General features: G+C 43.9%; 9 protein-coding genes across 28 annotated transcripts in view; 5 read left to right on the forward strand and 4 right to left on the reverse strand.

The window, feature by feature from the left end:
- Positions 1–2,034, forward strand: part of gpr132a (G protein-coupled receptor 132a) — a 3,543-nt gene extending 1,509 nt beyond the window's left edge. The window contains exon 2 of the mRNA XM_042103389.1: positions 334–2,034. Coding sequence (XP_041959323.1) covers positions 373–1,377 — 1,005 coding nt within the window. The 5' untranslated portion in view covers positions 334–372 and the 3' untranslated portion in view covers positions 1,378–2,034. The remainder of the gene's footprint in view (positions 1–333) is intronic.
- Positions 2,035–10,626: 8,592 nt separating this feature from the next.
- On the forward strand, positions 10,627–31,797 carry LOC121718278 (cell division cycle-associated protein 4-like). Of its 13 annotated transcripts, XM_042103252.1 has the most exons (6): positions 23,766–23,885; positions 24,998–25,047; positions 26,205–26,257; positions 26,748–26,928; positions 27,173–27,494; positions 29,093–31,797. In XM_042103252.1, exons 4-6 carry the CDS (start codon positions 26,762–26,764, stop codon positions 29,903–29,905), a joined length of 1,302 nt encoding a protein of 433 aa, XP_041959186.1. In that variant the 5' UTR covers positions 23,766–23,885; positions 24,998–25,047; positions 26,205–26,257; positions 26,748–26,761; the 3' UTR covers positions 29,906–31,797. The 13 variants fall into 13 exon arrangements, with proteins under 13 accessions (XP_041959168.1, XP_041959243.1, XP_041959195.1 ...); XM_042103234.1 differs by lacking the exons at positions 23,766–23,885; positions 24,998–25,047 and adding an exon at positions 10,627–10,641 and having other exon boundaries at positions 25,751–26,257; XM_042103261.1 differs by having other exon boundaries at positions 23,765–25,047; positions 26,751–26,928.
- A 482-nt stretch (positions 31,798–32,279) lies between these two features.
- LOC121718365 (SERTA domain-containing protein 2-like) lies at positions 32,280–36,955 on the forward strand. 3 transcript variants are annotated; one of them, XR_006033920.1, is made up of 3 exons: positions 32,280–32,585; positions 33,957–35,746; positions 36,270–36,955. XR_006033920.1 is itself a non-coding variant. In XM_042103407.1 (2 exons), exon 2 carries the CDS (start codon positions 33,961–33,963, stop codon positions 34,849–34,851), a length of 891 nt encoding a protein of 296 aa, XP_041959341.1. In that variant the 5' UTR covers positions 32,280–32,608; positions 33,957–33,960; the 3' UTR covers positions 34,852–36,955. The 3 variants fall into 3 exon arrangements, 2 of the variants coding, with proteins under 2 accessions (XP_041959341.1, XP_041959333.1); XM_042103407.1 differs by having other exon boundaries at positions 32,280–32,608; positions 33,957–36,955; XM_042103399.1 differs by having other exon boundaries at positions 33,957–36,955.
- A 1,385-nt stretch (positions 36,956–38,340) lies between these two features.
- Positions 38,341–49,534, reverse strand: LOC121718386. Of its 3 annotated transcripts, none has more exons than XM_042103435.1 (8): positions 49,224–49,534; positions 48,626–48,845; positions 48,336–48,527; positions 48,027–48,199; positions 42,959–43,097; positions 42,289–42,363; positions 40,276–40,399; positions 38,341–40,053 (listed from the first exon to the last, which is right to left on the reverse strand). In XM_042103435.1, exons 3-7 carry the CDS (start codon positions 48,513–48,515, stop codon positions 40,283–40,285), a joined length of 684 nt encoding a protein of 227 aa, XP_041959369.1. In that variant the 5' UTR covers positions 48,516–48,527; positions 48,626–48,845; positions 49,224–49,534; the 3' UTR covers positions 38,341–40,053; positions 40,276–40,282. The 3 variants fall into 3 exon arrangements, with proteins under 3 accessions (XP_041959369.1, XP_041959363.1, XP_041959356.1); XM_042103429.1 differs by having other exon boundaries at positions 38,341–40,208; positions 40,275–40,399; XM_042103422.1 differs by having other exon boundaries at positions 38,341–40,399; positions 49,224–49,533.
- Positions 49,535–50,244: 710 nt separating this feature from the next.
- eprs1 (glutamyl-prolyl-tRNA synthetase 1) lies at positions 50,245–90,417 on the reverse strand. The gene is given in 35 exon segments (XM_042103213.1): positions 50,245–50,616; positions 51,509–51,573; positions 52,034–52,112; positions 52,570–52,730; positions 53,481–53,654; positions 54,046–54,134; positions 54,137–54,242; positions 54,778–54,933; positions 56,667–56,768; positions 57,210–57,289; positions 57,923–57,995; positions 60,834–61,043; positions 61,286–61,337; positions 61,487–61,758; positions 62,157–62,405; positions 72,075–72,296; positions 72,649–72,939; positions 73,158–73,568; positions 73,815–73,932; positions 74,506–74,618; positions 75,178–75,385; positions 76,261–76,397; positions 76,682–76,792; positions 80,708–80,767; positions 81,223–81,307; positions 81,736–81,969; positions 83,915–84,086; positions 84,509–84,701; positions 85,155–85,281; positions 85,739–85,839; positions 85,999–86,141; positions 86,780–86,936; positions 88,237–88,336; positions 88,531–88,615; positions 90,275–90,417. Coding segments are annotated over 35 exon segments (5,130 nt in total). The 5' UTR covers positions 90,318–90,417; the 3' UTR covers positions 50,245–50,465.
- A 395-nt stretch (positions 90,418–90,812) lies between these two features.
- spdya (speedy/RINGO cell cycle regulator family member A) lies at positions 90,813–96,177 on the forward strand. 4 transcript variants are annotated; one of them, XM_042103366.1, is made up of 7 exons: positions 90,813–90,984; positions 91,089–91,678; positions 91,788–91,846; positions 92,020–92,105; positions 92,966–93,137; positions 94,382–94,787; positions 95,494–96,177. In XM_042103366.1, the coding sequence occupies exons 2-7, from the start codon at positions 91,426–91,428 to the stop codon at positions 95,553–95,555; spliced, it is 1,038 nt and encodes a 345-aa protein (XP_041959300.1). In that variant the 5' UTR covers positions 90,813–90,984; positions 91,089–91,425; the 3' UTR covers positions 95,556–96,177. The 4 variants fall into 4 exon arrangements, with proteins under 4 accessions (XP_041959300.1, XP_041959316.1, XP_041959308.1 ...); XM_042103382.1 differs by having other exon boundaries at positions 91,301–91,678; XM_042103374.1 differs by lacking the exon at positions 90,813–90,984 and having other exon boundaries at positions 90,991–91,217; positions 91,301–91,678.
- A 1,068-nt stretch (positions 96,178–97,245) lies between these two features.
- On the reverse strand, positions 97,246–102,447 carry trmt61b (tRNA methyltransferase 61B). The gene is made up of 7 exons (XM_042110212.1): positions 101,358–102,447; positions 100,953–101,055; positions 100,458–100,648; positions 99,833–99,924; positions 99,372–99,580; positions 98,758–98,841; positions 97,246–97,390 (listed from the first exon to the last, which is right to left on the reverse strand). Exons 1-7 carry the CDS (start codon positions 102,129–102,131, stop codon positions 97,356–97,358), a joined length of 1,488 nt encoding a protein of 495 aa, XP_041966146.1. The 5' UTR covers positions 102,132–102,447; the 3' UTR covers positions 97,246–97,355.
- Positions 102,448–111,596: 9,149 nt separating this feature from the next.
- Positions 111,597–122,664, forward strand: LOC121677529 (calpain-1 catalytic subunit-like). Its single transcript, XM_042056292.1, has 21 exons — positions 111,597–111,686; positions 111,814–112,074; positions 112,516–112,585; positions 112,756–112,874; positions 116,559–116,692; positions 116,784–117,033; positions 117,130–117,215; positions 118,116–118,190; positions 118,280–118,434; positions 118,511–118,674; positions 118,790–118,801; positions 118,930–119,135; positions 119,236–119,269; positions 119,410–119,478; positions 119,560–119,617; positions 119,870–119,925; positions 120,303–120,371; positions 120,462–120,540; positions 120,632–120,748; positions 121,691–121,743; positions 121,954–122,664. The coding sequence occupies exons 2-21, from the start codon at positions 111,838–111,840 to the stop codon at positions 121,978–121,980; spliced, it is 2,070 nt and encodes a 689-aa protein (XP_041912226.1). The 5' UTR covers positions 111,597–111,686; positions 111,814–111,837; the 3' UTR covers positions 121,981–122,664.
- Positions 122,665–127,712: 5,048 nt separating this feature from the next.
- On the reverse strand, positions 127,713–133,300 carry LOC121719796. Its single transcript, XM_042105573.1, has 2 exons — positions 128,497–133,300; positions 127,713–128,341 (listed from the first exon to the last, which is right to left on the reverse strand). Exon 1 carries the CDS (start codon positions 133,298–133,300, stop codon positions 132,035–132,037), a length of 1,266 nt encoding a protein of 421 aa, XP_041961507.1. The 3' UTR covers positions 127,713–128,341; positions 128,497–132,034.
- Positions 133,301–142,742: the final 9,442 nt, after the last annotated feature.

Here is a 142,742-nt window from a genome sequence, read left to right on the forward strand (position 1 = left end):
CTGGCATTACTGAATGCAGTGCATGCTTCTGTTGTGTTGGGGCATTGCATTGTGTTTGCATGCATTGTAAGAATTTTACATTTTGTCAAATAAAATGATCACATGTGCTGTATTGGCTATTTGTGTCATGTGTTGTCCATGTGATGCAAGTGCTTCTTGTTTGCTAATGATGTCACATTTGTTAGCGTTGTCTTAATTTGGAAGTGTTGTGTCTTTTTCAGGCCACCGCATTTAACTGTCTTTCCATTTTCCACTTAACTCTTCCTCATTCTACATTCTATCCAAACACTGTCGTACTTCATTTCTAATCAGTCTCTTCTCTGCTCTTTCCAGTGAACACATCTGTGCCTCTTTGTGACCCAGGTATAGAACATGAGCACAAACGTGAGCCAGACGGGGAACTGCAGCCTGCCGTATGATCAGGATCGTGTGCCCCTCCTGACCCTCTATAGCGTGGTGCTGGTGGTCGGTGTTCCGGCCAACTTCGCCACGGTCTGGTTGACCTGGATTCAGGTGCGCCGTAAAAACGTCCTGGGTGTCTACCTGTTCATCCTGTCCGTCTGTGACCTCATGTACCTGTGTACCCTTCCTCTTTGGGCGGTGTACATCTCCAGAGGTCACATCTGGTCCTGGGGCTCGACGGCCTGCAAATGGACAGGATATATCTTCTTCAACAACATGTACATCAGCATCTTCCTGCTGTGTTGTGTGTCCGTGGATCGGTGCGTGGCTGTTGTGTACCCACTGAAGTCTCGACCGATCCGAAAGTTAAAACATGCCTGGATAATCACCATGGCAATAGCCATCGTTGTAGCGTTGGGTCACCTGCCTGTGTTTATCATGGACGAGGGAAACGCGGACAGTGAGACACAGCAACGCTGCTTTGAGCCAGGGCAGGCCACAGCGATGGTGACCGGCTTCAACTACGCCCGCTTCCTCATCGGATTCCTCATGCCTCTAACGATCCTGATCCTCACAAACCGCATTATCCTGTCCAGAATCCAGGCCAGCGAAAGTATTGAGAAGCAGAACAAGGAAAAGGTGCGCCGGCTTGCGCTGGGCGTAGTGATATTCTTCCTGGTGTGTTTCGCACCCTACCACGCCATCCTTCTGACCCGGGCCATCAGCTTCCACACAATGACAGATGACCATGACGAGTGCCAGTTCGACCAGGGCATCTACACTCCCTACAGTATCTTCCTGGGCTTGTCCACCATCAACAGCGCCATGAACCCGATCCTGTACGTCCTGTCCAGTGATAACGTCAGGAAGGAGGTGCGGAGAGGCCTGTCAAGCGTCCGGAGCTGGGGAAGCAATGTCCCCCAGAGGGGCTTGAGTGCCGCTTCAGAGGCACGGGCCAGCAATACCGGGCATTAACGGCATTTTAACACCTGTACGGAATCATTTGCATACGAATGCTCTCATGCATGTGGCAGCCACTCAGGACACTATGGTGATACCTGGATTTGCCATAAGCACAGGTTATGATGCTGGCTATCTCTGTTCTTAAGTCTTCTCTAGCAATGTGCACGCTCTCTCTCTCCCTCCTGCTCTGCATTCCTGGAGAATAAGATGGTAGGTGTAACAGTGCACCAAGTAAGGCCAGGCCTTCACAGGTGAATACAGTGTCTGTGCTTCTGCTTCCAAACCTCCAGTGTGTCAGCAAGCCACGCTGAGAAGAGGCACATCTGTTCTTCTGTTCATGAAGCTGGCTTGTAGAAGTGTCCTTTAACAGATGAGGTTATGGGTATCTATCCCTATTGGTCAGGAATAAGCAGTCAGGAAGATGCAGGGTGCAGTGATATATGACTTCAAGGCACACAGTGTTTGATTGTGAGAGTAAGGATGGGCGTAATAACTGTCAAAGGCCTCAAAGTGCCTCAAAATGTATTTGATAAATTGGACCATATTTAAGAGACTTTTAACATAATATGTTAGCATAATATTGATCAATGGTATCTTATTCATCTCATATTTGTATAAAATGTTTGTAATGATGTTCTTTACAGTGTAAGTAAAAGGAAGATGTCATTATCAGATGTGTTCTGATTTTCTGCATTCCATTCCATAATTAACTCTGTCTGGCTCTTTTCTGGTACTATCTTTGTCCTTGTCTCATAAACATATTCAGTAACTGCAATGTCAAGTGCAATTCCAGGTGAGACACAGCTGTGTTAGGATACTAAACTCTGCTGTTGAACACAATCAAATCTCTGTGGCCAGAAAGTGCACATAGTCACACAAAAACACTGACACAGGAAGTTCGCATAAACTCTTCTGAGAATGTACGTTACCACTGGAGCAATATATTATTACACCTGCGCTCATGTGAAACTGAATAGCAACACAAGTCACAAAGATCTTCGGTTTTCTATCGGATCATTTAGGGGTCACGGGTCTACTTGGCAGAAGTAGGAAGAGAAGCACTCTAGCCTTTGGGGGAGGCTTTTTTTTTTATCTGAAATGTGGTAAGTTTAGGCGGAGCGTGGTTTCTGCAGCGACCAAAATAAATCACAGCTGGATTGTACCACACAATAAATCAAGTCGCGTTGCTCTCCCATGCCCACATCCACGGCTGAAGTGCCCTTGAGCAAGGCACCTAACCCCTCACTGCTCCCCGAGCGCCGCTGTAGCAGACAGCTCACTGCTAGTGTGTGCTTCACCTCACTGTGTGCTGTGTATGTTTCACAAATTCACGGATTGGGATATATTTATAATATATTTGCAGATAACTTCAACAAGTTGTAAGATCAAGTTCCTTCTTTTTTCAAACTTTCTTTTCAAATAACTCCTAGATAGATAGATACTTTATTGATCCCTAAGAGGAAATTCACTTGATACAATCTGACGGAATAATAATCTGTCTAAAGGAAGGATGATTGTCTAATATGCAATATTAATGACTGCATTCTGTGAGAGAGGACAAATACTAGTTTGTTTCTTCTGAACTTGCAATCACCTCTCACAGGAACAGAAACCTGTAACCCGTAAATTGCGTTCCCGTAAATAATTGTTCACAAAAGCTTAGGCAAAGTACTGAAAGGCACGATTGCACGATTTCAAGCCCATAACATTTTTTGTCACATTCAGCAATCCAGGGGCATAGCAAGCGTGGGGGATGTGGGTGTTATAACGTACACACTTTTCCTGGAACACGATTCTATACCCGACACTTTTTGTCAGATTAAAACGAAAGTAAAATATGGAAATAAACGCTCACATAAAGAGTTGGAACAGTATGTCCAATAAGGGTGGGCTCTGATAACGCACACACAGAGAGACACAAATAGGTCTGTTGATTTGATTGAACGGTCATCCAGCCAATCACATCAAGTTAGCGTCAGTGAATAACCCGAGCCGCTCTGATCAAATTCAAAGTGTGCGTCTTTCAAGACTGCTTGAGTCTGCATTATAAAGTCTGCAGTGATCAGATCTGAGGTAGAATTGAAATGATAATTGTTACCACATTATGCTAATTTAGTAAACCAAAATTCACTGTCTGTCTGACAGTTTTGTCACAATGTAGAAATGCACGAGTCAAAGTGAAAGCGGGGGTGCGCGCACCAAGGCCCTTGGCTACTGTTCTCAGAGCATTATTCTCTGTCTATGATCTGCAGCTTTTCTCAAACTATGGGCCTCCTCAACAATTAGCTTACTGGTCCACGTAGCCGCGAAATTAAGTTATGCCTGGTGCTTCACGTCTGATAATTTGCAGCAAGATGGTATGGAACAGCGGACTGAAAGAAAGATAGGCTAAGTTTCCCCAATCAGAAATAGCCTTCTTATTAATTTGGTGTCATCAACTATATAGACATAGCCCAGCCAGGCCAGCACATATACGTCTCCAAGACGCTTGGAAAAGATCTGAACAGCTTACATCGCGTTCCATTTAGAACATCTTATTTGATCTTATTGATCTTACAAACGTCGGCGGCATTTCACTCTCAATGTGTGTCGTTCTACATCTACTGGAGATCTCAATGTCTTAAATACGATCGCGTTCCATTTAGAAGATCTTATTTTGATTTTACAAACAGCGGCGTCAAGACACATTTGAGTTCTACATCTGAGAACTAGGATTTCCAGCATGTAGAACTCAAAGAACGCTTATGAGCGCTCATGCAATGTGTGCATCCCTGCAGCAAGTGAAAGGTAACGTGGGCTACAACACTAGTTTAAACAACAACGTGGCTTCCTGTAACTATTATTGAAAACAGCATAACTGCTAATCAATCTTTAAACTGACATTAAGCTGGCTATGCAACACAATTTATTCCCTTTGCATATGTTTGGGTAGACTTAAAACGTTTTTGAATTTGAGCTTACAGTTCTGTCATTATTCTTTGTCCTTTACATTTATACATAGGTATTATATTAATAGTCCAGTGATACCTCGAAATTAGGCTGTTGTCTGTTAGGCAATTTATTGTAGCCTGCTAACCAAATGCACAAAACATAATTTCTGAAATGATTTCTTCATTTATAACATGAGATATGTCTCCATGTAGGGTAGTGTCAAATAGTGAAGTGATAGCAGGTAGATAATGTAGGCCTACATGTCACATGAGCCACACAAATGAGGGGCGCTGCTTGTTCTGTCCCTCCCAAACTGCATTAAAATGGTGTATTTAGCAATCAGAATTTCAAAAAAGTTTCGGGGGAGAAACTCCCGGATACCTGCCAATATAGTCCGCACCCCTCTCAGAAAATACTTACAACGTCCCTGTAGGGAGTTATTTATAATTTGGCCGGATTGTTTCACTTCCCTATCCCACAACCCCCACACTTTTAAAAAGCTTGATACGCCTCTGCAGCAATCATCTCCTCATGACCAGATACCCATTCTGTGACACTGTAAAAAATAACTGGTGTCTGTAGGCAATCCAGGCTCCGAAAACTGAAAACAAAGTGGGGGCAGCCTGTCCCCCAAACAATTTTTTTCAGAATTTCTCTGGGAATGCTGAAGGTAGGGGTGAGCTACCTCTCTGGCGTGTTTCGTTTGGGCCTTGGTTAAAACATAATGTACATATTTTTGCACAAAAGTGTCTGCTAATAAATTTACATATAAACATAAACACAAACAAACGCTATTTCCTGTGAAATCCCTGGCTGCACTTTTAATGGAGTGAATTGACTGGGTTTTCTTTTCCATTAAAGTGAATTTTGTCTCCTGAGTTGTGTACACAAAATATGCTGAAAAGGACAAATGTCTGACTCCATTTCCTTTATGTGTAAAAATGACAGTTTGTGGTTAACAACCAGCACATCACAGTCTGTCATACTGTTCTGAGCTCACCTGGTCATTGTATCACACTAACGACCTACACTGACTGTGGACATAAAATGCATTTGTTATTGAAAGGTAAAAATAAGGTAATTGCATTGTAAGTGCCAGTTATTTTGAAAGAAAATATTGGCAACTTTTTAAAAGTTTGACCACAAGAGGAAACTGAGCACTCTCCTGTCTTCCTGACAAACAGGATATGATTGTGTCGGAAATTCTCTCTCTTCTACTTCTCTGCCTCTACCTGTTCAGACCTGTCTGTCTAAATCTAGCCCACTCTTTGTTTGTTGCATGAACAATCTATCAGGAATGGTGGGTTTTTCAAGAAAAATTAAATTCCATGGTTGTAAATATAGCTTGTTAAGGTGATACGTTTTGTTTAAGGATTCATTTCAAATGTACTGGAGTAGCCATAAGAGTCATGACCTACATTTACATCCGTAATACGCGATGCCTCTGTGCTGCCAGCTGTAGCCTACAGTATGCTTTTCAGAGAATTACAACCTTTGCTGGTTGATTATTGCACTGCATAAAAGGGCTCACACTTCTTGTTGAAGAGAGAACATCTCCTCACATAGCACTACTTACTAAACTAGTCTTGCTGACGATCCTAGCACTTACCACCTGACTAGAACTGACTGATGCACGTACTCACTGATGCACATATTCTTACTGTACTCCCCAATGTAGCCAAATGTAATGTAATGTTTCCTGACTTCATGTAAACCAATGTAGCATGAACAGCATATGTAGACCTGCAGGCTTCCTGAGAGTGAGTTTCAGCATACAGTGATTTATTTCTGGATATTAAAATGTTAATGGATGTTAAAATGTATAAAGAATGACATTATTATAGAACTAAATCAACAGTATATTATCCATCTTAACCATGTCATCTCTCTCTCTCAGCTCCCTTCTTCCTGATTTTTTTTTTAATGTTACCTATTTCACTTTAGGCTTTAAACTGTTCATATCATAACTGTTCATATGTTCATATTGCTTATTGATGTCACTTTGCCCCTTCAACAACAACAGGCATCATGAAGACTTTCACTTACTTGGTTAGATGTTAGCTTAGAGTATATGACAGTCAGTAAAAATAAATGGTCAATTCAATATTGATCAACATTCTTTGTTTTAATACAGCAGAATGATACTCAGAATACACTAATGAACACTTACCAATGTAAGCTTGAAGTAAAAATCACAGTTGTGTATATATATATATATGATTATGCCAATCATATTATCCTAAGACAGATCTATTTATCAGTGGTAACTCTGAACTGGCAGCAACAGCTAGAGGCCTCAGTTAATGGTATTAGGTCAAATTTGATGGTGATATATACACTGAAGAATAAAAGAGTCAGCCCTTCAGATGATCAGTTTTAGACAGAACTTAAGTTAGAATCTTATTTTTCACACAGCACAGCTCAGGTCTAAAAAGAGAGGTCTAACAGCACAGCTATGTTTCACAGATGTTACAGCACAGGTATGATTCAAAGGTATGAATGGTTGACAAATGTGATTTCACAGGTATACATGTTCCATATAGTTAGTGAGTATAGTCCTCACACAACAATATAGTTCTCAGAATGTCTCAGTGTAGATCTCAGCTAAGTCTCAGTATGGTTAAATGGTATGTGCACAGATATGTTGAGATATGGTCACATGTTTGTAAGAATGTATGTTAGTAGGTATGTTGCTAGCAACATTGTCAGAGATGTATGGTTGACAGGTGTGCACACAGACGGGCACACACGTAATGTCATACACGGTCATCACCACTGGTTTGGTCTGGAACCTAAAAGGCAAAAGCAAACAAGTTTAACAGTTATACCAAAACAAGGAATGTCTGCAATTGTACAATTGTTCAATACAACTAAGGTAAAGTGAAGTTGTTACATTACATTAGGCTGACACATTATAACTTAAAAACTAACATGGTAAACAGTTTAAGTGTTTCTAGGACAATTAAAAAAAGGTAGAGTAGGCCTACAATACAATTGTTGCACCATCAAGCTACTGGTAGTTAAATACTAGCCTATAATATTAAATTGCAAACAAAGCAGAATTCTGTGTTTTATTGTTTTCAGTTTTAGTATAGGTGATAGCTAATCATATTTTTTTTAAATATAAAACGTAAACACCTTAGAAAACTTTGCAGGCAAAGGGTCTGTTGTTGCTGTTGATAATCATATGAGTAAGGACAGATCATTCTGATACTAAGTATCTTGATAACCAACTGCTATAACTTAAACAGCTTGCTAGGTCTGTCAGCCACATTTTTTCCTACAGATTACAATGTACTACAACTGAAAAGTTTGATTCACGTGCCAGGCTACACTTTAATTTATAGACCAGAACAATGCAGAAATGAGTAGGCCAAGTAAACATTGTAGCCTATGTTGACAACACAATACAAGTTATAAGTTAGCTCAACTTCTGTTGTGTGTTTTAACAAGACTTTAGTCGTATTGTCCATTTCCTAACAGTAGCCTATTCATGGCTTTCATAAGGTCCCTTTCCACAGGAGTATTAATAAAGCACCAATGCATTCATAATCTAGGTGCTTGATTGTATACACCTGTGGAAAGGGACCTGATGAAACCCATCAATAGACGAACTATAGTATACTGTGATAGTGTTTACTTGGGCTAGCTTCTACGTAAGAATCAGGAGCGTAGAATGACACGTAGCCTGGCCTATTTGATACACAAACAAGCGGTGTACAACGTTAAACATTTGTTAAAATAAAAACAGGAGCATATATTTGTTAACTTTAACTAAAATGTGAACGGTAGAAGCTATAACGTTATGACCATCAACAAGTAGCTAACTTGGGTGGGTTTCATCAGGACCCTTCACACAGCCTAGCCCTAGGCTATAATCAAGCACCACGCAATCTGCATTCATAATCTATTCTAGGTGCTTGATTCTATACACCTTTGGAAAGTGACCTGATGTTGAATAGAACCAGAGCCTAGTATCTGTAGGCCTAACGTTACTTCTCTGGTTTACGTTAACGTTCTAGTTAAAACGCTGCTGGTTAGTAGGCCTAATGAACAAATGTAACGTTACGTTTGATTGTCGTTAGCTATCGAAACCTACAGCTAATAGGTCACTGTAAAGTTGACGACATATTAACGTTGATTAACAGTGGGTTTCCTTACATAATACATATCAACGTAGCAAGGTGCTAACACCAACTATTTCACTAACGTTAACGTTATAACGTTAGTTTAGTTATTTGTGACCCATCATTTCATACATATAACGCTAACGTTACATAATGTTTGACGACATAAATGACTCAAATACCAAAACCGAAACACTTACCTTGTCTGTAATTAGAGAAATGTGCCTCGAGCAAATAAAGTGACCACGGTACAGCAGGCGAAGACGTTCAGAAGATTCACCTCCAGTGGCAGCTCACGTTCAGCTGTTGATAATTGCTTTCAGCTGCAGGTCACGTCATAATGCTAAAAGTTGCCGGTCAATGTTAAGTCAATGGGAATTTATTGCTCTTTTATCGTAAATATCTCAAAAAGTATAAAGTTCACAAATGTAAAAATGCCATTGTACAATTGTCCGTTACAAGACCTTTGTAAGAGTGTTTGAATGATGTCAAACGGTTCAGTGGTTTTATTGTCATTAAACGTCAAATTTGGTCGAAGAAGAATAATAACAGATAATAACCATGTGACTTAGCTAACCTAGCTAATCATTTTTAGTAGTTATGCTAACTATGCTAACTAGCATGTTAACTATGCTAACCATGTGACTTAGCTAACCTAGCTAATCATTTTTAGCAGTTATGCTAACTATACTAACTAGCATGCTAACTATGCTAACCATGTTACTTAGCTAACCTAGCTAATCATTTTAGCAGTTATGCTAACTGTACTAACTAGCATGCTAACTATGCTAACCATGTTACTTAGCTAACCTAGCTAATCATTTTTAGCAGTTATGCTAACTATGCTAACTAGAATGCTAACAATACTAACATACAAGGGATACAAGGGATACAAGGAAGTTTATTGTCACATGCATATAGTTACTGGAAGTAAGAAATGCAGTGAAATTATGTCTGGTGTCAGCCTATTTGTGCATTAATGGGGGGGGGGTAAAAAGTGCAGTAGAAGAGGGGTTTAGTAGATTAAGTGGCAAGGGCTGCATAAAAAAGGTGGGGGAGGATTGGGATTGGGTGGGGGGCACCAACAAGGAGCACCCAAGAGCAACAGGGGCAAGGAAAAACTCCCTTACCAAGGAAGAAACCTTGGGCAGATCCACGGCTCAAGGGGCTAACCCAACTGCCAGGGGTCTTGGTGTGTGTGTTGGGGGGATGACAGGGGAGATGGGATAGTGTGCTGTGTATGTGGGGAGAGGGCAGTGTGCAATATGTGTATTGGAGAAGCTTCCTCATGAGACAATGCCCTGTGTATTGGGGGGGGGGGGGGGGGGGCAGGGACTTACTATTGCAAGCAGAGTACTGTATGTAATGTATGTGAGTGATAGTGAAGATGTGTGTGTGGGCGGGAGGGGAGTGGAGCAGTGACTGTGTGTGTGTGTGTAGTGTGTGTGTGGGTAGGTGGGGGCAGTGTGCTGTAAGTATGTAGAGGATGTGTGTTGGAGAAGATCCTGAAGACAATGTGCTGTGTATGTGGGGTGGGGGGGGCAGTGTGCAGCAAGTATGTAGAGGAGGCTTACTGTAGCAAGCAGTGTGCTGTATGTATGTGAAGTGATGACAGTGATGATGTAAGTGTGTGTGTTGGGGGGGGGGGGGGGGCAGGGACTTACTATTGCAAGCAGAGTACTGTATGTAATGTATGTGAGTGATGACAGTGAAGATGTGTGTGTGGGCGGGAGGGGAGTGGAGCAGTGACTGTGTGTGTGTAGTGTGTGTGTGGGTAGGTGGGGGCAGTGTGCTGTAAGTATGTAGAGGATGTGTGTTGGAGAAGATCCTGAAGACAATGTGCTGTGTATGTAGGGGGGGGGGGGGGGGGGCAGTGTGCAGCAAGTATGTAGAGGAGGCTTACTGTAGCAAGCAGTGTGCTGTATGTATGTGAAGTGATGACAGTGATGATGTAAGTGTGTGTGTTGGGGTGGGGGGTGGGGGGGGGGGCAGAAAGGCTAGGCAATCAAGGACATGGGTAGATGGAGGAGAAATCAAAAATAATAGATAAAAAGTGTGCAAAAGTTGGAGAAAGTCAGATATGTGTGTGTGTGTGTGTGTGTGTGTGTGTGTGTTTTGACGTGTGATGAAATAAGAAAATAAATAAAAGGTCTGTAGCATAGGGAGAGGGATGTAAAAGTGCTAAAAGTCTTGTAGGTGTGTGTGGGTGTGTGTGTGTGTGTGGGGGGGGGGTCATGAGTGCTGAGGAGTGAATGAGTGCAAAGTCAGTATAGTGTGAGTTCAGAGTTGGGAAATGTTTGAGAGTGCTGAGGAGTGAATGTGTGCAAAGTCAGTATAGTGTGAGTTCAGAGTTCGGATGGCCTGGGGATAAAAACTTCTCCTGAGTCTCTCAGTTCTGGCTTTGTGACTACATAGGCGTCTTCTTGATTTCAGCGGTAGGAATAATCCATTGTTAGGATGAAAGGGTCCTTCAGAATCTTTTGGGCTCTTCTGGAGTACTCTTCTGGAATAGATATCTTGTAGAGCAGGGAGTTGAGTTCTTATAGTACGTTCAGCTGAGCGCACTACTCTCTGCAGAGTACTACAATCTCTAACTGTGGAGTTCCCATACCAGGTGATGATGCTACCAGTTAGAACACTCTCAACCGCTGAAGTGTAGAAGGCCTTCATGATGGATGTAGAAACTTTGAATTTCCTTAGCTGACGAAGGAAATAGAGTCGTTGTCTGGACTTCTTCAGAACATATTGAGTGTTAACAGTCCATGTTAAGTCTTCGGTAATGTGGACACCAAGGTATTTAAAACTTGTGACTCTCTCTACCGGTTGCCCGCTGATCATTAGTGGGGTGTAACTGTAGTTCTGCTGCTGCCTTCTGTAATCCACTACAATTTCCTTGGTTTTATTGATATTCAGTGTCAAGCTGTTAGATTGACACCACTGTGCCACCTCATCAACCTGATCCAAGTAGAACTGTTCATTGTTGTTACTAATCAGGCCCAAGATCACTGTGTCATCTGCAAACTTGATGATGGAGTTATGACTACTGTTGGCTTTGCAGTCATGTGTGTAGATGTTGTACAGCAGTGGACTCAAAACACAGCCTTGGGGAGCACCAGTGCTGATGGTTAATGAGTCAGATGTCAGACCCCCCACTCTAACCACTTGTGAACGGTTGGTGAGGAAGTCAAATATCCAGTGACACAGGGTGGTGTTCAGTCCTAAGGCCTTCATCTTTGTGACCAAGGTGAGAGGTACTATCGTGTTGAATGCTGAACTAAAGTCAATGAACAGCATCCTCACATAATTCCCATTCCCCTCCTCCAGGTGAGTTAAGGTGGTGTGCATGAGGTTTGAGATGGCATCCTCTGTAGACCTGTTGCTAACTATGCTAACCATGTTACTTAGCTAACCTAGTTAATCATTTTTAGCAGTTATGCTAACTATGCTAACTAGCATGCTAACTATGCTAACCATGCTAACTAGCTACAGTGGGTAGGAGTCATAGTTGATGACAAGTAACAGTTACAATGGCTGAAAAGTTAAAAAGTTCAGTAGTTTAAAAGGTTAAATTGTTTAAGAGTGAAATATTGTAGTGAGGACTTTTATTTTGAAACAGTTTTTGGCAGAGGAAGCAGTTGAACAGGATGTGTAGTCTTAATAGGGCCAGTTTGTATGCTTAAAGCCTGAGACTGGCAGTTGGTCCAGGTGGCCTGAACACCTGCCATAGGATTCTAATTGCTTAACGGCTCTATTGTGATGTCATCAGCCCATGTTAAGTCTATTGGGACATTTTGAACAGTTTTTAATTAAATTAATAGTTTAAAAAGTATAGAAGCCCGTTTGCGCCACATAAAAAAAAAAATCTGATCTATGATATCTCATTATTGTGAGATACTATCTCGTTATTCTGACATAGTATCTCGTTATTGTGAGATACTATCTCGTTATTCTGACATAGTATCTCATTATTGTGAGATAGTATCTCGTTATTCTGAGATAGTATCTCAGAATAATGAGATACTATCTCGTTATTGTGAGATAGTATCTCATTATTGTGAGATACTATCTCGTTCATAGACCAGGATTAGGCAGCATATTAATTTCAGTTTCACTGCCCACGCACGCATGCCACAGTTGACGAGCAGATGGGGTGCACATTTTGCCATTCTTAATGTAAGTTATTTACTCAGAACCACTGTATTGAGAGTGTTGTCAGAACCGTGATGTTTACCAACACGTAATGTTCAGAAACTAATGGCATTTGGTGATGTTTATCAGCATTTTTCATTGGTTTCCTTAATCAGTAGTTCAGGCGCCTCGAACAAACTCCAGAGCTAACGTTAATGTTAGCCTGCTCCTGTTGCATGGGATAGGCTAGTGTAGGTTTGCTAACGCGCATAATGTGTAGACTTGACGGAAACTATACATTTCATTTCACAATGGGGTAATGATGTTAAAAACCCCTGTACTGTTCCTGCGATGTCACGAAATCATTCAAATGTAGGCTAGGTTGAAGTTGTGTTGCCTTCAGCCTATGAGGTGATGTTAGCAGTATCATGGCATGGACAATAAAGGTCAGAAATCGGTGGTCTGATTTTATTAGTGCAACAAGAACCGCCGTTGCTCGGTTGTGCTTCAATGGTCATGCTTTGAAACAGTGTTGAACGGCAGCCCCCCTCAACCAAACCACGAACAGCACTTCAAGCAAGGACTGCTTCAGGTAGCCCTTTGCATAAGCACGGGTCTGGTTCGTCGTTGTGCACGCATGCCAAAGTTGAGAAGCATGTTGATTGCACATTTTGCCATTGCGTTCTCTTCTAAATTTACCAGAAAGCCACAAACACACTAAGTATTGTACAGTACAGTAAGTATTAAGTATCCCGAATATGATCAAATCTGGGATAAGCCTGTATGTAAACGTAGTCAGTGTTGTTTTAGAACGTTCATTGTGGCGTAACCAAAGATCAAAACCGCTTTTACCCTCCCTGGTTTAACTACGGTGCAAGTGGAAATATCAAGACGTTTAGTGCAACATTTACACACTAAAAATGGAAATGATCTCACTGTTAGCCAAACCCTTGACTCAAGGAGAAACACATAAGCCCAGATTTTCTCAACCAAGCACAATGTCAGCCCCCTTTGTGTAAAACATTCAAAATGTTAACAGATTTTTAGTCATAGAAGACAAAATCACATCTGGTGGGTGTAAAGATAGACCATGTTTTAACTGTAAACACACACACACACACACAAACAGTCCTAAGCAGATCTATTGAGTGATGTGAGTAGGCCTATAGGGAGGGAAAGTGAAAACCAGCGCCCCAAGTGGTTGCGTTCCTATCGAAGAGCAGCTCCAATGTTAAGTCCCATAGACCTATTTCAAAAAAAATATTGTGAAGCCAAATCAGCGATGTTATCCACCAAAAATATTTTGCAGTGTCTATACAGTAATAATATTCTAACTATGAAAATGCCAGACCCTATTTTGCCTTATTTAAGAAAATCGAAATTGCTCCTTTTGTTTCATAAACGAACTACAAAAGAAGTCACGTGACTTTACCCTTCAACGTTACTCACGGTAGCATGGTTTGTTTATTAGCCTGGTTAGCATTGACACTTAACACTTACAGCTAGCTCTTCATGCGAGTAGAAGCACAACACCAGTTATCCTGACATAAAGGTTATCACCACGCGGTTTACATCACGTTCCGTTATTACAAAAATATGTTAAGCCAGTTAAGCAAATTGCGTATTGATCAGTTAGAGATTAAGCGCCCAAACATGTGACGTCACATGCAGCTGTAGTTCCTCATCACCGTGTTACGACAAAAACTCAAAACAATTCAACTGATCCTAAAAATAAGGTATGACCACTTGAAGCAATAGAGGTGACCCCAGTGCCTAACATATGGAAGGCATTACATTAAGATCCCACTGTGCACCGAGATATATTTTTTCTAAAACAAAATTCCATCCACTCCGCTAAACTCTTGGAACGCAACCACTAGATGGCGATGAGATTACTTTCCCTCCCTATGTTGGCTTGTTTTGACCATAGACTGTATATATATAACTATATATACAGTCTATGGTTTTGACCAATTGCAAGTTTTTGACATTATGTTCAATATTGTGCAGGTCTGAAATAGTGTTTTGTTCCTTGAGTGTAGACTTTTGCTAATTGTGGGATATATTTTGTTGTTTTTTTGTCTTGAAATCCATCTTTTTATCACCTCAGGATGGATGAAATCATTGACTTCCTCAGAGAGAAATGTCCCGGGAGACATAATAGAGACCATGGAGCGTGAGAAGGTTTGTAACAGAATATTTCAATTTTTAATCAAACTAAACTTCTTTATTTTCAGTACATTAACGATGGAACATTTCTCCTGACCTTTCCATTTTCTTGGTGTTTTAGATTGATAGGAGTGCAGTTCTGGAAATGACTGATGCACAGCTGAGAGCCTTCTTATGGTGATCGTTTGGCGCTGCTGGGATTTTGTAGGAGAAATGCGACAGCACCAGAAAAGAAACACTTTTTCAACGCTTAAGCAACAAGTTGAAGAAGAGAAAAAAAGATGAAGAGGAGAGAGAGAGAGAGAGAGAAATCCACCAAGTAAGAACGCACGTAAAGCAATGAGAAAGGTTGAGTTGGGTTGGATGAACACGACGACACATGTGGCATCTTCAAGCAAGTGAGAACAAAGCGTGGTGGGGGGACAAGAAGAATGGATGTGTCTAAAGATGCTGTTAAGAAGGATTTGATCAAAATAGCCATGGACCTTTTCTTCCCTTCTGGAAGAAATGCTGAGGGGGACGTTACAGATTTTCATTTTGATTTGAAGGATTACAAACAGATGACAGTAAATGATAGTGTAACAGTTGGGCAGTTGTATGATGATACAGGACTCACATTGCTCAGGTTTTACATCAGTACACAGAAAAAAACAGATGGTGAACCCAATCGGAGTGAAGATCAGGAGAGAATTGAACACGAGCCCACTCCCTCTTTAGGAACTGCTGCAATTCCTCACACCAGTCAAGAAGATATCGTTTTTGAAGATGCTGAAGTTGAGGTTATAGCTGATGCTGATGCAGTTGTTGATGTTGAGATTGATATGGAAGACAGCAACATTGTATACATATCTTCAGGAACCATCTCTGATCATGTTGAACAAGATCTGGATGACACATTGCCAGTGTCTCCACAAGGCATGCCAGTGGAGAGAAAACATGTGTTATTGATCATCCACAGAGGGCAGGTTCTTAAACAGCTTATTGGGCATTTTTATAATGACCAAATCATGAGCGCTGATGTACAAATCCAGTTTGTACATCAACACATGAGAAAGGGCTTGACTCAGGAGGGGTTGTTAGAGATTGTCTGTCTGAGTTCTGGGGTGAGTTTTTGGACCAATGCACAACTGGAAATGAACTGAAAGTGCCTTTTCTTCGCCATGACTTTGGCCAAATGGAGTGGGAGAGTGTTGGCCGTATACTTGCTTTTGGATGGGAAAGAGAGCGGTATCTCCCAGTGAAGATTGCCCCTACTATAATAGAGCAAGCTGCCTTCGGATTTACAAGGTGCAGTGTTTTGGAAGACTTTATGAAATACTTGCCTCCTTCTGATCGATCATTAATTGACTCTAATATGCGCTCAAATATGATTGAGGATATAGAGGAGTTAATTGAAGTCCTTGGTACCTACGACTGTAGGAAGCTACCAACAAGTGAGAATGCAAATGCCGTTCTCCAGGAACTGGCACACAAAACTCTTATTCAAGAGCCTGCCTATGTGATTGAACAGTTCAGCACTTTCAAATATCTTGGTCTCACCATTGACAATAAGCTTAACTTCAATGAACATGTCACCAGCACAGAGAAACGTGCACAACAGAGACTGTATGCAATACTCAAACTAAGATCACTGTATGTTGCCCCCCATCTCCTTCTGCTACTCTACAAAAGCATCATCCAACCCACTCTACTGCTCCCCCTGTCTCACACTTAGCATCCAAGATAATACAAAGCCCTGGACTGGAAAAAAGCGCACTTCAAGAAATGTTTTCTACCCTCAGCCATCACTGAACAAACTCCTGTGACGATCTTCACCCCACTATTCTTGTGTCTATGTTTTGTCTGCACTCTCCACCTTGTTTGCACTGTGTTGAGGAGGGAGGGAAACTAGAGGGGGGGGGGGGGGGGGGGTATGGGTGTGTGTTATGTTATTTGTTACGTTATTCTAAATGTATGAGGCTGTGATGTTCATACCAAATGCTGCTATCTTTTTATCGAACGAAATGATGATGTGTAAAAAAGAATATCCCTATGGGACAATAAAGACTCTCTATCTCTATAATAAAATTTCCATGCTCACAATGACATAGCATTCTCACAACAACAAAAACTATTTCAGACACCCCTATTGTGGGCCATACCATTTTTAACCTCTTCAGCGGGTTCTGGTTATTATAGGCCTAAAAGTTTCATGACGCAAAGAAAAACCCCATCAACCATCTGAACGAATTTGACTGCTCCTTTGCATCTACGTAGGCTATATTTCTTTTGCTACTTTTTGTGTACACTTGTGTTCACTGCAGTGCTATCTGTGATTTTCAAAAAGCGCTTTAGCCTTGGCTATAAGAGCAAACCATACATGCATTCATCACCAATGTGCGCGTCCCAATAAGAGATAATTGGAAAACTTTATTTGCCTAATAGCGTTTCATTCATTAACCTATCTTCAGTTTTAGTTTAGCCTATGTTTCTACGTCAAATTGCCAATGAGATTAACAATTCTGTTGCGCATAAGAAGCATTGGAGAGAAAATGGTGAGGGCGCAGCGCGCACATAGTGCGACTTGTGCGCAATTTCGACTTGTGGCTTGTGACCATGTCTTGCAGACTATTTGCCCGTAAAGAAAAAAAGTGATGTCCAGTCCAGTCCAGAAGTCCAGTACCTCCCAATTATGGAGGGGTAATTCGCATTCTTCCTGAGCCTGCCACTCAGATGTGGCGCGCATGCAGGTGACTCCCCATTTCAAACTACTGCCGTCATCAATGCTTGTGAACATTCAAGTTAGAACGGAAGTTAGAATTAATAAATATCCACCTGAAAAACCTTGATCCGCACAAATCAACCAACCTGAATGATATTCTGAAAGCAAAACTGGATTAATGACTTGTCAGTGAAGCTGTCATCAAAATGTCCACCTGCCTTCATCTGATCAAAATGGTCCATCCAGAACTGGATACATTCACTACGCAAGGTACACCACCAGCGTTCGATTCTTTGATTGCCTGTGCTTGGACCCATAATTACAGAATCGGCTGAAATTACATCATCGGTGCCTCGCATGAAACTTTGCATTGTTGCAATGTGACTGTTCTCAGTTCCGTGATCTAACCTGACCTTAAGTGGACAACTCGCCGATGTCACAGCATCTAAATAGTACCCAGCAATAATGCGTGGATCACTGTTGGTTTTGTATGCTTCAAGCCATATTATCTTTCGCGAGAAGCCATCTATGCAGCCACTGATGCAGACGCCGTACGGCTTCAGTTTATCATATCCGTCTATATGCCACACATAATTCGGCCCACGACTGACATACACACGGCGTCTCAAGCGGTGTCTTGCTCGCAAATCTACGCCACCACCATCCATTAGTCTTAACAACAAACGGACAGTTTCTCGGTCCGTAATTATGCCAGCCATCCAGCACTTCTGGTGCATCCATCTATAGCCATGCAATTGACCTGAAGTCTGGAGTTGCTGATGGATGAACTCTGCAACTTCAGCAACATCAGTTTTATTGCGCCGACGCCAGAGGTGCTTTCTTTGCAAGGTTCTCTGTAAAGTGCGGAGGCTTATTTCAATATTATGCTCTTCATGTAAAAGCGTTTGTATCTCATTGTTTGTAAAACCACGTCGAAAATAGTTTTCAATGATCGAATCCATCTTGAATGACCACGGAAATATAAGGGGCAAAGCATTTCCTATTTAGTCATAGCGAAATATGTCAGAATAACGAGATAGGTATCTCAGAATAACGAGATACTATGTCACAATAACGAGATACTATCTCACAATAATGAGATACTATGTCAGAATAACGAGATAGTATCTCACAATAACGAGATACTATGTCACAATAACGAGATACTATCTCACAATAATGAGATACTATGTCAGAATAACGAGATAGTATCTCACAATAACGAGATACTATCTCACAATAATGAGATACTATCTCACAATAACGAGATACTATGTCAGAATAATGACATAGTATCTCACAATAATGAGATATAATAGATCAGATTTTTTTTTTTATGTGGCGCAAACGGGCTTCCATAAAAAAGTATAAAAGTTACAAAGCTGAAAAATACATAGCACTCTTGTCCTAAGTAAGACCAAAGTCCTTTTAGGCAAGTCCCTCCACTCGGCGGCCATATACCAACGTTTTATGAGCACTCATCGGGCACAGTCTTTGGGTCGAACTGCGCGTGCGCAAGGCTTCACGACACCAATCTTGCTCCAGCGGCGAGATCACAACACATGATTGGCACGATGTCTTCACAACACACCATATGATTGGCTCAATGTATTCACATCACACCACATGATTGGCTCAATGTATTCACATGTCGACGTTTTGCCGAGGAAGGGGTGGGATATGTGTAGACAACGGCCATATTGGCGTGACAAACTAGCCCTATGCATTTCTATGGAGTATTTTTTGAGTGCTGTGTCTCCTCATTAGAAAGTCTCTGGTAAGACCTACGTAACATAGTTTGAATGAAGTTTCTACGTTAAACGGTTGAAGCTGCATTAACTGCGTTAGAAGAAGAAGAATACGAAGAAGCCTTGGAAGAACAGTACAGTGCATTTTCATGCAGTGTAATAAGAAGAACAGTGATAATAGTCCATTGCATTTACATGCAATGCAATTAGAACAATAGGCCTAGTTGCAACACAATGTTGCCTATTATTAAGAATAATATTATTATAACGTGTGTAGGCCTATTGACAATCAGCATCTTAGTACAGCGGCTAAGCACCGGAATCGTAGCCTGGTGGGCCATCCTATATCATTGAAATGTGTAGTCTGGAATCGAACCATTCACCTCGCTTAATCCAAGGGGCGGGCAGAGAATTGTCTTTCAAACTGCCTAGGCATGCAAAAGGCCAGCGCTACGACCATATCCGTATCCGGTCGGCAAAACGGCAAATACATCCTTCTTCGAAAGTAATGACTTAAGTGCATTGTGTTGCTCAACTTTCAAAGAAAAGCACAAGTCCAACTCCTCCAAAGTTGACGCCAACGCCGATTCAAACAACCGCTCTTCGTTCGCCATAGCCACCTTCCTTGTTGTTCACAGTCGCAGGACTGTCGTTATCCTGTTAAGCCCGCCTTAAGACTCTCTAACAAAACAGAGCGCTGTGATTGAATAACATCCACGGTGTTAGCCAATAGAAATCCCTATGGTTTGATACTAGACGTACAGGCTGAGCAAATTAATTTGCCGCCGCTAGGGTGCGTCTAGATTTCTAGGCTACCGGAATCGTTCAGTTTTTGCAGAAAGCATGAAACTTGGCACAGTTATACTACTACCCCTAGTGATCAAAAATTGAAATTCACCCCAACACATAGCGCCCCCTAGTGGCCACCATTTTGAATTCAAATATGGCCACCATTCTTAATAGAATTGTTGATACAACTTCAAAATTAAGCAAGATAAAAATGTCTTTTAAGTTCTAACACTTAACTTTTAGGGTCAAGGAAGCTATTGACATGATTTACAAACAAACCTGATGTTGACCATTTTGAAATCCAATATGGCGGATACCAAATGTGAAAATACAGACCATCTCTATTGTTATTCATGATAGAAATATCATTCAAAAACAATTTCAAAGTTTGAAAAGTCATTTTATCACAACTTCAATAATATATGAGGCATCAAATATAATCTGATAAGATTCCAATATGGCCACCGTGTAAGAAAATAAGCCAGAAATTCTATATTTTCTACCTTCTCTTTCTGAGCAAACCTTAACTCTTACTGCTGAAAAAATTATACACTTTAAAAAATGAAACACATCAGATCTCAATGGGGAAAAAACATCATGCTGGACATCTACATTACATTACATTTGGCTGACGTATTTTTAACCAAAGCGACTTACAACCTGGTAAACAGTTTAAAGCTTTTAAAACAATTCTCTCAACAATTGTAGAACAATTTAAAACAATTCAAAAAGGTAGAGAACAATAGGAAAAGGTGCATCAGTGAGTGCTTTTTATGAGTGATTTTTATACAGTCAAGTGTCAGTTTTAGTCAGGTGGTAAGTGCTAGAATTATCTAGTTGTAAGTTGTGCTACGAGATGAGATATTCTCTGGAGTTGGGTCTTCAGGAGTTTTTTTGAAGATGGAGAGGGATGCCCTTGCTCTAGTAGGAACTGGTAAAAGTTTGGCTGGACCTTAGCGTGGCGCGTCATTTGTCTGAGGAGCGCAACAGATGGGAGGTGTGTCCATGCCAGAACTGGAGACTACTTTGTAGGCAAGCGTTAGAGACTTGAATTTGATGTGGGCGGCCATAGTAGCCAGTGTGGCTGGATGAGCAGCGGGTTAATGTGCCCTTTTGGGTTGGTTGTAGACCAGACGCGCTGGTGCGTACTGGATCATCTGAAGGGGTTTCACTGTGACTTGCCTGTGCCAGGAGTTGGGTAGCATCTTGAGTCAAGTCTCCTGATTTTCCATATGTTGTAGAGTGTGAAACGGCATGACCGGGTCGACCGAGGCAACATGATCAAAGAAGGTTAGTTGGTTGTCAAGAACGACTCCTAAATTTCTTGCAACCCTGGTAAGTGCAACAGACAGAGAGTCAATTTTGATGTTGATGTCATGATGTATAGTAGGTTTAGCTGGGAGGTGAGTGTGTCTTCATCCATGTAGATATGTCTGAGAGGCAATCCGAGATCCGTGCCGAGACCAAGGGGTCATCAAGTGGAAAGAACAGATAGAGCTGTGTGTTGTCTGCATAGCAGTAGTATGAGAAGCTGTGCGAACGGATAATCTGTCCCAAAGAAGTGGTGTGGATAGCAAAGAGAAGGGGGCCCAGTACTGAGCCCTGGAGGACCCCTGTGGCGAGATGGTGAGGTGCGGACAGCTGTCCAAGCCATGGTACGTTAAACAAGCGTCCTGTGAGGTAAGATTTAAACTGATATGGACTGGGTAATATGTTAGGAACGAAAGGATGCCACTTCGTTATTTGGGAATGAAAATTACCAATCCACAGAGGACTGAATTCAAAGACCCCCCAAAAATCTAAGTGAAAAAATGTGTCTTTCCAAGGATATCCCTCCCCAGACCATCACTGGCCCACCACCAAACCAGTCATGCTGAATGATGTTGCAGGCAGCATTGCATTCTCCAAGACATATTCAGACGTCACCTGTGCTCAGGGTGAACCCGGTCTCATTTGTGAAAAGCACAGGGTGTCAGTGTTGAACCTGCCAATTGTGTATTCTATGGCAAATGCTAATTGAGCTGCACGGTGCTGGGCAGTGAGCATAGGTCCTTCCAGAGGCCATCGGGCCCTCAGGCCCAGGTTAGGGACCCTCTACCATCCTGCCCAGCTCTCCTAGAGCAACTGTCTCCTGGAATCTCCTCCATGCTCTTGAGACTGCTCTGGGAGACACAGCAATCCTTCTGGCAATGGAACGTATTGGTGTGCCATACTGGAGGAGTTGGACTACCTGTGCAACCTTTGTAGGCTCCAGGTACTGGCTTATGCTACCAGTAGTGACACTGACCCAAGCCAAATGTGAAACTAGTGAAAAATCAGTCAAGAAGGATAAAGATGGAATATGTATCAGTCTTGGACTTACTATATCATAACAACCTGCTAGACCCTATGCAGTCTGTTTTCAAGAGTCATTCTACTGAAACTGCTTTTCTGTCTGTGACCGAAGCAGCATATGTTTCTTTAAGAGACTTGACAAATGCTAGCATCCATGGGTTTTAGGCTCCTTGCTAGCGTGCCAGCCTCTAGGGGGCAAATTAGAAGGATTGAGCCCAGGCAAGTGCAGGGTTTAGTCACACAGTTAAAACTTCACACATAGCCTAAATGCACCACAGTTTTTGACTCTGTGTCAGAATTTATGGTTACTTCCTGAAAATCCAACATGTCTGCCATTTTAATTATGCATGATTGTCACATAATGTATTTCATGATGCTGAAAGATGGCTATAGACATATTATGTGTTAAAAGCTGCATAGGGAGGGAAAGTAATCTCATCGCCATCTAGTGGTTGCATTCCTAGAGTTTAGCGGAGTGGATGTTTTTTTTTTTTAGAAAAAATATATCTCGGTGCACATTGGGATCTTAATTTAATGCCTTCCATATGTTAGGCACTGGGGTCACCTCTATTGCTTCAAGTGGTCATACCTTATTTTTAGGATCAGTTGAATTGTTTTGAGTTTTTGTCGTAACATGGTGATAAGGAACTACAGCTGCATGTGACGTCACATGTTTGGGCGCTAAATCTATAATTGATCATTACGCAATTTGCTTAACTGGCTTAACATATTTTTGTAATAACGGAATGTGATGTAAACCGCGTGGTGATAACCTTTATGTCAGGACAACTGGTGTTGTGCTTCTACTCACATGAAGAGCTAGCTGTAAGTGTTAAGTGTCAATGCTAACCAGGCTAATAAACAAACCATGCTACCGTGAGTAACGTTGAAGGGTAAAGTCACGTGACACCTTTTTTTGTAGTTCGTTTATGAATCAAAAGGAGCAATTTCGATTTTCTTAAATAAGGCAAAATAGGGTCTGACATTTTCACAGTTAGAATATTATTACTGTATAGACACTGAAAAATATTTTTGGTGGATAACATCGCTGATTTGGCTTCACAATATTTTTTTTAAAAATAGGTCTATGGGACTTAACATTGGAGCTGCTCTTCGATAGGAACGCAACCACTTGGGGCGCTGGTTTTCACTTTCCCTCCCTATAGCATTATAAATGTAGAAAAAAGGGCATATTTTGGTGGCCATATTTGAAGTCAAGATAAGAGCCACTAGGGGGCGCTATGTGTTGGGGTCCATTTCAGTTTTTGATCACTAGGGGTAGTACTATAACTGTACCAAGTTTCGTGCTTTCTGCAAAAACTGAACGATTCAGGTAAAAATCTGGCCTTAGCCGCTGTACTATCTCAGCAGCATCTGCCAGAGCTGTGCAGAAAACAAGCCAAACAGGCCGCCACGCAGCGCCCCACCCCCATCGGAGACACTGCTGTTTTCATTGGTTAATAGCTGAGAAACCAAAACCATCCGTGCGACGTACGGAGAATTTCGATGATCTCACTCCGACCGGCCGGACCCTTTCTCCCTCATTGAAGTTTTTATGTGGAGCAGAATTGGCTAAAAACAAAAGACATTTAAGTAAGTGAACTAATTTCTTTTATCACACGTAAAAGAACAGAGGAAGTAACAACGATGTTATATTGGGATAACACGGAAACAAATAATGGAGGAGATAGGGGGCGCTGACCATCAGTGGTTTAAAGATAGCTATCATTAGCTGGCTAGCTACCTATGTTGGCGAAAGGAAATGTTAGCCATCGAGCTAGTTAGCAAGCTAAAAGGAAGTTCTCAAAATGCTAGGATAGAGAGCTAACCCTAATTTATCTGGCCTTGCTTGCCAAGAGCAAAGAGCCACGGTCCATGGCTTTTGACGAAGAAACTGAAATAAGGTGTCACAGAACAACCCTCTGTTACTTTCAATTTGACACAAACCATTTTTATGTCCGCGTCCGCACTGAATGGGAAGATTTTGGCGGTAGCACTTCTTCCTATTTCGATGTTCGTTTACTAGCAGCTAAAATTGGCTAGCTAGCGACAGCAGGCTAACTAATGATAGCGAGTTGTCTCAAAATGGCTTCCTCGATTGTGTAGCGAGCTTTTGTGAATGAATGTGTGGGAGTCCATGTCTCTCACAGCCGTATACACGTACACATGTGTAGTTACGAAAATATTATTTCATGACATGAATTGTTCTACTACTTTACCTATCCACATTTTCAGTGTAAGCTATCAAATTAGATATGGTATTTTATTTCTGCTGTCTGTCGCTAACTGTTAACGTCATTCAACTCTCCCCACATCCGAACGTTCACCTGTCGTTCAACACTGGCTAACGTTATCTCTGCTACCGTACAGGGGCCAAACAAATCAGATTTACATCTGTTTACCTAAACAAATCACTATTTCGCTTTAACATTCACCTTTGTCTTCCTGAATGGTATGTTTAGAGTGATTTTATTTACAGCTATTCTGTTATCATAAGGTAACGTTAGTCAAACTGAGTCATAACGTTACAGCTCGTAGTCATCATGACATGAATTCCCCATCGGGGATATTGTACACTGTGTGTAACTGTAGGCATCCTGCCACCTGGTGGCATTCGTTTCTGTCCTTTTAACGTTACCATTGACTTCGGTGGCATTTCTTTTTTTATATAAATGTCCTCTGCTCTGCTGTTTATTCTATTTCAGTGAATCCTACCAAGTAGCCCACTCCTATGAAAAGCTTGGAAATTAATGTGGTAAGAAAAAATGAGAACAGAGATGGAAATTGTCTCACGCGGGCTTATCTTTTTTGTAATGGTGCTATCCAAAAAATAATATGGTGTTAGTTGCTCATTCATTATCGTGTATTAGGATTGTTTGTGAGCTTAAGTGCAGTAGTTGCATTATCTATAGATAGATATCTATAGTTGATAGTGTGAAAACCATATATTGCTTTATTAGTTATTAGTTGGGGAAGTTTATGACAGAGTAACAATAATTTGTTTTGCAACAGGTATTAAAAAGGATATAGTATATTTATCAAATGTTTGTGTGTGTGTGTGTGTGTGTGTGTGTGTGTGGTGACAGTATTTCACATAAGACATAAGCCTAAGTCATGACACAAGTTGTGTGTTTTGATGTCATCTCATGTTGAAATATTGCTGTTGTCACACAGTAAGCATATTTTCTCCCTTTTATCTGTTATTTCAGGAGGAGGACGTTTTTGTAGGGTGTAGGCATGCTAATCTGTGATTTTTGTGAGGCTTGTGTCTGATTTATGTTGCAGATTGTTGGACTTCAAAACTACCGCCTTGAAAAAGGGGTGTTGTAACATGATTAGGTCATAATCCTATCCTTTAGTTGTAATAAGCATGACATTAACTACACTCACTTACACCTTTTTGTCACTACTGATTTTTCTTTTTATAGGTTTAACTTAAATTGAACATTTCTCACAAGGTGTGTGTGTGTCTGTGTCTGTGTGTGTGTGTGTGAGAAAGAGAGAGATGTTGTGATGAGTATGAACACTAATGTAAAGCATATCTTCTGTTCTAGCTCAAACAAATCCCAAATCACACACATTACACACAATTTGCGACTCCGTTTTCACTCTGTCCTCTCCTCTTCCTGGATATTGGCGCATGGGCTGGCTACCTCCTTTGCTCCCACAGGTTTATTGTCGTCATGGTTGTGAAGTCATGTACAGATTGCGCAATCTTTATTTTGTCTGCAATAATACTGCAAGTGCTTCATTGTCAGGTACCACCTTCGTGACCTGCAGAGAACGCTCGGCACATGTGCTTGGGGAAGTCACTTTGGTGCAAAAATGTTCTAAAAATTGTTCGTTCGTTTCAAGCAACGTGTTGATTGGTGCAGTTGACCCTATATGTTATTTTGTGTCATTGGTACACAGATACATTGGAGGACATATCAGTGGATCACCCCAAGTCATTTTTGAGATTAGAGGCAAGAAAATCACATTATCATCCACAACCTCAACACTGTTGCTTGTTGTCCACAGCCCGTGCCTTCTAGCACATATGCCCAGTACATGCCTGTCATAATGGCCTGAAGTAGGTTTTGCAGGTTGTGTGTACAAAAATGTAATGCCCAGAATTATACAGGATTGTGTGGATATTGCTGTAGTGTAAAGATAAGTTATGTCTGTAAGGGAAGGGTGGGGAACATTGTCTAATGTGCCTTTACTGGTCTTTTTTGTTTGTTTGTGTGTGTGTGTGTGTGTATGTATGTGTTTGAACGAACATGTGTGTGCATATTTCTGAGTGTGCATTTTGTGTTGTGTTTGTGTTTCAACCTGGTTAGCTATTGGGCCAGATGGTGAAGCATGCTGCAGCTGTTGTACTCCTGGGGACGGGACGGGTGTGACTGGGTTTGGGTTGGGGCTGCGGGATCGGGCGGGTGCGTTAAAGAAACCGTGTGTGGTTGTTCCCTCCAGCAGGGCAGCCCAGAATGGGCGGGGAGAGGGCGGGCCTTAGGCTGCCCGGTGCTCGTACTAAAGTACGGGGGCGTGGCAGAAGGAGCGCGAGGGAAAGAGCCGCCGTGCTCTGGCCTGTGCCTCGTCTCAGGAAAGGTAGAGCACTGCTGCCTCGTAGACGACAAAAACCCCCAAACAAACGGCAAGACTCCAAAAACAAACTAAAAACAAAAATATTAGTCACAGTATCACTTCTACTTTTATGCATACCTCTTTGCATACTTTGAAGTTGTTTAAAAGTGAAGTTGTTACAGTGTTAAATCTGTAAATTATACTTTTGGTAGTGCATAGATTTTTAAAAAAAATAGTATTTTTTCAGTAATATCTGTTGCGTGCCGTGGGGCAGTGGACTAACTGAGGTCCTGTGCTTTTCCTCCTCACCGTAGCATCAAACCTCAGAAGCGCAGCATGTTTCAGAAGGGCACCAAGCGAAAGTTTGCGGACGCAGGCGGCGAGGAGGAGGAGGAGGAAGAGGCAGCGCTGAGGACCGGCGTGGGCATCGGTGTCGGGGCGCTAGCGGGCGAGGACCCCATGAGCCTGCGGCTACTCTCGTCCTACAGCCTGCAGAGGCAGACGCTGCTCAACATGTCCCTAGTGAAGCTGCAGCTGTGCCACATGCTGGTGGAGCCCAACCTGTGCCGCTCCGTGCTCATCGCCAACACTGTGCGCCACATCCAGGAGGAGATGACATATGACCTCACCTGGCAGGTGCGCCACAGACAGTGAGAAATTGAGATGCGCCCGAGTAATGACATTCACATTCAGCCATTTGTAGACCTTTACACAGCAGCCATTTTGACATTAAATAGTAGGACGAAGCACAGGGGTAACTAAATACGTTAATGAAGTCTGTTTTGCTTTTAATGAATATGGGGGAAAAGTAGACAAGTTCCACACTCAGTGGGGATTAAGAAAAGAGAAGGGTCTGGTCTATGTCCTAATAGCTGTGAATTTGTTTCAGTTCATTTGCACATGGTTAGGCATTTAGCCATTAGAGGTACACTATGCAAGATTTTCAACTTAATATAACCTTTACAAAGCCAATTTACAAACTTGTAATAAGGGAATTGTTCACCTAGCATAGCCGTACAGCATAGGCGTAGCGAGTTGCTAACGAGAGAACCAGCCATGCAACTTCAAGAATATATGACTTGAAGACATCTCGCGAGAAGTGATAGTTTGGAGATAGTTTTTGCCTGTTCTTAATCCTTCGCCTCCAAAACAATAGCATTTTTATTGTGTACAGGGGGAACAAGCCACGAGAAGTAGGCTATTTACAATGGCAGAGCAAAATATAAATATATTGCGACTCCAGGAGGAGCTCTACCGTAATTTCCCAACTGTTAGCCGCAGCTTATACATTGATTTTGCAAAATTTCTTCAGCTATGAGGTTAATGCACAGGGGCAGTTAATATGGTATTATTATGTTGTTTTTTTTAACTGGCATAAAACACTGTTGTGGTTTATACACAATGTGGCTAATACACAGGAAATTACTGTACAGTCACCAAAAGTACCTGAAACTGCTTAGTGTACCTTTAAGAACACATGTGTATCCAAAGTAACTTTCCAGTTAGATGCAATACCAGAAAATAGCTGATCGAGGAAAATATCCTTGAAAGAAAAGTGTTTTTTTTTATTTTTTATACCAGATAAGGAAGACAGCAGGTAGTTTCTGCTGCTAAAAGTGAGCAGCTGTTAGTGCGGTTTCTCTCTGAGCTGCATCACATGAATCTTCAGCTTTCTGTTTAATTTTGAGTTAAATGAGTGGCCTGTGAACGTGCTAATTACCAACCATTTTGTTCGAAAATTCTAAAACAACGATGTTTTTTTAATACTTCAAAATAATATTTGCTAAATGAACCTTACATTTTTTCAGTAGCCATAGGTGTGTAGATTTGAACAGAATCTAGTTTGGTTCTTACCGGCTTTTGCTGCCTGAATAGGATGGAGACACAGGATGGCTGCTAATATGTGTGACGTTTCCATAACCTGTGACATATGGCTCACTGGATCGGTACTGAAGGTTAATGCAACAGTATTGTTACCATGGCAATATGTAAACTCTCTTACACTAGACCAGGCGTTCTGATTATCTTTCTAAGGGCTTTGCCATGACCTGTTCATCCAAGTAACCAATTAAAATCGAACCAAAGAAAGGGGCCTGAAATGCACACTGATTCCATTCCATCATGATTATTAGCAGGCACTCTTAGTGTCACTGTTGAGCTGTCATTGTGATGTCATTTCCTGTGAGCCCTGACCGATGTCCACGTTCCCTGACCGTTGTCCGTGTTCCCTGTAGGTAGGTGCGGCAGCCGATGCCCTGAGCCATGCCCACGCTCAGGCGGAGTGTCTGGCCGCCTCCGATCGCCTCTGTCGCTCCGCCCTCACGGAGGAAGAGCCAGAGCAGCAGCCAGCCACGCCCTTCAACGCCATTGGCTACGAGGGCTGCGACGAGGACGAGGAGGAGGAAGAGGAGGTGGTGGTGGACGAGGACGGGGACGTGCCACTGACGTCCGTGGCGTCGTCCGGCCCATTCCTGCCCGGCAGGCTGGGCGCGAGCGCGGGCATGGGGGTGGGCGCGGGCCTCGGCCCCCGCTGGCAAGGGGAGCCCATGTGCCACCCGGAGGAGATGGAGGACGCCGACGACTTCGGCAAAGGCAGCGGCGACGCCGACGACGAAGACGAGGAGGAGGAGGAGGACGTGGCGGCGTATGACAGGACAGTGGCCGCCGGGGCGGCGCACGGCGACCGGCTGGCCAAAACCACGGAGCAGATCTTCAGCCCGTTGTTCGAGACGAACAGACCCACGCCCGTCCCCGAAGCAGCGCTCGAGGAGCTTTTCTCGGATGTGGAGGCGTCCTACTACGACCTGGACTCCATGCTGACGGGAATGCAGGGGGCAGCTGCAGCTGGCGCTGCTAGCGGGGGTGGGGGTGGGGGCGGAGGGGACACGGGGGTCGGGGTACCCAAGGGGACCTCCTTTGAGCTGCTGGAGAGCCTGAACTCCAGCCACACCCAGACCCACACGCAAACCCCCCTCAACCCCACCGCAGGCTGCAGGCCGGACCTCAGCGAGCTGGACCACATCATGGAGATCATCGTCGGCTCTTAAGACAAGCACAGCCAACCGATCAAGACTGGGTAGTTTTATGAGTGTGTGACGTGCGTGTGCGTGTGCGTGTGTGTGTGTGTGTGTGTGTGTGCGCGCTTGCGTTTGTGCACATGCGTGCGTGTGTTTGTGTGCGCGCGTGTGTGAGTGTGTGTGTGTGTGTGCACGTGCGTGCATGTGTGTGTCTGTGTGAATGGGGATGGCTTTATTCGTACAGCCCTGCCCACATGGATTGTATGAAAGGACAAATGAGATGCACCATGATTTTATTTTACTCTTTTTTTTTTTTTATACAAACTGAGATTAAGCACGTATGCTCTATTTTTCATATCTTTTTATATATGTTTTCTGTCTCCTGGTGTATGTTTTTACTTTTGTTTATTTATTGTTTTGTAATTTATTGTTTATCATCGGACAGTGAATTTACACTACATAAATTGAATCTCATAAAGTTGTATATGTGGAGAACAACAAAGATATTAATATTTCTCCTTAATGAGCGACCAGATAAATATATGTCCCATCCAGCAAGTAGAAACATGTTTGTCTTTGTTTGTTTGTTTGTAAGTATATATGTATGTATGTATGTATGTATGTTTGTGTGTGTGTGTGTGTGTGTTTGTACGTGTGTATGTTGAACGTCAACACGATGCAAGGCCTGTGTACTGTTATGTGTGCCCAGAGAATGAGATGGACACTGCCCAATTAGCAGCAGGTTCTGGAATGGACACTGCCCAATTAGCAGCAGGTTCTGGAACTGACCTCGCCCACATCTGATCCAGAATCAGCTGTACGGGAGGTGATCTGTTCTATCATCATCCACTGTCAGTTTTGAAGGGGAGTCTGCAAGGACGGTTGCCCTCCTGCTTCAAGTATCAAGCAATGCAATTATTGTTTTTTGCAATTATTGTCCCCCCCCCCCCACACACACACAGAGAGTAGTTAGCTCCACAGACTTCTCTGCTTCAGATGGCATATAACAGTCCACCTTCTGCAGAAGGCTTTCAGAAGACTGTGCAATACTCATGAGTAAACATTTGGGGAGATCCTAAAGTGTCAGTGCAGAGAATGCCCTGTAGTTTTCAGAAAACACAAGTGAACTCATTTCTGGATGCCTTGTTGGTTCAACTACTACAGTGCCCCAAATTCCATCTTCTTTTTGCGGTTTGATTTCAGATCAACTGCCCCAGCTCTGGAGACCTATGGGTGATCCTCAGATCATATGTTTTATTTAGAATATGTCTTCATTCTATGGAGAAAGGGATAGTCTTTTAACTTGGTTACAATTAACATAAAACATTTGAAAGAATGGCGAATTTTAAAGTATTTAAACTGTTGCCTCTAAAAAGCGCCTGTTAACTTTATGCAGTTGGAGGCCATATTTTATTATTTTTGTATTGTTATTTTTTACAAAAAAAATGATACTGATGTGAATCATTTTATCTGTATTATGTGGTTGCATTAAGAGGTACAAAACATTCTGCTTATTTTTAGATTGGAGTCATGCATGAGGTTACGCTTCTCCCCACCTTGTCTTCTCCAGAGATCAGCATTCCATTCATTCTTTGGAGTGCACCGATGCGTCAGTTGTATTATTAATTTCTCCGATATTCCGCTCCGTGTTGGTTAAGCGTTGCCGCCTTCAGAAAAGTTACTTTAGCAATGATTATGTCCTGTGCTTAAGGATGACTCCAGATAACATGTTATGATCACCGATTCTGTGTGCCATCTAACTAAGAAGGAATTCTACCACTTGTAGGTCATCAGTAACTGTAACACCACCGAATGATGTCAGGTCCAACAACAAAGACAGTATGAATTTTTATATTTCTATGAAGATTGTATATTGTAGCAACTTTGTAAATATTTTTTAAAAATAAACTTTTGCATTGCTATGTGTGAGTCTTTCACTTGTTTTATTTCTGAAGTCGAGTGTAATCATTATTTTGGTTACTTTATTTGGAGTGATTTATTACCACTATTAGGCCCATTACGAGCTTACTATTATTGTACAACAATACGAATGGACTTTATAATATACAGAATATATGTCTCGTATCGACTCGTACTGTTATGCATTTTAACGCAATCCCATTTCTCGTGTGACATTCCTGTGGCGTCGCGCGGTCTCTGTCACTTGTTGGAGACTTGTTCCTTCAGCCTGTTTGCACATTCGATGCCCCGTGAGCGCCGAAGGGCTGTCCACAGTAGCCTACTCCTCCCTCGGTAAGTGAGGGCGGAGATCTGGCGTGTAGGGCGGTGCGGTGGAGTTTCAATCCACTGATCCACTGAGCGTGGCACACTGGAGCTCCGCCCCGGGAGCTGTTTTCCCCGGCCCTCCGTGTGTTTTGTCACCCCTCCCTCCGCCCTACCCCCTCCACCACCGCGACCCGGGGCTTAACGTGGTACGTCAGCCCTGCCTGCGCTCTGTTGACGACCTGTTTGGCATCTCGGTTGACAGTGGCGAATGACTGCGCAGAGATGATCAATGGTACATTACTTGTTTTTCATGCTTTTTGAGCTCAGACTGTATGTTTCTCGTGCGAACCCAGCTGATAACAACTTGAGGAATCACTCTGGCTGCGGGTAGGCAGAAAGAAGGGAAAACACCATAATAAAACGCCAATCATGCGCATGGACCCGACGCACAACTGTTTCAATCAACTGGCTGTGGGCACGGAGGGTGAGTAGCTTGTGGCTGATACTGTAGGTGCTGAACGAGTTTTTTGTTTTTATGATAATTGTATAGGCTCCATACAGTTGTGATGAGTATTATTTTACGGAGACATTATTGCATTAGCCTGTTATTCTCTTGACTGTGCAACGGGACAGAACCCATAAAACAATTAGTTTGACTGAAATCGAGTGAGCAGTAAATTAATTGTTCTCTTTACGCGCTCAGTTCTTAGTGTTTTTATCTGTCAAGTGCATGAGAGATTTCGACCAACAGCCTCTACTGGCGTCAGGAATGCGACTCTGCACTTGCCTGTGACACTCAGTAGGCTAATGGAAGTTGCCTCAGACATAAACACTCAGGTTTTGAATCAAACCCGCGACTCAACAAGCCAAACAAAGATGAGCTTAGCGCTGAATTAACTGCATAGGTTGCCTAAAATCCTAAACAAACAAAAAACATAAAATAGCCTGACTGATTCGTTCAAAACAGCCCCAAAGCTAAAAGCAGATAGTTATTATATGGTGCCGTTCATTTGTAGCTTAAAAGCAGTTTCTATAGGAGGTTGGGCCTAGGAAGGTAAAGGAATTAGTGTTTAGTGGCTCTCGCCACCAATCACATGTATTATAAGCAAGTGTGCATTTTGCTAACATGACTTGCCATTCGCCGTCTCGATTAAACTCCCTTAGGCAAATACATTTTAATATAGACAGCATCTGAGCAGCGAGCTCTTCCTCCCGGACGCTCTCTGTCTCCATGTCAGCTTGACCCATGTGTTCGCCCCTCTCCCACTCTCTGTCTCTCTCTCATCTCGTGGTGCCGCGCGGCAGCTGCATCTCCGTCCCAGACAATCTGTACTGTTTTACATAACACTGAATCCCCCTCCTCCCCCTTCCTCGCCCTCTCCGCTCTCCGCTCGGCGCACTGTCCACCCCCTCCCCCCTTCGCCTGCCGCTCGGCCCTCTCTCCACCGTGTTAGCAGCAGACAAACTGATCGCTTGAGTCAGTCAAGTGGGAATGGAAAAAAAAAAAACAGCAAGCTCCAGTCTCCATGTAATAATAACCACTGCAGACAACGCTGAATTGAGGCCAGTGGCTAGGCCCTACGCCAGCGTCTGTTAACACTTGCTTTAAAAAGCTACAATCACATTGTCTTGACGAATTAAAAAATCTACTAAACCGTCCATTTAGTAGTATCCAAGTCTATTATGAGCTTCAAGTGAAAGTCCTCAATTAGATTATGAACAGTGTGTTGTAATTCAGAATATAATTTCTTGGGGATACATAATTGGTAGTCAGCAGACAGAGCATTTTAAAACAGACTTAATATATTTTACCCCTGCGAGTGTAACACTAAGGCTGGTCTCTTGTTTTCTTCAGCTTCATGTTGGGTCGTGGAGTGAAACGGAAGTGGGGTGTCCAGGAGGCTCAGCCGGTAGGGGGTGTGGACGCTGCAGACCCCAACTCCGCCTCGGGTGTGTCCTACCTGCAGCAGAGGCAGCTGGTCCTCAGCCTGTGCCTGGACAAGCTGCAGGGTTGCCAGATCGTCCAGGGTTGCCAGATCCGCACAGAGCCCAGCCTGCACCGGTCAGTCCTGCTGGTGAACACGCTCCGGCAGATACAGGAAGAGATGAGACAGGAAGGGGAGGAGTCAATGACCTTAACCGCTGCTGCTGCCCTGGCCGCTACAGGCCCCCTCCCTGCCCCTCCGGCCCCTCCGTTGCCGCAGATCATCAGCCTAGCGTGTGGAGCCCAGGCCTCGCTTCCTCCCAGTCCACCCCAGGACCTGTTTGACCTGAGCGGGTTGGACAGCGTCAGCAGCCTGCTTACCTGCCCGGGCTGCTCGGAGGAAGAGGAGGAGGAAGAGGCGGAGCTGGAGGTTTCTCTCGTCTCGTCGGCGTTTGCCTCCTCGGCAACGTCTACGCCCCTGCTGACCCCGGGTGACCCCGCGTCCTCGCCGGACGGTCGCCCGTCGCGCAGCTTCCACTCGCTCCTGGGCTCGTTCGAGCTGGTCAACTCGCCGGGCTACCTGTCGGACCTGGCGCTGGACGACATCTTCGAGGACATCGACACGTCCATGTACGATGCGTCGGACGTGTCGTCCATCCTGGCGCTCGGTTCCTCGCGGGCGGCTTCGCTCGCCTCCCCCCTCTCTGGGCTGGACGACGGGGAGCTCAAGGTGGGCGCCAGCTGCCCTTCCTCAGCCACATTACAGCTGTGCTTTTCTGAGGTCAGTGACCTGGACCACATCATGGAAGTCCTGGTGGGGTCATAGACCCCCCCACCCCACCCCCTAGGGGGCAGCAAAGGGCTGGGGTGGGTGGACATTGGCGTCCCAGGTTATAGAGTTAGCTTAATGAAAAGTGTAGGGCTCAGACCACATCATGAAGCCCCGTGGGTTTGAGTTCTACAGCCCCAAGGGGACCCTAAGGGGTGGACAGGAGTGACTGTGGTACCCCAGAGTAGCCCGCAGTATCGGCAGGAAGACCTGGGGTACATCTTGGAGGTACAGGCAGGGGTCATAACTCTGGTGGGATCAACTCAAAATAGTGATAGGGACTGTGGCACACCAGTGAACCACATCCTAAAGGTGCTGGGCAGGTTGTCAGTTCCCCAGGGAGAGTGGTGGCCTGTGAGGGACACGGGACTGGGGCAACATGTCTACTGACGACAGCATGGAAGACCAGCAGAAGAAGAGAAGAGAGGAGAACCAGGTAGAGGCATTTGCAGTCTGCATCATCTGCTAAATACACTTTGTTTTTCTACGGATATGCGAAATACTCTAATGAAGTCAACAGTTTTCTGAAGTTCTCTGTCATCATGTGTGGAACTGTGCTTTGTCCATGTTAATATCTGGTCTGATGCTGTCGCAGCTACAGCCAGACCTGAAACAGAAACTGAAAGTTGATTCAGTTGTGGCCTACACTCAAAAGTGCGTTGGAGAGGGCAGTTATGGCCCAAACTCAAGAGTGCGTTGGACAGGGCAGTCATGCCTCATTGTTGGGCGGCTGTTGCACTTAGCACACTTAATTAATTGCACTGAAACGCCACAAGGTATTCTGTCATAAACCCAGAGGAAAGAACAAGGCGGGGAGACACATAACTGATTTGAATTGTACTCAAGAGCGGAATTACCCAGCACCCAATGTGACAGCTGACCAATAACTACAGTATGTACTGCCACTGTCTGGTTTATTGAAGGATTTGTTTTTTTCAATGAAAATGTTTGTATTTTTATATATATTCATATATACTCAGTATTTGTTTTTTTTACAATGTTGTATCTGAATATGGAAACAAGAGTGAGATTTGAAGCAAATCAAACTAATCCATTCATCACCTACTTGAATGAAAGCAAGCACAGGAGGAGAGTCACTAGTCTGTAAATGTTGTCAGAAAGATTTTATTGTAATTTTACAGAGGAGTTATGAATTGTGTGTACAATAAGGAGTTTGTCAATACATTGGATGAGCACATTCTGAGACAAATATATTCTACCTCTTGGCAACGAGTGTCTGTTTAAGTTAATATGATTAACTTTATGGTCCTCTGGCCATACATGTTATTTATTTGTCTTGGAGATGGAGAAGAACTGTCATTTGGCAGCAATTACACAATTGCTGTTTAGAAATATTTATGTAGGCGACTTTGTTTACTTTGACTTTTTACTCTCCTATCAAAACCCATGGACAGTTTCTCTAAGCCCCTTAGCGGAACTTCATGGACGTCTGGGATCACCATAGCAACCTTGTTATTTGCTTCAAAACAACACTGTGCCTTCATGATGGACCTGACTGCAGAACGGCTGTGGCCCTGCTCTGGCGCAGACGTGGCCTGAATCAGTACCAGGTCCAGGGCGGGCTCGGCCCAGCGCAGCGTCCACTGCTACCGTGGGTCATCAAGAGGTGGAATGTTGACAATCTGAACAGAAATGGGACACGCGATACACTGTGATGAGCGTTCCGACGCCAATGAGTGAAAATTCCTTTCCTTCGCCTGCCTGCGTCAGGCTTAACGTACGCTGACACCCTGTCAGCATTCTTACTTACTGTGGAGGAGGAGGAGGGGGAGAGGAGGAGAGGAGGGAGGGAGAGAGAAAGAAAGAGAGAGAACTATCTGAACTGAGAAAGAAAAAGATGTGGGGGAGGGGATGTTTTAGCGGAGTGGTAATGTGACTCCTGTCACATGGGACGTACTAGATTGTAAAATAGCTCTTTCTCTCTCTGCTCTGCTCTGCGGTGTCTTTTATCAGCACACGCAAATGCAGCCGGTAGAGGAGGCCCCTCTCAGAATGACACTCTGCCTTTCTACTTTTATCTTACGGACAGAAATGTTCCTGAATATTTTTACACGGTTTCATAACAGGCAGTGTGTGTGTGTGTGTGTGTGTATATATATATATATATATATATATATATATATATAATGTCCTGTGAATCATAGGGACTAGCAGACCGACATGTTGACCAGTTTGTATCCAATATTTGTGGGTGTGTTATATTCTGGACACAGGTAGACTTCTGAATTAGATATAAGCCTACAGTTGTTTATGTTTACGTATATTTTATACAGATCTCTTCAGGCTCTCTGGAATCATTTCAAGTCTTTCTTGTGTTCAACCTAGTTGAGCAGCTTGAGGTAAAGTCAACTTTGAATCGTGTTTTGTTTTCATTTTCGTGACTTTTTTTTCCAAGACGTATTTCAGCATTAAGGATGTAATGTTTCCATTTACTGACTTACTTCACATATGGCAGTCAATGACTGTAGCCACTTCCTCTTAGCATAATGTCACATTTCCTGTTTTCAGGGGCCTTTTCTCGAAGATGAAAATGTTATTCTCTCTCTCCGTCCCTGTCCGACCCACATACGGTGTGTACAGAAGTGTTCTTTCTATGAGCTATGCAATTTGCCTGTACTGTTGCTAGTAACAGGTGATTAAAGAAAAAAAGAAGCAAAAGTATTTGTTTGTGGTGTATTTTCTGTGATTTTCAGTTCATGACTCCCTTACAAAACAGAAAAATGTCTATAAAAGATATCTGTCTGAATGTAACATGCAGGACATCATACCAAGGAGTAATTCAGACAGGTTTTGTGTGGTGTGACGTAGGCTACCAATGACCCGGCTTCATTTGATCTTACAGTTTGTCTTCTGAACCACGGATGAGCTGTATGAAAATGAGCCATCCAGATAACTAGACCAAATTCACAGGAAAAACGATCCTTCTCTCTAGAGACCAGATAGAAGTGTATTTAATTACACACAACTAAGGTAAAGTATGTATCAGTTGTGAAAATGTTATGCCATAGCCATTTAATGTGCCCTTTAACTGACAGCGAGACACTCCACACATGAAAAGAGGTCATTCTGGAACACATCTGGCCCAGTTCCGGGGCAGCTCAGGGCCAGATCCGCTCGTGAGCCAGCCTGCAGCATGAGTATCACAACTACAGCTGGGGCCCGTGTTGACAACAATGACGTTTGGGGAATCTGTGCTTCTGCACCCTCTAGTGGTGGAACCGAGCAGGTGAGCAGTGGCTATGAGAGTTGTTGCATCACCCTCTCGGGAGGTCTGTGTTTCTCCCCAAATGTAATCTGACCCGAGTCGGACACAGTGGCACAGGGAGTGACTCAGAGAGACGGCTCGGTTTAAGCGAATGCGTTCATCTCACAAATCTCAAGCAAATACTTCTGTCAGTCATTTGAAAATCTTCCCACTTCCCACCTGTAAATGTACCAAAAAAACCAAGCACATTGACTGGCAAATCGGCTGTAACAAATACATATTTGTAATAAATACATTAACATTACTTATAACATTCTTATCATAAAATCACACAATTCGAAATCAGATTAATTTCATTCTCACTCACACAAAGGCACTAGTGTACAGGGTGTTCTCTTGCTATCAAATCACACAGGACATCAAAGCTAACGGAAGGTTATAAAAAAAGCTTTAAAAGAACATACTATAAATAAGTCCCATTCACACACACAGCTGTGTGTTTAGTGTTCTCCTCCTGCTTGTTATGGTTATTGCCATTTTACAGGGTCTCTGTCGGCTTGTACTGCAGCAGTAAAACCCTTTAGACAGAATCATTCAGATCATGAAATAAAACAAAATAAAAACATGATTATGGAGAAGTTTGATACAGTTCATTTGAGTTTGACTGACACAGACATCATTCAGCCCAAGGACAATCTAACTATGACGAGCTTTAGAGTGGGACTGGTAACAAGCCATGTGTTTCTATCACTTTTCGATCCCAAACCTGGCTGTCTGATTGTAACTGGATCTCAATGTAAACGTGATGTCAGTATACTGCATATTGTGCTTTAAATCCACACCTGGATGGGCCCGTATGAGCCTGATGCACGTTAAACGTGTGATGGAGTCAGCTGTGCTCTTCAAGTGACTTTATCAGCTCTCCTATTGTTCTGATGCTTTCCTCGTGTGCTGGAACATTCTGCGGCTGAGAGATAAGGAGGAGAGCGTGGTGTCGATTCAGGGTGATGCTACTCCCTACTCAGCGAACGCGTGATCCTACCCCCCCCCCCCCCCGCGTCTTCCTTTGAGTTTTGGAAAGCAAGCTGCGTAACATGTCCTTGAGCAGCTCTGCTAATCAGGTGGTGTCTTCACAACAACAGACCAAACTACCAAACAAGAACGTCCCACTCAAAGAAATCCCCTGTGTTAGTAGTGCACTCGTAACTAGTGTGCAAAAGTGTGTTTCCTTCTCTGGGAGTTGCTCTGCCTGAGAGCTGTCTTCATTCATCTGTGGTATCAAAATCAGCTTTTCAAATCGCAGTTTGGTTCTGCAGGGTGTGATTTCAGTTTGACTACATCCAAAATGGAGATGTTCACCCACCGTAGCTTTGATCAGATGCGTAGATCAAGTGTAAATGCTAAAATTCATTAAGGGATGACCGGGTCAGAGATGAGCTACCACTGTTAAAGGACACTGGCATTTTGAACAGTCCAGTCGAATATCCAGAGCAAAGGATTGGCACCTCTCCTGTCTTTGGTCAAAAGAGTGCATAGCTGAATAGGTGTCTGTGTCTGTGTGTGTGTGTCATTGGAGTATGTTTTTCTGTGTCTGGTGGACAGGAGTGGGCAGAAAGTCAGATAAGGCAGCAGAGTAAACATCTGAGCCAAACCGCCGTGCGCACGGCACACTTCACCATAAAGCAAACACAAAGTGAAATCAAAGGCTGTTGAATCTGTTACATATCTATATGAAATCTTCCATGGCCTGGCCAACACCTGCATTCAGGTACGGTGCCTGAGAACTTTGCTTTGCTTGTGTGAAGTGTGAATGTCTTTGCCTCAGCTGGTAGGCCTGTTGAGGGTCTCATTGCAGGAGCTCTTCACCCATGCTGATGCGTGTTTGTCTGTTATTGTTGGATGCGCCTGTTGAGGGCGTCATTGCAGCAGTCATTTGCCATGCTGATGGGAGTTTGCCTGTTGAGGGGGTCATTTGCCATGCTCATGGGAGTTTGCCTGTTGAGGGGGTCATTTGCCATGCTGATGGGAGTTTGCCTGGTGAGGGGGTCATTTGCCATGCTGATGGGAGTTTGCCTGTTGAGGGGGTCATTTGCCATGCTGATGGGAGTTTGCCTGTTGAGGGGGTCATTTGCCATGCTGATGGGAGTTTGCCTGGTGAGGGGGTCATTTGCCATGCTGATGGGAGTTTGCCTGGTGAGGGGGTCATTTGCCATGCTGATGCTTGTGGGCCTGGAGTTGGATGTTGCACAGCCTGATCCAGCGCAGGGACACCTGGTACATGACAGGGGGGGTCTGGTGGCAGCAGGACGGAGCCGAGAGCTGCAGGACAGATAGAAACAGAGGAGGAAAGGGAGGAGAGGAGAGGGATGAAGAGAAATGGATAGAGAGATGGAGAAATGAAGAGATGGAAGGAAGCAAGAAAACAAAAAGAAATGGGAAAGAGAAAGAGAGATGGAGAAGAAGACAGACACAGGGGTCAGAGGTCATATGTTCTTCATGATAGTGATCAGACTCATTCTAACATGGAACACAGGGGTCAGAGGTCATACGTTCTTCATGATAGTGATCAGACTCATTCTAACACGGAACACAGGGGTCAGAGGTCATACGTTCTTCATGATAGTGATCAGACTCATTCTAACACGGAACACAGGGGTCAGAGGTCATACGTTCTTCATGATAGTGATCAGACTCATTCTAACACGGAACACAGGGGTCAGAGGTCATACGTTCTTCATGATCGTGATCAGACTCATTCTAACACGGAACACAGGGGTCAGAGGTCATACGTTCTTCATGATCGTGATCAGACTCATTCTAACACGGAACACAGGCATAAAACATTGCGAGAAAAATCACTTAACATGAGCATGATCAGTAATACATCAAGAGGAGAATTCAAACGTTAGATACACTGTTTCCCCTCGAGAACATCAGGAGCTCCATGATGTTGATGATGATGGTGTTGATGATGGTGGTGATGATAATCGTGGTGATGATGATAATGATGATAATAGTGATAATGATAATGATGGTAATGATAATGGTGATGATAATAGTGATAATGATAATGATGGTGATTATGATAATGGTGGTAATAATGATGATAATGGTGATGATGATAATGATGACAATGATAATGATGGTGGGGATAATTATAATGATGGTGATCATGATGGTGATGATAATAGTGATAATGATAATGATGGTGATGATAATAGTGATGATAATGGTGATGATAATGGTGGTGATAATGGTGGTGATAATGGTGGTGATGATGGTGGTGATGATGGCGGTGATAATGATAATGATGGTGATGATAATAGTGATGATAATGGTGGTGATAATGGTGGTGATGATGATGATGGTGATAATGATAATGATGGTGATGGTGATGATAATGGTAATGATGGAGATGATAATGATGATGATTATGCTGATAATGATGATGATGATAATGATAATGATGTGATGATGATAATGATGATGATAATGATGGTGATGATCATGATAATGGTGGTGATGATGATGATGATGATGATGATGATGACAATGATAATGATGGTGGGGATAATGGGTCATCATTAGGTGATAATAATGATGGTGATAAGGGAATCATTAGGTGATGATAATGATGGTGATGATGCTTTATGGCTCTGAGTCTGATTTTTTCTCCTATTGCAGCTTATTGTTGATTGTAACAGCAGTCATTGTAACGGTTCGCTGTCCCCCTCCATCCACTGCTAGATAAGATCAAGCCAAAGCTCTTGGAGCCAAGCAGATCAGAGCTGGGCTAGTGTGCACGTTCCTCCAGGCTAATCGGCCTCTTCTCTGGCTGTGTCACACGACACTGGGACATTAATAATGCGCGGGATCTAATGCGCGGGATCTAGTGCGCGGGGTCTAATGCGCGGGATCTAGTGCGTGGGGTCTAATGCGCGGGGTCTAGTGCGTGGGGTCTAATGCGTGGGGTCTAGTGCGCAGGGTCTAATGCGCGGCTCTTATCGGGGACAGGAGCCAGGCGGGCCCTAAGACCCTGGGAGAGAGGGGCTGGCATATCAGCAGCGCATGCTGAGCAGAGACAGCCAATGACAGCCATCCTATCGGACAAGCACATACCATTAACGTTACATGTGCCGCCTTGATTTGGAGAAACAGGTGAACTTCCGCTCTTTCACAGACACAAGCTCTACACACACAAAGTGTACCTTAGTCTGTATGAGGGCAGCTGGAGGGCTTTGGTCTTCAGTTTTTTCTAACTCCATGTCAGGCAGGGCCATATCCTGAGAGCATGAGAAAGAAAGAGCGCGAGAGAGAGAGAGAGCGCGAGAGAGAGAGAGAGAGAGAGAGAGAGAGAGAGAGAGAGAGAGAGAGAGAGAGAGAGAGAGAATTACTTTGTAGTGTTTGAGAGTAAGGAGCCCTGTAAGCTTAGCAGCTTGGACAGCTTGTCTTACATGTGGTGTGAGTGTAAGTGTATGTAAGTGTGTGTGTATAGGCTCACAAAGGGTTTACCAGTGTGGTGTGTGTAAATTAGAGAAAATGCAAGTTGGTTTGTGGCATCAACCATGCTTCCTCTCGGTGGTCTCGTCCACTGTGTGTGTGTGTGTGTGTGTGTGTGTGGGGGGGGGGGGGGGGGGGGGGTCGAGTGAGAGTGTGAGCTAAGATGGGTTTAACTACTGTATGACATATGGGGGTGGAGTTTAGAGGTAAACTGGGATTATCTGTGTGTTTGGGGAGTGTGTGTGCAGCTGGGACAGAAAGTGTAAAACAGGCTTACCAGTGCTGAGTTCATGGTATGTGTGTGTGTGTGTGTGTGTGTAAATTACTGGGTGTGCACTGTGACTACCTGTAATGTGTGTGTGTGTACACTGGGCTCACCTCTGTATTGTGTGTGTGTGGATCCACCAGAGGTAGTGTGCTGAGGAGCTGGGAGAAGGACTGTGTGCTGGGCCTGGGTCCCGACCACCTCACTGTGCTCCCCTCACACAGCAGACGCCCACACACACTCACCACTCCACTGTAGAGGAGAGAGAGAGAGAGAGGGAAGAGAAAGTGTGTGAAGTGTCAATCCACTTGGTTAAAATGAGGGAAAACATGTCGTCATGGTCACCTTGCCTACAGGCCGCACAACAGCGACCCTGACCTAGCGACTCTGACCCAGCGACCCTGACCCATCCTGTTTTAGGCTCAAATTGCCAGCTCAGTATCTTGTCCAGATATTTGTAAGTGTTTCAATAAAATATGTTAACAGTAGTAGGCTACCTCCACTTTAGTAGCCTACGTTAGCTGGCATTGTGTAATTACATAAAATAAAACGTTACACCATACACTTTAGCCTATACACGGCCACAAGCGGCGACGGGAGAGAGGGCTAGGCATCTGCAGGCGTCTGCAAGCGTCTACGCGCTGCAATAGTGGTCACGTACCGTAAGACTGCCTGAACACGTCCCTGACCTAAGGGACCGTTCGTTATTTATAAACGGGGTCACCGGAGGAAAATAGGGGAGGGTCATGTCTTTTTATTCTTTGTTGAGGGAAGGGTCACCTAACTTTTTTTTGTCTAGGGGGGTCACCCATCTTTTGTATTAATGAAAACAGCAAAAAATCAAAGTGGCTTGTTTGATTGTTGATTTCTGTCGCCATATTACGTTCTCTTTCGTCCCATAGCTCTGTCAACATTGAACAATGAAAATAAGGGAGATTTCCCGGATTTCTCACGCAAAATACGGAAAATGTCAACATCCGTCCCCATTAACGTTGGAAGGGTTGGAGCAACAAAGTAACCTACTTTATTCACGCCTAACAGCCTATATCCATTTGGTCAACTTTATCCAGCCCTAAAAAAGCTAAATTTAACTTTGGTTTACTTGTAGTTTACCGTGTAGCCTAGCCTAACTTTAAACAGTGTGCATGCTTATAAAGCATACTGCTTCATTCATCCACACATCCAGCTCCTAACGTTTTGACAAGCATTTCTACCAATTGACCTTGTTCCTGCCCATCTCTAGCTTTGCTGTCTCCATCCTTTCTGTTTTTGTTGTTTGCAAAAAAATATATAGTAGGCCCTATTTATTGGTAACCAGCAACAAGTGCAATTTGTTAATCGCTGTCATTCTCTCTCCTGCCAACAATAATGTGTTACGTTCCAAGCAGCCGTGCGTAATTCTGCTTCATAAAGTTGAACAAATACATTGGTCATATAAATAGCCAGTTTATGGTCTACAGTGTAGAGTTGATAAGTTATGGTAGGCCAACTTGGAGTGAATATACAGGGGGATTTCTTTGGCTCTTAGCCTGGCAGGTGCGCACGTAGACATAGCCTACGGCCTAGACTGCAAGCGCCAATGAATCGTGCTCTCACGACAACCACGTCGTTAACTTAAATAGGCCTACTGTAGGTTAATATCACTCTGTGTTCGCATTCAAGCAAGCAAAACGAGGATTTGAATACATCTGTTCCTCTAGAAGAGCAAGGGGTAACAACAGGACAACACAGAGACAGGCCAGAATGCAGGACTAATGTTATGAGAGTATTACAGTAATATGGGATATTCTACGGGAAAATATTAAAACGGCAAGACAGCGGGGAAAAGTTAAAATGATGGGCCTAAACCCGGAAAAAGTTGGCATGTTAGGTATTTTTCGGTCCCTGTGATTATTTGTGAAATTGTGCAAACGGCCTTTTCAAGTCATTTGAGAAGGAAGATAGATAGATAGATACTTTATTGATCCCCAGGGGAAATTCAAGTAGGAGTGCAAGGTCCCAAATTGACGCTCGTCTGAGAAATTGAGTTTTGGATAATGTTCAGCTTCGGCAGCTTTACAATGACTGAGAAAGCCTAGAGACGAGTCCATAGCAACAAGTTCATGTGTTGAATTTGTTATTACCCAGTGTGCTTTGTTGAATGGTCTCAATGTTTTATTGTTTTATTTCATGTGAATACTTATTAGCAGACATGTGGACTCGAGTCACATGACTTGGACTCGAGTCAGACTCGAGTCATGATTTTAATGACTTCAGACTTGACTTGATAAAATTCGGCATGACTTGCGACTCGACTTGGACTTGAATACTATTCACTCAAGACTTGACTCGGACTTTGCCTCTTTGACTTGTGATGACTTGACATGTCTCGAATCAAAAACTAAATTTCCTGATCGTGTACCAGTCAACCCAGAGACGCTTTCCCGCGACTAAAAAAAAATAAAAAAAATAAATAGCGGAGACAAGCGGCCAGAGCACAGTTCAGTAGATTACTGCCACTACCCCCACACGCGTTACGCACTGTGTGTAGGGCACCAAGAGACAGAGGAAGGACCAACATTTAGCCAATCACTAGTAGCTTTACTGCAAACTGATTTGCACTCTTGTTAGAGAACGTTTGTCAAAAAGCACCAACAGCATGTTACATAAAGATGATACTTTTCGAGTCCTCTCCATTAAGATCCAACTTAAACTTATGCTAAGCTACTGCATTTAATTGAGAACACATCTAAGCACGCACGAGAGGGAGAGAAAACGAGTAGGTTCCAGCTGGCTTGTCATTGTTGATGATGATTGATATCTTCTTTTAAATATAAGAAACATATAAAAAGAAATCGTGGAGGCAAAAAAATACGAGATTAGAGGAGATTGTGAATTTATCCGTTTCTCACTAGCCTACTATACTGTTATAAACTATGAGATCCAGGTCACTATGACATAGCTGCACTCACTGTGATTTGGAAAGTGGACAAGAATATTATGAAGAGTTGTCTTTGCCTTGTGTAATGGAACTGGTGAGTCTTGAAGTATTCAATAATTTATTTACATGAAGCACATGATATGCCGATTGAAACGCATTCCACTCAGCTACTGTAGCTAGGTGGCTACTGGCTACCAGGCTCATAATTCACTTTTAATTGCAAACAGAAAATGTCAAGCAAGCATCATGTCATACATGCTTCTCTTTCCAAAGGAATGAAAGCTGTTTGTGCCAACTTAATATCATGCTTATCATTGTTAAAATTGTGCTATACATGTGGCACAAACAAGTTTGTGGACTAGCCATAGGCTATATTTGAACGGAGCTGGTAAAAAAAGATCATTATGAGAACGTGTGGACAGTGGCACACAATGGGCTTAAAGTGACCGTGCACCATTTACAAATTAGATAAACAGCATCAAATGTCTAGTATTTCTTAAGAAATGAATACTTTAAAACAAAATTACTGTCATTATTATCTTTTAAATAATATAAAACTGTTGACCTTGGCTTCCCTTATGAGTCACCACTGGCAGACAGCCTAATAAATTGTTTGCAGGCAAATCTGTGGCCTAGCGCAGTGAAATACCATCAGTCAAATTATTACTCGTCCTTACAGTGGGCTCCGCAATTTGGAAAAACATTATATATATTTGCAGCTGTGCTGAGTGTCATGTAGCTATCCATTTTGTAGAGATTACTCAGGTATGCACATGTGTATATTACACAGGTATGCACATGCATATGTCGTAAAAGATTACAAGACAGAAACATTGAACATATTTTAATCTGTATTTATAGAAAAAATACTGTGGATTAGATGGAAGTGCTAAAATTATGATCGATAGTCTAATAATGGCATTATTAAGTGAAGAGTACCTGATGACTTGTTCAGGACTTGAAAAAGATTGGGACTTGGACTTGGACTCGACTTGGCTTTGATGTGACTTGGACTTGGACTCGACTTGCCCTTCTCTGTATTTACTTGGGACTTGACTTGGACTTGACTGCTAAGACTTGGGACTTACTTGTGACTTGCCAAACAGTGACTTGGTCCCACCTCTGCTTATTAGTGGAGTAACTTTCAAGTAGGCTAATGCAGTTGCAGGAAGTGTGCATTTAGTTTCCATGCTTATTGTGTTTCCACAACAATGTTAGTGAGTAACTCTACTGAAATGGCCACCATCTTGGTGAAGTGTGATGTGTAAGATCAGAAAGCAGAGGGTGAGTTTGGAACGACTGCTAAAGTCGATATGCTATCACAGCGCTATAATACGTGGGCGGAAGGTATCGACAATTGACCGGGGAGGGTCATGTCTTATATGAAAAGACTGATGAGGGGTCGTTGAAAATTTACTTGCGGGGGGGGGTCATGCAACTTTTGATTGAAGCACTCAAAATCCCCAAACCCACACACCTCCCCAGCACACGCAGACACAGACCCAAATGCAGTCATGGCACAAAGCCAGAAGACAGTGCAGGCCAACGCAGGGTTGGCTGACCCACATTCAGAAGGGTTTGCTGTTTATTGGCAGCAGTACAAGAGAGAGAGATGGAGAGAGAGAGAGATTATATACAATGTATGTATCTTTATATTGTTTTTTTTTCTATTGTTCCTGTGAATGATTTGGCAATGCCATATGTCGTCTTGCTAATAAAGCCCATTTGAATTTAAATGAATTGAGAGAGAGACAGAAGACCGGGTCAGGACTCAGGATTCAGGTTTGACAGATGCTAATGTCAGCGACACCAATCATGTTCTCACTCCTTAGAAGAGCCAACTCAACTCAACACAACACAACACAACACTCATCTCATCCCTTCGCCAAGACACGGCCCTCCTGATCCACCCTGGCAGACTACATGCTGCACGAGTATCCTACTTTTTAAAAGCTGGACCAAAACCATATGGGAAACGCACAAAAAGCCCACTCTTCAAACTTGCCTTTTTTGCTTAATTTAATAATAAAAGGAGGACAATCTACACGCCAATTAGCTTTCACATTTCAAGTAGGCCTTTTTACTTAGTCTAGACATAGTCAGTTTCCTACTAGTCCAACACTATTTCGATTTTCATTTAAGTTCTCTTTTAAGTCTAGGACTAGTTGGGGAAGCTGATCATTTCACGTGGCTATCTAGGTGGTTATACATTAGTGTCGAGCTGCAGAACTGAGGGGGATTAGGTGAAAAGGTGTGCATACCTGCTAATGCCTCCTGACTGCGACGGTGTGTGTGAGGGGCTCCTAAGCAGCTCCGACAGGGTTGGCGTCTCAAGGTCGCCAAGATCAGTTATTTGCGGACCCGCGTCTGGGAAGCACTCGCTGAAAACTCCCCACGGATCCGGGGCTTCGCAACTCTGCACAGCCGCAATAGACTACAGAGCAGAAGAAACGAGAAGGTGGTGTCAGTACAATTACACGATGTTAAAAAACGTCATATGGTGTACTGTGATCAAATCATGGGACTGCTTGGCAGACTAAAATCCAAATGCTGCCGAGAAGACCGCGTACCTTTGAGGAGCGCTCCTGGGCAGGAACAGGTGAGGCAGGCCTGTCTCCATCCCAGGTTTTACTGTCATGAAAATCACTCCAGTCGCCAAGGCAACCATCTGATGAGGTGGCGCTGGACCACTCCTCAAAATCTCCAAACTGCTCGGTGGTTTTACTAGGAAACTTATCTACTACAGCCATTTCAGATCATCTCTGCAGACATAAAATAAACACATCAGTGGATGATCACTGCATCATCACTTGCTAACTACACATAAATTCATTTAAAAGAGCCTCTGGCAAGAGCTTACCTTACAATAGCTATGAAAATGAACTGTTCTTTTTTTGAATGCGTTTCTGCCTTTGCTTCTTGTTCGAGTTTCCGTGACAAAAGCAACAGGGAATGCTCATTGTGTACAGAGTATGAGTTCAGAGCACTTCCTTCCTTTGACGGAGGGGAACTAGGTTACAGCATCCTCTTCGTTTTTGAGGAACTCACTGTGAGCTGTCGTCGACCCTTGTTAGAGTAGACTTTAGTCAATAAGATAAAGAGAGAAAGGAGATTAGAAAACCTTTAGAACGTGTAGTGTGCGGCGTGACTATGACCGGCAGTAGGCTAGCTTAACTGGCCATCTGAAAATTAAACAGCGCTTGAACATTATGCCCATGCTTCAGACCATCTGTCAGGAAATAAACATCCTAACTTTGAGGGAGATGTCCACCTTCACGTTGTATCTATGGCAAGCTTTTGGTTAATAGATAACAAGGAATCACTCTACCGAAACTCCAGCTCATTCTGTAGTCGCGTAAAACTCCACTCAGTCTCTAGCAGCTACCAGTGTTTACATCAATACATCGCGATTTTACATATAGTGTGGCTTTTAAAAGTTAAAATGTTATATACTATACCTTAAACCGGCGCGACGCAGGTGTGTACAGAGGAATCAAAGCGATCCAATACAGTAGCTCGCTTCCGCCCGGTATGAGTACCCGCCCTCTGAACGTGTACGGTGACGCACGGAACAGCAGGAATGTCGACTTCAACCACCTGTCTGTCAGGTATGGATGCAATGTCTACTGGCAACACCTTTGACGTTGGGTGAGATTCACGAATAGCTTGTCTGGATTTAACTATTACATTACAATACTGTCTGAAACTATTGTAGCGTCTGACAGTATTGTGACCAAGCCTTTTTTTAATAACGGTACTTTGGGGTAGTGCGCATGTTTACGGCATTCCAATGGCCAGTGGTTCTTTTGGTGCGTGCCAGAAGCCACGGTTGCGTAATACAGCCTGAAGTCCTGCTGTGTTGCAGAAGACTGCAACAAATTCTCTGACAGAAGAGGACATACCAACTGGAATGCGGTCTGATAAAATCAAGTATGTTAAGTGCCACCAGAGAAATAAACAGTCCTGAAACATTTAGAGGCCATGAGGAAAAAATACAACTACTGAACTGAAACGGAAACAAATTAGTATTTCAGATAATCACTGTATAATTTAAAAAGGACAACTAGTATTTGACGAAGGACAACACAGAAAACAGTGCAAAATTCATAATCCCTTTATTTATTAATTTCATTACAGACAGACGTGAACCCCAGCGCAGACGGAGTCTCAGACACAAACTCTTAGAAGCACAGAGGACGTATTCCTACTGGTAGCAAAACATATTGCATTGTGGGTAACTCCTCTGTGGAGAGGAACTACTTTAGGGAGTACCTCCTTCCCCAAGACAATGGTCCAGCATGGACATAATGTGTGACAGTCCTGAGGTCATTAGAGAGGGAGGGACAATAGGGGGAAGGCGAGAAAGAGACAGAGAGAGGGAGAGAGAGAGAAATGCCTCCACAGAATAGAGAGAGAGACAGGGAGAGGGAGAGAGAGAGAAATGCCTCCACAGAATGGAGAGAGAGAGAGAGAGAGAGAGAGAGAGAGAGAGAGAGAGAGAGAGAGAGAGAGAGAGAAAGACGCACTGTTGGGGTGCAAGAGTTTTAAAATAAGGACAAACAGTTTTCAGAACTGGGTACATGTTACCCAACACCCCCCTGCCACTTGCCCCTGGGGAGGGCAGGGGAGGGCAGTGAGTGACCCTAGGAGGGGACCGATGGGGTTAGTGCGACACGGTTCCTGTCTCCCGTGGGGGTGTGTTAGTAGCTGCGTCCGAACAGCGTGTAGTACTGTGCCGCCTCCTTGCCGCTCACACACATCTGGCCCGGCTGCAGCTTCTTCAGGGGCTGGAAGGGGATGCACAGACTCTTAGCGCCCATGGAGGGGGCCCCTGGCTCCAGGTCCTGGTCCCTGTAAGGGGGGGAGGAGGGAGGGGAGGTCATGGTGAGGTTTGGGACACACAGCAGAGTTCAACATAATCAATGGCCCGGTGGCCAGTTACCATGACGAGTCAGCTCAGCTTACCTGCGATGCTAACTGGCTGAAGCTAAGCATGCGAGGCTACTAAAATAAAAGCGTCTGCTAAACACTAGAACCATAACCATAACCATAGCCATGGCCAGGGAGGGAGGGGTGTAAAAGTGACTTTTCTGGGCCAGTAAATATATACAAGGGGGCAGTATGGCACAGCATGGCTGAAATACTCCTGCTGTGTTTGAAAGTCCAGCTCCAGACCAAGTGGTTTAGCAAACAGGTAGTTCATGCAGTCAATGGAGACCTTAAGTGACACAGCTGTAAGGAAAAACCTGTATTTCTCAAACAACGGTACGTGTTTTGTGCCTTTGTACTAACCCAAGGTGCTACAACTACAAGTGGCTTTTGGATGAATAATGAACTGTAAGTGTGCATGCAGACATCTCAATGGTGTTGACATTGGCACTTTAAGCGGTGATAAGTGATATAACAACAACCAACGCTTGCAAAGTCACACGGCAAGCTTTAGTTGTGATTACAGCCTTTGAACACGATGAATGTACTATGATACGATTACTGTCTCATTGACAACCAGTAGGTGAAATAACTGGAATTAGTATTTATTTATGTAACGGCAGCCAGCTGGTCCGTAGCTGTGCAGTATGTGTGTTGTGTAACCCTCCATCCCCACACCTTAAGAGTCGTGCTAGTGAGAAAGCTAGCAGTCTGTGTTTTTAGCCCGGTTGCTAGCACGCTCGACTCCCGATCGGAGGTGCTGCTGTTTGCAGGTTCCAGTCCGGGTGAGTGCTAGCCTACAGGTTACACTTACTTGGCAGTGATCTTCTTGATCCAGTCCTCACATTCAATGCCTCCACAGAATGGAATTTGGACAATCTAAAAGCAGAGTGGACGTATGAGTGAGTGGTCACTTTGCATTAATTAAGTCTTACAGACACTTAAAGAATTTTTAAGAACATATTTAAGAATTATAAAAACGGTAAACTGCCTAGACATTTTGATGCTTTGATTATGTGACTGGTTAAAGACCTTTCAAATTATTTTCCCAACATGAGTCGGATCAAGGCTGGTGTCTGCACCTTATGTTTGGGTCTAAGTAATGTCTGTAAGTAATCGCCTTGTGCGAGTCCAACAGTTGTCGCAGGTCAGTGGAGAGAAGTTGTCGTACGCGGTGTCAGTTTATTTTAATACAACACTATTAGGTCTGAGTGCGGGTTCCTCCTTTCCACAAAGCCAATGACAGTGAAAGGCAGAGAAATAAAAATCCTCCTGTCTATTTTAGGATACCAGACCCCCCCACCACCCCACCCCACTTGGTCTCTCCCAGGTTGCTCACCCGGCCCTGGTCCAGGTCCTTCTGGAACTGCTCCATGGTGTCGGCTGCTACCATGTGCTTAAGCAGGTCATCAGAGGCCCTGACACACAGATGCAAACGCAAACACACACACATACGCATGTCAAAATCTGTTCACCATGCCCTTCATAATTAATTCTCTTACAGAGTTATGGTTTATATGTTAAAGGTGTTCATACGAAAAGTCATTATTTTTATTGCTGAAATGTGATGGTCATTATTTTTATTGATATTGAGAGACAGCTTTTGACAAAAAAGTCTGCCAAATAAACCATAAACATAAAATCGCTATAATCACATAACCGTAAACATTTACATGTCTTCAAGAAACAATGTGTGTGTGTGTGTGTGTGTGTGTGTGTATGTGTATGTGTATGTGTGCGCGCATGTGTGTGCGTGCGCGCATGTGTGTGCGCGCATGTGTGTGCGCGCATGTGTGTGTGTGTATGTGTGCGCGTGTGCGTGTGTATGTGTGCGCGTGTGCGTGTGCGTGTGCGTGCATGTGTGCGTGCGTGCACCTCTTGTAGAGGTTGTTCTGGATCTCCTCCAGCAACTGCGTGATCCTCTTGTCGGTGTCGGCCTCGGGCAGCGTGATCTTGGCTCCAGTGTCCCTCCTCACGGCCACACACTGACCCTGCTTTAGATCCTTAGGCCCCACCTCCAGCCTGATGGGCACGCCCTGGGAGAGGGGACACACATGGGTCAAACGCCTCCTTTCCTTATAGGGGTTCTCATCGGTCTTTTTGTCCAGCCTCCCTCCCTCCCTCCCTCCAGTCGTAGTCCCTCCTTCTAATTAATTTTGAACGATAGGAGGATGGAGGAATGGGAGAGACCACCCTCCTATCGTTTCTTCACAAAATTAATTAGAAGGAGGGACTAAGACTGGAGGGAGGGATGAAGGAAGGAAGGGAGGACAGACGAGAAAACCCCATAGTGTATGGGGCACTTGAGGGGAGGGAATATGGGTGATGGGTTGGATATCAGGGAGGAGGGCTGGGTAGACGGGGTCTTGTAATTATTGTTTAGACACCCGCTATTTTGAAATGACGTTGGCATTGTTTAAAAATTACAATAAAAGATTCATAAAAAAGAAAGAAAGAAAAACAAAAAACAAAAAAAAAACTCCATTCAACCATTACCACACATTCTCAGAGAATTACATCAGTATCATCTTCACACCAAAAGATAGCGAAAGTAAAAGTGAAATGAAATAGAAAGTAACAGATATGAGAACAGAAAGAAAGGAACACTTTACCCTACGACCAAAATGTAGAATCATTTGTAACTCAGCAAAAAAAACTACACCAAAACACCAAAAAATTCTCAGTAACCTAGCAACAGTTCCATCATCTAGCTGCTACAGTACATGTAGGTGTTGAGAAACATTTAGAGGTCATCTGAAGTTTCTTGTCGAGGTCCGTGGCCATACCTTAAGCTCCCAGTGGTTGAACTTCCAGCCGGGGGAGTAGTTGTCCCTCATGTCGGCGCGCACGCGGACGCCAGCCTTCTGCAGACGGGTCAGGTACTTGGAACACTGGACCACAAGCTTCTCCTTCTCCGCCTCGGCCAGAGACACCGTGATCCCACACGGGATGATCACCACCTGAGAGAGAGAGGGAGAGAGAGAGGGGGGAGAGAGGGAGGGAGGGAGAGAGAGAGAGAGAGAGAGAGAGAGAGAGAGAAAAGAGGAGAGAGAGAAAAGAGAGAGAGAGAGAGAGAGGGAGGGAGAGGGGGGGAGAGAGAGAGGGAGGGAGAGGGGGGGGGGAGAGAGAAGGGGGGAGAGAGAGAGAGAGAGAGAGAGAGAGAGAGAAAGAGGAAGGGAGGAGGGAGAGAGAGGGGGGAGGGAGAAAGAAAGGAGAGAAAGAAAGAAAGAAAGAAATGAAGAAAAGTACAAGTAAAATACCAACTCAACCAAGAGCAGGACCCTCTAGTGGACCCTCTTTCCTTCCCAACAGGTGAAACGCTCCCTCCCTCCACCCTTTTCTTCCTCTCACCTGTACGCAGGCCACCTTGGGCGGCAGCACCAGGCCCATGTTGTCTCCGTGCACCATGGTGAGAACGCCGATGGTGCGCGTGGTGATGCCCAGGAGTTCTGGAAGGCGTACTGCTTCTCGCCGGCTTCTTGGGGTCCCTCGAAGATGATCTCGAACATCTTGGAGAAGTTCTGGCCCAGATGGTGAGACGTGGCACCCTGAGATTGGACCGAGTGAGGAAGAGGGAGGAAGAGGAAGAGAGAGGAAGAGGAAATGGGAGGAAGAGGGAGGGAGAGGAAGAGGGAGGAAGAGGAAGAGGGAGGAAGAGGGAGGGAAAGAGGGAGGAAGAGGAAGAGGGAGGAAGAGGGAGGGAGAGGAAGAGGGAGGAAGAGGAAGAGTGAGGGAGAGGAAGAGGGAGGAAGAGGAAGAGGGAGGGAGAGGAAGAGGGAGGGAGAGGAAGAGGGAGGAAGAGGAAGAGGGAGGAAGAGGGAGGGAGGAAGAGGAAGAGAGAGGGAGAGGAAGAGGGAGGAAGAGGGAGAGGGAGGAAGAGGGAGGAAGAGGAAAAAGGGAGGAAGAGGAAAAAGGGAGGAAGAGGAAGAGGGAGGGAAAACATCTGGTGAAACAAACAACAGGGCAGAATGCAAAGAGCACAACCGTCGCTCTTAAATGTCTTCAGTGCAACATGCACCACATAAATCTCAACACCACTGAGAGTGACCGTGACGATGGGCCCTTTCTGTCCACTGTGCCCACCTGGATGGCTCTGCCGCTGGCGGAGATGTAGGCCTCCACAGTGGTGGTGTAGTCTCCACCAGCAAACTTCTCCTTCTCCGTCTTCCTGCCCTTGACCACGGGGATGGCCATCAGCTCCTCGTACACACGCGCATACAGGTCCAGGATCTGCAGGACCTGAGGAGACAAACAGGGACAGAGAGAGATCATCAGTCAGTTCTCCCTTGTCTGTGTGTGTGTGTGTGTGTTGGTTTATGCAGAAGAAACATACTGTATGCAACATCACTGGAAACTAGGGGTGGGCGATATGGACAAAAAACAATCTCTCGATATTTTTTGTGATTTTGACGATAACGATAATTAGTCGATATCCTTTAAAAAAAAAAAAAAAATGTAGAAGTCTGAATGACTTTACAGCTCATTATTTATGAACAGCATCAATACAATAATAACCAATAACCTACCCTGTGACTTTTTAACCAAATCAACCAATGCATTGTCACTCTATGACACATTTCCAATTTTGCCCACTTGTGTGTGTGGCAATGACATGGTCTAGCCAGGTACATTAAAGAAGATGACTAGGCCTAACAGTTTCCCAAGAGAAAGTCTGAAGCTGAAGTTCCTTTCAAAAACCTTTACTTAGGATTCACTGTAAAACTAAGCAGACCAACAGCAAAGTACATCTAAGTTATTTCCTTCGATGTTTTGTTTAAGAAAAATCATGTAGGCTAGCATTCCAAGTTACAGAATAGAAACTAATGCATTAGCTTATGGCTAATGTATATGAGAAATCCCATAGAGATGCTAACGGTTAGCATAATCGATACACATAGATATTTAGAGCACTTCAGTCCATTTACAAAAGGGTTACATGAGAAAAGTTCTTTGTTTACAACTGACTATTAAAATACGCAAAGGCAAATGTTTTCTCTCCATATAATACCATGTAGGAAAAAATGTGACTGTCTCATTAATGCTACGTGAACAGAAGTAGCTGAACAAAATCCCAAGTAGGCCTACATGTGACAACGTGGACCCACTAGCGATCATGTGACACTTGCTCTGCTGCAAAGGGGCTTCTCTTGCATACACCTCCTGGATTTAGTGAATGTATGGGGTTTCAATGCGTGATTTTGAGTGTTTTTTCCCCATAAGTAATTTAAATACTCGATAATGTAAATTTGCACATCGTTAAAACAACAATCACGATATTATCGCAGACGATATATATCGCCCACCCCTACTGGAAACCTGGTGCACACTGGTGCACCCACTCTGTAAGAACAGACAAGCAATCTATTTGTTCTGCTGTCTTGAGTGAGTAAGTGCGAGTGAGTGAGTGCATGTGAGTGAGTGAGTGCATGTGAGTGAGTGCATGTGAGCGAGTGCATGTGAGCGAGTGCATGTGAGCGAGTGCATGTGAGCGAGTGCATGTGAGCGAGTGCATGTGAGCGAGTGCATGTGAGTGAGTGAGCGAGTGAGTGAGTGCATGTGAGTGAGTGAGCGAGTGAGTGAGTGAGTGAGTGCATGTGAGTGAGTGAGCGAGTGAGCGCATGTGAGTGAGTGAGCGAGTGAGTGAGTGCATGTGAGTAAGTGAGTGCATGTGAGTGAGTGAGTGCGTGCATGTGAGTGAGTGAGTGCGTGCATGTGAGTGAGTGAGTGTATATGAGTGAGCGAGTGTGCGTGCGAGAGTGATTGTGAGTGTGTGTGTGTGTGTGTGTGTGTGTGTGTGTGTGTGTGTGTTGCGCCTGCTCTCCTCACGTCCTATGCAGCGGCGAGTGTGTGTGTGTGTGTGTTGCGCCTGCGCTCCTCACCTCCTCTGCAGCCGCCTCTTTGGTGGCGAGTGTGTGTGTGTGTGTAAGTGTGTGTGTGTGTAAGTGTGTAGGTGTTGCACCTGCTCTCCTCACCTCCTCTGCAGCCTCCTCTTTGGTGGCGAAGGCCGTGTGCCCCTCCTGCCACAGGAACTCCCTGGTCCTCAGGAAGGGCTGGGGGTGTTTGAACTCCCAACGCTGAGAGAGAGAGAGAGAGAGAGAGAGAGAGAGAGAGAGAGAGAGAGAGAGAGAGAGAGAGAGAGAGAGAGAGAGAGAGAGAGATACATACATCAGCATACAGACAGACTCAAAGTAAGTATCTTTATACTAAAAAACAAGTCAGAACATTCAGAGACTACTGTAGATGGCAGTGAAGGAGAGTAGGAGATAGCTTTTACACACAACACCAGAAGAGGGCGTTATCCCCATGTTAACAGCACAGCTCTCAGACATCCTCAAATGAGAGATGAGAGAGAGTACAAAGACACTCTCCAGCACACAGACCCATGGAGTGGGGAAGATGAGAGAGACCCATGGAGTGGGGAAGATGAGAGAGACCCATGGTGTGGGGAAGATGAGACTCTCCAGCACACAGACCCATGGAGGGGGAAGAGAAATGCAGGGCATTGACACACTCACCACCACATTGCACCACTGGTTGAGTTTGATTGGCAGATCTCTGTGGGACTGCACCCATTTGGCATATGCAGGATACATGACTAATACAAAATAGGAGCATTAGGGTTGACATGGGCAGGATACATGACAACAATACAGAACAGGAGCATTAGGGTTAACATGGGCAGAATATATAATACAGGACAGGAGCATTAGGGTTAACATGGGCAGGATATATAATATAAGATAGGAGCATTAGGGTTAACATGGGCAAGATACATGACTATATTACAGGATAGGAGCATTAGGGTTGACATGGGCAGGATATTTAATACAGGATAGGAGCATTAGGGTTAACATGGGCAGGATACAAGACTATAATACACTTTCACTTCAAAACACTTTCACCCCGCCCCAGAGGTGTAAAAGTCCGGCATCAGAAAGTAAAAGTCCTGCCACATTTTTATCCCAACCATTCACTTAATCAGCTGATTCTAATGAGCAGCCTATAACTCTTAAGTCAGGTAGATCAGCTAATTGGTGAGATCACCTGTGTTAAGTGCACAGGTAGAACCAATACATGGCAGGACTTTTACTTTCTGAAGCCGGACTTTACATCTCTGCCCCCTCCCTAATGTCCAGACTGTTTACATGATTACAATTCACTGGGAGAAGACTGTAGTGTGTGTGTGTGTGTAGTGTGTGTGTGTTGCCATGAGAATGGGGGTTCTGACCTGTTTCACTGGTGGGTCTGACAGCGATCGGCTCTGCTAGCTCCGTCTTGCCTGACCTGGTTACCCAGGCAACCTGCAGCAGACATAACAGGCCTTTGATGAATAAGAAAGTGCTCGCTGATTGGCCTTCCCTACCCTCTGCACCCTCTGAGATCTATTTTGGTTGTTTTCCAGTCACCACAACCCAGCCTAATGATTGGTGTCTCTTCAGAGCTGTAGTCATTCACCACTCTGGAGTGCCACACTCCCCTCCCTTAAGTGCACCACATACTCGACCCACCCGACCTGTAGTGTGACAATGTGACGTCACAGAAGCGCCGTAACCATTTATCCTTGCGCGTCGTGGTCACGACACTAGTTGCAATATTCTCCTGAACAGAGGTGTCGCTGTTGTGAAACACACAGATTAACGCTAACTACATTAGACAGCAGAAGAAGCTGCATTAACAAACACTAGTAGCAGAGAATGTAAACGGGCTCTGCTATTAGCTAGCCTCTGTGATGGTACTTCAGACTTTGGTTGCTACTATTCACAACTACCACCATCATTATCATCTAGTTTCCAAGGTCTGCGCACAGGTAGATAGGTAGATAGGTAGATAGATAGATAGATACTTTAGTCATCCCGAGGGAAATTTTAATAATTTAAACAGTTTAGTTAGCTGGCTAGCTAGCTAGCAGCTGGCTGAGTTTGTGTAATTTCCTGAAGTGGAAAGAGATTTTGTTCAGGCCTTAATAGATATCCTTTGTTTGAAAATAAATCGTTTCTATTCTTTCCTCTTAATTCCATGTGTTTCAACTCTCGCTGGTAACTTTATTAACTTATCCAGCAAACTATTACAAATTCACGACTGTAACAAAACACTGCAACTCTCGCTTGCCCTCGAACTAGTCCATCTTCCTGTTTCCGCTTTGTCGCGCTCATCTGAAAAAAATGAGTGGTGCGCTACCTGGCTAAAATCCTGGCGCGCCAGCAAGATCTACGTCATTTTGACGTCACGGTGTCGCGCTACCGGTCGGGTGCGTGGAGTATGTAGAACGCCTTACTCCCATTCATCTCCAGCACCATGCTGAGAGCAGTGGCAGTGCGCCGGTCTCTTTGGACAGCGAGGAAAAACAGAGATAAGATCTGTTTGATTTCTCAAATACAGTCAATGCTTTCTGTCTCTTTTCCAGGAATACAAATAGTAAAAACATAAAAGTCCCGATCTGCAGTGATGATCCCCTGTTCGGAATGTTAATAGGAGTGTGTCTCATTTCCTCTTTACTTCTCCAACTCCTTCTGTCTCATTTCCTCTTTACTTCTCCAACTCCTTCTGTCTCATTTCCTCTTTACTTCTCCAACTCCTTCTGTCTCATTTCCTCTTTACTTCTCCAACTCCTTCTGTCTCATTTCCTCTTTACTTCTCCAACTCCTTCTGTCTCATTTCCTCTTTACTTCTCCAACTCCTTCTGTCTCATTTCCTCTTTACTTCTCCAACTCCTTCTGTCTCATTTCCTCTTCTTTACTTCTCCAACTCCTTCTGTCTCATTTCCTCTTCTTTACTTCTCTAACTCCTTCTGTCTCATTTCCTCTTCTTTACTTCTCCAACTCCTTCTGTCTCATTTCCTCTTCTTTACTTCTCCAACTCCTTCTGTCTCATTTCCTCTTCTTTACTTCTCTAACTCCTTCTGTCTCATTTCCTCTTCTTTACTTCTCTAACTCCTTCTGTCTCATTTCCTCTTCTTTACTTCTCTAACTCCTTCTGTCTCAATTTCCGTCTCCTTTGCTCACGCTCATTCTTCCTCTATCTTCTTCATTCTCTCCCTCATTCTCTCTCTTCTGTATTCTCCCTCTCCCTCATTCTCTCTCTCCTGTATTCTCCCTCTCTCATTCTCTCTCTCCTGTATTCCCTCTCTCATTCTCTCTCTCCTGTATTCTCCCTCTCCCTCATTCTCTCTCTCTCCTGTATTCTCCCTCTCTCATTCTCTCTCTCCTGTATTCTCTCTCATTCTCTCTCTTCTGTATTCTCCCTCTCCCTCATTCTCTCTCTCCTGTATTCTCTCTCATTCTCTCTCTTTTGTATTCTCCCTCTCTCATTCTCTCTCTTCTGTATTCTCCCTCTCTCATTCTCTCTCTTCTGTATTCTCCCTCTCCCTCATTCTCTCTCTCCTGTATTCTCTCTCATTCTCTCTCTTTTGTATTCTCCCTCTCTCATTCTCTCTCTTCTGTATTCTCCCTCTCTCATTCTCTCTCTCCTGTATTCTCCCTCTCTCATTCTCTCTCTCCTGTATTGTCCCTCTCTCATTCTCTCTCTCCTGTATTCTCTCTCTCCTGTATTCTCTCTCTCCTGTATTCTCTCTCTCATTCTCTCTCTCCTGTATTCCCTCTCTCATTCTCTCTCTCTCCTGTATTCTCCCTCTCTCATTCTCTCTCTCCTGTATTCTCCCTCTCTCTCATTCTCTCTCTCTCCTGTATTCTCCCTCTCTCATTCTCTCTCTCCTGTATTCTCTCTCTCTCATTCTCTCTCTCCTGTATTCTCTCTCTCTCATTCTCCCTCTCCTGTATTCTCTCTCTCATTCTCTCTCTCCTGTATTCTCTCTCTCATTCTCTCTCTCCCCATCTTCACTCTGTAGCTCTCGCTCTCCTTCTCTCTGTGGGTGTGTTGTTGTACACTAACCCCCGTATGGGCAAAATATACAAATTCCTTGTATATGCAAGTATACTTGGCCAATAAACCTGATCTTTGCTCTTTCCTCTCCCTCTGATTCTCTCTCGCTCTCTCTTCCTCCCTCTCTCCATCTCCCTCTCCCTCTCTCCATCTCCCTCTCCATCTCTCTCTCCCTCTCCATCTCTCTCTCTCCCCCTCTCCATCTCTCTCTCCCTCTCCATCTCTCTCTCCCTCTCCATCTCTCTCTCCCTCTCGCTCACCTCTGGGGCGAAGTCTGCGATGTGGGACTTCTCCTTCTCGAGCGCTGCCTGGGACACGAACATGGGGAAGTAGCAGTTCTCCACGCCCAGCTTCTTGATCTCGCCGTCAAAGAAGTCCTTGATGGCCTCCCAGATGGAGAAGGACCAGGGCCGCAGCACGTAGCAGCCACTCACGTCGTAGTACTCGATCATCTCCGCCTTCGTGATCACCTGGAGGACGAGAGGGAGGGAAGGAAGGAAGGAGACACTCAAGAGTCTGCCATGAGGTAAAGATGGAGGTAAAGTCTCTTTTTGAACTTTTAGATACAGTCTGTTTTTAACTGCAAACACAAATATTAGAAATGTAGGTTTAAGTTGCCACATTTACACAATATTATAAACTGGTGCTAAACTGAGCTATACAAATACACCAAATGCCAGAGTATGCTCAAACAAGAGGTTATTCCACAGACCTGCGAATACCAATCAGCCAAGTTCTCCTCTTTCTTGGCCTCCAGTCCCAACCTGCAATCAGTCCCACCATGTCAATCACCAACCTCAGGGTCTCTCACAAGCCAGGCTGTGCCATCAGCAAATATGACTAGATCTAGATTAATACCATAATCATGAAGTCCTCAATGGAGTTCCCTCCAGACACACACACACACACACACCTGGTTTGTTTCTTGGGTCCCTCTCCTCCTCCGGCTCCCCCTGCTCCTCCGTCCTTGTTCGCTGGAGTTTTCTCTCCTCCTTTCTTCTTCCCTCCTCCCTCTCCTCCCTGCTTCTCCGACTTGTTCTCGCGCTCCTTGCGGCTCTTGTCCTCGCCGGCCGTGCCACCTCCGGGGGCCCCGGGGGTCGTGACGGGCTTGTACTCCTCGCCGGTCAGGGCCTTGTACTGGCCCTTCAGTTCCAGCAGCACCTTGACCGCAGCGTCCACCTGATCCTGAGGACAGCACACACACGGTGACAATCAGGGCAACACAATCGTTATCATTAATCACACATATTGTGACCACACACACACACACACACACAGTGTCTTTCAGTGCAACATTGTCAAGGTGATATTATCTGACACATGGTGGACCAACAGTTATTGGTCATTTTTTTTAAATATTGGCAGTTAATTTACTGTAGCATTAACACAGTAGTCAATAGTTACTTTTTATCAGTTAAAAATAAGCACCATGTCCATAAATTGCTATAAATTATCACAAAAGGTGTCTCAGTAAACTTCCCCATCAATGGGAAATATAGTTAAATATTTCAGAGAGAGAGAGAGAGAGAGAGAGAGAGAGAGAGAGAGAACCATTGTAAGAGCACGAGAGAGACTCCACTTACCTTGGGGGCCTTCTCAGTCTTGAGTTTCCTCACTAGCTCCCCCTGCTGGGAGACCTGGGAGAACAGTGCCTGGGCCTGGGGTGAGCTGGGCTGACCGGGGCTCGGGGCAGGGGCAGGGGCGGACGTCTGGGCGGCAGGGGCAGCAGTGGCCGGCGCGGGGGCCATGCCAGGCTTGTAGTCCTGCCCCGTCTTCTGTTTGAATTCAGCCTTCAGAGCCAGCAGCTGCTTCACAGCGCCATCTACCTGATCCTGCAGGAAGTGCATCAGAAAGTGAGCTAATTATATACAATATTTTATAGTATCGTCAGAGAATTCATTCATTTTGCACTCATGGCGATTGCCCCCAGTGGAACTGCAACCAAAATTCGGTACAATGGGACTTAATACAGAGTGGCCAGGCTCTCCGTAGACGGGCTCTGGTATCGTCGTCGGTAGGTAGGAAGGAGGGGTTATGGTTGGCTAGTTAGCGAGATACATTATTCATCCCAAAGGAAATTTACAAATATATTAGTATATAAAGAGAGTTTTATAGCATAGTACAGGGATCACCAAATGGCGGACCGCGGTCCGAGTCCGGACCGTGACGTGATCCTATCCGGACCCTGACCATAATAGCCTAATTTAGATTTTCACGTAAGATTTCAAAGCTGCGCTAAATGTTTTGTTGGTTAGGATAACAGCATTTACTTCAGGAGCTTCAGGAACCATCATTTCGCTTGCTGCTACTCAGCCAGTGAAATCTGTGAATTCTGATAAAGTCGAGTCAGTGAGTAAAGTAGCCTACTATGGAGAAGAGACTGATAGCCTGAAACGAGCGAGGAGAGGAGACGGGACGAGAAACAATCAGATGGATATCTAAGTTAACGATAAGTAAGTAAGTTATTTTCAAATCATCGATTGCTCAAAAGAGGAGAAAGCTAGACAGCGAGAACAGAGCTTTATATAACGATACGGGGGCAATACCACGCAAAACTGTCACGTCCGTAACGCCAACTAAATATGGATGTGACAGTTTTGCGCGGAATTGACCTATCGCAAGCCCCGCCCATCGAAAGCGGATGAGCCAATGGCAGTCCAGTAGCTCTGCACATGTAGATAAAGTCCGACAGCTTCACCTTACGGCTCCATAGAAATGCATTGGAAGCCGTGATTTTTTTCCGGTTTAATGGGATTGTATAGTGATGTAAATGGAAAAGGGATGGCCAAACAACATGTGTGGGATTAACGCAACACCGATACACAGAATAATGGCTTTCAATCTTGATTATGCTTTTTTGTTATTATGTTAAATTATCTCCTATACGCTGCTTTCCCAACAACAAGCCTTGGATAACCAGCAATGTCAAGACCCTTCTTAACAGGAAAAAGATGGCGTTCAGAGAGGGGGACATGGCAGAGCTGAGGCGCGTGCAAGGGGAACTCAAATTCAAGCTGAAGGAAGCTAAGGAGGATTACAGAAAGAAGGTGGAACAGAAGCTGCAGGAAAACAACTTGAAGGAGACATGGGACTGCATGAAGGTTATCACTGGCCTGAAGAAGAACAGCAGCTCTGTGGAGGAGGACCTGGACAGGGCGAACCAGTTGAACCACTACAACAGGTTTGACTGCCCTGCTCCAGCTCAAATGGTGGTGGTCTGTCCACCATCCCCCAGCCCCCACCCTCACAATACCAGCGCAACACTCACCTACATCATCACAGGCTATCGTACCCCCACAATCACTGGATTTTGCACCCCTCCCCCACATGGCGATCACGAACAATGAGGTGACAACGACCTCAGTCAACAGCCATCAGACACACAGATCCCAGATGCACCCCTCCCCCTCCCCTCCCCTTATACCCCTCACCATTACAACAGATCAAGTGACAGTCCAACTTAAGAAATTGCGCAGCAATAAAGCAGCTGGGCCTGACAGACTGTGTCCAAGGCTACTCAAGGCCTGTGCTGCTGAACTGGGGGAGCCACTGAAGCACATCTTCAATTTGAGCCTACGCCTTGGACAAGTTCCAACACTGTGGAAGACATCATGTCTTACCCCTGTCCTTAAGAAGCCACACCCTAGTGAGCTTAATGACTACAGACCTGTCGCTCTTACATCACATGTGATGAAGACAATGGAGCGATTGGTCTTAGGCATGCTCAGACCCCAGGTACGCCATGCACTTGACCCGTTACAGTTTGCTTACCAGGAGAAAGTGGGCGTGGACGATGCAATCACTTATCTTCTACACAGGACACATTTCCACCTGGACAAGGGGAAAAGTGCTGTGAGAATCATGTTCTTTGATTTCTCAAGTGCTTTGAACACCATCCAGCCCCTCAGATTGGGAGACAAGCTCTTGCAAATGGGTGTGGATGCTCACCTGGTAACCTGGATTACAGATTACCTGACCGAGCGACCACAGTTCGTCAGACTGAAGAACTGTCTCTCTGTGATCTGCAGCACCGGAGCGCCACAGGGAACTGTGCGCTCTCCAGTCCTGTTCACCCTGTACACATCTGACTTCTGCTACAACAGAAGTCATGCCACATGCAGAAGTTTTCTGATGATACTGCAATTGTGGGGTGTATCAGGAACGGGCAGGAGGAGTACAGGAGCTTGGTGGAGGACTTTGTGCAATGGTGCAAACTCAATCATCTTCAACTTAACACTTCAAAGACCAAGGAGATGGTGGTGGATTTCTGCAGGTCTAAGCCCACTCTGCTACCAGTCCACATTGATGGGGTCAATGTGGAGGTGGTTAGCACCTACAAGTATCTGGGTCTCCACCTGGACAATAAACTGGACTGGTCAGCCAACACTGATGCACTCTACAAGAAAGGGCAGAGCAGGCTGTACTTCCTGAGGAGGCTGCGGTCCTTCAATGAGTGCAGTAAACTCCTTAGGATGTTCTACCAGTCTGTTGTTGCCAGCGTCCTCTTCTATGCAGTAGTATGCTGGGGAGGAAGCACAAGGAAGAAGGATGTGGGGCGAATTGACAGGCTGGTAAGGAAAGCTGGCTCTGTAGTGGGAGCTGAACTGGAGTGCATCACTTCACTATCTGACAAAAGGACCCTGAACAAACGGATCAACATCTTGGACAATGAGTGTCACCCACTCCACAGCACTATTGTTAAGCAGAAGAGCCTGATCAGCTGGAGACTTCGCTCACTGCCTTGCACAACTGACAGACTGAGAGTCATTTGTCCCCAGGGCCATTGAACTGTTCAATGCCTCACTAAAGGGAAGAGGAGAGATAGACTTCTCTGCATAGTCTGTCTCCCTCTTCACCCCCTCCATGTTTGGTACTGTCTGTCCACTAGCCACTTGTACCACTGTCTTTATGCCTCACTGTTTGCGTGCTATATTAGCACATATGCATACCCCCCCCCCCCCCCCCCCCTCCATGCCACAGCCAAACTGTGGCCACACTTATACATTTTCTTAAATAGTTAAATATGTAGATATATAGACTTTACTTTATTTCTGCATTGTTGCACTTACTCATTTGCACTATCACTATGACCACTATCACCATGACACTTATTCACACAGAGCACCTTACCATACCTTACTATGCACAGAGAATCACAGGCTCAGTCCCTGCCTCAGTCATTGCAAGCGCCTCTGATTGATTAATCACCACTATGTGGATACTGTTTTTAGAATTGATTTAGATTAAGTGTTAGTTAGTATAATTTGTATTTTAGTATATTTTTATATATTGTATTAAGTGTTAGTTAGTATAATTTGTATTTTAGTATATTTAGCATATTCTTTATCTTCTACTGTCCTTACTGCTTAGTTGTGTTTTTATATTATATACTTTAATTACTCTTTCTGCTGTTAAAGAATGTGTTTGTGTTGTATGTATGCTGCTGAGACCTTGAATTTCCCCTGGGGATCAATAAAGTATCTATCTATCTATCTATCTATCTATCTATCTCCCAGCTCTCCCCTATTTTAAGCAAAGGGTTAAGCTTTACTCCTTAGCAAACCACAATGAAACAGTGCTCCACCACATCTATGGATTAAGCCAAACAGTTAACTCAATGTAAGTAAGATAAACAAGATAGTTTATTGTTCTCAGCACTGCCAGCATTATGTATAAAATGATTGTCACTTAGAGGAGACTCGTAGACAACTAAGGTTAGCATAGTTAGCTAACCGCTGCTAACGTGCTAGCGTCGCCTCGTCAGAAAAGCATGGGGCTGTGCACATTAGTGTAACATTTATTCACCATAAATTAATAAAGTTGAAGTCGCTCTGCAATGTAGACTATGTTTCCGTTTATTTGCAGTACCATGTTCCTTACATGACATGACCTGGTGCCCTAGCAATATGCATGCAAGTCAATCTAGCACAGCTAGCTATTAATATCAGGGAGTCCCACTCGCCCCCCGTCTGTTTGTCACCTAACAAACCTAGATATTACTTTTTATACATGTGTCTCCATGGCATACTGAAGTTGTTCAACGGATTCTAAATTAAATCAGGTCTGTGGCTCTGTAAAAGAGCCTCTTAGGTAGTGCTGGGCGGTATACATTTTCGTTATGATATGAATTTTTAATATACCGCCATACCGGTGTATTTGATTACACAACGTTTGGAACGCTGCGCCGCGCGACAGTGTTTCAGACGGGACTTTTTTCACACGCACGCATGGTGCCACTGCATAGTGAGGGTAAACACAAAACACCTGAAGTTTTTCCCCTGAAGTATGACCCTTAAGGCTTAATTTATCCTTAGATAAGGGGTTTATTTAAGGGTGTTGCACAGAATACCTTAAATTGTTTCTTTAGTTAAGGAAAAACGTTCAGGGATACTGCGAAAGGGATTTACCGTCACGAAAATTCTATTGAGATTGTTCAACAGCAACTAGCTGGCTAGTAGGTGATGTCGTTAGTTAGCAACCCACCAAACACAGTGAAGTTTAATGAGCTTATCATTCATCTCACCTTAAGAATATTCGCTGAAATGATCCAGGTAGCAAGTAAAGCATGTTATAGACATGCACTGAGCAATACACGCTGGCTAGTTAGAAATGATCCTGACTGTCATCAGTGCACCAAAACGAACTTTTTTGTTAATGTTTTGCCTAGCGAACCGAACCGAAGCTCATGACATCCACATTCACATGAAGTTAACGTTAGCCTACCACTAACGTCATGTAAACCACACAATAAGGCATGTTTCTGATAGGCCTATTTGACAGAGTAAGCATATTAGCAGAGAGGTTTCATTTTAAATTGTATAATTTTCAAAAAAGTATAAAGTTGCACAACTTTTTGTATTGGTTTTATAGGCTACAATATGTTTGTGAAATTTGCACAGTACAGTTCTGTATTTTGACTGCAATTGTCTTTGCATTCTGATTAGATTCTTCATTAGAATCATGAGTGGCTCTTTGTAAACAGCATCATTTTCTGGGGCCATGCAAAACTGCATTACCACTAGTGTGGAGTTATTCTACATCATGACAGTAAAATAGGCCATCCTTAGTCAATGTACTGCAGCAATTCCTCCCTCAATCTGTAGAAAACGCTGTGAACATCTGATTATGCATGAAAAAAAAATACCAGTCATATACCGTGAAACCGTAAGAATTTAGAAAAATACCGTGATATACATTTTTGGTCATACCGCCCAGCACTACTCTTAGGTTGTAACTTTTACAGACAGGCTTACAGCATTGAAGTTCTATGCAACTCCGGTCTTAGCTGTCGGACTTAGCATAACTAAGGGGGGCGGGACTTCGCGAAAGGTCAATTGCCCTGGACCTCTTCTATTCTGAGACAGGTGATTTTTAAAAGCGCCAATTTGAAGCACCTCTACTAGACAAAGCATATATTTTGAGCAAGCATAGGGTAGGCGAGGCCCATTCAACAGTGAACTGAGACCACAGAATATTTTACGATTTAAGAAGGCAATATGATTGATCCACCACAAATCTAGTTAAGCCTACATGCATTCACTGCCCAACAACGTGATGTTCCTGGGTTTCCAGGATTTCGGGTCAACATAAAAAAAAACGAAAAAAAATAAATTAAACTTGCTGATTAATGGGTTCAAGGAACCAGCCTCGTCTCAGCTCAAATTTTATTTTAAGTTCACGTTAAGATCTTAAAAATAGCCAAGGCTACTCAGTTTTTCTCCCCAATCACTCTTATCTTGCCTTATTTAGCCTCATTTCGAATGTTGCCTTTTAGGCTACTTATTTTATTTCACATTAAACATTAGGCCTACAATCTTCTATTTCGTTAATTTCCCCTATCAATAAATCAATAAAGGGGATCAATAAAGTATCTATCTATTTACAACTAGGCTCCATCCATCCTATTATATAATATATATATATATATATATATATATATATATATATATATATATATATATATATATATATATATATATATATATATATATATGCCTATATACACAGTGGCGATTCTAGACATTTTTAACAAGGGGGCACTAGTGAGGCACTGATTAGAGTTCTCAACGGGTCGGGTCGGCCCGACAAACCCGACGGGACCCGCAGGTTCGGGCCGGGTTCGGGTCGAAAATATAAGCAAATGACTCGGGTCGGGTCGGACCTCGGGCTTAATCTTTTCCGCTTAGTGAAAAAAAAAACATTTATTAATCAATCATCGCTGCTGTTCACCGTAAAGAAAGTCTGGTTACTGCGTGCAATGTGCATCATGGAGAGGGACGGGGGCAGACCTGACGCCACTGCGTGCACACCTTTAGCCTGGAGAAGAAGATGGAGTTGGTGAAAAGTAAACTTGCCGCAGGTGAATTCACCATCGCTACTACAGGAGTGGGAAAATCAGAGGTCTGGAAAGTGTTTGGAGTGGTGCTGGATTCTGATGGAAATTCTACAGGTTATGTGCAATGCTCAAAATGTAAGGTGCTGATGAAATATGTGACCCTGCAAGGCGAAACCAGTCGCTTTGGTAAAATTTACAAAATTAAGTTATTGTGCTCACATTAACGGCCAAAAACTAAGCTTCCCAACGACATGTAGCCTATTTAAGTAAATTGTCACGCTAATGTATTGAATCTTCACCTAAGTCAGGGTTTAACATTCAAAACGTATGTTATACGTCGGGCCGCGGGCCGGGTTCGGGCAGATAATTCATGTTGATGTGTCGGGTTACATCGGTTCCGGGCTTTAAAAGCCACGGGCCGGGTCGGGTCAGGTTGTAATTTTCAGGCCCGTTGAGAACTCTAGCACTGATTAATTCAAGGGTGGCATGAGGCAAAACATCCAGATAAACAGAAACAGGCTCAAGATGTGAAATTAGCACAAATACATTAAGGAAATAATACTCATAAATTGAAGAACAAAAAAACACAAATACCTTACTCTCACATAAAATGTCTTTGTATTTGAATAAAATGTAATACAAACATATTAAAGTTAATTATCTAAGTTGTCTGTCACTGGGCTATGCTGTTCTAAAACAAATTCCATCATGGGGACATTAAAATATAATACATTTTATTATATTACTGTAAATGAAGATATACAAAATATACTCATCCAAGACATTTCCCCCACTCTATGGCCATTTTTGTAGCTGTTGCAATAATTTGACCTGCTTTTTTGTCTATTTGTTTATTTTCTCAAGAAACTTGTGAGCAAATGTGAGCAAACATTGTGCACGTTGCACATGGTGCAACTTCTTGCAGGGCAACCACATAACCGGTTCCATGTGCTTGAATTGGATGACTAAAGTTCTCAAGAAACTTGCCTAAAATCTCAATATTCTGATCACAACAACTCTGGGCAAATTACAAGTCAGCACCAGTGCTGCATTCATTGTTTTGCACTTTTATAATCACATCACCAAAAGTAGGTTATTGGTTTTACCAAAAGAATTTGGCACTATTTTTAAACTACAAACCTATAAAGTATTTTGATACAAAATATGATGCCATTTTTTTTCCAACTAAATAAAATAAAAATGACAACATACTATTTTGTATTTTACATACATGTATCAGACATACTGCCTATCCCTGGCTGTTGGCTGCAGCAACTCAAGCTAGGTAGTACTGATTGTTTTGTGTTTGTTTTGTGTTTATGTTAGTTTTGATCCAATTTGACAGCTTTGTTGCCCACCCAAATATAGTAGCCTAGCCTAGGTTAGAACCAGCCCTGCCCTGCATATTTTACAATAATAATGAAGAAAATGTTAGCAAAACTTTAGGTTTTTGTTAACGGAATCTCGCCAACCCTCATTCATCTATTTGCGCAACAGCCCACATTCTGCCTTCAATCCAGCGAGACAAGTAAAATAAATGTTTTTTTTTTTTTTTTTTAAAGCCGTCATCGTCATAGGCACAATATGTAGGCTACCTCTGTTAAGCCTACACAAAGTTGCGTATTAAGGAGTATTTCCTGATCGGGGAAACCTTTCGTTCCGCAGTTCAATTGTGCCGCAGGCCAATAAAGGCAAGCGTGTTTGCCACTTACATTTCTGACACTTCACACTGCTGCAAGTGCATCAAGAAAGGTCCCGCCTTACACCATGTTAATGGCCAATCGTAGACTAGGATTTGGGGTGGCACCTGGGGTGGCCAATCGAATCTCAAGGGTGGCCTGTGCCACCCGGAGCCACCCCTCTGGCTCCGCCCCTGTATATATATATATATATATATATATATATATATATATATATATATATATATATATATATATATATATATATATATATATATATATATATACATATACATAGCCTAAACATTATGATACTCCGGACCTTTGCTTGAGGAAATTTTCCGTAACTGGACCTCGCTGAAGATTAATTGAATACCCCTGGCATAGTATATATAGACCATTTACATCCTACAAAAAGGGAATACAACCAACCAGCTACAGTACAATGTTTAATGTTCAATATTTTTAATTTTACACCTTTAGTGTTTTCCATACGTTGACTAATCTGTGGCTGGGAACCACGAAATCAAAACCGGCCACCACACATTGATGTTCTATGTTGTAGGCCTACTATTTAAATTAAAGATAAGATAAAATAATTTCATTGAGCTGCACTTTTTACTCACACAGCCTTTCCTCACCCCGCCCGCTCATCCTCATAGACGCTCCTCCTCTGCATGTGCATTTAACAAAATATTCACGATTGTTGTTGCCACATAGAAGCCCTGCATAGAACACAGTGGGCTAAATTGCTATTAAATCCGCTTAGCATCGTGACCATGCTGCGCTTGTTCAAAACTGCTGCATTAAAGTTAAAGTAAACTCTGCTAAGGTCTTATCACAACATAACTTAGTACATTGAGGAGACTAAACTAAGTTACAGTATGCAATCAAGCAGTATCTCAGAGCTAACGTTAGAATACTGTTTGGATGTCAAGTTTAGCAAGCTTACTTGCAGATGCTTGTATTCGTTATTCATGCAGGGCTTATTTTATTGACTCTGAATGTTTGCAAAATCCCGATGTAAATGGAAAAGTGTTTTCCAAGACTCAAAAGTGCTTGTCCAAAGGAGAAGTACGAACCGTTATTTGAACTAACTACGTTATGAATTGCATCCACACATCAGCAGCCTTTTAACTGTGTTAATGTTAATTGCAAGGATTCCCACACAAACGTCTTAAAATGACTCAATTAGACATAGACCTACACTACTGAACTTTATTGAATGCTACCTCTGACTAAGAATGCATTACTTTGCACTTGTATAGTCTTTTATTTTGGAATCTTAAGAGCAATAAACATATATTGCAATGTTAAAGAATTCATGTTTTTTCATTCAGATATGTAAATAAACATGTATAAGTTGCTATTTGTGAATTAATGGGGAGATAATCTAATCGAAATCGAATCGGACTGAAAAAATGAATCGTTAGATTAATCGCTAAAAAAATGATCGTTTATCCCAGCCCTAGCGGGCGCCCTCTGACCTTTGGTGCCTTCTCAGACTTGAGCTTCCTGACGAGCTCTCCTTGCTGCGCCACCTGCTCGTAGATGCCGTTGGCACTGCCGGTTGCCGTGGCAGCAGGGGCGGACTGTGTGGGGGCAGGGCTGGCGGGAGGGGTCATGCCAGGCTTGTACTCCTGGCCCGTGAGCTGCTTGAACACCGTCTTCAGGGACAGCAGCTGCTTCACCGCCGCGTCCACCTGATCCTGCAGGGGGCGACAGAGAGAGGAAGAGGGAGAAAAGGAGAGAGAGAGAGAGAGAGAGAGAGAGAGACTCTATGTTCACAAAGTGGGTACAACTCTTACAATTCAAACATTAACAAGCCATTCATCTGAATACAGATCAACCATGAAGTTAACTCAGAAGTCACCAGAGTCACATCTCTAAGAGTATTACCATCCCATAGCCATGTTTATTTATTGCATACTTTTCCATTATACTTAATCTGCAAAATGTATTTAACAGTGAACAGAATAAGGAATAAAGCAATGAGGCAGTAAGATTAAAGCCATGTTGTGTGAGCACAGTGGATTTGTTTAGTTTTGTTTGTTTGTTTACCTTGGGAGCCTTCTCAGCCTTCAGCTTCCTGACCACCTCGCCCTGCTCCGACACACGACCATATAGGACGGCGAAGGACTCGGAGGCGGGAGCTGCCGTGGGGGCGGGGGCTGTTATGGGGGCGGGGGCTGTTGTGGGGGCGGGGGCTGTTGTGGGGGCGGGGGCTGTTGTGGGGGCGGGAGCGGGGGCAGCAGTGGGAGGAGCCATGCCAGGTTTGTAATCCTGACCCGTGATCTGCTTGAACTCGGCCTTCCGAGCCAGGAGCTCCTTAACGGCAGCGTCTACCTGGTCCTGAAAGAGAGGGGGGGGGGTAGAAAGAGTGTTTAAAGAGACCGGAATGCAAGTGAGATTGTGCAAAGATCTTTTGATTTTTATTCATCTTATCAAAATCTAAACAAAAGGTCTTGTAAAATGTTCTAGCTCCTTATTTCTCTGAAATAAGTTGTATGACAACACAGAAGAAGTCTTTGCAGAGACTAGAAGAACGATGCTCAGAGACATTGACTCACCTTGGGAGCCTTCTCAGTCTTCAGCTTGCGCACTAGCTCCCCCTGCTGGGCGACGCGTGTAAACGGACAGGAAGTGGCGTCCGAGGCGGCTGCCGGGGCGGGACTGGGGCTGGCAGCGGGAGCGGAGGCTGGCGCGGGAGCTGGCATGCCGGGCTTGTAGTCCTGTCCAGTGAGCTGCTTGAACTCGGCCTTTAGCGCCAGCAGCTGCTTGACCGCGGCGTCCACCTGCTCCTTGGGCGCCTTGGCGGTCTTGAGCTGCCGCACGGTCTCGCCCTGAGCAACCACGCGGTTGAAGACCGCCACGGCGTCCGAGGCAGCGCTGGGGGCAGCAGCGGGGGGGACAGCAGCGGGCACCGCAGCAGGGGATGCTTTTCCCTTCCCCTTAGCCGGGGAGCTCGGTGCAGCTTTGGCCTGCTCACAGAAAACACAAATAAGACACGCAACAGTGTTTCAAAATCTCAACGCACAAATAAGACACGCAATAGTGTTTCAAAATCTCAACGCACAAATAAGACACGCAACAGTGTTTCAAAATCTCAACGCACAAGTATGGGTATTGTCAGACAGACTTTCTGCACACCGATAGTTATATTATATATAATGAATATAGTTTTAAATATCCTGTTTTTCTAAATTATACTTAATAATATTACTCACTGCTTTGGGGGCTGCCTGGCTCTTGCTCTTGTCCTTGGAGCCTGCGGTGGGCATCTCCTTGGTGTGGCCATCAGGAATGTAGAGCAGCACACAAGGACTCTCCTTACAGCTGTGAGGGCTGGGGGGGAGGGCAACCCAGGGTCATCAATCATCTCTACGCACATCTACTGACTATGCTAGCCATACCAGTGTTTCCCATACATTGACTAATTTGTGGCGGCCCACCACAATATCAAAATTGACCACCACACAATGATTTGCTCCCATACAATGACATGCTGTGCTAATTTATTAAAAACTGTTGCATTCAAGTTAATTCTGCAAACCTACCACCACAAATAGAATTCAATTATGTGGGAAACACTGCATACAGTAGCCATACAGATCTTAATGTCCACTAGGATGGCTGCTGCTGGATGAAGAATATTTAACAACGTCGTTGACAAATGGAGAGATCCACACTTGTCAATGACATTTCAAGCCAAAAGGCTGCTCTTCTGAATGAGCAAGCGAGAAACAACACAAGTCAGCACACCAAACATATCTACTGGCCTGTGAAGAGTGTTGGAAGCTCAACGTGTCCAGTTGCAACACTCTCACTATGGACACTACTTCTACAACACACAACAGAAGGCCAGAGACTATCTGTGAATTGGCTGAGGATTATGGAGTGTCATAGAAAAAGAGGAACCTGATTGGCTCGTAGGGCTGATCGCAGATGTAGAAGCCTCGTCTCTGGAGCTGGATGATGTCACCTTTCTTCAGTTCTTTCAGGCAGGGGTCCCCCAGCATCTTCTCCTCCGTCTAACACAACAGGATGTTTACAACTCACAACAGGGCTCTGTACATGACCTTAAGGAGCTTGAGGAGAATGGCATGCATCCTCTTAATCTAAATCTGATGTAGATGGCAAATACAAAAGTTGCCGTCAGATAGACAGATCTTTTATTGTCACTGTATGAAATACAACAACATTCTGTTGTACACACACACACACACACACACACACACACACACTCACACACACACACACCTTGTACATACACATTCATTCCATGTTCTCAAATAAATAGCTAAAAAACAGAAACAGTAAACGCAGAAGTTATTGCATTGTGTTGGAAGTGAACAACAATGTCCTATTTACTGCTCATTCTCTGGCACAGAAATATTCATTCTAAACTCTTTACTCTAAACTCTAAGCCGAAATGAGGCGAGAGATATCTACTTCACAATTAGTGTACGCCAACTTAATTATTCTCTAGCAGTAGCTCATGCAGTGCAGAATCATGAAAGCCCACACACACCTTGCGGGAGTCCCACCTTGCTCTCATGAAAGCCCACACACACCCTGCGGGAGTCCCACCTTGCTGCTCTTATTGATGTAGTCCTTGAAGTCGTCCTCCTTGCCCAGGACGGGTTTGCTGATGAGGTGCTGGTAGTTGACGCAGACTGTGGGCACCATAGGGGCTTTGGGAGTGGACGCCAGCCAGGTGATCTTGGTGGTCTTCTTGTAGTCGGTGTTCTCCAGGTTCAGACGGCCCTCCAGCGACGACACTGCACCACTGCCGTCTCTATGGCAACCCAAGAGATTCAAAGAGACGCGTCAGTGATCATGACATACAGTCTTTCCTTCTGCTTTAAAAGTAGTCCAACTAAGATTTGTTTGATATTAGTTTGACTATTCATTAGTTTTATTGAATTATTGTAGCCTTCCTTGTAACTCAAGTTCCTTCTTAAAGCAACAATATGTAGAATTTTGCCACGTTTAGTTGCAGTACGTTTTTCAAAGGATGGATAAAGACAGCAGTCGCTTCCTGTTCACTGTCCAGGATAAGACCTGGGCTATACCGGGTCTGCAAGTGAAGTGCGAATAGTTTTCCGAATGTACACGCAACTATCAGGTCCAGTTTTTCCAGATTACAGATTACAGTTCCAGATTCCAGTGGAAGATAATTGTTGCAGCAGATGCTTCGCCAGTGGACCAATCAGTTACAGGCCCGCTGTAGCCTCTCTGCTACGGCTCCCACACACAGTTGCGTTCCGTCAACGCATGCCAGTGGGTGTCCCAACGGTAGCTATGCAAATGACTTGAAGCATAACCGTATTTTGATTGGCTGGTGCCTTCTGTTGTTGTCCGGCGATGCAGCAAAAGTTGAACTGTTCGACGCGAGCGACGGGAGCAACGCGACGCAACGGACCCACAATTCAGTTCAGCAACGGATGACGTGAGCCCATGTGAAGTGGACGGGCTGCGTCTCCAGCACTGCACCGCACGCAGCTGTGTGTGGGAGCCGTGAGTGCTATGGCGCTCTGTGGTCCAGCATGGAGAAGCCAGCTAGCTATTGTTTGTTTATCTATTTTTTTTTTTATTTCCTCCTTACAGTCATAATGTCTACAAACCCCTTTTACACGCCCAAATGAGGAAGTTAAGGCAATGCCAATGGACCTGTGGATCTTGGTGATCACGACGTTGCCCCAGTTGATGAAGGTGACCATCTCTCCCTCGGTGAACGTCTCTGCGTCGGGTCCCTCCACGTAGACCGTCGGACCGTACCAGACCTGCTTCATGCCCACCTCAGTGTTCTACAGGATACAGACAAGGTTTCATCCTCATTTTGAAACTCTCATTTTTATATATTATGCATTTATGTAGCCCTATAATGTGCAAACTACTTTTTGACTTAAAAAAATAAAAAAAGCTACTGATTCTGGCAGAACAGGTCACATATTTGAGAGATGTGTCAATTCAATTAAGTGCTTTTATACCTTGCGTCACTTTTTACTGCTGTAACAACACAAATGTGATTTAACGCAGATTCTGTGGGCTCTGTTAGGACACTGCAGTAACTAGGAATGCAAGGGCTGACCTTGGGGTGCTTAGCAACCTCCTTCATTTCCTCCTTGGCCCCAGCGATAGAGACGGGAACGAACTGAGACTCCGACAGCGCTGTGAACCGGGGAGCCACCGGGTCGATCACCTGCGGACACCAGGGGGAGACAAAGAGAGAGGAAGAAAATAGATAAGCACGAGTTTGCCCGTCAGCGTTTTGCCTACTTATAAAACATATAGGCCACATATCTGCAACCTTACTGGATGGACATCTATGCCTCTGCAACTCAAAGACACAGAGGAAGACAAAACCACACACAAGCTGGTGATAATAATAATAATAATAATAATAATAATAATAATAATACACACAGCACATCTCTGAGCACTGCAGATGGGCTGCTAGGAACCGTGGGATGGAGTCAAAGACAGTGATGTAGACGCAGCCAATAAGCATCAAGCAGGAGCATCACACAGGCATCAAGCAGCAGCATTAAGCAGCAGCAGCACAAACACTGCAGGGATAGCCACACCCACAGGCACTGCTCTGCAGGGATAGCCACACCCACAGGCACTGCAGGGATAGCCACACCCACAGGCACTGCACTGCAGGGCTAGCCACACCCACAGGCACTGCACTGCAGGGCTAGCCACACCCACAGGCACTGCACTGCAGGGCTAGCCACACCCACAGGCACTGCACTGCAGGGCTAGCCACACCCACAGGCACTGCACTGCATGGCTCTTATACAGCAACAACTGTGCATGCACTCTGCAGCTCTTAACATAAACCGTATCGATCACACAGATAAACAACGTGCGCTCCAGAATAGCTTGCAGGCCGTTTATGATCAGAAATATAAATAAACAACAGATCAAAATCTGTAGGATAGGGACAATAATCATTCCAAATTAAGGCTGTTTACATGAAGCTGCCAGTCCATATGGGTGGGTGGTGACACACAGATGCATGACAACACACAGAGGCTATTGCAGTGGGGATGGGTAAGAGAAGAGATTAATGCCGAAATACTGCACCACGTTTAAAAGGAAAAAAAGATTTGTTCGTCTTCCAGCAGAAGGCTGTACTATGACGTAAGACTTCCAGGTAACTTCAGGTGTAATTGTTGTTCTCCAAACACATCTCTTTAGAAACTATAGCTGCTCAGTGCAGTGTTCTTTAGAGACTAGCAGTTATGCCACATTACAGCTGTCTCGTAAAAGGACTAGTAATTCAGAATGATGTCACATGTGAAAATACAGGCTAGTTGTGTTCCAGTTGTTAACAAGTTATGAAAATGCTACTGTTTGTTAGCAATTGTTTGTTGTTAGCGATTGTTACCAGATATAGCAATACCAGATTGTAACAAAGCATTACACAGCATGTTACACGAACAAACGTCAAGCCAAATAGCGACAGATAGAGGTTGGAAACTATTGTTTCTATGACACGTGAGACACAAATCGAACTGCTAATGAACAGTGCATATCTACGGCTCTCATTTACTGTTAATGGGAATAGCCATCTTTGAAATTGTCTAATTGAGCGTTACTCTCAAAGTGACCTGGGCTAGCCAGTTCTTGCTTTATAGTGACCTGGGCTAGCCAGTTACCTTGCTTTATAGTGACCTGGGCTAGCCAGTTACCTTGCTTTATAGTACAGCTCTCAGGCTCCACCCAGGAAAACCCTTCTGAATTTCACCCTACCGATTTCCACCCAATCAGAGCAAGTTTAGCCTTTGTACACCCTGAACGAGAGCGAAGTGAAATTCACTGCAATGGACGGCAGCCGTGGACCTTCACTTCGGCGCCTGTGATGCCACTTATACAGCATGTTGGGACTAGATCTCGTAGATGTTGACCAACAGTTTGTTCAGGACTGCCAGTTTTTGTCATTTACGTTTCTTTCCTTTAAAGTTATCAAGTGATGGACAGTGATGACTGAAGGACAAACAGAGCGATGAGACAGAGGCGAAGGTGGGAAAACGAGAAGTGGACAAAGAAAGAAAGGAAGAAAGGACGGACGGACGGAGGGAGAGAAGGAAGGAGTACCTTTTTACAGTTAACTGGCAGCTTGGAAACAGAAGAGTGAGATGCCGTTTTAATGCCACACACGTAAGGACAGGACTCAAAAGGTCAAACACACACACACCCACACGCATACACACACACACAGAATGGAACACACCTAAGACAGCCATCAGTTGAAGCTGTCAACCACACCAGCATAAACAGGTATGACTTAAATAGCCCTGACGCCACAGAGAAGCAGTAACAGACTTCTCCAGCAGCCAGGGAAGTACTCAAGTTGTACCTGGGAGCGCTTCTTTCTGTTTCAAATGTACTGGAACCTTCCATGTGCAGTGTATTGACTGCTACCCATGCATTAAAACACAAAGGAACAAATGCAACCCAGCATGGGCAGTGGGGTAAAAAAACAAACAAATAAAAATAAACAAAAAGAAGACATTCGCCAATCATGAGACAACAGAAAGCATTACCTCATCATACATATCTAAATCATTTGGGTTGACGCCTGACCTATTCCAATCAAACTCAATGAGGATGAGACTAAGCCTTGATAAGGTGATATCGATTAGGTGATATTGATAAGGCGATGTTGGTTAGGAGATATTGATTAGGTGATGTTGGTAAGGTGATATTGGTTAGGAGATATTGGTTAGGTTGATTAGGTGAGGTTGATTAGGTGAGGTTGATTAGGTGAGGAGGTTGATTAGGTGAGGAGGCAAAAGGGAAGCTCTACAGGTGATGCCGAGGACATCAGCAACATGCTGCAGCAGATGAGAGAAGAGCAGTGGTCAAGATGGTCAGACAGGGAGAGAAGAACAGTGGTCAAGATGGTCAGACAGGGAGAGAAGAGCAGTGGTCAAGATGGTCAGACAGGGAGAGAAGAGCAGTGGTCAAGATGGTCAGTCAGAAATGGTGGTCTGCAGCTGGAAAACAGTGGTAGGAAACTGCAGATACCACACAGGTGGTGGTCAAGAACAAAACCATGAGAGGAAAAATAAGTGATGGACAAACAGATGCAGGAAAAGGGTCACACGGACAAACACGCATACAACAAACAAAAACAAACAAACACAACACACAAACAAACACTCAGAGTTGGTTAAGGAGGAAGGGAGGTTCTGAACAGATAACGGTTCTGAAATGTGAGAGCAGGAAATGACATGCAACAGGAAATGATATAAGCAGAGCCGACAAGCACTGGGGAGCTCATTCAGGCAATCATGCAAAACTCCATAGCCAAACCCAGAGGAACACGGTGTGGGGTGGGATTAGGTGTGGGGTGGGTTTCTGCCACAGTGGGATTAGGTGTGGGGTGGGATTAGGTGTTGGGTGGGTTTCTGCCACAGTGGGATTATGTGTGGGGTGGGTTTCTGCCACAGTGGGATTAGGTGTGGAGTGGGATTAGGATTAGGTGTGGGGTGGGTTTCTGCCACAGTGGGATTATGTGTGGGGTGGGATTAGGTGTGGGGTGGTTTTCTGTCACAGTGGGATTAGGTGTGGGGTGGGTTTCTGCCACAGTGGGATTAGGTGTGGGGTGGGTTTCTGCCACAATGGGATTAGGAGTGGCGTGGGATTAGGTGTGGGGTGGGTTTCTGCCACAGTGGGATTATGTGTGGGGTGGTTTTCTGTCACAGTGGGATTAGGTGTGGGGTGGGTTTCTGCCACAGTGGGATTAGGTGTGGGGTGGGTTTCTGCCACAATGGTAATAGGGGTGGCGTGGGATTAGGTGTGGGGTGGGTTTCTGCCACAATGGGATTAGGGGTGGCGTGGGATTAGGTGTGGGGTGGGTTTCTGTCACAGGAAAGGGTGGACATGGGCTCCGTGTCCGGGGGGATTCAAATATGTGGTCTAGTGACAACCCTGTAAGTTAACTCTGAGTAAAGCTATGGTCTACATTCTTCTCGTAAAAAAAACAAATCCACAGGGGTGGATTTACAATTTACTCCTAGTTAACTTTTCCGGGTACTTGAAATACCCCCAGGCGAGTCAGTGTGGGACTAAAGGTGATGAAGGCCAGCACTCCCTCTCTTACCTTTTTGTTGAAGGCCCAGATCTTGTCCCACTCCATGTTGACCACAGACCTGGAACCCCCCTGCAGGAGGACACGATGGAAAACATACACAGAGGGCAAAGGTCACCAGCATGGAAAACATACACAGAGGGCAAAGGTCACCAGCAGCATTTTACATGAATATGCTTCCATTATCTATAAAAATGCAAAACAAACTGAGTTAGGGCTGCACAATTATCGCAATCGTAATATGAATCGATGCAATTACCTAACCGCAAAACCTACAAATAATAGTGCAGATACACATTTATGACTTTTGTATCCTCCTTGACTGTGCCACTTCTGGTTGATGGGTATGCATAGTGTGTGAGGGGCACAGCAATTCTGATTGGTGAGCATCACAGTCGATCAGGGGTGCTGTGCTTCTTGTGTACTGGCCGTGCTCAATAATCAGGGGTGGCACAAATTGAACTCAAAGATTCTCTGTCACACTAACACGCGCACACGCGCACACACACACACACACACACACACACCTGAGCAGCGATGAACTGTTTGAGGCCCTCCACAGTCATGCCCCTACGCAGGACTCCTCTAACGGTGGGGAATCGAGGGTCGTCCCTGCAAGAGAGACACAAAGCATTAACCAGGTCACCTATATCACCTTCTGAAGATCATAAGCATTAAACAGGTCACCTTCTGAAGATCATAAGCATTAACCATGTCACCTTCTGAAGATCATTAACCATGTCACCTTCTGAAGATCATTAGCCATGTCACCTTCTGAAGATCATTAACCATGTCACCTTCTGAAGATCATTAACCATGTCACCTTCTGAAGATCATTAACCATGTCACCTTCTGAAGATCATATAATACTGGATGTTTCCCCAACACACATTCTCTTCTCCAGGAAGCTAAATTTGCCAATGTTTTACAAATAAATGATGATACTATTCTATAACTAGCCAGTCATACAAGTACAAAATACCAGCTGGTTAATAATAATAAACAAAAAAGTAATAAACAAAATGAGATCCCTGACTCACCAGCCATCTACGTAACCCTCGTTGACGAACCAGGTGAGCTTCCTCTTGGACAGGACGGTGTTGTTGAGGTTGAGGCGAGCGTACTCCCAGATGTAGGGCTTCCTGAGCTTCAGGGCCTCGATCAGCCAGTAGTACTGCTCGTCCCGGTCGTGATACTCAGTGGTACGCAGCGCGTGCGTCACCCCCTCTATGCTGTCCACGATGGGGCAGGCGAAGTCATACGTGGGGTATATCCTGCAAAGATACGAGAGAAAGGTTGGTCAGCACACTGTTCTTTGCTCCAGAAGTACATTTATTTACTTAAAAAGGCAACGTTTCGATCGCTTCGGATCTTCACCTTTCTCTTATATCTGACACAATTGTCTAGCACCTGTGGATTACTTTTTTAGATGTGCACACCAGCCCTCTTAGTGTATCCCGCAAAGGACAGAATGGGAGGTGGGGATAAGTATAAGTACATAAACTCTTTTGATCCCGTGAGGGAAATTTGGTCTCTGCATTTATCCCAATCCGTGAATTCGTGAAACACTCAGCACACAGTGAACACACAGTGAGGTGAAGCACACACTAATCCCAACGCAGTGAGCTGCCTGCTACAGCGGCGCTCGGGGAGCAGTGAGGGGTTAGGTGCCTTGCTCAAGGGCACTTCAGCCGTTCCCACTGGTCGGGGTTCGAACCGGCAACCCTCCGGTTACAAATCTGAGGCGCTAACCAGTAGGCCACGGCTGCCCCATCTGGTGCACATCTACTGGTTAGGGCTGGGCGATATATCGGTATTACGACTACGACCGATATATTTTTGAAAACGATATGTAGTTGAGACAATATCGTAATACCGGTATCATGTCAAATAATGGGCCATTTTATCAAAGCCACTTGCTCTTCTGTGTTCAGACCATTCAGATAGCCGCAGCTCTGCTCAACTGCGCCCCCTTGCGTGTGCACGTTCTCCCTCGCAGCACTAAAAAAAACTTTCAAACATGACGGACACGGAGTCAGATTTTGTTTACCTTGATCAGAGGTTGGTGCTGATGCCTATTCCGTCGGCACATCAACGGCTAGACCGAGAATTCTCGTTGTGAAATCAAAATTCCACTGGAGCTCCACGCAGATTTAAGTTACAACACTGTTTACAGCTCTTCGACTCATGGTAAAATGTAATTTTTGGTACATAGCCTAGCTAATTTAAATACACTGATGAATGGTTGCGTTTAGCGATATACAGTAGCAGATCTAAAGTCCTCAGGGAGACAACCTACACGCTGATTTTATTAAGAGGATATGCACGCGACTCGCGAGCAGTTAGGGCATCATTTTTTATGATTCCTGAAACCCCATTCAATCGTGCATAGGGATTTTTCTTACGAACCGGAACATGCAAAAATGAACGCATACAAAACGATGGTAGCGTCTATCACACTACACTATTATTGTTTAAAACTATTTTAGTTGTTGATAGCCACATGTCTAGGCCATCATAGTCTACATTTGCTTGTCATCTAGGCCCTATCAAACCCTTACAGGTAAAAAAAACTGCATTGTGTGACAAAACTGCAGGTTTTTTCAATATTGTTGTGCCCAAAATAGCCTATTGCATTGTGCAGTACAATGTAGGCCTGCGTTGTCAGTCAGGGTCAACTTTTGGTCTTTTGTTATTTGCACAGCTTTATCAGAGCAACTGTAGCCTATGCCTATTGTAGGCCTATGTTATTGTTTACACTTAGAGCAGTCTGAAATGAATATAATTAAAACTGGCTGTGTTGTCATAATTGTGGTGTTGAGTGAATATATGAAGCACTTCGCTCTTTCTGTTTGAAATATCAATATCGTATCGATATCGTATATCGCCAATCAGCCCCAAAGTATCGGGATATCAGTTTTGGTCCATATCGCCCAGCCCTACTACTGGTGTGCTTTACGTGCATCTTGTGCTCCCCCAGGCCAGTTCACCAAGGACATGGGCCACGGTAGGCGGCAGACGCTGCAACGCATTTGGAGCTACCGTCTGGGACGTCAACTTGACAAGTTGGATTCAGATTCAGAAATGCATAGCTGGTGGCCGCAGCAAGTGACTCGTGACACAGTTGAAGGTAGCGAGGTAGCTGGTAGCTGCCCTCTGCTTCGGACAGACCCATAGCGTGATGGCGTACGGCGTGGCGTAGCGCAGCGCAGGACGTACCTGTAGGTGCTGCCGGTGCGCGGGTGCGGCTGGTTCTTGCAGCGGTAGAGCGTGGGGTCGCGGAGACAGCCGTTGTTGGAGCTCATGTCCATTTTGGCGCGCATGCAGCAGGTCTGGCCGAAGTCCGTCCCTGCCTTCATCTCCACCCACATCTTCATGTTCTTCTCCAAGGCTGCAGGGAACACACACACGCACACACACACGCGCACACACACACACACACACACACACACACGCGCACACACACGCACACACACACGCACACACACACGCACACACACACGCACACACACACGCACACGCACACGCACACGCACACAGTTACCATTATCACATCAAGTTTTAGCCACAAATATTTATCTGGCATGATTCTACAAAACAACTGCTTCCTAGAGGCAGGTGGTGCACGTGACACCTTAAATGTAACATGCGTTTATGACCATTCATATCTTTTTGTGTACGAACACTTTCGTGTGGGTTTTTGTGTGCTGCGTTGCTTGTTGACGGTGTAAAGCAAACAGCGTTGCCTATTTGAAATTCACTATAATAAATAAAACTGATCTGTGTGTGTGTATGTGTATGTGTTCCACGTACAGTTGCTGCGGTTCTTGGACTCCACCCTCTGCTCGCGCTCCTGTTTCATCTGCTCGGCCGGCGTGTCGTCTATGTAGGCCTTGCCGTCCCTCAGGAGCTGCTCCGCCAGCTTCTCAATGGTGGGGAAGTGGTCGCTGGTGTAGGTGAACTGGTCCGGCTTGATCTGCAGCATGGCCACGTCCTCCAGGATCACCTGAGGACAAGAGGGGGCAGAGGCAGGGGTTCCGATAAACCACAACATTGAGGCAGCTGTGTTCAACTGATCATTCTACAAAGGACATCACGCTAAACGGTATATAGCTTCACAAATGCTATGTTTATCGGTAGCAAAATCTGTGGCGGCTTGAGTATTCACTGTTAAATCACACCACACTATGGTTAGCTAACACATTAGTGAGTGCTGATTTCCTAATACACTAACATGTTAACAAGTGCTTGTTTCCTAATACACTAGCTAACACGTTAGCGAGCGCTAGTTTCCTAACACACTAGCGAGCGCTAGTTTCCTAACACACTAGAGAGCGCTAGTTTCCTAACACACTAGAGAGCGCTAGTTTCCTAACAAACTAGCGAGCGCTAGTTTCCTAATACACTGGCTGTATGTGGCCTGAATGCTCGCTCTCCTCCTCTTCCTCAGCTCACGCACCTTCTCGAAGTCCTCCTTCTCCTTCTCAGGGTTGGTGTCATCAAAGCGCATGATGAGTCTGCCTTTGAAGGACACCTGGTAGTGCTGGTTCAACAGTGCCGCTTTAGCATGGCCAATGTGCAAGTACCTAAAACACCAAAAAAAAAAAAAAGCTAAGAAAACAAAAGGATTTTCTTCCTCTACAATAGGGTATGGATTTTTCTGCTCTTGAAAAGTGTGTCAAAATAATTTCTGAGGAAACATAATTCTAGGACTGAGTACATTTAATTATGCTTCATAGGGCTAACAAAATTAAATCTTTTGCAGATTTTTCAGATGTACAACATGTCAAGGGCCACTCAAACTAAGCAAAGATACGGTCAACAACCCTGTGGTGGCGAAGGGGGTCCAGCTGCTAGTTATCTATTGTGTAAAAGCCTTTCATTAAGCTAGCAGATAGGTAGGCCTATTTAAAGACATTATGCCCCAACTTTTTAATATGTTAAATATTAGAGAACATTTTTATATTGTCTTTGTTAAAATCTACAAATATTAAATTGATGAGGGCCTTTATAATCCCATACTGGTCAGGCTGCGTTACTCACCCGCTAGCCTCAGGAGGAAATCGAACCACCACCTTTCCCATCTCCGCCCCCGGCAGTTCCACGAACTTCCCCACGTCAGCTTTCTTCTCCTTCTCCTCCGTCTACACGGCCAACCACAAAACACCATCAACACAACAGCCCAAAACACCATCAACACAACAGCCCAAAATACCATCAACACAACAGCCCAAAACACCATCAACACAAAACAAGACTAACCGTGTCGGTGAGGGTTGTCAATTTAATTCTGCTGAACTTACAGATTTGCTGGGGGCCATTTTGGCGGTAGCCCACTTGTTGCCCACAGAGGCGAAGGGGACTTGGGAGCTCAGGAAGGAGTACCAGCGGCACGTGTGAGGGAAAGAGCTGGCCTTGGCCAAGATAGCCTGCCATTCACCACTTCCTGGATGACAACAGGAAGAGAGACACACTCAATACAGAATTACTTAGACCCCACAAAGATCCGACACACAGAACATTTTAAAGAAATTGGAGCATGTTCATTCTTCATAATAAAGATTGAAAAGTTGGAGATGCACAACAATTAACCTTCTCAGTAACTAGTGTCTATTACCGATATGGAATCACATTAACCACCCAATAATAGCCTGACGAGCCAGACCCATGTCAAGTTGGCTAGTTCAAACTTTTGCCAACTTAAAAAAAGCTTAACTCGTGTCACGCTGTTCGCCAACAGCAACATCCACCTTCTTTGTTTTCAAGTAGCAGGGAATTCATGCCGAACTGTTGCAACTCTGCCATCAATCATCTGCCATCAATCATCTGCCATCAATCATCTGCCATCAATCATCTGCCATCAATCATCTGCCATCAATCATCTGCCATCAATCATCTGCCATCTGCCTGCCTACTGACTCTATACACGATGTGGTTGGCCTTATCGAAGTTTAATTTTTCCACCTCGCAAGCCAACGGAGAGTTGCTAGACTAGGTGCGTCTAGATTTTTAGGCTAACCCAATAAACCAGTAGAGCTGGAATATAGCTGAGGTCACGTGACCGGTCGTGTCATGTCTACTAACCCTTGAGGGCGGCCCAAACGCAGAGGTCTGCCAGCGTGAGGCTGTGACCCACCAGGAAGGTCCTGAGCGCCAGGGCTTTGTCCAGCTCTGCCAGGACCGGAGCCAGGTTGGACTGACCACACACGCGACGGGCACTGAACTCCAGCCAGTGGTCCACCTAAGAGGAGAGGAGAACAGTTAACCACTCAGTTCAGTGTGCATGACACACTCAGTTCAGTGTGCATGTTCAGTGTGCATGACCCACTCAGTTCAGTCAGAAGAGACCATTAGTTCTAAAGAAGATGACAGAAATACAGGCATTGCAGGTGCCAACTATCACTAAGGGGGAGGAATTGGGGAAAAAAGTAGGATAGAAATGTTTGATGTTTTACCCTATGAAGGATAGACATGAATTTGTTTGGCTGACATATGGAAGTGAAATACATATACTATTCATACAGAGGTAGCTTTGAAAAATCTAGCCTATGCATCACAAGTCAGACTCTCTATCTTGATCGACTAGGGATGCTCCGATCAGTGTTTTTGGGGCCGATCACGGATTATCGATCACTGAAATCAGTATCTGCCGATACCGACCACCGATCACAGGATAGGGATAGAAAGAAAGTGCAGGGCTCTACACTAACTTTTTTTCCAGGAGCACTTGCTCTACCAACTATGTTGTGCCTCCGCCTTTGATAACACCACATTAACTAGTATTCAACTATACATATCTTGATCGAGATTTTTTTGTTTTCATTTTCTAAACGCTAATTTCACGACACAATCAATGATTATCAGCTCTGCTGGCCTCCAATAGGCTACTCTCGTTCTCCCCGCAACGCTTTCAGCTGTCTGCTGGATGTCTTCTCTTCCTACAAAAACGTGCAGCCAAGTCTTGCCCTACTCTACTTTTGATTGGCTAAAAACACATTTGTTAGGTTGAAAGCGAGAGCTGCCATTGGTAGGTGAACTCAGAGCGGTATCTCGAACAACGAAAATGATGACCCTCCTCTAGAATAATTTCCCGACCTTTTCTCCCGAGAAAATCTTCCTCACAGCCGCGACATGTCAGAGATTCGGCACGTTACCGGAATGCTTTCAGCCCTGCATCCCACCCATCCAAACAGGGACGTATATAAGTATAAGTATATATACTCTTTTGATCCCGTGAGGGAAATTTGGTCTCTGCATTTACCCCAATTCGTGAATTAGTGAAACACACTCAGCACACAGTGAAGTGAAGCACACACTAATCCTGGCACATTGAGCTGCCTGCAACAACAGCGGCGCTCGGGGAGCAGTGAGGGGTTAGGTGCCTTGCTCAAGGGCACTTCAGCCGTGTCTACTGGTCGGGGTTCGAACCGGCAACCCTCCGGTTACAAGTCCGAAGTGCTAACCAGTAGGCCACGGCTGCCCGGCACGGCAATGTGGTAGAAGTCTTGGTGCAAGTGCGGAGCGGAGCAGAGCTTGCTCACCTCTGTTTGCTCCAGCATGTTGGAGCCGTACAGGCCGAGGCTGGGGGCCACCCTGGCCAGGTAACGGCTGATGGAGTTCACATCGCTGAACTGAATATCGCTGCAGACACACAGAGGAAGAACAGGAAGAAGAGTCAAGCAATGGTAACCCACAGTAGTCCAGGCAATCTGTGTATAGAGCCATCTCTCTGCCACTACACCATATTGATTACAATCCCATTACTGTAAGCAAGTGTGTGTGTGTGTGTGAGAGAGAGAGTGTGTGTATGAGTGTGTGTGTGTGTGTGTACTCACTCAGAGACACGCAGCTTGTTGTCTTTGCCCTCCTCCACCGACACACTTACAGCACCCTTGACATGCTCTGCAGCTAACAGCGCACCTGACAGGCAGAAAGAACTGACATCAGCACAGCTGCACCTGCCAAACAAATCTTTACATTCAGATATACACTGCCTGGATTCCTGGTACGTGCAGCCTAGCGACCCACTACTTGCCCTATGACAACTCCTAATCCCTATGGACAATTCATTCCCTACACTGGACTATTTGAACTTGACACTAAATAGGATTCATGCATTATCATACTGGTTATGTAACCATCCAACCACTTTGTAACACACCTCAGGTGGCTTTAAACATCACGTTCTATTCTCTACACCTAACTAACCTATTCATTTATGTATACAGACCTTACTGCCCTGTAAGGTACCTGGCCCTGTAAGGTATGATAAACAGATTAAACCGTTTTTAGCCAAGGGACAGAAGCTATCTAGACTGCGTCTTCTTTCGGGTGTAATACCATTCTTTCACAAACATACGGGTATTTGTGGGCGTTTAAGGGCGTTTTTGGGAGGTAACGAGGTACCCCATGCTTTTGGAGGTGCAAACAAACGCTGCATTGCCATTGAGATCATATTATATTATATTACATTGGGGTATATATCTGAGCACTGACAGGCTGACCCCCCGCCCCTTCAACCTCTGCAGCAATGATGGCAGCACTCATACGATTATTAACTTACATAGTAAGGAGCTGGCTCAAGGGTTAGAAAAGTTTTTTCTCGTGTTAAAATTGTAAAATGAAGGCACAGTTTTTATAGCCATACATGTGTGTTCACTTCTGGCTCCTTGGCCATCAATTTGGTAACGAAAATGGGCAATTTGATGTCTTTAGAACACTAAACATATCGGAGGTGTCAAATGTTACTCCAGTCTACATTTTTTGACGTTAATCATTCCTAAGATGTATTGCTATTGTCTATCCAAAGTAAAATGCTTATTTTGAAGTTAACTGATGGTTTAATAACCAAAAATCCGATTGTTTGCACCTCCAAATCGGCGGTGACATCCAACTGTGACGCGAGTTTGTGTGAAAGAATTTCTATACCATGTCAAACTCAAAATACAAGACCACCATCAACCAATTCCTTGCGAGCGTCAGACACCCAACACTTTCATGTTGCTTGCATCAGCCTGTTGTGACAATATGACCCACATGATGGCGCTATGAAGCCATAAAACATCAGGCAACAAAACATTAGAGTCGCTGCAGCTATTTTGTGAATGCACCTCTTGCAGAAGGATACAATTAATAAAGAACATAATTGGATGAAATCATCGTCGCCCAAAACTTGGGAAATAGTGTTACCCTTCATCTTTGACGCAAAGCTTGTTCTGGTAGACTAACACCAACGTAGGCGTAATATATCGATTATATGTAACGTTCCTATCGCTAAGTCATTTAGAATAATACGACAGCAATACAATAGAATTTCAACGGTATCTGCCTGTCAAATGAATGGATTATTAGCTAGTAAACAATCAGAAACCACACCATGCCACGAAGGCAAAAGCAAAGGGCTGTTAGCTAACTAGCAGCACGACTTGCTGCGTGTCACTGAGGTTTGAAAGGATGACAGCCTGCTAAGTTAAGTTGGCTAGCTAACTTACTTAGCCAACATATCTGTAGGACTTGGTCAACGACAGTATTGCACGATCAAAATCATTGTAAAAGATTTCGTATGATCACACGACATACCTAAAGGTGGATTGCTGGAGTTGATGGTAAGGTTCAACGCCATTTTCACCAACGCCGGTATGTGATGACTCTTCCACACTTCAGGCTACCACCACCGCCACGCAGTGAGCTATTGTGCCACACCTATTAACAACCCTGTCCATCTGGGCTCTCAGATAATAGTTCCACCAGAGCATTGCACATTGGAGCATGGTCTGCGAGACTGCGACATACACGAACGTGTATTTATTTACTTAATCTGGGAATATATTTATTTTAAGTGTTTTCAACCTATTTTATACAGCCCATGGTTTCAACAATAAAAAAGCAACATTCCAAGTAGGCCTACTGACTTGCTCAAACTTCTGTTCTTGAACTCCACTGTAAATACATTATATATTTTAATTATTTTCGTTTATTTTTAGTTTAGTCATGACATTTTAGTTTCGACATTTAGTTTAGTCATGTTTGAGGTGAAAGGCCTACACAGGCCATTCGCAACAGAACGCGCCTAACCTGCCTGAAGAATTCACATTGGCACCACAGACTAAACAATATAGATTAGAATGTTGCCGCTTAATTGGCACAGCACACACCTTTCACCGATCAAACTGATTGACGTGTCCAGGCTCGACATTACCAAAGTTACATTTGGTTCCCACGCTCCCCGCGCTATTTCTGTCTTGTCAGCATCCAATGTCAACTTGCATTTGTTTGAAATTAAGTCTGAGGTAATGTAATACTTCGTTTAGATTGTTCAACAAGATTACTAGAATTCTAGTCAGTGCACAGAGTAGCATCTCTTTTTTTAATTATTATTCTACATGTGGTGCAGCGCGGCGCGCATGCATAGAATGGTTTCCCCATAGAATTCGTTTTCAAGACAGCTGGCTACCGTTTGCAGCTTCGTGGAAATTTGGCCGGGCAAGTCAACACTAACGTATAAGTTAGTCCGTAGCTACAGGTCTGTAGGCAACGTTTGTCAGTGTTTGGTTCGTTAGCTGTCGTTTAATTGACAAACCGTGTCGTTTGAATTGTTGTTGACAGGTAACCTCGGCTGTTGCGCTGACGATAAACTTTACACAAATTAGCCAGTTAGCTAGGTGTCGCTGGCTTGGTAAGAGAGTCTTCATTGTCTTGAGCTGCAAGCCAAGGGTTACAAGGTGAAAGTCATGAGGAAGCGATGCCAAAGATGGAGTACAACACCTCCCTCAGTAACTGTGCGCATCAACCCCTCCACTGCACACAGTCTTCAGCTAAAGAGAGGCCTTCGGATGAAACGACCAAATATTCAAGAGGTGCAAGGCCCGCCAGAGAAGAGTCATAACGGCCGGGGTCATGACGACGCCGCTCAGAGATATCTCTCGTGGGGTCCCACTCTTGTGATTAAGCGTCAGGAGATGGCAGCTTACTTCAGACTATTTGGTGAGAAAAATAGACAGTTCTTTGTGTGTTGTTTCTCCAAAGGAAAACGGTTATTTCTAAATCCATAAAGTAGTTTCCTTTCCATCAAATACAGTGTTTTCTGTTTCAGATGATGGCCTTATACAGGATTTCTTATGGATGGATTGTTGCTGTAAAATCACAGACAAGGTAAGAAGAAAACAAATACAATTTATCTGGCTTGGAACATTAAGTAAACTAATCAATGTACATTTAGCCAAAAAATCCCTCACAGAACAGATGGCTGATCCAGATTACATATGTCTGGATAAAGACAGTGCTGAAAAGGTTATTCTACTGTTGTGTTTTTCCCCCCTATTTAGTATTTGCTGGCAATGACATTCGTCTACTTCAGAAGGGCTCATTTCAGCATTCATGAACACAACAGAACTAACTTCTTCATAGCACTGTAAGTATAGATGTAGCCTGTGGTCCGCAAGCTATCCCAAGTGGTCCACGAGCAGACGTGGTAAAATATAATATAGATGAGTTCTGCAGTTCTGCAACACTGTCTATGTAAGATATGGCAATTTAAATCATATGAATCCTCTGACAAAATAAGCAAAGTGCAAAGACAATTAGCAAGTTGGTTCAGTGAGTAGCCTATTGTGTAGGCTAAAATACTGTTGAAGTAGGTCTAATCTTTTTTTTAGGTGGTCCGTGCGTTTCTTTTTTATTGGTTAAGTGGTCCTTCGTCTGAAAAAGTTTGAGAAACACTTCCATAGGGTATTTTAATTGGTCAGATAAGCCAGAACTATTCACTAAATGTAGGTGAGACACTGAAATGGTCCAGACCTGTCGACGGTGTGTCTCCATTTTGTAAAAACCACCATAAGTGACTAGGGCTGCAGCAATTAATCAATTATTTGATTGATTCAACTATTATATTAATCGGCAACTATTTTGATAATTGGTTAATTAGTTTGTGGTCATCTTTAAAGAAAATACCTTAAAATTCTCAAATAGCAGCTTTATTTTCAGTTTATTTACCCTTCATTGACCGTAAACAACATATCTTTGGTGTGTGGACAAAACGAGGCATTTTGGGACATAATCTTGGGCTGCTGGAAACGCCAGACAACATTTTTTCACCAACATTTTCTGACATTTTAATTATCAAACAACTTCAATTGACAGCTTAATCGACTAAGAAAACGGTCGTTAGTTGCAGCCCTATAAGTGACCGAACTACTGTAGATGTCTGCCTGCCCTGCTACCACTCATCACAAAGCTGACTAGACTGGACTCCCCTCTCTCTGCTCTGGGCAGTTACCTGGCTAACGCTATGGAGGAGGACGACGAGGAGGGCAAGTACGAGATCTTCCCCTGGGCGCTGGGGAAGAGTTGGCGGAAACAGTTCCCAGGATTCCTGAAGCAGAGGGACAAACTGTGGGCACGCATCGAGTACCGGGCAGCTGTCAGTCGCCGCTGCTGTGAGGAGGTAAGAGTACCAGTTGTTCATCCACATCTCTGCTGTTTTCCCAGCCAATATGAATTTGAGCTCAGCTAGGCTTATTTGTATCTGTTTGTTTATTCTTCATGAAAGGTGTTTACTCTTCCTACCACTACTTTGGTCAATGAAGCTGATATTAAGACTGTCCTGTCATTTGATCTTAGCATGTGTGTGTGTGTGTGTTTGTATGTGTGTGTGTTAAGTATAAGTATACTCTTTTGATCCCGTGAGGGAAATTTGGTCTCTGCATTTATCCCAGTCCGTGAATTAGTGAAACACACTCAGCACACAGTGAACACACAGTGAGGTGAAGCACACACTAATCCCGGCGCAGTGAGCTGCCTGCAACAACAGCGGCGCTCGGGGAGCAGTGAGGGGTTAGGGGCCTTGCTCAAGGGCACTTCAGCCATTCCTACTCCGAACCGCTAACCAGTAGGCCATGGCTTCCCCTAAGTGTGCTTGATAGTGTGTAAAGATTGAGTGAAGAGGAAATGTGTGTGTGTGTGTGTGTGTGTGTGCATGATGTGCATGTTCCAGTAAGGCTGTTTGGTTTGTAATGTGGTGATCGTGTGTGTGTGTGTGTTCATGTGAGGTGATCATGATTGTGTGTTAGTGTGTGTATACTGTATGTGTTCATGTGAGGTGATCATGTTTCTGTGTGTGTAGGTGTGTTCATAGTTGATGTGAGATGATCATGTTTGTGTGTGTGTCTGTGTTCATGTGAGGTGATCATGACCGTGTGTGTGTGTTCATGTGAGGTGATCATGATTATGTGATTGTGTGTGTGTGTATGTGTGTTCATGTGAGGTGATCATGATTTTGTGTGTGTGTATGTTCATGTGAGGTGAACATGAGTGTGTTCATGTGAGGTGATCATGATTGTGTGTGTGTGTTCATGTGAGGTGATCATGATTGTGTGTGTGTGCATGTGAGGTGATCATGATTGTGTGTGTGTGTGTGTTCATGTGTGGTGATCATGATTATGTGTGTGTGTGTGTGTTCATGTGTGGTGATGATGATTTTGTGTGTGTGTGTTCATGTGTGGTGATCATGATTGTGTATGTGTGTGTGTTCATGTGAGGTGATCATGTTTCTGTGCGTGTGTGTTCATGTGTGGTGATCATGATTATGTGTGTGTGTGTGTGTGTGTTCATGTGAGGTGATCATGATTGTGTATGTGTGTGTGTTCATGTGAGGTGATCGTGTTTCTGTGTGTGTGTCCACCTCCACAGGTTATGGCTATTGTGCCGACCCACTTCATCTGGCAGCGGGTACGTGCGGAGCACCACAGCGGGGCACAGCGCCAGTACCGTGACCGTGACGATGTGCACCTGCCCCGCGGGCCGTCTGCTGGCTCCCCCGAGCCCTGTGGCCTCTGTGCCAAAAGCGCCGCCCTCACCGCCTCGGCCTCGTCCACCTCCTCCTCCTCCTCCTCCTCCTGCTGCCTCGACGACGACTCCTCCGCCAACCACAACTCCCCTGCCGTCTCCTCCTCCTCGCCGCTCCCCTTCAGCCTGTCACTCTCTCTAGAGAGCACGCCGCCGCCTCCTCCTCCTGCCCGAGGCAGAGTGCCCGCCAGGCCCAGCAGGCGGAACAGGCAACGCCGCGTCTGCCTATGCTGCTCTCAGGACCCCACAGGTGAGTCTGTTTGGCCACAGGTCATCTGAAAAGGCAAAAGCTCCCTTGTAGCTGTAGGCTAACTGTAGGCTAACTTCCAGTGAATTATGCTAAGCTAGGCTAACAGTGTCAGACTGGGTTATTGCATTCCCAGAGAAGATAAGGATATGGAGATCCTGTTATCCAACTCTGGGGTAGATGGCAAATATGCTAGTTTCCCAAAAAGTTGGCGTGTTCCTTTGAAAAATATAAATCCTATGGGTGGAGAATATAAACCCGATGGGTGGAGTGGCTGAACCACTGAACTAACTCCTATTTCGGGCCCCTTTCAAGTTACAGTTCTTCTCAATGTAAGTGATTTAAGAATTGTTTATGCTAAGCTAAGGTTAGCAAATGTTTGGTGTCTCCAGAGAATTTATACGATTGGTTCACAATGATACATATGATCCAAGCTAAAGCTAGTGAGCTGTTACATTTTTGTCAATGGGAATGTTGCTTTTGTTAGAGATCTTGAATTAATACTTCAGGCAACTAATGGCCTCCTTACACCAACAACTTTGACAAGATTTGGGAAAGATTCTTGAAAGATTGGAGTCTTTTGAGTAAAGCTTGAATGGGGGGCATTAGTTAAAAGACTGCAGTCTTTCAAAAATCTTTCCCAAATCTTGTCAAAGTTGTTTGGTGTAAGGTGGCCATAAGTTCCCTTTGTCTTGCCTGTGTTTTACAGTTGGAGACCTGGTGTGTGAGGCAGAACATGACCCTACAATGGACTGGATTGGCGAAGAGTAAATTCGAATACACATGTAATATTTGAGTATATATGTAAATTAATATAGTTATTTGTAGACATTGATCCACAAATGTTTGGATTTGTCAGTTCCTTTATGTGTATCTGTCAAAAAAGACAAGATATTTTTGTAACACTGCTTTTTGAAAAGAACGTTTAGTTTGAGCTTATACTGGTTTGTATAGATTTCTTCAACCAGGTAATGTGAAAACTTAATGTTGAAGTACACGTTATCAGAATCCAGAAACTGAACTCTCATTAGTTACAGTTAATTGTAAATAGGTTGTGTGAATTACACATACCTTTCAGACCGAAGGCCAGTGTCCTGATAGTGTCACAACTTAAATAATTTATGTTCTCTCACCCTCAGCTCTGGATGATTAGAGGTATTTATGTATTTATGGTCAACACCTGGCGATCTAGCCAGGTGTAAACATGTCTGCAGTGTTACCAGTTGCATTTACCCCAGGAACACTTCCAGCATGAGCGCCGCCTCCTAATGAAGTGATTTGAGTGGCTGTTGAAAATGCTGTGGGATCCAAGGGGGTCGTTTACTGGTTTCGGGTTTTAACTCTGAAGCCACCGTGTGACAATAAATATGGAAAGAACTTCAGTTGCTGTGAATAACTGTTTGAGAATTGTACATTTAAATTTGGGAAGGAATACCAGAGATTGTACAAAGATTGCAAGTACTTCTTACTTCTCAAGTACTTTCTACGAATATACTTAGTTGTGAACTTTTTGATTGTTTTTGAAATGTGAATAAATAGTGGACTATTCTGATTCATAGATAATTTTTTTAATAGTCATTATGACCATGACCTTTAGAAATTTGTCTTAATATCTTTGCACATTAATATTTTCACACTGGGTTTTCTGTCCATTATATTGTACATTTTCAGCTGTTTAGGTGCTCTAGACAAGGGTGGATATTTTGGAGAACAGAGCAGGGTTCCCACGGGTTATGGAGTTTCTGGAATATCATGGAATTTTGATGAAGTATTCCAGACATGGAAAGTCAGGGAATTTTATCATATTTGGGTCAAAGTCATAGCCTGGGTTTTCCCATGCTGCCTTACGCGCGTGATTTTATTCACGCTGCTAGGCAGCCTGGATTCTATGGACTTCGTTTTCACCTCAACGAAGGAACCAATCACAGAACAGAGGGAGGGCAGCAAGACGATGACGACACACCGAAGCCGTTATGAGCTATGTACAGACGCATTTGATAGACATTCGTAGCACCCAATAAACGGCTCTGGGCATTCGTAAACCACGTTTCAAATACGAGAAAATGAATGTCTAGTTCCCAGACCCCATCTCAATGAGGTCTGACGTTAGCCAGGCTAGCAAAGTCATGGAATATCAGGGAATTTTGTTGTAGCAGTTTAGAACTTGCCAAAACACATTAATACAAATGTATTTCCACACAGAATTGGTGTATATCTGGTTATTAGCTTTACTGCTTGTTTGAGTGGTGATGGTTAGCCCAACTTTGTTTCTTCAATACCCATTTATTCATATTCCGCTCTAAAAAAAAGTAAAAGATTCTTGAACGCTATGCGGCTGCTCAGAAATCTTCTCATTATAAGTCATGGAAATTCAGATCCTTTTTTTGTCAGGGAAAAGTCATGGAATTGTACACTTGATTTAGAGTATCAGGCTTACCAGAGACATGGAAGACCAACAAAATCAAGAGAATTCGTTTAATAATAAAAAAATTAAATACATGGAAAACACTGCACATTCAACCTGACCATGATTTTGGCTGTCCAGTAGACCTGTCTGGAGGTTTTAGGACACTATTTCAGAATCTTCCGCAATCTCACCAGGAACGCTGAAATACAATTAAACAAAACATTATTTTTTTTGTAGCAGTTTGTTTCTTCATTTGTTTGTTTAATCTGATAAGTTTTACCAAGGGTACATAAAGCATAGTACTTGGTTTATGTGGTCCCCAAACTCCCTATTCAGTGTGCTGACAGCGCAGGCAGGGCCACATTTATGGTGAGGGGTGTTTTTCTCTTCAACACATCTTTCTTGGCTACTGTATTTTCCGGACTATAAGTCGCACTTTTTTTCATAGTTTGGCTGGTCCTGCGACTCAGGTCCAACATATATATTTATATATATGTTTTTTTCCTCTTCATGACACATTTTTTGACTGGTGCGACTTATACTCCTTTTATAGGAAAATACGGTAATTGTATGACTCGAGTATCAAGTGCAAACCATTGACTGTATGTAGAGATGGACATAGTGACTCTATACAGTCAATGGTTCAAACACTAAAGCTCCAAATCATGAAGGGTTATTATCAAGCCATTACTGTATTATTAAGTCCCTGTGAACCCAAAAATAAGTATTGTGTTCTGAGTTTGTAACACCAAAGAAAATGGTGTCAGACCATCCAGAAAAACCTGAATGAGTAATAAGATTGCCAAGTATATTCAATTAGGAACGAGGCTGCACTCTTACGTGGACACAAGGATCTAATCATTAAAAGCCCTGTGAGCCGTTTTTAACTGACAAGCATTGGATAAAATAGACTTCACTGAGTTGCGCCGACATAAATAGAACTGTCATAACGTGGCGGCAGCAGCAAAGTTCACCGCTGGTGCGCGGGGTGAAAGTAGGACCAAAAAAAACATTGAAAATGTATATAAGTATATATACTCTTTTGATCCCGTGAGGGAAATTTGGTCTCTGCATTTATCCCAATCCGTGAATTAGTGAAACGCACACAGTGAACACAGTGAGGTGAAGCACACACTAATCCCGGCGCAGTGAGCTGGCTGCAACAACAGCGGCGCTCGGGGAGCAGTGAGGGGTTAGGTGCCTTGCTCAAGGGCACTTCAGCCGTGCCTACTGGTCGGGGTTCGAACCGGCAACCTTCCGGTTACAGGTCCAAAGTGCTAACCAGTGGGCCACGGCTGCCCCGGAAATGGTGTCCTGTTTAATGGTTTACCTCCACAAATCAGCAGCATACATGTTTTTAGCAGTAGTTTTCTAACCTATACAAGGTGTTTCCACACAAATTACCCATTTTGATGTATTGGAACATTAACACATGTTCAAGGTTTTGGATGTTGACCAGTGAAATGCTGCCGACATTGTATACAGTCAATCAAACTCAAAACATGTTTGAGCCACAAAAGAGAAAAATAATCTATTGGCTCTTCAGCGTCTAGCCTGCCCACTCACCCGTGTGTCCTCCCTGCTCTGGGTGCGGTCTTGCGATATATGGCACACTGCCGAACGGCCTGGAGGCTGGACTGCGGGCTTCCTCTGAAAAACATTTAGAGACGTGACCCTTTACTGGACGTCAACATGCCTGCGTCAGGCATACTTTGCTAAATAGTTTATATTCAACACTTAGCAACAAATATAAGCCACTACCTTCAACCATTTAAATTTGTTGAGCCGATGGGCGGCAAGTGAATCGCCGGCTGTCTATATGCAGCTTTAGTCAGCAGTAAGCATTTCACTACATATCTGTACTTTGTACAAATGTATGACAAATAAATTACTTGATTTTGAGTCAAACTTGAACAGTAAAAGTGACAAGGAATGTATAGACCATCAAAATGTTTTTTGGGCCAATGGTACTGTATTGTAGTGGCTAACTGGGCTAGTAGGCAGTAGCCAGAAAGTTGTGGGTTTGATTCCCGGGTTGTCATCAATGTGCCCTTAATCAAGGCACTTAACCCCATGTTGCTCCAGGGACACTGGCCCTCCAGTTGGTCTATGTAAGTTGTTTTGGACACAAGCATTAGCTAAACACACCAATTAAATGATATTTTAAAAATGCAGCACACCTTTGTCTTCACCACTGGATTCGTCATCCTCCTCCTCCTCCTCTTCAGGATTCGCCTCTGACAGAGCTCTCCTGCTGTTGAAGCTGCCGTCTTTCCTGAATGACGGGGCCAGTAACCAATCCCGGTACTGCACCTCGATGATGCGCTCACAAACCAGAGGTAGTTTGGAACAGCGGATTCCCTCCAGCAAATCAACTATCTGCGTCACACTGACCACACCAAGGGCAGAGAGAACAGACCGGGTGAAGCACAGGCCATTAAAGTAAGAGAATAATCGATAGTGTTTTTTTTTCAGTTTAGTTAGTGAAAACTAACACTGGAAGAAATGCATTGCACTGATTACGTAGCATTGATCACATTCAACAAATAATACTTTACTTATTACTAATATAGAATGTTGGAATTCTTTTAGTGAATTAGTCCACTCTAAAGGTGAATGTGATGAGGTGAGTGTGACCCACTTTGCCAAATAGACAGCACACACAGCCCCTGGGTGAAGGTGTGGCAGGGCGGCGGGCAGAACGAGGTGAGGGTTCACCATATCCAGTGCCATCTGAGAAAAAGAGAAGCAAAGACATGACATCAGGCCTATGTGGCATCATCACAAAATAACAGCTGAGGCTACAAGTGAATTTCAATTTCAGCTGAACTAGAGAGGCAATTTCCCTATAGTCAAAAATGAATTCAGCAATGCTTAGGTGGCAAACCAAGTTTGCTATGAGAGATACTCAAACACAAACCAATGATGGGTATGGACACGGTCACATGCAAAACCAGCGGGGTAGCAGACAACGCATGGAATAACTGGGGACTAACACCGCATCCTAACTGCATGCCATGCGAGCGGACGTTGCCAACAAAATCTGTTTAATTACATTGATTTCAATAGGAATGTCCTAACCGGATGCCAAGCGACACAGTGCTGTGCCTATAGTCTTTCTGTCCCTCGTGTTCCTGCTATACCAGCATGTCTGACGGATTCAGTGTGCACAGAGAGCACACACTTTTACACGACAGTCTACGGCTCGCATGCAGTTAGGATGAGCTGTAATATGCACAGTGGCAGGAAGGTGGCGCTGTTCTCACTGAGTTGAAGCCCCAGCCGGTCAGGAGTGGTCCAGCAGTCTGCAGGTCTGCCTTGTGGAACTGCACATTGTCTGGCCAATCCTCTCCTCTTCGCAGGCTCCAAGATGTCCGCCAGCGCTTGTAGTTGAGGGCGGCTCGTCTGTGGTGGTCGTCCCTCACCTCCACACTCAAAACTCTGCCCTTAGAGCCCACTGTTGGGAGAAATGGACAAAGGGAGGGAGATGTGAGCTCCACAGCGAAACACCTGGACTATGCAAGAGGTGATCTTGAGCACAATATGCACACTCCTGTTTTGGCTGTTAAAACCAGAGTACTGTACTACAGGCACACGTAGAGTGAAAGAGGGAGACAGAGAGAGAGAGAGAAAGTGAGTGAGTGAGGGAGGGAGGGAGGGAGAGAGAGAGAGTTTATAATCCCTCATTTAAATGTCATTGCCATTGAGTGTATCTGTTGAGAGAGGATGCGGCATACGGTGCATCTCTCCTGAGGCCTCACCTGCTCTGGACAGGAAGAGACTCATGGCTCCTGATCCAGAGCCGGACTCCAGCACGCTGTCCCCCTCGTTCACATCCATCATGGTCAACATGGCAGCGCAGTCCTGAGGGGAAACACAGAGACCAGATCACAGGGGGGCAAACTAGAGAACAAAACAGAGGATATTTGGAAGTCAAGAAATGATGGATCTTTATGTTATATGCGACTGCACGATGTTAACTTCTGTTGTGAACGTTCTGCTGCCGTAGTAATCAAGCACAGTACTGGCAGTACAGCATGTACTGCTGTATGCACATAACTCCTAAATGTGTTTCTTAAACCGTCTGCTACTGTGGACAAAATCGTCTTCATTAATAAGTTACAGCACACATGTACTTCCTTGTTCTCCATAATTAAATGCAATACCTTAGGGTAGCTGATGGTTGGGCCTCTCTTCATGTACAGGGTGAACTCCTCCAGACTGGGCCGACGCAAGAGCAGAGGGATGCCCAGAGACGTGCGGAGGAGCGAGCCTGAGGGGCTCTCGGCGATGGTGCCGTGCGAGAGCCAACCCCAGGTGCTGTGCAGCTTCCCCCCCAACTCCAGCGGGAACATCTTCCGAAAGCCGATCTGTTTTTCCCTCCGTCGCTCGGCCAGGACAACTTCTCCGTAGGTTAGCGGTCGTTCTCCAGGAAGACCGACGTGAGAGTCCTGACTGGAGTCCACGCACTCCGAAGGTGTCACAGAATCTACCGAGGTGAGGCCTTCATCACCCGAAACACTGTCCACTTCCGCTCGTCTCTTGATCTCCACCTGACTTACCTCTATCTGCTGATAAGTGTGAATGTCTCCATTCAAAGCATCACCCTGAGCACTCTGCTCTTCATCACCCTCCTGTTGGCCCTCCCGCAACTGCCACACGTCAGGGCTCAGGCTTTCCTGTGGCAGTAGACGACTGACCCTTTCTAAGGGTGACAGGGATCTCCGTCTGCCTAACAGTGTCGTTTTAAGGGGTAACCGTGAACGCCCAGGGGCAGGGCTCTCTGAGCTGCTACCGTCCTCGCTGGACCCAAAGTGTCTCGCACTGGTTGTGACATTTAGCCAGAGGCAGACGTGACAGTCCCCTCTCAGAACACCATATTGTCGAGCTAGTCTGGGTGTCACAAGGACAGCCTGCCTTAACTGCAAACTGAATGACATAACAGCACCTGCAAAGTTAACGGTGTTTTCTCTTAACGTTACTGAAGTCTTACATTAGCAAAGTAATGTTTATGTAATGTCCTAATCTCTCTCATGTCCGCATTTCCCAAAACTAACTAACCAACAGTTCGGGTCACAAACATACATCGTATTGCAATATTTAAAATGAATTGGACTGCAGCTAATTTAACATTAACTTATGCTTTCAACAAACCTGCGATCTAACAACAGTGATGTTCAGCAACATGACTTTCTCAGGGCAGCGCCATATTGAAAAGAGACGCATGTGTTTGGCGTGACGTCACTGTATAGCATACACCAGCCGATGGGGATGGATTCATTTCTTCTTCTTCTTTTGGCTAATGGCGGTTCACAATATAGGATTGTATATCGCCACCTACTGCACAGGAGTGTGTGATGTGATCAGGTCAAGTCGTGGCAAAAAAAAATAGTAATAATAATAATAATAATAAATAAAGAAATAAATAAAGAAATAAATAAAGAAATGTGAGAGCCTAGATTCTGCTTATCAATTCTGCATTATGTAAGTACCTCATAAGACCTTTAATTCTATTGCCCTGCATTCCCTCTTCCTTCAATATGTTTTGGATATCATCATCTCCTCCCTGTTCTCTCCAGTGTGACCTGTGGTCAGTGTATTTTCTGCAGTAAAAAAGGATGTGCTCTACATCTTCTTTGACTTGGCATTCAGTGCAAAGCCCATCAGTTTTGCCCAACACATGTAATGTGGCATTGATGCCAGCGTGCCCTAATCTCAGCCTTGTGTATACAACTTCCTCCCTTCTTCCAAGCCCCACTGATGTAATTCTTCTCCTCCCAACCTGCTGTTGCACATTAAAGTATTTCCTGCCCTTCGGGTCTGACTCCCATTCATCCTGCCACCTATTCATGATTTCTGTCTTAATATAAGATTTAGCTTCCCCTTTTCCTAGTGGAACATGGATTGAGATACATTGGTGGCCTAATGCGTCCTTGGCAGCTTTATCTGCGGTTTCGTTACCCTTGAGGCCCTTATGAGCTGGCACCCAGCAAAATTGGACAATGAGCCCCAGATTACTGAGTTGAACCAAAGGCTGCCTTGTTTCAATAACCAAGTCATCTCTTACTGCATTTCCACAGATAAAGCTTTGCAATACAGAGAGTGAATCTGTGCAAATGACTGATTTAAAAGGCTTGATTTCCTCAATCCATCTCAATGCAGTAATTATAGCAGTTAGTTCTACTGAATATATGGATAAGAAGTTATTCAGTCGGTATCCATACGTCCTTTGGAATTCAGGTATATAGATTCCAATACTACACTGGCCAGTTTGAGGGTTTTTTGAGCCATCTGTAAATATCTGTAGGTACCCATAAAATGCAGAATTCAAATAAGTTTTACAATGTATTGCAAATCCAATATCATTAGGGTGGTCTTCCTTCATTTTCAGTAGCTCTGTGTTAACATCTGGGGCAGGAAGGATCCATGGGGGTACATTACTCATGGCCAATGCAGAGTTAAACTTAAGGCTTTTTAAACCAAACACGCTTGCAGCCTCATCAATGAACCACCCAAATCCCTTTCCTTCTTTATAATATTCCCAACACTCTTTGAGCACTGACATGGCTGGGCTGTCAGTGCAACACTGTAGTCTGACCCAGTAGGTCAGTGCCAATTTTTCAAAACGCAGCTGAATAGGAGTTTCCTCTGCCTCCACTTGCAGGGCACTGATGGGAGTTGTCTTAATGGCACCCAGGGCTATTCTCAGGGCCCTTGAGTGTACTCTCTCAAGTTTCATCAGGGACGTTTTACAGGCAGATCCATAGACTATGCAACCATAATCAATATTTGACCTTATCAAAGCTTTATAAATATTGAGTAAAGATTGCCTATCTGCACCCCAACAGAGACCAGAGACCATACGCATTAGGTTCAGAACCTTTTTGCATTTTGTTTCTACATACTCAATATGTCATTTCCAAGTGAGTTTATTGTCCAACCAAAGACCCAGGTACTTGAAGTCATCTCCTCTTTTGAGTGGATGGTCATAAAGCAAAATTTCATATGTTTCTGAGACCTTATTCCTTGTGAAGTATGTCACTTGTGATTTTTGTACAGAAAACCCCACTCCATTCCCCACTGCTGTAGTATATGCAGTTCCTTCTGTATTGTTTTAGCAATGTGCGGATATTATTCCCCCTCCTCCAGATGACAGCATCATCAGCATACAGTAAACCATTATTCATTTTGTTCAGTTTCTCAAAAATATCATTAATCATAATATTAAACAAAATTGGGCTAATCACACTACCCTGTGGAATTTCTCCTTCCACAGAGAATTCATTTAAAAGGACCTCACCAACCCTAACCCTCAGTGTGCGCTGCGACAGGAAATTTAAGATATAGTTGTACATCCTCCCTTCAATGCCCATTTTATTTAGTTTGATCAAGAGTCCTTCTCTCCACATTGTGTCATATGCTTTTTCGATGTCTAGGAAGATTGCCACCATTGCTTCCTTCATAGTCAGCGTTTTCTCAATTTCATTGGCTAATTTAACCAGTGCATCAGTAGTTGATCTTTGTTTTCTAAATCCAGTTTGATAGCTATGGAGTAGATTATTATATTCCAGACAGTAGTTTAGTCTAGCCACAACCATTTTTTCCATAAGTTTGCCCAGGTGAGAAGTGAGGGCAATTGGTCTATAGTTACCTGGATCACATTTATCTTTACCAGGTTTGTGAAATGGGAGAATTGTTGATCTTTTCCATGCTTCTGGTATTGTGCCCTCCTCCCATACTTTGTTAAAAGGTTTAAGGATAATTTCCAAAACATCATCAGGGAGTTGTCTAAACATGGCATAGCAAAGGCCATCACTGCCAGGAGCAGAGTAGCCTGTATTCTTTAGAGCCATTTTTAGCTCAGTCATACTAAAATCAAGATCTATACTAGACTTGTTTGATTCCCTCTTAGTTAGGAGGTCCCCATTCATACTCAAGATTCCTTTTTTTTGAAGCAGTCTTCCAGGTGACCTTTATGAACATCTGCAAAAGTTTTAGCCAATATATTAGCTTTATCAACATCTGTAATATAATACCTATCCCTATCAGTTAGGACAGGAATATGAGGGGGTACATATCTACCAGTCATCTTTTTAATCATCATCCATACTTGATTGAGTGAAGTTTCTCTACCTATTGATGAGCAAAAGTCTCTCCAAGATTCTCTTTTCACCTCTTTAATAGTACGTCTAGCTAGTGCCTTCTTGTTTTGATAGTCCAGTAAATTATCAGTGGTTAAAGTTTTACGTAGTAGCTTTAAAGCCTTGTTTCGGTCCGTTATTGCTTTGGTACATTTATCATCCCACCAGGGAACATTCTTCATATTACTTTTCCCCTCACTCATTGGTATAGACTGTCTTGCTATAAAATAGAGATATGAGCTTATGCTATCATTCATGTCATTTACATTCTGCTCAGAACCTGGTGCACATTCAGCCAATTCTGTAGCCATGTTCTGGAATTCCTCCCAGTTAGCCTTCCAGAAAAGCCACTTATGGTGTCCATAATTTGGATCAGCTCTGATTTCCACATCCACTTTACACCATATAGGGAAATGATCACTGCCAATAGTAGTTGTTTGGTCAGTGCACCATTGACATCTGTAAGCTAATCTTCTGTCAACTAAGGTTAAGTCAATGCATGAGGTTTCATTCTTAAGGATATTGAGTCTAGTGCCAGAGCCATCATTTACACACACTAGCATTCTGTCATTAATTACTTCTTCAACCACCATGCCATTCATATCTGTATGCTTGCTACCCCACAAACTATTGTGGGCATTAAAATCGCCACACCAGATCTCTGTGTGGCTCCTCTTAGTAATACTATTTAGGAGATCACCTGTTAAGGCTTTGCATGGGTTATAATAGTTGATGATGGTATATGTTTCCTTAGACCCATTAAACATTTCTGTGACAATACATTCATGTTCCCCGCTTACTTTAATACACTTATAAGGAATGCCTTCTTTGATGAAGGTTACGCATCCACCACCTCTTTCATTACCCCTGTCATACCTAATCGCACTATAGCCCTTAATGACAAATTGCAGGTGTGATTTCAACCAGGTCTCCTGAATACAAATCACCTCAGGTTTATCTGTTAGTTCATGAATATATCTTTTAAGTTCCTGACCATTAGCTATTAAGCTTCTTGCGTTCCATTGTAAAATGAAAAACACCATAATCCATTCAAGCACTACATGTATCTTGACTCTGGCCATATTTACGATACATCATTATATGGATCTCCATTGTAGCAGAAGACCCCAAGAAACCATTGGCAATTTCCACAATAGAATTAATCCTATCATGTTTCCTTTTGATTTTCATGGTTGTGTTCATTACTGTACACAAGAATGCAATGTTATGTAATTGTTGCATGCACATTTCCCTGGTTCTGACATCGGCCTAGTCGAGTGCTGACTTCCATTCAGTAGACCCTGCTCATTCATTTGACTTGCTCTGTTATATTGGCTCCCTGCAGTGCTAGGTCGGGTTAGGGACGTTGGAGCGTTAGTGGCCCTGTCTTTCTGAACCGTCTGAAGGGCATTCGCATAAGACATTTTACTCATAACTCTGTATTTCTGCACTTCCTTTGCCTCTTTGTTTTTCACAGCCACCATACGCAGCACTATGTGGGCCGCCACAATTGCAGCATTTTAATGCATTTGCTTCGCACTTATCATACTCATGGTCCCCACCACATTTCGCACCTTACTTTCCCTTTGCATTGGCTTGCAACATGACCAAATCTTTGGCATTGGAAACATCTTAGCGGGGGAGGAATATATTCGCGCACCGTGTAAGACATAAATCCCATTTGAACTCGCACTGGCAAATCTTTAGTAAAAGTTAGCAAAATTGACATGCTGTCAATTTTCTCTTTGCCTTTTGTCAGACGTTTAACCTCAGTTATTCCAAACTGGGACAGATTCTCTTTTATCTCTTCTACAGAGACAGAGGTAGGGATTCCTGATATGACCCCTCTTGTTCTAGACATTGTACCAGGAACATGCACAGATATCTTGAGATTATTAAGTGTGTTTTTCTGCAGTATGAGTTTGCGTTGCTCTTCTGAGTTGGCATATATCAGTAGCCTACCATTCCCCAAGAATGTAGCGCGGTGGATATTCCCTATCTCTTTCTGAATGGCCATAGTGATATGAATGAGATTAAGGTCTGGTCCACCTATAGCTTCAAAGGAGACAATTACTTTCCATGTGTCAGTCACGCTACCTCCATTAGCACTGGACCGTTCTCCACCAACTCTAGACTTTTTGCTTATCACTGACACCATTGAATCCCCACCACTGCTATCCCTGTCAGACAACTTCCTCACTCGACTAATTTGTTCCAAAAACGTTTCATCCACATCACTAAGACTAAAGAGCCCGCCAGACTTTTCCCCCATGATCACTCACATTCACTGTGCAGCTTTAGTGGGATATAATTAGATGAGTGTTACCGCGTGTTGCAGAGATTTGAATTCACTGCTGCCAGCAACCTGTTCACCTGGAAATCCGACCCTCCAGCCAAACAGACTGTCCGCCTTCCGACTACGGAACGATTCCCTGCTATTCATTCATTAATTCAATCAATCTTTATTTATTCTCGGAGGTTCATTGAGGGTAGTCCTCATTTTCAGTGAAGCTGAGATTACAGTAACACTGAAATAACAAGATATATAGTATAATAATTATGGTAAATAAAACAAATAATAAGATAACCTACATAACAAATAATAAGATAACCTACATAACATTATAGGAGGAAGGGGGAAATACAAATACAATAATAACATAACATTTACATAAAACACATACAATTTTACATATAGAAGGTTTGTGATTAAAGTTCTGAATTGATTATAGGAAAGTAGAGAGTTATTTTTTTATGTTACATTGAAGATTATAGGAAGTAGGGGCACCATAACAAAAGGCCGACTTTCCCAACTCAGTGTGGATACGAGACACCTTGATCATCAAACAGTCATTTGATCTGGTCTGATAGGGACCAGAATTCCAAACAAGCATGTTTGAAATATAACCTGGTATTTTTCCAACAATAACCGAGCTTTAGCACTTAATAATTTGTCAGTCAGAAGTTGTTGAGAACAGTTTACTGCACATAGTCATCATCTGTAACACAGTATCCAGAATAGCGCTCTCTACCGCGAGAGCAGGAATATCATTTCACTACGGAAAGCCCCGAGGGGATAAAATACATTCATTATGATACCAGTCTGTTACAATACCTCTGTAAATAAACAGATACCAATGATTATGTCTCCTCTCTGTCAAAGATGACCAACCCACTTTACAATAGAGGACACAATGATGAGTGCTATAGCCATCACCAGTAATGAATCTCAGGGAGCCAATGGATAGTAACTATAGGAGAGGAGTTACATGTGTCCTCTTTGGCTGATTGAAGACCAGGTGTGCTCCAGCATTCTGAATCAGCTGTAATGATCTTATTACACAAGTGGGTAAGTTGCATTTAAAGAAGAGACAATATCATTAGATGGTGAAGAGAACTGGGCCCAAAATGGACCCTTGTGGAACACCCTTTGTGACTGGCAAAAACACTTGACATTTCCTGACTTCACATATGAAACCTCTGAGACAAATAATTCCAAAACCATTCACATGCCTTATCATCCAAACCAATATTATGTAATCTTTGTAAGAGTAAAGGATGATCAACTGTATCAAATGCTTTTGACAAATCAACAAAAAGGCCAGCACAGTGCTTCTTAACATCTAAAGCAGATATTATATTATTAGTAACTAATGTGGTAGCTTTGATAGTGCTGTGGTTTGTTCTAAACCCAGATTGTGATTGTTAGTTATTAACCAATGATTCAAAAATCTTTGATAAACAGGGTTGGGACGGTAGTTATTTAAATAATTAGAAGAACGTTTAGTCCGCACACCAGAATCTGCTCCTTAGCGTTTTTTTTATTTGTAGGCTATATCACCACATGTGATGTTTCGGGCCCCAGCCCAGCCCTTCATCAGACATGAAACAAGTGGGGAGACACACCTCCATATATACATCCATGATTGATCACATGACCTATCACGTTAAAGTGCAATTCCATCATGAAAGGACAGATATAAATACAGATATAAATGTAAATATCACAATGTATGCATATTCAAACATTTACAAAAATATTTAGTTCAGGTAGGAAAGGACAAGCCTGCAATGCCTTAGGCATCTCTCTATTTCTTTATTGTTTTTCATCTATTATCACTACATTCTACAGTGGTTGAGGCGCCTTTTTAAACATTTCAAATATGTCAAACCAGGCCTAAGGCATTGCAGGCTTGTCCTTACCTGAACTCAAATATTTTTGTAAATGTTTGAATATGCATACATTGTGATATTTACATTTATATCTGTATTTATATCTGTCCTTTCATGATGGAATTGCACTTTAACGTGATAGGTCATGTGATCAATCATGGATGTATATATGGAGGAGCTTAATGACTACAGACCTGTCGCTCTTACATCACATGTGATGAAAACAATGGAGCGACTGGTCTTAGGTATGCTCAGACCCCAGGTACGCCATGCACTAGACCTGTTACAGTTTGCATACCAGGAGAAAGTGGGCGTGGACGATGCCATCACTTATCTTCTACAAAGGACACATTCTCACCTAGACAAGGGGAAAAGTGCTGTGAGAATCATGTTCTTTGATTTCTCAAGTGCTTTTAACACCATCCAACCCCTCAGACTGGGAGACAAGCTCATGCAGATGGGTGTGTACGCTCACCTGGTAACCTGGATTACAGATTACCTGAACGAGCGACCACAGTTCGTCAGACTGAAGAACTGTCTCTCTGACACTGTGATCAGCAGCACCGGAGCGCCACAGGGAACTGTGCTCTCTCCAGTCCTGTTCACCCTGTACACATCTGACTTCTGCTACAACACCGAGTCATGCCACATGCAGAAGTTTTCTGATGATACTGCAATTGTGGGGTGTATCAGGAATGGGCAGGAGGAGAAGTATAGGAGCCTGCAGGACTTTGTGCAATGGTGCAAACTCAACACTTCAAAGATCAAGGAGATGGTGGTGGATTTCCACAGGTCTAAGCCCACTCTGCTACCAGTCTCCATTGATGGGGTCAATGTCGAGGTGGTAAGCACCTACAAGTACCTGAGTCTCCACCTGGACAATAAACTGGACTGGTCAGCCAACACTGACGCACTCTCAGAAAGGGCAGAGCAGGCTGTACTTCCTGAGGAGGCTGCGCTCCTTCAATGTGTGCAGCAAGCTCCTCAGGATGTATGTTGGGGAGGAAGCACAAAGAAGAAGGATGCTGGGCGACTTGACAGGCTGGTAAGGAAAGCTGGCTCTGTAGTGGGAGCTGAACTGGAGTGCATCACTTCAATATCTGACAAAAGGACCCTGAACAAACTGATCAACATCTTGGACAATGAGTGTCACCCACTCCACAGCACTATTGTTAAGCAGAAGAGCCTGATCAGCTGGAGACTTCGCTCACTGCCTTGCACAACAGACAGACTGAGGAAGTCATTCATCCCCAGGGCCATTGAACTGTTTAATGCATCACTTAAGGGAAGAGGAGAAACAGACTTCTCCGCATAGTCTGTCTGCCTCTTCACCACCTTCATGTCTTGAACTGTCTGTCCACTAGCCACTTTACAATTGTATTCTGCCTCACTGTTTGCGTGCTTTATTAGCACATATGCACAACCCCCTCCCTCCATGCCACAGCTGAACTGTGACCACACTTATACCTTTCTTAATATAGTTATTTATACATAGATATATAGACTTTTTTCTTGCACTGTTGCACTGTTTGACTTACTCGTTTGACTTACTCATTTGCACCATCACCATGACACTCATTCACAAAGAGCACCTTACCTTACCTTATGCACAGAGGACCACAGGCTCAGTCCCTGCTTCAGTCATTGCTAGCGCACCTGATTGATTAATCACCCACTATGTGGATACTGTTTTTTAGAATTGATTTAGATTAAGTTTTATTTAGTATAATTTGTATTTTAGTATATTAGTATATTCTTTATCTTCTACTGTCCTTATTGCTTAGTTGTGGTTTTTTTTATATTATATACTTTTAATTACTTTTTCTGCTGTTAGTGAATGTGTGTGTATATTGTTTGTATGCTACTGTGACCTTGAATTTCCCCTAGGGATCAATAAAGTATCCTTCTATCCATCTATCTACTATGTCTTGGTTTAAATTAGTATTTTACCTGGTTGCACCACCTGACAATGCTCAATGTCACAACACTGAACCACACACTGCTATCTACTGGACAAAGACCAGGGAAAAAGCACAGTAGACCAATACTTCAGACGACAGAAAGTACTTCTGTGTAGAATTGACCCTTGTACCTCGCCCCACCCAATAAAAAGCACCAGACATGCCCTCTGCCTTTCTTACTCCTGGATTAGTTGCATAAACCTCCACCACTTACTGACAGGTAAGCGCAGTGCATATTAATGGTATATTGTAGTCATTTGACTAGATTTTGATAATTGGGTTAAATAAACTACCTCAGGTTTACAATTGCAGTTTTGTGTGCGTTGTTGTTCTTCATATCTTTCCAGAGACACGCTTCCCCATCTGCCAGAATGCCTCCTCCTGGTGTGTGTCTGAATATTATGAAGGAACGGCATAAGAAAGAGGGCAGAGGATCTGTCACCAACCCTGACAAGTTCCTGGACCAGGACTTTGAAGATCTACATCAATACTTTCTCAAGAATGGATTTAGGTTCTTAGATAAAATGTTTCCTCCGGAATGTAGTTCCATTGGAGATGGACTTCTCCCATCAAATGACCTGGCAAGAATTGTGTGGCAAAGACCAAGTGTATGTGAAATAGATTTCAGACAGCACACACACTCATTACTGGTGTGCAACACTGATTATACTGTAGATTGTTTCGGTAACACTTTACTTGACAGTATCGACATAAGAGTGACATGACACTGTCATGACACATGAACCCTAATCTTAACCCTAATCTTAACCTCTAACTCTAATCCTAACCCTAACTTGTTGATAAAAACCGAATGTCACTTAATAACAGAATCGTTATGTCATAAACGTTTACAGTATGACTTGTTTATGATACATTCATACAGGTGTCATGTCACTCTTATGTTGATACTGTCAAGTAAAGTGTAACCGATTGTTCTTTGAGAAAATTCAATTATGGTAAAAGGATAGTCAGGTACCAGACAATAAACATAGCCTAAACTAAGCCTTGTGTTGATCTTAATGCTGCTTTGTTTGTTATCGTTGAGACAGAAAATTGTGAAAGACCCTCGTTTTATTCTCGAAGGAGTGTCCAGGTTTGACTTCAAGCAAGGTCGAGTTGGTAAATACTTGTGTGAAATACAGTAGATGCAAACAGATGAACTGACCACCATAAAGCACATATGGGCTATATTATATTAGGTACAGAGAATTATGAGCACATGTTGCTGTTCAAAGCTTGCAACCTCCATGGATAAGAAATGCTTCTCTCTTCCCCGTTATTGTCTGTAGGGAACTGCTGGTTTCTTGCCGCTATTGGAGCGCTGACATTTCAAGAAGACATGAAAAAACAAATTATACCAGCAGGACAATCTTTCGAAAAGGACTATGCAGGGATTTTCCACTTCAGGGTAGGGAAGATTCATATACTCTATGTCTTCATGGCTATCACATTATATGGTGCATAGCAAAATCAATACAGGGCCGGTTTTAGTCTACAACTACTGGGTGGGCTGGTTAGAAATGTTGGGTGTGAAACATAGCAAAGCGAAAGTTGGATCAAAATTGACATCAACACAAAACACGTGAAAAATTCATTGAATCGTTAATTTGCCCAGACTTGTTGTGTATCATAATATTGATAACTTTAATCATCCAATCGGAACACATGGATCCGCTTATGTGGTTGCCTGCAACATTGTTCAGTCTGGGCATGCAGTGATGATGTAGGACACACTTTGTACTGCTTGACAAGTTCAGTTGTGACCTTGTGAGTGCATCTCTGATACAGCATTTGGGCTATGAGGTGTACAGGCAAGTCAGCATATTGATCTCCAACACTGCCCAATGAATCAACAGAGTCAGTGTACTGATGAAGGAATAGATTAAATTGAAAGATATGGAAGGTTAGCAAAGTGATATCATGCTTCCTATCTTAAGTATATAGTATATATACTCTTTTGATCCCGTAAGGGAAATTTGGTCTCTGCATTTAACCCAATCCGTGAATTAGTGAAACACACACAGCACACAGTGAACACACAGTGAGGTGAAGCACACACTAATCCCGGCGCAGTGAGCTGCCTGCTACAGCGGCGCTCGGGGAGCAGTGAGGGGTTAGGTGCCTTGCTCAAGGGCACTTCAGCCGTGGCCCACTGGTCAGGGCTCGAACCGGCAACCCTCCGGTTACAAGTTGTGGAAGAATTTTTAGATTAAAGATGTATAAATACTGAGAGTCTGAAATAAGGTTTGTCTTTCTTGTTAGTAGTTTATTAATCTCTGCGCAGAGAGGTCTCATAAGCATCAGGCTATCAGGATACAGAGACAAAGTCTGTGCACCCAAGAGACAATCAGTTGTTTTCTCACACACACATTTATACCTCTCACAGTATCATAATCTCATTGTATCATTACACCCTCTCTGCACATACACATGACTTGGTCAATACAATGGGTTATTTAAGAATCAAGGACATTAAGAACATTTCTAACGTCATATAACGCATGATTTGCCATTGGACCATTAGTTATTGAAACAGAAGTATCAAATAATAAAAACTAATAAGAACTTTAAGAACTAGATTAGTGTCAAACAGAAAGAGTTCTGCACTTCACACTGCATTAGAAGTATCAATTATAAGGAACATCAAAAGCTAAGCTAAACACAGGAGAGTCCATTCAAAAGTGTGAAATCATACAGAAACACAAGTATCAAAACAAAGGTTAAGGTCCCTCATTGTCATTTCCCCCTTACAAAGTCCAGAGTGCTAACCGGTGGGCCACGACTGCCCAAGTACTTTCTTGAAAGTACTTACTTAAGTACTTTCAAAAAACAAAAATACAGTATTTTATTTTGATACATGGTGTGGCTATGCATTTTGTAGTTTATTTTGATACACTTGAAATTATGGTATTTGAGTGTATGCTATTCCTACCCTGGTGCAATAAGAAGTGAATTCTATTCATACCCCGGTGCACACAGCAATGTGTCCAATTAGTACCCCGTCTGGTACAAATATCAATGTATGCTATTCGTACCCCGGTGCACACAGCAATGTGTTCTATTAGTACCCCGTCTGGTACAAATATCAATGTATGCTATTCGTACCCCGGTGCACACAGCAATGTGTTCTATTAGTACCCTGTCTGGTACAAATATCAGTGTGCTATTTGCACCCCTGTGCATCTATTCTGGCATATTGATCACACAATGTAATATTTTTTTTTTTTTTTTTTAAAAACAAGCAACATGTTTTTTGTTGTTGTTACGTAACAGGGTGTGAATAGCTCAGCTATGTAATAGACACTCTGAATAAGGTATGCTGTTTGCATCAATGTACAGTTATAAGTGGATGCTATTCGTACCCTAGTGTTTATAGTACTGCATGCTATTTACACACTGGTGCATGAGCTAATTGTTGCAATCAAAACTTCCGTTTGAGAACCGATTTCTTGTTCAAATTGCGCGCCTTCTCTCCAGAGACGTTGGTACACATGCACACTCACTCTGCCAAAATCATACCTGTCAACATTTAGCTTTCCAAAAACGGGAGATTTTTTGTTTTTCGGGGGGGCACTAGTTCAGTGTATCAACAACACTCAATAACAGTTTATGTGATGTGTTAATCAATTAAATTCCGCCATGCTTTTTGTGCACGTGAGCAACGCCTTTTTGTTGTTATGTCACAGGGTATGAATAGCTTAGCTGTGTGGCCAAGGGTATTCGTACCAGGGGTGTAAATAGACACTCCGTATTTAAAATCATGCCCCCATAATATAGCACTGTAGCTGCAATAACTTGAGTTAGGTAGCACTGTTTTCGGGAGATTGTCTCGTATCGACAGCACTTACTGACTTTGAGAAACAGAGATCTATGTGAAAATTGTCACAACCTGGTCCAGAAGCCTCGTTTCCTAGCCTGTGACTTGAGATGCCTTTGCTGCTCCGGTCCAGAAGCCTCGTTTCCTAGCCTGTGACTTGAGATGCTGCTCCGGTCCAGAAGCCTCGTTTCCTAGCCTGTGACTTGAGATGCCTTTGCTGCTCCGGTCCGGGTTTTCCTTCTGCCTTGGCTTTTGGTTGACTGACAAGGGAGATGTCCAATCACCTGTGTTTGCTCTGCTACACCTGCTGCCACTCTCCTCGTCAGCCATGGCTTTTAAGCCATGCCATGTGGAACACTCTTTGCCAGATCGTCACGTCTTTCAGTGTGGATTCTTGCGTTGTCTCATGTTCTTGCTGGATTTACTGGTTTTTGACCAAGGATTGTTTTTGGACTTTGTGATTTTGCCTGAACCTTTTTGGAAACCTTTGCTTGGACTTTGCTTGCTCTTTGTTACTGACCTCTGCCTGTTCTGACACGTGAGTCTTGCCTAGCCCCTTTGCTTAACTGCCTGTGGCCTACCTGTGTACCGAACTCTGCCTGTTTTTTGCCACTCTGGAGATCTGCTTGAGCCCTGCCTGTACTGCTGCCTGTGCTTTTTTCGCCTACTAAGTTGACTCTGCCTACCAAGTGGTTTTGCCTGGCTGCCTATTTTTGTGTTCTTCAACATTAAAACCTAATTAACCTTTAATCAGCTTCTGAGTCTGCTTTTGGTTCCACAGTCCCTTACCTGGCCTCACCGGCCCTGACAAATTTTCAGAGATCTATGCCAAAATATTTCCTTTAAGGCATCAGGAGAGTGGGTTAGCCTAACACACACACATAAGCCTACTGCACAGCTATGTACCAGCTAGCTACCATTACACTCAACACCTACTCATCTACATCCAAGCTGGGTTTGAGACTGCACACTTAAAAAAAAAAAAAAAAAACTTCTTGACTTTGTTTGGGTGGGCTTAGCCCATCCTGGCCCCTGCCTAGAGCCGGCCTTGATACTATCCGGTAAGATGTTGCATAAGGCATTACAGGGACATATTACAGCACTGTAAAATGTATACCGTAGACTGAACTATTCAGTGCTGTATAATACAAACAGTTGATATACGTACAGTACTGTAAAAGCTTTGCTAGACCCATTTTGTGACTGTCACTTATTAAGGAGTGTCTTAATTTTTTTTCTGTGTAGCAGCATTTTTGAAGTCTTATTCTTTTTCAGTTCTGGAGATTTGGGAAGTGGGTTGATGTGGTGATTGACGACAAGCTTCCAACTATTGGTGGGAGACTGATATTTGTACACTCAAAAACCCACAATGAGTTTTGGGCTGCGCTGATGGAGAAGGCCTATGCTAAGTATGTGGTCCAGCTGCCTTTACGATGCTCGTTGTTGTGTTTTAAGAGCGTCCATTAAAGCCATGTGTCGTCTGCATTGTCCTTCCTGTAGGGTTTGTGGCTCCTATGCTGACATGCACTTTGGCTACGTGTCTGAGGCCCTGATGGACTTCACAGGCGGCGTTCACATGACATACAAGCTGAACGAAGCCCCCCCTGACCTCTGGGACATCATGTTGAGAGCCGCCCAGTCCAAATCCCTCATGGGCTGTGGTACTCCAGCAGGGGTCAGTCGGAAAAACACTGTTTTGCCTAATGGGATTGTGGACGCCCATGCCTACACAATTACAGGAGTTATACAGGTAATGTTAGTGTGTTTTTGTGTGTATGCACTCATATTTGTCTGTGAGTATTTGTGAACATGAATCTGGTTTTCTGCATTTGTTTGCTCCTTGAAGGTCCTGAGTAATAATCGCCCTGTTAGACTGATCAGGTTGTTCAATCCGTGGGGCGAAGGAGAGTGGAGGGGTGACTGGAGTGATAAGTATGTCTTCTTGTTTAATGGCAGCAATGTGGTTATTCTAGGCAACATTACTGACTGTGTGTATTTATGGTTGCCTGTAGTTCATATCAGTTGCACATATTTCAACAACAACAATATACTTACAATAGCAACAATTTTTCATTCCTTGGATAGTCATTATTCCATTTCAGCCCACACCACTATGCCCTTGGATAGTCATTATTTCATTTCAGCCCACACCACTATGCCATCACTTCAACTGGTATTTGTAAATCAATATTTGGTAAGACTTTACTTGACGGGTGAGTTCATAACACATTCATAGCAGCTGTCATAAACTGCACATAAAGCATTCATGACTTGTTTCATGAGACATGACTCAACATTCATACCAAACCTTTCATGAATGTGAAAGACAGAACGACGAGAGCTTGTCAAAATAAGTCCAAAGTCGCAAACCAGCATTGCCTTTTTTGGTCCAAACCTCTTACCTGATCACGTCACAGCTGAGTATTTGTTTTATGATGTAACCTTTGCAGATGTTCCGTGGTACACATTTTTGATATACTGTGTTTTTTTACCGTATTTTCTTTATCATTATTTGCAGGCATGGACGGATTATGAACTTTCGGGCCCCTGGGCCCAGATATATTAAGGGCCCCCCACTAATTGTTGTATATGTGGGAGGGGGGGTTTGGGGGTCCTCCCCCAGATTTCTTTTTTATTTGTTTGATGTGATTTCCTGTATTCTGGTGCATTTTGGGGATGGCCAATACTACATTCAATCAGATTCATAGCCTACATCCTGATTTGTTGATATTGAGGCAATGATTCCATGCAAAGGCTTGGGCTTCAGGGCCCCTTGACCTCTTGGGCCCCTGGGCCCGGTAGGCCCGTGCAGTAATCCATCCCTGTTTGCAGGTCATCCAAATGGCAAACTGTCAGTCCAGAGGACCGTACAACTTGCCTCTCCATCTGTGACGACGGTGAATTTTGGTATCAAAATCAAGTTCCTTCTCCATTACTCTGCCATGTTGAGTTGTATTGTACTGTTACACAAGATGCCTGTTCATTTTCCTCTTCAGGATGTCAATGGAGGATTTCTGCCAGAGCTATTCTGACATGGACATATGCTCCACGAGCCTTGCTTTCCTTGATGCATCCACAGACTGGACATACAAGTTTCACGAGGGACGATGGGTCGCTTGGACCACTGCTGGTGGCTGTCTGAATAACAGAGGTGCTTTCTGTTTACATAAGAACATTGAATTTAACAGGATGGAATGCATTCTAAGTGTTTTCTAATGGTCTCTCAGGGAGTTTTTGGATAAACCCTCAGTATCACATAAAGTTGGAACCCCTGAAGGGTGAATGTGCTAATGACAACGACAAGAACCTACTCGTGTCCCTCATGCAGAAGTCTGACAAAAGGAACAGGCGCCTTGACTCCAACTTCAGTATTGGCTTCGCGATTTTCAGTGTGCGTTGACGTTTCTCTTTGACACAACTCTTGTGCTGTACCTGACAGTTTTATTTTTACAAAGTGCTCGAGATCTCTGTTGATTTTCGAATTGTTCCTTTCGGTCTTTCAACAGGTGCCACCTGAGGTAGGTACACAATATCTTTATGTCTGCTTTATGTCTGTATCTCTACCTCAGAAGGTGTCCTTGGGAGGAGGGGTTTGGGGGGTTGGGGATTATTATCATTTTTATTTGACAATGCCATTTTGCTTCAGTACTATGGAAGAGAGGGGAAGTTCCCTGCAGAGTTCTTCAAGAAGAACCCTGTAGCTTCAACCAAACAATTCATAAAAGCTCGAGAGGTTGTTGAGTTCTTCAGATTGGTTCCGGGCGAGTATATCATTGTCCCGTCCACTTTCAACCCAAATGAGACGGCTTCCTTCATCCTGTCCATATTCTCCAAGACAGACAGCCATCTTGAGTAAGTACTCTACTGCATCTGTGATTTTGATGTTTATAAATTATATTACTGACATTTGATCCACATTGAATTCTGTTCATTCATTATGGCCTACTTTCAGTGAAAATTCCATTGACAGTTGGACGATTACAAAGGTAAACTATCATATATCCACTTTTGTTTTGATATACAAAGGTAAACTAGGATACTAATCATATCAGTTTTTGTTTTGATAATGGATACTGCTCATATCCCATTTTGGCCAAACATTTGTTATCACCTGCTTGTACTTCAGCCCAGTCTAACTGACCAACTAAATGACAACAACTCCAAGGTTACCTTATTCAAGAAGTTCACTGACCAGGTAATTTAATGAAAATTATAAACTCGTTAAAAGTTCAATGTTTCATATTGAATACTGAGTATCGCTATTCACTGTCATAAGTATGAAGAAGTCGATGCAGAGCAGCTACAGAGGCTTCTGAATGAGAATCTTCTTCAAGGTGAGAGCTCATTTCACATGCAGACACACACACACACACACACACACGCCTTGTACCAACAGCTGTTGTTCTTGCAGCATCTGATCCAATAGACAACATATTCACTAGCCTGTCTAAAGTGGTTTCTATCAGTGTTTTTGCACACAAAGCAACAGAGGAGTTCCGTAAGCAATACTGCTTGCTCTAACGTTAGTGTTGGTTTCATTTGGTCTAACACAAATTCTCTGTCTTGGTCTTTATCTGTACTTTCAGGCAACTCCTCAGGCTTTGGCCTGGATACCTGTCGCAGTATGGTTGCCTTGATGGATGTATCCTGGCCTTTATTGTCCTTCCCAGACAAATCATAGAAATCACTTATAAAAGAGTAATAATGATAATTGAATATTGAATTGATAATTGTATCGACATAAGAGTGACATGACACTGTCATGACACATGAAACCTAACCCTAATCCTAACCTCTAATCCTATAACCCCAACCATAACCCTAAACCTAACCCTAACTTGTTATGACAAAAACCGAATGTCACTTAACGCCTCTGTTATTATGTCATAAACGTTTATGACACATTCATGTCATGTCACTCTTATGTCGACACTGTCAAGTAAAGTGTAACCGAATAATTCTATTTCATCACATAATGAGGTATTGATGTATCAGACATTTTCCTTAATGCACTTGAAGCTCTCTGTCACTGGCCACCTTAATCGCCATGAATTCCTTCGACTGTGGGACCGAGTGGTCACATACAGGGTGAATGATCCTCTCTGTTCACTGTAGTCTTGAAATACCAAGCCTTTTGAGTACACTGTTTTATAAAGGAAACTCAACTGTCGTTGATAGGAAATCTTTTACCGCACTGACATTTCAAGGACTGGTGACTTGTCCCTTAGTGAACTGAGGAATGCTATGATTGCCGCAGGTATGGGGAAAAAAAACAACTTTATGAACTTTACATTTGGCTCGGTCTGTGTTGGGAGAGCTGTGACATTAGTGTGTGTCTCTGTCTGCAGGTGCGCAGATTAGCGATAGCATGCTGAACCTCATGGCTTTGCGCTACGGTGGCTCAAAAGGAAACTTAACGCTGGAGAGCTTTGTGTACCTCATCCTGCGCTTGGAGTGCATGTCCAGTAAGCACCAGCAGACACTTTGAGTCTCTTTTCTGGTTTGTTTTGGATGAACTAGAGTGGTGGACACCGGAATTTTGACGATTGGTCCGGTCTCGACTTTTCTGACTCGTTTTGAACCGCCTTTGACTACTCAGAGTGGCTGCCAACAGCATACTGTAGGCTACTCAAACATGTCCTAAAACAATCCTAAACGTTCGTTTTCAAAACTGTGCAACTCACCGAGTGGTTAGTGGTGTTCGTTGATTATTAAAAGCAAATACATCGGCGCAATGTATGATTTCCAGCCATCTTATTTGCTATTGTGGAACTATTTATTCAGACACCTCACAACCGCTCAATATTTGAACCTGAAGCATAGACGGTGGCACTGAGTCTTCCAACAGAAATCAATGGGATTTTACAAAATGCCAAATAAAACACGACAAACTGTATTTCGCTACGCTACTTGTTTTGGAACATCAACGAACACCACTAACCACTCGGTGAGTTGCACAGTTTTGAAAACGAACGTTAAGGGTTGTTTTAGGACATGTTTGAGTAGCCTACGGTATGCCTGTTGGCAGCCACTCAAAGGCGATCTAAAACGAGTCAGAAAGGTCGAGACGGGACCAATCGTCAAATTTTCGGTGTCCACCACTCTAGTTCATCCAAACCAGAAAAGGGACTGAAAGTGCTAAATACCGGAATTTTCCTTTAAGTCAAATCAAGAAAACTTTACTTTTCCTGTGAGGGAACGTCATTTGTTGTTAGGCACAAGCATAGATACACACCAGCATTCCACATTCTAAAAGCAAGATAAATAATTCTTACTATTGATGGGATATTCACTAAAAACCATCCAAAAACGAACTGTTATCAAGTGATTGTAATAACTTTTATGTTGTATGTTTTGTGAGAACACTGCTGTTTAAACTGCCTTCTATTTTATCTATTTTACCACAGAGGTCTTCAGAAAGCTGTCAGATGGGAATGGAGTCTATCTGCAAGAGTATGAGGTGACTATCATTATCAACTTTTAACATTGCTTTGTAAAATCTACACAAGCCAAATTTTCACATCTGTATGTTTGAGAAAGTTTGAAGTTAAGTTTTCTTTTCTTTACATATGAAACACAACAGCCAAAAATATTGATGACATTTGACTTTTTCCAAGTGTGGTGGAAATGATGATGCTTATAGTTAATGATTGTTTTTTTTCTTTTGCAGTGGATGCATCTTACCATGTATTCCTAACTTAGAAGTTGTGACGACAACAATGTGGCGCTCTATAAGTTTCCGAAATACTCTACATGCTATTTGTATTTAGGCTTCTGAGAACCTGTGCTGATGTAAACTTGAGTATTAAAGAAGCTGAAGTGACGGCAGGGTTGATTACGGCAGCTTCAGGTGATACAAAAAGCAACAGCTAAGGTTCTCACGAAAGCTAATATAACTGTCTATATACTCCAATAATTAAGGCCCTGCACTGGCTTCCAGTAAGTCCCACTATGGAACAGGGCCAACTTATCTATCAGACATGCTTCTGCAGTACACACCTTTCGGACCAGGTCTCAGAAATACTTTTTGGTAAAACCTGCTGTTAGAACTAAACAAGGTGAAGCAGCTTTTAGCTTTTTTCAGCTTTGGAAGACATAAAAAATGTCCCGGATGACCTCAAAAATGCCCCAACTGTAACCAGTACTAATCTAGACCTAAGACCAGAAGAGAGGTGTTCTCAGTGCTTACTGCTACCTGATCAAATGCACTTCATGTTAATCAGATGAACTGTGTATTATTATTATTATATCTTTACTTTTATGCACTATTTTTAAACTCTTGCCCTTTATGCTTTTGTTTAGGCTACTATTAATCTTTGCTTTTGTTTATGTAAAGCACATTCAATTACCCCTGTATATGAAATGTTTATAAATAAACTTGCACTGCCTTGAAAACAAGGATACCCTTCCCTGTCCTCTTATTTTCTTCTAGATATCAAACTAGTATGAAACGAGCATTAATGAAGAATTCCAGCAATTATTCACATGTAGATCTCTGTTTCTCAGTCATGAGTACTGTTGGTACGGGGAAAAAAATGGTACTACCTAGCTCGAGTTGCTGCAGCCAACAGCTAGAGTGGCCAGGCAGCTACAGTGCTACACTATGGGGGCATCTTTAAAATCCTGCCCCCAGAGTTTAGCACTGTAGCTTCCTGGCTGCAGCAACTCGAGCTATGTGAAAAAATGCCAGAGTTTTCCTTTAAGATAGCTTTTGAGATAAGATCATGTTGTAAATATTTATTGTAGGATTAGCGATGACTGTAAAGTGCTGGAGTGAAAGTGAAAGCTTGCTTTGAAGTTTCCCTTCATGGTTATGGTATGGCCTATCGGTATGTTGCATGATTTTACGAAAGTATGATTTATTGCGACATCAGAAGCAAGTCAAATTTGTAGTTTCTTATGTCTCATTCCATCAAACTACAGATCCGCTACCCGATCTGGTAAACTTACATAGTGCGGTTATAGCCGATAGAGGGCCGCGAAGCAAATGCAGCAGTGCCGTTCACCCTGTTACGAGTTGATGAACCACTGAAACAATTTTGGAAACATTATTTTAAAGGTACAAAAAACTCTTTGTTGTTGCTTTTAAGCAGGTAGGCTATATGAGACTCGTACTGATGATTGCATTCAGGAGTGAAGCACTGCACCATGTTGAGAGCGGTTTACAAGACCTTAGTTTCAGTTTTTAAAAATAAAAATATAAAGACGATCTATTCTCAATAATTGCTTCAATCATCAGAACAGCAAACTGCTTATCAATTCGCAAAATAAACGTTCCTTTTCTATAAAATTATATAGTATTTTACGTTGTTAATTTGGTTTGTGTAGAAAAGAAAATTGGTTACTATATGGAAACGTGATGTCACACTTTAGTACTCTATTGATTTTTACGATCAAGGTCAAGGTCCAATGCTGAGCGAAGGGGTGTGTGTCCCAGGTACTCAGAGCTGTCTGTAATTATGAGAAACCCTAATTGTAAAGTGATAGGTAAGAAATGGCCACTGCAAATCCACAACGTGCAGTGCTCAATCACATAAGGCCCAAGGTAGTCACTCCACCCAGTAAGAATAATGGAAACAATGTAATAATCTTTGGAATGTGGCTGGTGCATTCCATAATTCATATGGCATACAATTAGACTCATAGGCCAAATGAAGTAATGAACATGGTTTTCTCTCTGTCCAGGGACTGCATGAGGGCATTCTTGTGCATGAGGGCATTCAACTTTCTATAAAAAAATGCAATGCTAATCACATAATGTGGGGATATGGGGATTTCTGGTTTATGTGCCCACCTGCACTGGCAACCAGTGTGGCTTGTGTGACTGGAAGCGTGGTCACATGGGGCAGGTCACATGACTAACTAGGAAGTTATAAAGTTTGGTTTGTTGAGAGCTCACATTCTTTTGCTGCTTCCACCACTTGCTCTTTGTGACTGTTAAGGTCCCCTGTCATGCAGGTAATGAATATGATGTTCCATGCAGTGTGTGTGTGTGTGTGTGTGTGTGTGTGTGTGTTTGTAGAACTCACTTCTCATGACTTGTTTTAACTTATCAGGGTGAATGCTAGAACCATGTGTTTCACTCTTCATGGAGGACACTGAGGTGACTGCCTGATTTTAAGATTTGTGTGCTGGGCTACAGACACTGATGCTCTGCACTGGAATGTTCCTTTCTTCCTGGGTCACTGTGCTGTGGGGAGTAGTGAACGCTCTTGCAAAGGACCAGGCCAGCCACTGTTTTACTGTTTACTGTTTTACAGTTTTTGGGTTTGTTTGTTTGCTTTCATTTTGTTTGTCTTTTTGTTTGGTTGCATTGTCTCTCTATAACTGCTTGTGCTGGGAGCTGGCTGTTCCTCTTTTGTTCTATCATAGGCTGTCCTTGTACAAGGCCGGATCCGCAACTCAGTACTGCTCCTTTCGGGTTGGGTGCCACATGGAGGGAGATTTTCTCGGTGTGTACTGGTAAACAACACAGTGTGGTATTTTGTAGTGGTATCCTGTAGTGGTATTTACTTCTTGTGTTTGCCGTGTTGCATTTGCCGTGTTTCTTGTGCTTGCCGTGTTGCATTCTTTTGTGGTGCTGGGTTTGCTGTCTCTCTCTCCCTCTCTCACCAGGGCCCCTCTCCAAGACGGGAGCTGTGTGTGCTGACCCGACCTTATTAGCCTGAGGAGTCTCAGCCAGTTATCCCATGCAGTCTTTCTTACTTACATTCTGGATTGTATTTATACTATTTGTAATAAATTTGAGTATTTCGCATATGCCTTTTTGTTAACTGTTCCTTTGTGGGGAAGGCCGAGAACCAGCCACGTTAGAGAGCTTATAGGTTTCTCCCGCCTGGGTTTAGGGGGTGGCGTAGTCAGAGTAGGTATTCTGCATGTCAGGTACCACAATAAGGCCCAAGGTAATCACTCCACACAATAATTGACAAGAATAATTGAAATATTGCAATAATCTTTGCAATGTGGCTGGCACATTCCATAATCCATATGGCATACAATTATGGCCAAATGGAGTAATGAACAACACCTGTGAAGCCAAAATCCTCATGATGGCTGGCAAACAACGCAGGAAGTTGGCCATCTCCCCACACGTCGGGCTAGTTTTCCTTTACGATAGCTTTTGAGATAAGATCATGTTGTAAATATTTATTGCAGGATTAGAGATGACAGTGAAGTGCTAGAGTGAAAGTGAAAGCTTGCTTTGCTTGTTTTGAAGTTTCCCTTCATGGTTGTGGTATGGCCTATGGGTATGGCTTGGCTTTTAGGGTCAGGTACATTTTCACAAGTTTATGGGAAGGTTTGCTTGCTTTTGGTCATGACATTGCACTGCATACTGCTCTCAGCACAACTAGGAAGGACTTGAACCAAACAAATCCAGCAATGGGCACCATAGTACCTTCTGCACACCATAGAGCCTTCTGTGCAAAAGATTAGTTTGTGCTCTTTACAGTATCATGTGAAGATGCTAGGTAGGCTACTGCACAAGTAACATGGATGCAGGGTATGAACCTGATCCTGGTAGAACTTTAGCCTAAGCTATCATTTTCCTGCTCAGCATCCCAGTTATTTTACCCTGTGGACTCATAAACTTGTTATGTCAGGGCCATAAAATGGCACCATATATAATACAAATTCATCCATGGACATCGATGGTATCATCAAAATGTCTGTACATGTCCCTGCTTTGAAACAGTGTTCTCAACTCTGCATATAGACTTGGGGGAACCGGTTGAGACCTCTCACGACTTGGGGGTGCTTCATAGAGCCACCATTGCCTCAGTTAAAACAATAAAAAAAACATGGTGCTAAGGAGGAGATGGAGGGGTGAGAAAATTATCACAGTTACAGTAAGCTACATCCATGAGCCCACTAGAGAGTTTGACTGAATGACATTGCAGAGTTTTGAAAAGGTGGCAACGAGGTAATGTAGGGAGTGCCAAAGTTTACTCACTAAACTAAACATTATATCAGTCATCATCCTGCTGATAAATAACACACACAATAAGTGTTTAGTTTATTTGGAAAGTTTACCTCATTCACTTCCAATTGACCTTTAGATTATTAAACATGTAACGATTACAGTTAGGAGCAACATTGTTCATACCCATGGCAAATATTAATTTAATGGTTTTCTCTTGACCAATGTTTGTTCTGACTGAAAATGACACTGCCACATGTCAAAGTCCATGTTTCTACCACATTGTCTTACAACCTTTTGGCATGTGGCAGTGTTATTTTCAGTCAGAACAAACATATTGGTCATATGTTGTCAAATATTGAAGTTGTGGGAAGTGTACATAGCTTAAACTTTATGTTTCGACTGTAAATGTGTTATATATTTTTATTGTGGCCCCTCAAAATGTGTGCAAGGTTAGGTGACTTCCAGATTATGGTCAGGATTACCATGAAGGAGAGGCCCACTCTGAAAATATAAAACCAATTTTGGACAGTGTGTACAGCATGTGAAATTGAATGTGTTCTCAAATAACATCAACCTTGTCACTTGAAGGAGTTACAAAGTTGGGCATTCAGTTCTTGCATGTGTGTATGTATGTTCCCTCCTATGGACACACCTGTAGGCCTGTAATAGATGTGCCTCTGTCCCCTCACAGTCACACCTGACCCATACTTTCTGGTCATGGTCGAAATGAAAGGTATCCAATACAGTTTCGAGTATTTTGGCAACTCGAGAGCTCCCCCTAGAGTCACAGAATATTTATATTTTACCTTGCCTTTGTAAATACAGGTGCATCTCAAAAAATGTGAATATTGTGGAATAGTCCATTGCCCTGCCAAGACTGAGATATCAAAGACTCAGGAAACCATTGCCTGTATTTTGACTTAATTAGCTGATTAGAGGTCTTTTCAAGTCAACATTTCTGCATAATAAATTCTTTATTCTAATCAGGGATGTATGGCAGTAAAGTACTGATCATGGGTTTTTGTTTGTTTTCTGTGTTCTTTGCTTATTCCTGATATCATTCATATTAATCAATGACGTAAATTAAAGTAGTCAGAGAAATGAAATCTATTTTATTATACATTTGGCTTTTCATTCATTCATTTGAATAGCCGATGGCCTCATCCTCCTACGTGGAATATTCACCCCCCTGTTACAGTAGGCCTTGCTTTTCCTCTGCATTAGAATATTCACCCCTGTTACAGTAGGCCTTGCTTCTCCTCTGCATTAGAATATTCACCCGTTACAGTAGGCCTAGCTTTTCCTCTGCATTAGAATATTCACCCCTGTTACAGTAGGCCTAGCTTTTCTGCATTAGAATATTCACCCCCTGTCCCTATTTGTTACAGCAAGCTTCTCCTCTCTGCATTAGGCAACTACACATCATATTAAATCATGTGTGACTCTGTAACGGGAAGCAGGTTATAATTGTTGACCCTTGAGGCACACACACACGCAACGCTGAAAGATATCTTATAAAAACAGTTTTATTAAATTATCTTAAAAATTGAGCGGTTCAGATACGACACAAACAGTTCACGTCACAAAAATACGTTACCAGTTGTAAGCAATTAAAAGTGACCTGACCCCCAGAGACAATACAGGGAACAACAGTAGGCTAGTGTGATTTCCTTACCGCTACTCAATACTCCCGGTGACTAATAGCCCCCAGATAATCAATAGCCTAGGGGAAGCTTACAACCCATTTACAGTATAGGACCAGTGTGAAAGAGCTGAAGGGCCACAGGATAAATCAATAGCCCATGTAAGTTTACAGCCTGTTTACAGTATAGGACCAGTATGGAAGCACTGAAAGACTACAAAACAAATCAATAGCCTAGCATATGTAAATAGCATATTCTGGCGCCCTCTAGAGGGGGGAGATCTCAGGCTATAATGCTCTATACAATGTGGGTATGCCTGACGGTGTGACGGCATATAACACAGCACACAATTATCATGTAACACAGCACACAATTATCAATCCTCACGGCAAACGTAAAGGGCCATACAAGCCAACAGTATCACGGTGAATCATAAGAGCACTGAACATCACGGCAACACAGCAAATTTATTGCTCTACACAATGTGGGTATGCCTGACGGTGTGACGGCATATAACACAGCACACAATTATCAATCCTCACGGCAAACGTAAAGGGCCATACAAGCCAACAGTATTACGGTGAATCATAAGAGCACTGAACATCACGGCAACACAGCAAATTTATTGCTCTACACAATGTGGGTATACCTGACGGTGTGACGGCATATAACACAGCACACAATTATCATGTAACACAGCACACAATTATCAATCCTCACGGCAAATGCTCTACACAATGTGGGTATGCCTGACGGTGTGACGGCATATAACACAGCACACAATTATCATGTAACACAGCACACAATTATCAATCCTCACGGCAAACGTAAAGGGCCATACAAGCCAACAGTATCACGGTGAATCATAAGAGCACTGAACATCACGGCAACACAGCAAATTTAAGCTAAAGTGACACTCAAAACAAAACGGGCAATAGGCCCACAGAGACATAGAGCACTTAACAGCAATAAGACAATCGCCAGATTCAGGATCACATAGCAGGCCTATCTAGCACCATGGGCAGCCGGACACAATAATAAGGCTAGACAACTGGTAATATTAGCTCATACAAGGAAAAGGCTAATAAAGGCTATAGAGGAATAGTGGTAGGCTACGATATGAGTACTTCCCTTTAGTGCAATACATAGAGTGCGTTGTAGGCCTCTCTTTCGCCGTCTTCCTCCGCTCAATTCAACTGCAGGGGAAAGGGGTAGAAATCAACGTCCACAACAGCCGCGATAACAGCCCTCTCACTCATAGAACGATGGTCAAGTTTCATCCCTTAACGTTGATATATTGAGTGCGTTGTATTCCGGTCTGTATGCCGCTCTGAGAAAACGATATAGCCTCTCCCCAGGTGTGTTGCGGTCTTCCGAGCCCCCTTTACTTCTCCGGGCTTCGGTGGTAGTCCTTGCGGGTGCCTACTGCCACCAAGAATCTCGCAGTCAAAGGCCGCCATTGGCATTTTAAATCTTTCAACCACCAACTGCGCAGGTCTGCCATTAAGGGGCGATTGAATGCACCTGTAGAAAAGCGCAACAAACCACATACACACCACAACGTAATCATACACTATTAACCAGCCCCACCCCCTACCATCAGTCAATGTTCCTGTTAACACATTCAGCCCCGTTACATTTCTCCCCCCCGCCTTAATGGTGGTCGTCCCCGACCACTACCATAGTCAATGTTCAGTGTTTTTTTTGGTGGTGGCTGGTAACGTCCATTTCGACTTTCAAGGTCTGTACCGTGCAGGGGGATTGCCACGGTTGGAGCGGGTTGGGTATCGACTTGCGGTAGTTGGTTCTGCCCTTTGGACCGCTGGGTCTGGATCGTGAGCTGGTGCTGCATGAGGGGGAGCCATCTGATCACAAGCAATAACTACCGACTGAGGCTCTGGGCCAGGGGCTTCCTGAGATGGGTTGGTTGAGGCAAAAGAGGGAGATGTTTGTGTGTCAGCATTGAGTGGTCTATGGGCTGGCATTGTTCTTGCCATCCGAGGTTCGACCTGTGGAGGCGGAGCCGGTGGGAACAGGGCGAAAGGAGCACTTGGCCAAGGGGGCACAGGTCGTTCATTTTGTTGATGGTCGCCATCCGAAGGTGCGTCCCTTGGGCATGAGCGGAGGTTATTGCGATGGATAGTCCGGAGGGGCCCGTCCTTCCCTTCGGGGCATATAGTGAAGACAGGGCGATCTCGGTATGGTTGGGCAACTACAACGAAGGGTGCGGGTAGCCACTGGGGTGCTATCTTCTCTTGAGCCCTACGGCGGAAGTTCCTCATAAGCACGCGCTCTCCAGGCAAGAGTGGCATGGTCCGTGCATTACGGTTGTAACGATCTTGGTTCCATTGAGTTTGACGTTATACATTGTTACGAACCGTGGCATAGGCATGCAGGAGCGCTTGGTGGTGGCTACGGACCCAGCCGTCCAGGTCCTCTCTACGCTGTGGAGGAGCAACGTCATGTAGCATGTCTACGGGTAGTCTGGCATGCCGCCCAAAGATGACGTAATGAGGGATCATGCCCGTGCTTGCGTGTGTAGTGTTATTGTAGGCTTGCAAAAGGGCAGGAAGTAGGTGTGTGGTAGGGCGTAGTGCGTACCTTTTTGCAGCCATACACCGCACACAGCTGTTGCATCAGCGCTGATTCGAAAGCTGCCCCCTGGTCCGTAAGTATCCGCTCAGGGCAGCCAAATGGGAGAATGAGGGCTGTCCATAGGGCCTTCACCGTTGTTAGGGTGGTCTGATCCTTAGTCGGCACTGTCAGAGCATAGCGAGAGAGGAGGTCCGTAATAACGAGGATGTATTGGTAGGTGTCAGATGGCCTCCCGAGAGACAGGAAGTCCAACGCCACAGTTTTGAAGGGGTAAGCTGGAGGGGATCGGACATAAAGGGGCTTTTGGCAACGCACCAGACTTCCCCACTACACAAGTGGTGCACTCTGCTGCCCACATCCGTGCGTTTGTACTCATCCCAACCCAATAGAATCTTCTCCTTAGGAGGGACACCATCTTGTCGCCACTTGCATGTCCCCCGGCCTTGTGGTAATCCTCCCAGAGTCTTCAGGCCTGTTGTTTTGGGACGAGAACTTGGTCCACTGGCTCACCGGTGTCTGGCTCCGTGACACACCTCACCAGTACTCCGTCTCGCAGCTCTAGTCGGTTTCACACATTTGGAGGAGGCAACGCAGCTGTGGGGACAGAGAAGAGCGGTCATTCTCTGATGGGGGCTTATCGTTCACCTTCCAAGCATGAAGGAGTTGCAGATCCGAGTCCTCCGTCTGTTGTTTACTCCATTCCATGGGCCTGCTGTGCTGTTCCGGGGATATGGTACACCCTGCCACATGCACTACTGGATTTGTTGCTTCTCCTGGAAGTCGAGACAGAACGTCCGCGTTTCGGTTCGCCGTCCCTGGCTGGTAACGGATTTCGTAGGAGAAGTTTGCGAGTTGGGCCACCCACCGCTGTTCTGTCGCACCCAGGTTTGCCGTATCCAGGTGAACCAACGGGTTGTTGTCTGTAAAGACAGTGAATTGTGCCCCCCACAAATAGTCTTTAAACTTCTCTGTAACAGCCCATTTCAGTGCTAGCGGTTCTAGTTTGAAAGAGCTGTAGTTTTGATAATTTCGCTCACCAGGGTGGAGGCTACGACTGGCGTAGGCAATGACTCTTTCTCTCCCATCTTGAACTTGGGCTAGCACTGCACCCAGGCCGTTCAGACTAGCATCCGTGTATAGTCGGAATGGCAGCTGGAAGTCTGCATAGGCAAGGATAGGGGCGCTGAGGAGGGCTCGCTTCAGATGGTCGAATGCAGCCTGGCAATCGGCTGTCCACTGGATGCGGGCAGAGGGTCGGTTGGCCTGACCTTGGAGAAGTTGATGTAGTGGGGCTGCTACCTTGGCGAAAGCTGGAATAAACCGGCAAAACCCAGGGTGGCCCAGTCCTGGACTACCGCGGTTTTGTCAGGGTCTGTAGCGACGCCTTGCTTACTGACAACATGTCCTAGGTATGTCACACTGCGCTGGAACAGGTGGCACTTGAGGCTGTAACTTTAGGCCATGTTCCTGGAGGCGGGTGAAGACCTGTTCGAGATGTTTCAAGTGGGTGTGGAAACTTGAGGAGTACACTATGATGTCGTCAAGATAGATAAGAAGATAATCATATACTTGCGCTCCCAATCAGCATTGCATCAGCCTCTGGAAGGTAGCTGGCGCTTTGCAGAGGCCAAAAGGCATTCGCTCAAATTGGTAGAGCCCAAAAGGTGTGGCGAAAGCGTTTTTTTCCTGGTCTCCAAGAGCAACTTCTTCCTGCCAATAACCACTGGTAAGGTCAAGGATGGAGTACCACTCAGACTGGCAAGAGATTCTTCAATCCGTGGCAGTGGAAAGGAGTCCTTGTGGGTTACCGCGTTGAGTTTACGGTAGTCCACGCAGAACCTCAATGAGCCATCTTTCTTTTTTGCGAGGACTACTGGAGCAGCCCACGGGCTAGCACTTTCCTTAACCACCCCACTGTCCAACATTCCTTGCAGTAAGGTCCGTAGTTCCATGTAGAGTTTTGGGGGAACTGGGCGGTAGCGCTCTCGAATTGGTGGTGCCGTGCCAGTGGGGATCTGGTGAGTGATAACAGCCGTTCTCCCGAAATCCTCGTCATTGGCTGCAAACACATGGGACCACCTATGCAATAGCGCCTTCAACTGTGCCTGCTGGTCGTTGTTCAGTCCCTCGCCACACAGGGACATGGCTGGGTGGTCATCAGCCGGAGTCTGGTCAACATGCCGGATATCAACCTCAATGACATGAGGTCCAGCGTTGCGCAGCACCAATCTTGACTGCGTCAGAATGTCTTGTTGATCAATTTGGCTAACTGAAGCCAGGGGGCGTCTCTGAGGGAGTTCCAGGGGAAAAGGGTTAGGATTACATATACGCAGGGGAACCTTACCCCCTTGAGTCCAACTCACTGATCTAGCCACCCTCCATTCTTGGCCATAGTTCTCCAGATCTTCGATCAAGACGGGACAGTCGGGTTGGCCAGCGGCTTGCGGCACCTGAGCCCAGACCATCATCTCTGTTGAAGGCGGAATCACAACTGGGGGCTGCTGCGGAAGTCTAGCCACCCCTTGTAGCTCCATACACGTTACTGACACGTTAGTCCTTTGGCAGGCAGCAAAGGCAGCATCCCAGACTTTTTCTGCAGCAGGAGAGAATACAGATTTAAATGCAGTAACACCAGGGTGCCCACCACAGAAAATACCAGCCCAGCAGTCTGTTATGACATTCATGCCCAAGAGTCCACACTCAGTGTTGATGCAGTCATCTCGGACAATCACCACCCCTTTCCCTTTCACATCTATGCCCCCAATCTGAAAATCTAAAACTGCATACCCCACATAAGGAATATTTAGCCCATTGGCTGCTTTCAGGGCCAGCCACGATATACTGCTCGAGTCGAGCATACTACCTTTGCCAAAGTGGCGCCGGAACAAGGTTTTACTAAAAAGGGTTACTTGTGAGCCAGTGTCGAGTATGCATGGTATTCGTTGTTGTTGGAAGAGCACTTCAACTTCGGGGCATCTACCCACTATCGAGGGCTTTTGTGGGGGCACAGTGGGGGACCCGTCCCGGTTCACTCGCCCTGATGTGACCGGGAGTACCGAAAACCCGTCTAGGTCGGACGTCGCCGAGGGCAGAATCTCTGGATGTGGCCAGCTTCCCCGCAGTCTCTGCAGATAGCTCTGCCTTGGGCATCCCACTGATAGAATGACTGGCCCGGGGGGGGGGTTGACCCTAATCTTTGACGTCGGGGGGTATTTGACTGTGGGGGCCAGAAATGTTGAGTGGGCGTGGCACTGGCTTGAGGTTGCCCGATTGGTTGGGGAGGAGTAGCAGCTAGCGGCGGGGGTGCCGATGGGCTGATTTTTAACCGTTCCTGCAGCTCATCCACAATGGACTTTCCTAGAAGGGTCACCTGTTTTTTTAATTCCTCCCGCAATTCTTTACGCAAAGTCTCCTTCATCTGTTGCCAATCTGTGGTCGCTGTGGGCTTTGACGTTGGAGGCCCTGGTGTTACAGCGAAGGTTGGGCAGACTTGGGCTCCTTTGGCTTGGCCTTGTTCCCTCTCTAGCGCCTTTGCTTCCTGACAGGCCTCTGCAAAAGTGAGTGTCGGGGTCATGCGGAGTAGTCTCTGCAGCTCCGGACTAGTTGGGCCAGACCTCAAGCCCATGGCGAATTGAGTGCGAAGAAGCTCCTCATCGGTCCCAGCTGCAAGGGGTTCTCTCGCTCTCCATTTGTGGTGCAACTCACGTAAGTGGAGGGTGAAGGCCCGTACAGCCTCCCCTGGTTCCTGTTTGCAGTTAAAAAACTGGATGCGCAATTGAGCCACTGGTTGCTGGCCTCCATACAGCAGTGCTAATTCTTGTAAGATCGCAACATCAGAGTCCCATTTCTCTGGCGCTAACAGTGCCACCTCTCTTTTAGCATTCCCCTCTAATGCACTCAACACAAAGTCAACCCGTTGTTCTGCATTCAGCCCCTGGGCCCTGATTAAGGCTTCTATTTGAGTCCTCCATTCCATAAACCTATATGACTCGCCTTCTCCACTAAACTTCGGAACCCATGGTGCACCCATAAACCAAGGCATAAAAGCAATCACTATTTGGGGGTCGTGCTGCCGGTTGCTGCTCGTCATTACTCATGATGTGTGTACGTCAAGGGTCCTGCCGACTACGCCAAATTTGTAACGAGAAGCAGGTTATAACTGTTGACTCTTGAGGCACGCACACACACACACGCAATGCTGAAGGATATCTTATAAAAACAGTTTTATTAAATTATCTTAAAAATTGAGCGGTTCAGATACGACACAAACAGTTCACGTCACAAAAATACGTTACCAGTTGTAAGCAATTAAAAGTGACCTGACCCCCAGAGACAATACAGGGAACAACAGTAGGCTAGTGTGATTTCCTTACCGCTACTCAATACTCCCGGTGACTAATAGCCCCCAGATAATCAATAGCCTAGGGGAAGCTTACAACCCATTTACAGTATAGGACCAGTGTGAAAGAGCTGAAGGGCCACAGGATAAATCAATAGCCTATGTGAAGTTCACAACCCAATTGCAGTATAAGACCAGTATGAAAGAACTGAAGGGCCACAGAACAAACCAATAGCCCATGTAAGTTTACAGCCTGTTTACAGTATAGGACCAGTATGGAAGCACTGAAAGACTACAAAACAAATCAATAGCCTAGCATATGTAAATAGCATATTCTGGCGCCCTCTAGAGGGGGGAGATCTCAGGCTATAATGCTCTATACAATGTGGGTATGCCTGACGGTGTGACGGCATATAACACAGCACACAATTATCATGTAACACAGCACACAATTATCAATCCTCACGGCAAACGTAAAGGGCCATACAAGGCAAAAGGATCACGGTGAATCATAAGAGCACTGAACATCACGGCAACACAGCAAATTTAAGCTAAAGTGACACTCAGACAAAACGGGCAATAGGCCCACAGAGACATAGAGCACTTAACAGCAATAAGACAATCACCAGATTCCGGATCACATAGTAGGCCTATCTAGCACCATGGGCAGCCGGACACAATAATAAGGCTAGACAACTGGTAATATTAGCTCGTACAAGGAAAAGGCTAATAAGGGCTATAGAGGAACAGTCCATGCACCACTCACGACCCAGCGAGTTACTCCTCCACGTAGTAGCTGCTAGCGCTCGAAGCTAGCTAGCCTACTCAATGGCCGCCGCGGTGAACAGTCCAGACCCGACACTCCCAATAGTCCTCTCCTTATGGCACGCACTCGCTTCTCTCGCGACCCACGCGCCTCTTCGTAGACATGAGCAGAGCTGTGGAAGGGGGGAACAGTGATCAGCAATCACACTGACACGAAGTCATGCCACTCGCACAAATAGTGGTAGGCTACGATATGAGTACTTCCCTTTAGTGCAATACATAGAGTGCGTTGTAGGCCTCTCTTTCGCCGTCTTCCTCCGCTCAATTCAGCGGTCTCCGGAACTGCAGGGGAAAGGGGTAGAAATCAACGTCCACAACAGCCACGATAACAGCCCTCTCACTCATAGAACGATGGTCAAGTTACTTCCCTTAACGTAGATATATTGAGTGCGTTGTATTCCGGTCTGTACGCCGCTCTGAGAAAACGATATAGCCTCTCCCCAGGTGCGTTGCGGTCTTCCGTGCCCCCTTTACTTCTCCGGGCTTTGGTGGTAGTCCTTGCGGGTGCCTACTGCCATGAAGAATCTCGCAGTCAAAGGCCGCCATTGGCATTTTAAATCTTTCAACCACCAACTGCGCAGGTCTGCCATTAAGGGGCGATTGAATGCACCTGTAGAAGAGCGCAACAAACCACATACACACCACAACGTAATCATACACTATTAACCAGCCCCACCCCCTACCATCAGTCAATGTTCCTGATAACACATTCAGCCCCGTTACAACTCCTGCGCGGCTGTAACTTACAGCAGTGTTGGGGTTGTTACTCAAAAAAAGTAATGTGTTACTTAAGTAAAGTTACTTGTTACTTCTTTAAATTGTAATGAAATTACTTTACTCACAGTGTTGGGCAAGTTACTTAAAAATCGTAATGTATTATGTATTACTTATTAGGCCTAAAGTCATTTCAAAGTAATTTGTTACACTATAATATTACTGTCTCTGAATTGTAAGGCATTACACTACTATTGCATTACTTTTAAGTTACTTTCACCAAAATATCTAGAAATGTGGATTTGGCATTCTAAATGCAGTTTATTACGGTCAATGCAGCTCATTGCTCTTCCAATGGAGGGAGATGTGTTATAGCATAATGACTGAGCTAGGCTTAGAAACAGTAGAATGCAATAGGCGCAGTGCTCAGGATGCAATACAAGGAACAATCATAGTCAGAATTTTGTTAAAAACCGACAAAAGGTCAAAGTCATGGTAAATTGTGGTAGAGATACTGTAACTTTAAAGGAAAATTCCGTTATTTAACACTTTGTCCCTTTACTGGTTTGTTTTGGATGAACTAGAGTGGTGGACACCAAAATTTCGACGATTGGTCCTGTCTCAACTTTTCTTACATTCATAGCATGCACATTACCAGTAACTAGATCTGAATCTAATCTTCAGAACATCAGAACATAGCAACATTGTAGCATATGACTGAAGTGGCTTTTTTTAGTGGGGCTGTTAACTCATTGAATGCCAAGCTGTTTTCGGAAGCTTTGTCCTAGAGTGCCAGCAATCTAGACCATTGTTGATGATTTTTGTACAGCCACAGCATATTCTGTGTTATAGCTATGAACACATACAATGGCTCGTTTAAAAGGTGAGACTTTAAGCTCTCAGTGGGTGCAAACCGTGTATTTCTACACGCCTCTGTTCCTGAGAAATCCCAAGCTAAACAGTGGCTAGTTTTCATCAAAATCGCTTTTTTTCTAGAAATGGAGATATAAAGTCTTTCATGAAATATGAAGTGTTGCCTGTAATCTTTCTGGGAAGTGATCAGGGAGACCTGGCGAGACTGCCACCTAGTGATAGACCCACGAAAATGGCCTGGTTTTGAGATGACGTGCATGCGTCACTGATTCGACCCAAAGCGGCACCCGAGTTATGATAAAATGTCCAGATTGTGCGTTTTCATGAGTTTTCGATCGTCATATATTTCATTTCCATTCATCACAGAGTTCCCAAAATCACATATAAGGCGTGTTAGAGTGTCTAGTTTCGTAATTAAAAAAAAAAAGCTAAAAACGTATTACGTTTTTGGCACTCAACACATGGGAAGGAAAAATGTAATATTACGTTTTTGGCACTCAATGAGTTAAAGGATAATTCTGGTGTGATTTTGACCTAAAGTGTGTTGAAACATGATACCGAGTGTGAATGTATGTCTCATAGCTCACCTCGGCTTGTCCCCTGCACTCATAAATCTGGCGCTAGTTAGCCAATGCTACCAACACAGTTTTTCGTTGTGGTGCCTCGGGCATCGGCCTAGCCATGCAAATAAATCACTGTTTTACACCATTTACGAGGCTCAAAGTAGCTCCATACTTCATTGGTAGACTTCCGAGGGCCTTGACATTTAAAACGAGACATAGAGAACTTTGAAAAAGCACTGGTAGTTTATTCACAAGACGATTAATACAGACAGTACCTTAAGGAATTTTACCGTTCGACGCCATCTTGAATTTAGTCACGATAAGTCGAGCGACGAGTACGAACGAACAAGTATGATAAGGGATCAGATTCCAAAAATAATTCTGTGAAAATGCATGGATTCCAGTTGCTGCTACTGGAAGCAACTGAATCCATGCATTTCCACTGAATTATTTTTGGAATCTGATCCCTTATCATACTTGTTCGTTTTGGTATCATGTTTCAACACACTTTAGGTCAATATCACACCGGAATTCTCCTTTAAGCTCCTATTATCAGAAGAATTGTGTGCAGAATCTCTAGATAGATAGATAGATAGATAGATAGATAGATAGATGCTTTATTGATCCCCAAGGGGAAATTCAAGGTCTCAGTAGCATACAGACATCACACACAACATGCACTTACAGCAGAAAAAGTAATATAAGTATATAAATATAAAAAAACTCACAATAGAGACAGTAGAAGATAAAAAAAATACTACTATAAATAGGCCTACTAAATATACTAAAAAAAACTAAATCAAATGTAACTGTCTTAGACAGTGTGATCATTATAAACATATAAATAGATAAAGATACAGTATCTTGTTATCAATGTTTGAATTCATGTTTTATTCTTTGTTTAAAAATGTTTTAAGTTTTTCCTTTAAAAATTAGATGTCATGTGTCATGTACCATTTAAAAAATATTCCTTTTTTCTGTATTAAGAGTTTGTTTGTATACGGGGTCTTAACCAGGGAATTATGGGAAAAGCGCCAATAGAGATGCAAACCAGTCACAGACTTTCAGATGGACTGCATTCGGTTTATGGCGCTAATGTTGTCACAGTGTTTTTCTGACTTCACGTTTACAGTTTATAAGAGACAGAAAATAAAGCTACAAAAAAGCATCAGTATGAAGCGTGGACGTTTATTAAACCAATGCAGTTACAGTGACAACGAACCGCCAATGTGGCTATGTAAGTAAAAAGCTAGCTGGTGGTCTGAAGCTAACAAGTGGGCCAGAATAACGGCACGAGACGTTTTCAGAGACTGGTCTACTATCAGAGAACAACGTATATATATATATATATAGTATATATACACTTTTTTGATCCCGTGAGGGAAATTTGGTCTCTGCATTTAACCCAATCGGTGAATTAGTGAAACAAAAACAGCACACACAGTGAACACACAGTGAGGTGAAGCACACACTAATCCCGGCGCAGTGAGCTGCCTGCTACAACGGCAGCGCTCGGGGAGCAGTGAGGGGTTAGGTGCCTCCTCACTTCAGCCGCGGCCCACTGGTCAGGGCTCGAACCAGCAACCCTCCGGTTACAAGTCCAGAGTGCTAACCAGTGGGCCATGGCTGCCCACTTCCCACGTGAACTTCAACGTAGCTAAACCGATTTACAACAACACAGCGGCTTCAGAGTTGGTCTACAGCGACTTGCACCGTGTGGTTTCAAAATAGCCAGAGGCTTCAGGAATCAAATGGACAGCTGCCATCCACGTTCGCATGAGAAGACCAGAGCAAGACACAGGGATCTCCGCGAGTCCACGAAGTCACACGAGTCGGCCGGCAGAGAACGACGTTCGCAAGTAGCATGACTGTCTCCATTCCACCTCTACACTACAGTAAGCTAAGCAGTGCGTGGCTAGTCTACAGGGCCTTCCGACTAATCTTCGGCGTACATTGGACACTGGTATCAGGTTTGACCACGCTGCCCTGAAGTTTAAGATCATTTGAAACATATGGACATTTGTAAATGTCCCGTCTGGATTTCTTCAACAAAGATTCCTGAAACAGAGACATATGCCTTACTTGATACTCAGAGTAGCAATACCTTTGTAGATCAAGAGGTGTGCCAAACGATAGGAGCAAGTTCAGAGCCAGTCAAGTTAAAGCTAACCACTATGATGGGAAAAGACTCCATTGTTCAGAGTGCAAGAGTTAGTGGTCTTAGAGTTAGAGGGCTCTCATCCAAAAGTTGGATCAATTTGCCACCTACCTATACCAGAGATTTCATTCCCCTTGAGCGCTCCCACATTCCCACACCAAAAACTGCTGAGAGATGGAATCACCTGAAGGGAATAGCTCAGGAAATACCAGAGTTAATGGATTGCAAGGTGGGACTTCTCATAGGCTGATTGTTCCAGAGCATTAGCACCCCGGTGAGTCATTACAGGAAGAGACGATGAACCATATGCTATCAAAACTGATCTGGGCTGGAGTGTTGTCGGAAGCTCATCCCGAGGTGCAAAGTCAACAGAGGTAACAGGCCTGTGCCACCGTATAGCAGTCAAGGAACTTCCACTATTGACACCAGCTACCATAATCAGAGCCCTTGAGTTTGACTTCAAAGATAGTAACCACCTTGAAAAGAGCATATCACAAGATGACATACAGTTCATGCAGTTTAGGGCTGCAGCTATCGATTTTTTTTGTAATCGATTAATCTAGCACTTTATCGATCGATTAATCGGATAATTTTTTTTTGCATTTTTAAACAACCAAAACAAATAATGCATAACGAAAATGACATGGCTGTAAAATGATCAAGCAATTGGCACAGAGGTATTTATTCTAACTGGCTCCACTGACTATTCTCTGGCTCCAAAACTAAGCCCATTTATTGCAATTTACCTATTTAGTGTTTAGAAGTGCCAGTGCCAACAATTAAATAATGTTCAAAATGCACTCTGTAAAATTGCAGCCTCTTGTGCAAGACTTAGCTGGGCGAACAAAGCTGTCCATACTATGTTGTGAAGTGCTGGGAGGGAGAAGAGGGAAAGCAATGTAATGTATTAATATGCACAACAAGTTTCATGCTGTAATCTAGACCTGACATCAAAGTAAATATCTGTTTTATGTAGATTTCTACACCTGCAGCATTTGCCATTAGGCTAACAAATAATTTTACCATTAGGCTACTAAAAAATAATTTCTGGGGTGAGCCTATTTGCTATGGTAACCTAGCAACCTGTGTGTGTGTGTGTGTGCACGCGTGCGGTGTGTATAAGAAGGGGTTCTTAAGCTTACTACTTAAAAACATCAAAGCTAAACATTACCGGTATATCACGACATCGCTACAAATACAGTATGTGATTAAAATCAGCCAAAGTCATTGTAGGCTATAGGCTACGCAGATAGGCTAGATAGCCTACTTTATTGACGCTTAGTGAAACAGCATGGAGTGGATGTTTTCGGTTCAGATGCTTGTGTTCTTTTCCTTTTTGAGTATGTAAAGATCCCAAAACTTTACTTGAAAACTTTAGACATTCTCTGCCATTTATGGACATCTTGACTCCGCCATCGCGCCAGCTAAATTCAGAATGTATCACGATTCACGCGCTAGTGGTGTGCTCCCTGAACAACGGTCCGTGTGGTACAATCAAATCCCTGCGTGTATAGTGCGCGTCATAGGAATTTAACGAGGCTTCGAGGCAGGGTTTTTGCCTCGAGTAATTTTTGTAATCGAGTTATTCAAGTAACTCGATGAATCGTTTCAGCCCTTATGCAGTTGCTGAATAAGACGGTTCACCAAAACGCAGATGGGCACCTGAAACTGCCATTGCCCTTTAAGACACGGACACATCTACCAGAAAATAAGAGGCTAGCTCTGGTGCGACTGAAGCACTTGAAGAGAAAACTTGATAAAAATCCAAAATTCAAAGACGACTACATTCAATTCATGGAGGGCCTATTCAAGGATGGTGATGCAGAAAAGGCTGAAAATCAACTTGAGCCAGGAAATGTGTGTGTGGTATATCCCACATCAAGGGGTTTACCACCCTAGGGAGCCAAACAAAATAAGAGTAGTGTTCGACTGCTCGGCTAAGTACGAGGGCACAGCGCTGAACGATCACTTACTGACTGGACCTGATCTAGTGAATGGAATGACAGGTGTTCTCTGCAGGTTTCGCAGACACCCTGTCGCAGTCATCTGTGATGTTGAAAAAATGTTTCATAGGTTTCATGTAAGCCCTGACGACAGAGATTTCCTGCGTTTCCTTTGGTGGGAAGGTGGTGATACGACCTCAGAGCCAAAGGAGTTTCGAATGAAAGTACACCTCTTCGGAGCTGCATCCTCACCTGGGTGTGCAAATTACGGGATGAAACATCTTGCAAGTCAGCATGAAAGAGATTATCCTGCAGCGGCCGAGTTCATCAAGAAAAACTTCTGTGTCGACGATGGCCTAGCCAGCGTGGAATCTGAGGGTGCAGACATCCAGTTAGTGAAAGAAGCACAAAGCCTGTGTGAAAAAGGAAAACTGCATCTCCATAAGTTCACTTCAAACAGCAGAGAAGTCTTGGAGTCAATCCCCGAAAGTGAACGGGCAGGTGGAGTTTGTGATTTAGATCTCAGTCATGGCGAGACCCCCATTCAGACTGTCTTAGGAGTAAGGTGGAGCATAAGCAATGACAATTTCTCTTTTAAAGTCAACCTGGATGAAAAACCAGCGACACGTCGGGGAATCCTTTCCACTGTAGCCTCCGTTTTTGACCCCCTGGGCTTTCTAGCTCCCTTTCTGTTGCTGGGGAAGAAAATACTGCAGGAGATGTGCCAGAAAGGAGTGGGATGGGATAAACCACTGCCGAGAGAATTAGTGCCACGATGGGATAACTGGCTGAAGGATCTGGAAAACCTGCCAAGTCTTCAGATACCAAGATGCTTCACTCCTATTGATGTTGGAAAGATCCAGAGAACCGAACTGCATCATTTTT

The sequence above is a fragment of the Alosa sapidissima genome, chromosome 1, assembly GCF_018492685.1.
Source record: "Alosa sapidissima isolate fAloSap1 chromosome 1, fAloSap1.pri, whole genome shotgun sequence".
Classification (NCBI taxonomy): Eukaryota; Metazoa; Chordata; class Actinopteri; order Clupeiformes; family Clupeidae; genus Alosa; species Alosa sapidissima.

Excerpts from the sequence above, each read along its gene's own strand:
- LOC121719796 (XM_042105573.1), bottom strand. The coding sequence starts at position 133,300 with ATGCTCGACTCGAGCAGTATATCGTGGCTGGCCCTGAAAGCAGCCAAT.
- LOC121718386 (XM_042103435.1), bottom strand. The coding sequence starts at position 48,515 with ATGGCTGTAGTAGATAAGTTTCCTAGTAAAACCACCGAGCAGTTTGGA. Across the intron at positions 43,098-48,026 it reads CAGTCAGGAGGCATTAGCAG|TGGAGTGGTGAGTGTGTGTG; the intron begins GTATGCACACCT and ends TCTCCTCTACAG. Across the intron at positions 42,364-42,958 it reads CACACACACACAATACAGAG|GATATGGCCCTGCCTGACAT; the intron begins GTGAGCCCAGTG and ends TCATGCTCTCAG.
- LOC121677529 (XM_042056292.1), top strand. The coding sequence starts at position 111,838 with ATGCCTCCTCCTGGTGTGTGTCTGAATATTATGAAGGAACGGCATAAG. Across the intron at positions 119,926-120,302 it reads GTATGGTTGCCTTGATGGAT|CTCTCTGTCACTGGCCACCT; the intron begins GTATCCTGGCCT and ends ATGCACTTGAAG. Across the intron at positions 121,744-121,953 it reads TCTATCTGCAAGAGTATGAG|TGGATGCATCTTACCATGTA; the intron begins GTGACTATCATT and ends TTTCTTTTGCAG.
- LOC121718365 (XM_042103407.1), top strand. The coding sequence starts at position 33,961 with ATGTTGGGTCGTGGAGTGAAACGGAAGTGGGGTGTCCAGGAGGCTCAG.
- spdya (XM_042103366.1), top strand. The coding sequence starts at position 91,426 with ATGAGGAAGCGATGCCAAAGATGGAGTACAACACCTCCCTCAGTAACT. Across the intron at positions 91,847-92,019 it reads GCTGTAAAATCACAGACAAG|TATTTGCTGGCAATGACATT; the intron begins GTAAGAAGAAAA and ends CCCCCTATTTAG. Across the intron at positions 94,788-95,493 it reads CTGCTCTCAGGACCCCACAG|TTGGAGACCTGGTGTGTGAG; the intron begins GTGAGTCTGTTT and ends TGTGTTTTACAG.
- trmt61b (XM_042110212.1), bottom strand. The coding sequence starts at position 102,131 with ATGTCATTCAGTTTGCAGTTAAGGCAGGCTGTCCTTGTGACACCCAGA. Across the intron at positions 99,581-99,832 it reads TGTGCTGTCTATTTGGCAAA|TGTGACGCAGATAGTTGATT; the intron begins GTGGGTCACACT and ends TGGTGTGGTCAG. Across the intron at positions 97,391-98,757 it reads AGAGCAGGGAGGACACACGG|CGTTCCTGGTGAGATTGCGG; the intron begins GTGAGTGGGCAG and ends ATTGTATTTCAG.
- LOC121718278 (XM_042103234.1), top strand. The coding sequence starts at position 25,933 with ATGGGCTGGCTACCTCCTTTGCTCCCACAGGTTTATTGTCGTCATGGT. Across the intron at positions 26,258-26,747 it reads AGTCATTTTTGAGATTAGAG|CAGGGCAGCCCAGAATGGGC; the intron begins GCAAGAAAATCA and ends TGTTCCCTCCAG. Across the intron at positions 26,929-27,172 it reads CAAAAACCCCCAAACAAACG|CATCAAACCTCAGAAGCGCA; the intron begins GCAAGACTCCAA and ends TCCTCACCGTAG.